The following is a 140681-nucleotide window of genomic DNA, read 5'->3' on the forward strand; positions in this document are numbered from 1 at the left end:
CTGAACGCACAAGTGATGCGTTAAAAACAACGCTCATGTGCACAGCCCCATAGAAATAAATGGGTCAGGATTTAGTGTGGGTGCCATACGTTCGCCGCACAGATCGCACCCGCACGGAAAACTCGCCCGTGTGAAAGGGGCCTATATGTCACACCAGCATGGCTTAACAAACGTGGTTTAAGAAACAATTCTAATTGTCCACGGTCTGATTCACTTGGAGCTGCCTATTTACACATTTTTTGGTCCTGTAGTGAATAAATAGAATATTGGAGGGCAATTAACAATTGTATTACCCAAAAACTGAGAGTAGTGATTCGTTTACAGAACAATGCTGGATACCTGGCGATCTTTCCCAAGTTAATTGTTTTAAGTATAAAAAGATTTTGTTAACTAAAATAATGTTTTTGGCGAGACTCCTAATTACAAGAGCCTGGTTTTCACAAAATACACCTAGCGTACATATAGATGGTTAAATTTAGTTAATAAGATCAAGAGATATGAAAATATCCTATATAAGCAAAGAAATACTGAGGAGAAATGGAATAGGTCAATAGGATATGGGGGAAATGGAAGCCTTAAGTTTATCTGCTTTTACCTCATCGGTATCCCCTGATGGAGGGGATAGGAGACACATCGCAACGGGGAGGGAGGGCAGGGGCATGGGTGGGGGGTAATGGCTTAAATGAGGGGGAAATAGTAAGAGTAATAATGTTGATGATTCATTTTTGTATGGTAATTGTTTATTCCTTTTCTGATTATTCCTTCTAATTTTTTTTTTTGTTAAATAAAAAAAAAAAAAGTATATATATTTTTTGGATCCTACTTGCATTGTGGGATGTATACCAGGTGTTACATAAGCTGTACAGATGGGTGGAGATGTGAAGTCAACGGAACTAGACCTTAGTTATGATGCAGAGATGTCCATTTCCTGCATTTCATGTGTTCATACATACCATTCTTCCATAGACTGCTAGACATTGTAAGCCTGCATGCAGCACAGATGTTCGCCACCATCATTTTACTATTTACATCCATCTTGATAAAACTGACGTACTCATAATCATTTACCAGGCTCATGAATACAATGCGACAGTTGCAGTCAAGACTGGAAAACATGGTCTGGAAAGCAGAAGGAAGAGAGCAGGGTAGGGAGTAATTTTAAAGATCTGTGCTGGATGTAAGCTAGCCGACCACTAGTTACTAACCAATCTTTCACAACTTTACACACTTTGGTATCAGTGTTTGCAGCATGCTGTAAAGTAAGATACATGGGAGGAGCCACTGTAACATTGAAAACCTTATGACTACCTGCGCAGTATAGACCTCACTTTATGACTGGCAGCCACATTTTTATATACACCGACTGGGAGAGATTTACGAAAATTGGTGCAAAGAAAGGCAAGGACATTGGCTGTGCAATCAAGATGCTATTTTCTTTGTCTAAACTGCAAATGAGATTTAGAATCTAACTGGCCGCTACCGCAAGCACCCCCTTGGATAGACCAACTCAGACATCACACCCTTTCCGATAAATAGGTCTTAAAGGGGTTATTATAACCATGTTATAAGGGAAAATAATACAATCTACAGAACACCGATCCCAAGCCCGAACTTCTGTGAAGAAGTTCGGGTTTGGGTACCAAACATGCGCGATTTTTCTCACGTGAGTGCAAAACGCATTACAATGTTTTGCACTCGCGTGGAAAAATCGTGCGTGTTCCCGCAATGCACCCGCACATTTTTCCGCAACGCCCGTGTGAAAGAGGCCTAAGGCCTGTAATTTGTGGGAATTGCCTGCGATTTATAATTCCTGCCATTCTTCTCTGGTTGTGGCTGCCTAAACGAATCCCACCATCCCCAGTTATATTCTTACCCCTTCTTGGGATGTCCCTCTTTAGGTCAGCTTCAGAGTCGCAGGTAACCAAAAAACCTAAACCTTGGTCCTTTCTTCCAAACAGCGCCACCACCAACTAAGGTTGTATTTGGTATTGCAGCTCAGATCCACATCAAAGTTTTTCTATAGTTTTCCTCAGGGAAACGTTGAGGTCTGGTTGTGAGATCCAAGAACCATGTTTGCTGCGTCATCGTGCAATTTTGCACTGAAACTTCCTTTTAGCCCTATTGCCACTTTGACTTATTTTTTTTACATTTCCAAATATATAAGTTTTTTGTATTCACCATTTTCTCTCCCTGATATGCTGCCGTCCTTGCGCCGCCATGGTGAGACAATTTAATGATATCCCATGGCGGTGAGAATTAATACAGAGAAATATCAGTACTTTCTGCGATAACCGAAACACGCAGATGTGTGATGGGAAAGGTGAGGATGCTGCTGAAGGAATGTTACGGGTGTGAAACCAGAGAAGGTAGCGGGGTGCAAAGAAGCACAAGCTGGAATATTAACCCACACTGTGGTGAGTGTGCAGATAACCCGCGCCTCGCTCCTCTGGAAGAATGCGCGCTGCTCTTACACGCTTCATCTGCCTGGCATGACTATGTGATCTGCTTCAATGGCGGCTGCTGCCAGGCCCTGTTACGTAAAAGGACTGCAGGTTACATAATGTATTTTAAAAGTCGATCTCCATTTTTCTGATACAGAGCTCCTAATTCCCTGCATAGACATAGGGAGAATTTATCAAGGCTGCTTTCTGGAATTGAAAAACGGACTTCTGACTTTTGGGTATTTTTTACTTAGCACTCGTCAGTTTTATGAAAAGTGAGCATGGCGTGGGGCTCATTGAGAGGGGTGTGACCTCTAGTGTTGAGCTAATCGGGTTTGGATTGCTGTATCCGAACCCGATTCATTTGAAAACGTCATTGACAATATAGCCTCCATCTTACCGTAAAAAGTATGGGCTCCGTGGAGTTCTTCCCGAACTTGCGGCAAATATTGCGAGACTTGCTTCGTCTCGCACCTATGACGTGACACTTTGTCAAAATTCGAATCTTCGTTAATGAGTCAGGAAGCCGAATTCAGCTTTGGATTTTGACACTGTAATTTATAAACAAAGTCTCACGTCATAGACGCGAGACGAAGCAAGTCTCGTGATATTTGCCGCAATTTCGCAAAGACCTCTGCGGAGCCCATACATTTTTATGGTAGGACGGAGGCCATGTTGTTAATGAAGCTTACAAACGAATCGGGTTCAGATACAGCAATCCAAACCTGATTCGCTCAATACTAGTGACCTCCTAGTGGCGCACATTTGACTTTGTGGCAAATGGAGCACCAGAGATGCACCTAATTTATTAAGAGGTTTGCACAGGTCACTCCAGCGCAGAGCAGATCAAGACAGGGGTCTCAATAAATTCCCCCCATTATGGCATTCTGGCTGGCTGCAGCCAACACTAGGGGGAGCTCAGGAGCTTACTGCATACCGCAGCTCTGTGTATATAGAATAAGCATTGACCTCCTGAGCCCCACAAAGTGGTCACTACAGGTGGAGAGATTTGGAGTTCTGTATCAGAAAATTCTCCCTCATATAATGCTGTCTGTACTTCATGGGGTAATTTAACCTTTTTCCTGACATCCACTCTACACGTACGGTGGATTTTGGGTCTTTAATGATGACGCGTGCTCAGGAGCTGAGCAAGCGCCTTAGCTGCCAGGTGACTGCTGTTTTACAAAGCTGACATCCTGCGTCAGAGTCTGTGATCAGAGACTACTCTGATCACAGACTTTAACCCCTCCGATGCCATGGTCAATTGCAACCACGGCATCTGCGTGATCATTTACTAGGAGCGCTGTGGCAGGTCCTGATAAGAGTGCATTGATTCTCCCATAGACTGCAGTGGTAAGCCATTCTAAGTGATCAGACACTGGTAAAGTACCTCAGGGTGACTGAAAATATAAAAATACTAAAAGATATAACAATTCCAACCTTCTATCAAAAATTGAAATAAATAAACAATAATAGAAATAAAGATCATTAGTGAATCGTGTAACGAAAAAAATATATCTAAATGGCCGATTCTCTGTGTTTGGGTCACTTCACCTCCTAAATAATTGAATACAAAGTCAAATACGTGAAGGGGTTAAACTAAAGAAAACTTTTTGCTAATGAATGGAATCCTACGATATATGAATGCATCATTATATACCTTCTCCATAGTAACCAACTTTAGAATCCCAAATCGTGGAACATTCCACCCTGCCAAATTTCCTGCAAATCCACATCTCCTGTTTTATGCCTGGTGTCAGTCTTCACTGTAGTTCTGGAATTCTATTCATGACCCGGGAAGCTCAGGATAGATGTTGCTTTAGGTCCTATTTCATTTCTTTCTTGCTGATAGTTTTGCTGTGAATGACATCTGCTGAGATAGAGAAGATTATTTCTGCTGTAGTAAATGCTGGCTCCAGCAGCAGCTGTGGCCCCTGAGGTGCCATTAGCCTTATGGATGAACTGTATTATGTAGTGCAGATTACATTTGGCGGTTAGCTACTACTCGGAAGCTTGTCAGCTATTTCTCCGCTGTTCTGAAAATAGGGCAAATTGTAGATCCGAGGCCAACACCGGGAGCCGGGGGCTCATCTCCTGCACGTCACAAGCCGAAATATTCATTTTCTACAAAATACATCTTAGTTTTTAAAGTGTTAATAAACTGAATCATTTTATATGTGTTGAGAGGGGGGCACAGGGTTCTAGTCATGGATAAGGAGGTATGAGGCACAAGCAGTGAGGTATGAGGTTCCTGGACAAGAGCACAGGGGTTGTAATGATGCTTATAGAAGCCTTAAAGGGTTGTCTCACTTTAGCAAATGGCGTTCATCATGTAGAGACAGTTAATACAAGGCCCTTACTAATGTATTGTGATTCTCCATATTGCTTCCTTTGCTGGCTGGATTCATTTTTCCAGGGGTTACGGCCACCGCTGCAGCATAGACACAAGGTGGCAGTGATGGGAACTGCTGAGCATGCGTGCCTAGGTGCGCTCCCACGGTCCCAGCCACCAGAACGGCTGTTGCTTTTTCCTATACTGTGGTGGAAAAATGAATCCAGCCAGCAAAGGAGGCAATATGGAGAATCACAATACATTAGTAAGGGCCTTGTATTAATTTTCTCTACATTATAAATGCCATTTGCTGGAGTGAGACGACCCCTTTAGGAGGCTGTGTTATATAATGCCTGTTTGGGTACACTACCACAATACGTGCATAGAACAGTGCCCACTGGAATAGAACAGTGCCCACTGGAATAGAACAGTGCCCACTGGGGAAAAAAAAGTTCAGAAATTTTACTTTGTACGAGACTTTAAGGGGTTATCCAAACCATTATAATGCCCCCCCCCCCCCAAATGCCTGGGCACCACATGCAGGTTATGCTTTCCCCCGCTCCCCGGCACCCGCGTTGCTCCTGATGCCTGCATGGCCGCCGCTGCATCTCCCCGTCGCGCAGGGGCAGGCAATAGCAGGCCCCAACGGGAACAAGCCTCCCTAGCATCGCAGGTGACACTAGGGAGGCTTGTTTCCCGTTGCGGCCTGCTATTTGCTGGTCCCTCGTCGCCAGATGTTTTGATCCGAGCGACGGGGAGATGCAGCAGGCGGCCTGTGCGGACATCAGGAGCGACGCGGGTGGCGGGGAGCGGGGTAAGTATAACCTGTATGTGGTGCCTGGCCATTTTGGGGGCATTATAGGGGTTGGATAAGCCAAGAAATTACTGAAAATGAACTAGATAGTATTGTAGGTGAACTATTGGCGGGTTCACTGGACTAAACCTACTTAAAATATAACTTTTAGTCAAATATTATTAAAATAAAATCCCATTAGACATAAATACACATAACAATCATAACATATGGATAATAATGAGTACACTATGTATGATAGCAGGGTCAGTATTTAATCAATTTTTTTAGGGTTATTTTCCACAGCTGTGGCTACTCACGATTCAGTAGTCAACCAGATAGTAGTTGAACCAAAGCATTATCCAGATATAATATCAAGTTCTGTGTGACGTCATCAATGAGAATAGGCCGCCTCCGATCACAGAGAAGGATGTCTTCTAATTCTGGATAATATCCACCTTATATAGCTCTGAGGGGGCACACACGGGTTTGCTTTTGGGATTCTTACCCTGTAATACTAACATTCCCTGCCTACAAGCAGAGTAATCGCCCCAAAATGGGCGTCCCCACTTCTCGGTGGCTGACCCTCAAAATAACTGTCCCTTCCTACATTAGTATCCCATTATCTATATGTAGTCTTCCCTTCCCGACTCGTTTCCCCTATTTCAGGTCTATAGGTTCCTATGGGGATCAAATAATAGTAGGCACAATGGCCCTGATGATATGCCAGTTGATATTAGTCGTGGCCAAACATCCCAGTCCTGGCCACTCTGAGTGCCAGAGCTTGCGTATCATCGTTCTGTGCAGGCGCAAGATGGCGCAGTGCGTTTCACTGCTCTGTGCAAGCGCCAAACGAATACTCCAAAAGGAGGCAGAGTGGATTTTTAGATTAAAGACTGTAAACCCGAATGGCCACATGTTTCTTGTGATTTACACTTAGAAACAGGATTTTTATTTATATAATTTCTCTTTTTTTCTTTATTTTTCCCAACACTATGTGACTATAAATACCCATAAGTCCTTGGCAACCCTAGAGATTTTTACATCTCCAATAATAGGTCAGGAAATGGTGTATTTGACCATAAAAGGTCTAATATTTGTTGATTATCCTAGATGGGGGCATATATATATTTTTTTTAAGAGTAGGTCTAAATGTATTTTTAATAGACTTAATATTAATTACTCCTACTTACCCCTTACCAAATTCCCATAAGAGAGACGGTTTTCTTTTAGACTTCTATATGTATGCCCAAATAGACCTGAGCCTGTATATCATTGCTGTTGGTCTATATGTACCTATACTGTGATCATGAATCAAATTACCAGCCAATTACCAATTTAATGTCATTTATACATGTTTTTGCGTTGTTGTGACCCTATAAGAGCGCTTAGTTTATCCCCATGACAACGTGCTCTTCGTTATACACCAATGATAATAACAGTATTGATCAGGAGGTACGTGTAGGGTCCGCCCCACCACGCCTCTTCTACATAACCCTAAAAAATTGATTAAATACTGACCCTCCTATATTACATAGTGGACTTTTTATCATCCATATGTGATGATTGTTATGTGTATTTAAGTCTAATGGGATTTTATTTTACAAACCGGATTCCAAAAAAGTTGGGACACTATACAAATCGTGAATAAAAACTGAATGCAATGATGTGGAGGTGCCATCTTCTAATATTTTATTCAGAATAGAACATAAATCACGGAACAAAAGATTAAACTGAGAAAATGAACCATTTTAAGGGAAAAATATGTTGAATCAGAATTTCATGGTGTCAACAAATCCCCAAAAAGTTGGGACAAGGCCATTTTCACCGCTGTGTGGCTTCTCCCCTTCTTCTTACAACACTCAACAGACGTCTGGGGACCGGGGAGACCAGTTTCTCAAGTTTAGAAATAGGAATGCTCTCCCATTCTTGTCTAATACAGGCCTCTAACTGTTCAATCGTCTTGGGCCTTCTTTGTTGCACCTTCCTCTTTATGATGCGCCAAATGTTCTCTATAGGTGAAAGATCTGGACTGCAGACCGGCCATTTCAGTACCCGGATCCTTCTCCTACGCAGCCATGATGTTGTGATTGATGCAGAATGTGGTCTGGCATTATCTTGTTGAAAAATGCAGGGTCTTCCCTGAAAGAGATGACGTCTGGATGGGAGCAGATGTTGTTCTAGAACCTGAATATATTTTTCTGCATTGATGGTGCCTTTCCAGACATGCAAGCTGCCCATGCCACACGCACTCATGCAACCCCATACCATCAGAGATGCAGGCTTCTGAACTGAGCGTTGATAACAACTTGGGTTGTCCTTGTCCTCTTTCCTGAGCCCATTCTGGGATTTCCTTTACAGTAGCATTCCTGTTTGTGGTGCAGTGTCGTTCAAGGGCCCGGAGATCACGGGCATCCAGTATGGTTTTACGGCCTTGACCCTTACGCACAGAGATTGTTCCAGATTCTCGGAATCTTCGGATGATGTTATGCACAGTTGATGATGATAGATGCAAAGTCTTTGCAATGTTTCGCTGGGTAACACCTTTCTGATATTGCTCCACTATCTTTCTGCGCAACATTGTGGGAATTGGTGATCCTCTACCCATCTTGGCTTCTGAGAGACACTGCCACTCTGAGAAGCTCTTTTTATACCCAATCATGTTGCCAATTGACCTAATTAGTGTTAATTGGTCTTCCAGCTCTTCGTTATGCTCAAATTTACTTTTTCCAGCCTCTTATTGCTACTTGTCCCAACTTTTTGGGGATTTGTTGACACCGTGAAAATTTGAATCAACGTATTTTTCCTTTAAAATGACACATTTACTCGGATTAAACGTTTGATCTGTCATCTACGTTCTATTACAAATAAAATATTGACATTTGCCATCTCCACATCATTGCATTCAGTTTTTATTCACAATTTGTTTAGTGTCCCAACTTTTTGGGAATCCGGTTTGTAATAATATTTGATTAAAAGTTATGTTTTAAGTAGGGTTGGATAAGCCCTCTAAAATGAATGTCAACCTTATCATCATAGCAAAAAAAATAAAAAATTCTTCCAGCACAACATGGGGTCATTATTCAATGCACTAAAATCTTCCAAAGCAGGGAATCAAAAGGTTTATGCATTTCGGCTGAAAGCCTTAGCCTTAGGTTCGTAATTCTGGCAAGCTGTTATCTGGATCTCTGGATCGTCTGACAAAATCCAGGCATATTTGCTGAGTAGAGGAAGCACCCCATTATAGTCAAAGGGGCCAGAAAGCATTTCGGTAACATCCTGCAATGCCGGATCCAGAGAGCAGGCTGTTCTCTGCCGGAAGTATACCACAAGTGTGAAACTAGCCTAAATCATAATCTCATCCATACAGTGTATAATAAGCCTCTTTTAAAATCACATGTCAACCATAGGCAGGCACGTGTAATCAAAATATGATAATTAAAGGGGTTGTCCCACGAAAAATATTCTACAGTTTTCAAACCAGCACCTGGATCTGAATACTTTTATAATTGTATGTAATAAAATATTTTGTATAGCCACTATTCAATAAAATGTATCTGAATAGATTCACCTTCTGTTTGTTTTCTTTTTTTTATTTCTTTGTCCTGCTCACTAGGATGGCCGCACATGCTCAGTTTCATCTCTCAATTGCCTCCTGAGCTGTGATAGGGAGAGCATGGACACACCCCCTTAGCTGTGATAGGGAGAGCATGGGCACGCCCCCTCAGCTGTGATGGGGAGAGCATGGACACGCCCCCTTAGCTGCAGCAGAAAAGACACTCCCCTTGATATAAATCTAGAAGAGCATTGAACAGGAAGATCTCATGTGAGGTACAGGGCTGGTTGTAGCTTTGTTATAAAGAGATTTTCACCAGTGGCGTAGCTATAGGGGAGCGCTCTTCAAACTTGTACTGACACTGTATAATATGAGGGGCGCATTCACACACCCAGCAGTTCTTGTCACTGCCGGGCTGTATCCAGAGTGAAGCAGGGCTCCAGCGCTCCCCCTGCTGGCCGCACATCGCGCTGCTGGCTGTGGGAGGAGCGCTGAAAGACCGGGAATGAGTGTGGGAGCACGTCATCAAGGAAGAAGGTAAGCATGTGTTTTTTGTTTTTTTTCCCCCTAAAGCTGCAGACTGGGGGAGGGGGGAAGGAAGGCACGGATGATGATGCCCCCTGTGCAGTGTGTGGTTCCCTCCCTGGTACTGATGATGATGACTGTGCCCCCTGTGCAGTGTGTGACTCCCTTCCTGGCACTGATGATGATGATGGTGGGCATCTCTAATCTACCATAACTACTTCGAGGGGGCACCTAATCTGGCATAACTACTGTGAGGGGGCACATAATCTGGCATAACTACTGTGAGGGGGCACATATCTGGTATAACTACTGTGAGGGGCACATATCTGGTATAACTATTATGAGTGGGCACATATCTGGGCATAACTACTGTCAGGGGCACATATCGGGCATAACAACTGTGAGGGGGCACATATCTGGGAATATCTTCAGTGAAGGGGCACATATCTGGATATAACTACTGTGAGGGGGCACTTATCTGTGCATCGCTACTATGAAGGGACACATATCTGGTATAACTACTGTGAGGGGCACATATCTAGGCATAACTTCTGTGGGGGGCCACAAGAAGGACATAAGTTTTGTGAAGGGGCCACAAGGTGGGCATTAGTACTGTGAGTGGCCACAATGTCGGCATTAGTACTGTGTAGCAGCATTTAGGGGAAATGTCCTAGATTACCCTGCTATACATTGGCATGGCTCGGTCTTACAGGACCAGCACAGCGCCCCCTGCTGGTGATTTCACATGGGCATTCACCATCCCTTCTGTCACGGATTAGAGTGGGGGTAACTCTAATCCGTGTGAAGGTAAGTAAAGTGGAAGCTGCTTGACCAGGACAACAGAGTTAGGGAGCAGGTCACCTCCTTGCGCATCCCTAATCTGACCCTGACTCCTAGCTGTATGAGCCGACCTTGATGGTAGGAGGGCTCATACTCAGGAACCTCGGATCCCTACTAACCCTCCGCAGATCCCTGAGCTAGGAGCTGGGTAAACAACCTGTTCCTCCTGGACGTGGAGAAACAGGAGTCTAAACTGGCCAAGCTGCAAGGGGATATAAACATAAACAGCCTATGGATATGGCAGGAGGGTGAAAAGCACTTCCACACCTACCTGCCACAGACACACTGACTGGATCCCGTGCTCACAAGCTGGTGTCCACACCCAAACATAAAAGGACACAGCACACACATATAAACACACAGGAACCCAGATCCATAGCCGCAGTAATAATAGACACAACATAAACACCAAGAATAACTTCATAAAAAGACTTATGACCACAAGGGTGGCTCTCACTGGCAGATGGTAAAGGAACCAGGAGGATGACTCCAGCTAACCATGGCTGAAGTACCCCTCAGACTTCTGGCTTCCAGCAGGAGCTAAATAGCCCCAAGTAGCCACACCCACACACAGACACACCCAGTGTTCACACACTAGGAAGGGAATTAACCATTCCATTACCAGGCAAGGGATGGAAGCTACTTAAAGGGGAATACACACACAATAAAGCAGACACTCCACCTGTTACCGCGGGCAACGGCATGTGTGGCAACCATGTCCTAGGGATCAGCCAGAAGGCCGAGACACTGCCACCACATGCACACAACACCACACGTTGCCACGGGCAACCACAGGTGAAGGAGCGTGTCACTGAACACACAATAGGCCATGACACCTTCCTTATGTGATTATTCTTTTTTCCTCTATCACCGCAGGGACCTTGTTTTGGATCTAGTGGACATCACACCGACGCCAGCGACACCCTGGATGAGGTAGGACCAGATTTTATTAGGACTGGGTGAGTGTAGCCTTGCATTGGGCTTAGTGTAAAAAAAAATCAAGGTTTACACTGGGGCCCATAACAGTCTAGTTACGCCCCTGATTTTCACATACTATATAATGTCTGATTTTTATTTTTTACATTGTTCATGGGATAACCCTTTAAAAATCCTCATTTCAGTATAAAAAGAGTTGAAACTATCTAATCTCCAAAACAATACTTCAATCTAATTTCCTAGTAGACATGTATCAGATCATATCGATGATTTAATCATTTTGGAGATCTGATACATGACTATTAGGTAATTATATTCAAGTATTGCTTTGGAGATTAGATAGCTTCAACTCTTGTTATGTTGAAATTAGCATTTTTTATTATCTTCATGTGATTATACATGTGCGGGACGATACCTTGTATGGATGAGGTTATGACTAAGGCTTTTAGCCAAAACGCTTAAAACTTTTGCTGCTCTGCTTTGAAGGATTTTACTGGACATCATGTTGTACTGGAGGATATTTTTTACTATGAGGTGGACCTCACCCAAGGAGCTCCGAGCACACCGATTCTGGAGCTGCAATAAGTCAGCTGACAATTGGGATTGTGTAATCTTATCATCATGTTATACTTAGGTCCAAAAATCTGTGTTATTTGATTTCCTAATATAAGTTAATTGCATTTGGAGAGCTGTTTATCTGATACAAAGCTCAAAATCTGCTCCATAGATACATATTTATACTTAACATTTTGTCTACCTTTAGCCACCAGTAGAGAGAGCTCATTGTTGCTGTATACTTACTAAGGTTAACATGTAAGCAGTATACAGTATGCTCCTGAGCTCCCTCTAGTGGTGGCTGTATAGATCTGTATGCAGCAATCTCCTGAGCTCCCTCTAGTGGTGGCTGTATATATCTGTATGCAGCAATCTACTGAGCTCCCTCTAGTGGTGGCTGTATATATCTGTATGCAGCAATCTACTGAGCCCCCCCTAGTGGTGGCTGTATAGATCTGTATGTAGTAATCTCCTAAGCTCCCTCTAGTGGTGGCTGTATATAACTGTATGTAGTAATCTCCTGAGATCCCTCTAGTGGTGGCTGTATGTAACTGTAAGCAGTAAGCACCTGAGCTCCCCCTTGTGTCGGCTGTATATATCTGTATGTAGTAATCTCCTGAGCTCTATCTACTGGTGGCTGTATGCTTACTGCATACAGTATGTACAGCTACCACTAGAGGGAGCTCAGAATATTACTGCATACAGATATATACAGCCACCACTAGAGGGAGCTCAGAATATTACTACATACAGATATATACAGCCGACACAAGGGGGAGCTCAGGTGCTTACTGCTTACAGTTACATACAGCCACCACTAGAGGGATCTCAGGATATTACTGCATACAGATATATAGCCACCTTTAGAGGAACCTGGGAGTTTACCACATACAGATATTTACAGCCACCACTAGAGGGAGCTCAGGAGATTACTGCATACAGATATATACAGCCACCACTAGACGAAGCTGAGAAGATTACTGCATACAAATATTTACAGCCACCACTAGAGGAAGCTCAGAAGATTACTGCATACAGATTTATACAGCCACCACTAGAGGGAGCTCAGGAGATTACTGCATACAGATATGTACAGCCACCACTAGAGGGAGCTCAGGAGATTACCACATACAGATATATACAGCCACCACTAGAGGGAGCTCAGGAGATTACTACATAAGTTTTACTCCATAAATTATTGGTTCACTATAGACAGTGCAGTAAACCCCTGTGCTCCCCCTAATGGTGACTGTAGGCAAGCACAATTTTATTACAATTTTCTGCCATTTCGAGGTGATTTTCTTTCTTGCTTAAAATCTGAATCTTATTCTAGTGCAAATTGCATGTGATTTGATGGAATCTTTCTACAACAGCAATATTGTGGTTGCATGAAATTACATGTGAACAGAGATACAATAGATATAAATGGGTATGAGGTAACCCCATTGTATTAGTGCTGTAATCATGTGGTGGAGTCCCGGCCTTATAATATCCATTCTCCCAGCTGGATATTATCACTTTGCCCACTTCTTACCATGCGCTGCAGTCGTAAATTATTTGTGGTGTATACATAATGTATCATAATGTATTCCTCCCGATGGTGATGAGAGCCTCATCTCATTGAATATTTATGCCTTGTTCTTTATTCCTAATGTAAAATGTTAATAGTTTCCCCGCTGTTCTATCCTTAACACGCCGTTACGGGGAAATCCAACGCAAGTCATCGCTTTGTCGACATGATGAAAGCACAATAAGGAAAACACAAATCTTCAGCTTTATGATCCAATAATACCAGGAATTACATACAAATTGTACATTAAGCTGCAGTCGTTCTTGTGAGATACAGTTGTGGGAAGTCTATCAGCACACATTATGGGTTCCAGCGCTGCAGAGAACCGGGTGTGCATTACATATACTGAGCGGCAGCCTCCAGCCTGACAGGAGTCTGTAAACAGAATTAATTCAGGATTTGTCTTTCCATGCTTTGTTTTATTCTATGTTTTTTCTATCCTGATACATGATCTACTTGAAAGGGATCTGTTGGTGTACACAATCGCCCTCTAGTGGCCAGTCCATGAAAATCATCTTCTGGTGTATAGTGATATGGACCATGCTGGTATAACCTGGGTATCTCCTGTATATAATTATATATGTACAGCTGGTATAAGTTATACATACATGGGGCAGCACGGTGGCTCAGTGGTTAGCACTGGTGCCTTGCAGCGCTGGGGTCCTAGGTTCAAATCCAACCAAGGACAACATCTGCATGAAGTTTGTATGTTCTCCTCGTGTTTGCGTGGGTTTCCTCCAGGTACTCCAGGTTTCCTCCCACACTCCAAAGACCAACTTATAGGGAGCCCCATTGGGTACAGTTGGATGATAATGTCTGTAAAGCGCTGTGGAATATAGTAGTACTATATAAGTGCATAAAATAATAGATAACTCTTCTTGTATATAGTGATATGGACCATGCAGGTATAACCTGGAGATACCTGTATATAATTATATACAGTACAGACCAAAAGTTTGGACACACCTTCTCATTCAAAGAGTTTTCTTTATTTTCATGACTGTGAAAATTGTAGATTCGCACTGAAGGCATCAAAACTATGAATTAACACATGTGGAATTATATACATAACAAAAAAGTGTGAAACATCTGAAAATATGTCATATTCTAGGTTCTTCAAAGTAGCCACCTTTTGCTTTGATTACTGCTTTGCACACTCTTGGCATTCTCTTGATGAGCCTCAAGAGGTAGTCACCTGAAATGGTCTTCCAACAGTCTTGAAGGAGTTCCCAGAGATGCTTATCACTTGTTGGCCCTTTTGCCTTCACTCTGCGGTCCAGCTCACCCCAAACCATCTCGATTGGGTTCAGGTCCGGTGACTGTGGAGGCCAGGTCATCTGGCGCAGCACCCCATCACTCTCCTTCATGGTTAAATAGCCCTTACACAGCCTGGAGGTGTGTTTGGGGTCATTGTCCTGTTGAAAAAAAAAATTATGGTCCAACTAAACGCAAACCGGATGGAATAGCATGCGGCTACAAGATGCTGTGGTAGCCATGCTATGTTCAGTAGGCCTTCAATTTTGAATAAATCCCCAAGAGTGTCACCAGCAAAGCACCCCCACACCATCACACCTCCTCCTCCATGCTTCACGGTGGGAACCAGGCATGTAGAGTCCATCCGTTCACCTTTTCTGCGTCACACAAAGACAAGGTGGTTGGAACCAAAGATCTCAAATTTGGGCTCATCAGACCAAAGCACAGATTTCCACTGGTCTAATGTCCATTCCTTGTGTTCTTTAGCCCAAACAAGTCTCTTCTGCTTGTTGCCTGTCCTTAGCAGTGGTTTCCGAGCAGATATTCTACCATGAAGGCCTGATTCACACAGTCTCCTCTTAACAGTTGTTCTAGAGATGTGTCTGCTGCTAGAACTCTGTGTGGCATTGACCTGGTCTCTAATCTGAGCTGCTGTTAACCTGCGATTTCTGAGGCTGGTGACTTGGATGAACTTCTCCTCCGCAGCAGAGGTGACTCTTGGTCTTCCTTTCCTGGGGTGGTCCGCATGTGAGCCAGTTTCTTTGTAGCGCTTGATGGTTTTTGTGACTGCACTTGGGGACACTTTCAAAGTTTTCCCAATTTTTCGGACTGACCTTCATTTCTTAAAGTAATGATGGCCACTCGTTTTTCTTTACTTAGCTGCTTTTTTCTTACCATAATACAAATTCTAACAGTCTATTTTAAAATTGAGAGATTTTAAAATAGATTTTAAAATTGAGAGATTAGCCAACATGTCCTACGGTGTAGAACATGTCTGAGCCCAGGCACCGCGCCAAGGTTTCTCAAGTAACCCGGGACCTTGCACTCTCCTACCTGAGCCGTATGGGCAATACCAGGAGCCAGTGGGCAAATTACAGGAGCATAAGGCCGACTCACAAACAGCTCACCAGTTACCTCCAGCATGTAACCATGCTTGCAATGGGAGGAGGGAGGAGTCTGCGAGTCCCACTCAAGACTGGCTGATATGGCCCAGGCCTCACGGGTGCACCTAAATGTGGCCTGTAGATGGAAAACAGGCACATTTAAATTGGAGTTTATACACCTCCAGGAATCTCTATATATACAAACTGAAAAGAATGGCGTGGTATTAGCAGGAGGTGCTCAAACCCACATGCAGTCGTGCATATATATATAGGGGAGCAAATCCTGCACTTGTGGCCCGTTGCTAATGACGATCCCCAGCAAAAATGCATACGGTGGAGGATGCCCGCAGCGAACCACAAGTGCCACAATAGACATCCCACACAAGGTAGCAATTATGTGGATGTGATAATTAATATAACAATATAGCAAAATAATAGCAACTTATACCAGCTGTACATATATAATTATATACAGGAGATGCCCAGGTTATACCAGCATGCTCCATATCACTATATACAAGAAGATGTATAACTAATACCAGCTGTACCTATATAATTATATACAGGAGATGCCCAGGTTATACCAGCATGCTCCATATCACTATATACAAGATGTATACCTTATACCAGCTGTACATATATAATTATATACAGGATATGCCCAGGTTATACAAACCGGATTCCAAAAAAGTTGGGACACTAAACAAATTGTGAATAAAAACTGAATGCAATGATGTGGAGATGGCAAATGTCAATATTTTATTTGTAATAGAACGCAGATGACAGATCAAACGTTTAATCCGAGTAAATGTATCATTTTTAAGGAAAAATACGTTGATTCAAATTTTCACAGTGTCAACAAATCCCCAAAAAGTTGAGACAAGCAGCAATAAGAGGCTGGAAAAAGTAAATTTTAGCATAACGAAGAGCTGGAAGACCAATTAACACTAATTAGGTCAATTGGCAACATGATTGGGTATAAAAAGAGCTTCTCAGAGCGGCAGTGTCTCTCAGAAGCCAAGATGGGTAGAGGATCACCAATTCCCACAATGTTGCGCAGAAAGATAGTGGAGCAATATCAGAAAGGTGTTACCCAGCGAAAAATTCCAAAGACTTTGCATCTATCATCATCAACTGTGCATAACATCATCCGAAGATTCAGAGAATCTGGAACAATCTCTGTGCGTAAGGGTCAAGGCCGTAAAACAATACAGGATGCCCGTGATCTCCGGGCCCTTAAACGACACTGCACCACAAGCAGGAATGCTACTGTAAAGGAAATCACAGAATGGGCTCAGGAATACTTCCAGAAACCATTGTCAGTGAACACAATCCACCGTGCCATCCGCCGTTGCCAGCTGAAACTCTACAGTGCAAAGAAGAAGCCATTTCTAAGCAAGATCCACAAGCTCAGGCATTTTCACTGGGCCAGGGATCATTTAAAATGGAGTGTGGCAAAATGGAAGACTGTTCTGTGGTCAGACGAGTCACGATTCCAAGTTCTTTTTGGAAATCTGGGACGCCATGTCATCCGGACCAAACAGTTAGAGGCCTGTATTAGACAAGAATGGGAGAGCATTCCTATTTCTAAACTTGAGAAACTGGTCTCCTCGGTCCCCAGACGTCTGTTAAGTGTTGTAAGAAGAAGGGGAGATGCCACACAGTGGGGAAAATGGCCTTGTCCCAACTTTTTGGGGATTTGTTGACACCATGAAATTCTGATTCAACATATTTTTCCCTTAAAATGGTACATTTTCTCAGTTTAAACTTTTGTTCCGTGATTTATGTTCTATTCTGAATAAAATATTAGAAGTTGGCACCTCCACATCATTGCATTCAGTTTTTATTCACGATTTGTATAGTGTCCCAACTTTTTTGGAATCCGGTTTGTACCATCATGGTCCATATTACTATATACAAGATGATGTATACCTTATACCAGCTGTACATATATTATTATATATAGGAGATACCCAGGTTATACCAGCATGGGTCACATCACTGTATACAAGAAGATGTATAACTTATACCAGCTGTACATATATTATTATATATAGGAGATACCCAGGTTATACCAGCATGGGTCACATCACTGTATACAAGAAGATGTATAACTTATACCAGCTGTACCTATATAATTATATACAGGAGATGCCCAGGTTATACCAGCATGCTCCATATCACTGTATACAAGAAGATGTATACGTTATACCAGCTGTACATATGTAGTTTTGAATTCTATAATTAGTATAATTCTTTATTACTCTAATAGCACCACCTAGTGAAAATGTTTGTTTGTAAATGCTGTTTCAATCTCGTAGCAAGTAGAGATGAGCGAATTTCCGCTTATGAAATTCGTTTGCGTTTCGTTTACTGATAAAAGCAGAATTGCATTATGGATTCCGTTACCATGGACCATTACGCAATTCTATGACGGAATGCATAACAGAATGCTTTTATTCATTCCATCATAATAGAGGACTCCCCTGCATAACGGAGACAGGACGGATCCGTTATGCAACCCTTAGACCTCTATTATGACGGAATAAATAACGGAATTCCGTCATAGAATTGCGTTATGGTCCATGGTAATTGCTTTTACCAGTAAACGAATCGCAAATTAATTTCAAAATATGAAATTCGCTCATCTCTAGTAACAAGTATTGTTTGAACAGTAATTTTTCTTTCTAAAATGTTATAGGTAAATATGATAAAAGTCTATAAAATTAAACTACATTTATAAGAGCATGATAATACAGTAATATGTGTTCTAGTAGCCACTAGATGGCAGAATCCCTTGGGATTTATGGTCTGTCAAAACGGACTGTAAATATTTCATGCACTATGCCTGTTAGTAACTGTAAAGCATGACATGTCTTGAAGAGATAGTCCTGTTATATAAGAAGTGATCTGCTAGATGTGCCTTTTAAGAGACTGTAACCAGCAAGAGTACTATGCCCTCATATTTAGCAACATAATCGCAAGCTTGTGTACCCTGTAAATATGATGGTTGAAACATTTTGTAAAGTAATGTGCCCTCCTGGCCAGTCACTCTGTGCCAACGTCAACTCTGTGCCCCAACCCTGATTGGACTCTTGAACCTCTTCTTCACCGACATCTTCTCAGCCTTCAACCGTACAATCCTGCTTCTCATTCTAAAGAAATCTTCCCTCAAGGTGGACCCATCTCTGAACTCTGCTTACTATGATCTTCCAGTTACCTTAGCATCTTGTCTATAGCAAACTAACCAAGTTCCTCACATCCAGCTGACTTATTGACCTCCTTTAGGTTGGTTTCCACCACATTTAACTGCATTAACCAAAGGAAGCATTGACTTTCTGTGTGCCAAACCTAAGGATCACTTCTCCATAAAGTTTCTTCTGCTTTTGATGTTGATTAAAATGAATGGGTCTGCATCCTATCCGCAAAAAAAAACCTGAACGGACATGGAAACGTGTGTGTGCATGAGGCCTAACTCTGCTATTAAAAAGCCCATTCATAGCAAATGAGTGGCGCATGCTGGGACAAGTAGACCCCACACACACCAGCCAGTTAAGTAGAAATTGCAGTATGGAGACATAGACACCCTAAATTAATTTAGACCCTAGACCAGACCATATAATGAATTCAGACTCTAGACTAGACCACAAAATGTATTTTGACCCCAGAAGACCCCAAAATTAATTCAAACCCCAGATCAGATCTACTTACTTCCAGCTTCTCTTCTATTCTATGCTAGCTGGGTAACAGTTAGAAAGCGGGGTAGAGGGAAGAGTGCCAGGGAGGCTAGCCCTGATCTGACAAACCCCAACAAGTTTGCAAGGTTGGCAGATGAGGGGGATGTCAGTTCAGAGAGAGCACTGCTGTAGCCGGACACTTCCTCTGCCATTCAGGGGAATGTCGGTTCCAGTAAGCAGGGGACCAGGAGAGCAGGGCAGGTCAGACAGGTGCTTGTAGTTTGAGACTCAATTATTAGGGGTACAGATAGTGCGATCTGTCACAAAGACCGTGATCGCGGAACAGTGTGTTGTCTTCCTGGCGCTCGAGTTCGACACATCGCGGATCGGGTTGACAGATTACTGGGAGGAGCTGGAGAAGATCCAGAGGTCATGGTCCATATTGGAACCAATGACAAAGTTAGAGGAAGGTGGAGTGTGCTTAAAAATGATTTTAGGGATTTAGGTCAAAAGCTTAGGGCAAGGACCTCAAAGTTAGTATTTTCCGAAATACTGCCGGTACCATGAGCCACACAAGAAAGGCAGCAGGAGATTAACAAGTGGCTCAAGAACTGGTGTAGGAAGGAGAGGTTTGGGTTCCTGGAGAACTGGGCCGACTTCTTTATCGGCTACAGTCTCTATCGTAGGGACAGGCTGTACCTCAATGGGGAAGGGGCAGCTGTGTTGGGGAGAAGATGGCTAGAAGGTTGGAGGAGTGTTTAAACTAGGTATAGGAGGGGAAGATAGTGCAGATAGAGACCGGGGGCAAGGTAATGGGACTGGGGAAGGAATGGATGGAGGGACTAGAACAGTTCAGAAGGAAAGGTGTAGGGTAAAAAATATACATAAACCTCTCAAATGTATGTATACTAATGCCAGAAGCCTGACTAATAACTGGAACTGGAATTAGTGATGTGTGAGGAGGTGTATGATATAGTGGGAATAACTGAGACATGGCTGGATGATAACTATGACTGGGCGGTTAATGTACAGGGTTACAGTCTACTTAGAAAGGATCGTTAAAACCGGAGAGGGGGAGGGGTCTGCCTTTATGTAAAGTCCTGTCTAAAGCCCACAGTCCGAGAAGATATAAGTGAGGGACATGAACATGTGGAGTCAGTGTGGGTAGAAATACATGGAGGCAAAAACAATAATAAATTACTAATAGGAGTTTACTATAAACCACCTAATATACCAGAGTCCACAGAAAATCTACTACTAAACGAGATAGACAAGGCGGCAAACCATAATGAGGTGGTTATTATGGGGGACTTCAACTACCCAGATATAGACTGGGAAACTGAAACTTGTACATCTCATAAAGGAAACAGGTTCTTGGCAATAACCAAAGACAATAATCTCTCCCAACTGGTTCAGGACCCGACTAGAGGGACGGCCATACTGGACCTAGTATTAACCAATATACATGAGAGAACCACAGACGTGCAGGTTGGGGGACACCTGGGAAAGAGTGACCATAAAGTAATAACCTTCCAATTATCATTCAAAAGAGTGTTTCTTCAGGGAGGAATAAAAATACTAAACTTCAAAAGCAAAATTTTGCCAACTAAGAGAGGCCATAGGCCTAACTAACTGGGACAAAATCCTCAAAAATAAAAATACAGCCACAAAATGGGATATTTTTAAAAGCATCCTAAAATCTAATTGTGAGAGGTACATACCTTATGGGAATAAAAGGTTAAGGAACAAAAAGAAACCAATGAGGATAAATAGAACTGTAAAGAAGGCAATAAAGAACTGTAAAGAAGGCAATAAAGAACTGTAAAGAAAGCAATAAATGACAAAAAGAAAGCATTGAAATCACTAAAACAGGAGGGTAGTGAGGAAGCACTGAAAAACTATAAGGAAAAAAATAGAATATTTAAAAAACAAATAAAAGCGGCCAAACTAGAGACCGAGAGATTAATTGCCAAAGAGAGTAATACTAACCCTAAAATGTTCTTGAATTATATAAATGGTAAAACGTATAAATCTGAAGGTGTCGGCCCTTTACAGAGTAATGAGGGGGGAGTTGCAGAGAGCGACGAGGAGAAAGCAAAGCTATTCAATATTTTTTTCTCCACTGTATTCACTGAGGAAAATAAACTGTCAGATAAAATGCAGAATGTAAAAGTAAATTCCCCATTAAAAGTGTCCTGTCTGACCCAGGAAGAAGTACAACAGCGACTTAAAAAGATTAAAATAGACAAATCGCCAGGACCAGATGGCATACACCCCCGTATCCTAAGGGAATTAAGTAATGTCACAGCCAAACCCTTATTTCTGACATTTAAGGACTCTATACTGACAGGGAGTGTTCCACAGGATTGGCGCATAGCAAATGTGGTGCCAATATTCAAAACGGGTCCAAAAACAGAGCCCGGAAAATATAGGCTGGTAAGTTTAACATCTGTTGTGGGTAAACTGTTTGAAGGTTTTCTGAGAGATGCTATCTTGGAATACCTCAATGAAAATAAGCAAATAACGCCATATCAGCATGGCTTCATGAGGGATCGGTCATGTCAAACTAATTTAATCAGTGTCTATGAGGAGGTAAGTTCTGGACTTGACAGCGGCGAATCAATGGATGTCGTGTATCTGGACTTCTCCAAAGCATTTGACTCTGTACCACATGAAAGGTTAGTATATAAAATGAGAATGCTCGGACTGGGAAAAAACATCTGTATGTGGGTAAGTAACTGGCTCAATGATAGAAAACAGAGGGTGGTTATTAACGGTACACACAAAGATTGGGTCACTGTTACTAGTGGCAGGGCCAGCGTCAGAACCCGGCAAACCCGGGCAAGTGCCAGGGCCCACTGTAAGTTAGGGGGCCCACTCGTCTCCACGGCGGCCCCTTTAAAATGTTTGCATACAGCCCGATTCATTCATGCTGCGCAGCGCCCGGCCCCTCTCTCACGTGACCTTCTGACTCTGAGTCCAGGCACTGCAGTTTCCATAGCAGCGCACGCCGCCCGCACAGATCAATGATCATCATCTGAGTCTGACTGACTGTAAGCCCGCCCCCAGCCAGCAGCAGGACTCGTCTCGGCGCAGCTGCAGAAGACAGGACTGATAGCCGAGCCCAGAGCTGGAAACCTGGCGCCCAGAGGAAAGCAGACAAAGCTGAATGCTGCTGCAGTGCTGTTGCTGGAATTCGTTTTAAATTTAGAATTCAGGTGAACTAGTAAGTCTAGTAAGTTACTAGTAGTAACAGACAGTCACAGAAAGACCAGTTCTTGTAGTATTTATGTTACATGAATGGGGGGCCTGCCGCATGGGGCTACAGTGAGTGTCACGACTCACAGTCACTATCTACACCAAAACACCTAAATAAAGGCTCAAAGGAGCCAATAATTGAATAAAGAACACTTACCATGTGTTGCTTTGCTCTTGCTCAGCATCAGCAGCACACATCATGCCTATAAGGCCAAATGCACATGGCTGTGAGCGGTCCGTGGTATCCCGGCCTGGCATCCTGCTGAGAGCTGGAGCGTACGGCGTCATTGGTTGCTATGACGCCGTGCGCTTCATGCCGCCGCTGCACTACATTAATACACTCGTATGATCTATACGAGTGTAATACTGTAGTGCAGCGGCAGCATGAAGTGCACAGCGGCATAGCAACCAATGACGCCGTACGCTCCAGCTCTCAGCGGGATGCCAGGTCGGGATACCACGGACCGCTCACAGCCGTGTGCATTCGGTCTAAAACACAATATAAACTCCTATAAGAAAATACCAGAACCCATGAAATCAATTAATACAGTTTATTGGCAAAAATTCATAAGAGGAAATTTTACTCTTATGAATTTTTGCCAATAAAGTGTATTATTGATTATTATTTTCTAATAGAAGTTTATGTTTTAGGCCTCATGCACACGGCCGCTGTGTGCCCATGGCCACACGGCCCATGTGCACTCTACATCACAGATGCGGGCCCATTCCCTTGAATGGGTCCGCAATCACAGATATGCGTAACGAAAGCATGGATCGGAACCCCATGGAAGCACTATGGAGTGCTTCCTTGGTGTTTCTGGCCGTGCCTTTGCACCGCAAAAAAAATATCCTTCATTGGCCCGAATGTGTTTTGGCAGCCTACTGTACTGGAAAAGTGGGTGAGTCTGTACCCCTCACCTGAACTGCCCCGCCGGGAAAAAACCTTGAAAGACATAGAGAACCTAGAAAAGTTCCATGCAGCGCCAGAGAGCGCCAGAGAGCTTGCATCTTGTACCTGAACCTGCTGAAACTGACGGATTCCAGCAGCAACGCAGCGCCTGAGAGACTGGAGGACCAAATTTCCCGATTGGAAATCCATCTTCATAGCCTGCGCCGGCTTGTAGCATCCAGAGCGGCGCCTACGCCAACGGATAAAGTGGAACCGCCAAAGAACCCAGATGTCCCTGAACCTGAAGTCAGGGTTCCTGTCCCGGCCAGTTGGGTGACCCCTGCAGTTGAGCCCGCCATCGCGGCACCGGAGAGACTCTGTTACGCCAGGAGTCGGGTCTGTCGCTTATAGCCAGCGCCACCCAGGTCCAGTGAGCCTCCTGAAGCATTAAGGCCTCCTGCAGTGTTCACCCCCAGACCTATGGGGCCTATACCAGTGAGAGGCCCATTTATGTTGCAACTACCAGCTAACACTATTTTGTGGGCCCAGCCATACATGGATCCTCGTGTCAGGCCCAGACTGCCAGCAGAACCAGGATGTACCACCAGTGATGACCAGAGTGGATTCGACACATACCTGTGAGTAGGCCTGCCAGGCCATGTTTGATTTTGCTGAAGGACCCTTACAGAGGATTTAACTGTTCCAGGACAGGAGTCTTTTGTTTTGGCACCATTGAGCTGCTGCCAGTTCCCCACGGCCCAGTGGTCGTTAAAAACCACTGAGTATTCCAAGTGCTCTGCTGCCATCCAGTTTACAGGACCCCCTGCCTGCTTAAAGTATTCTAAAAGCCAAGTTGTGCCTGTTTACTTTATTTGCACTTAACCCCTTTTTAACCCCCTTTTCAGGTTGAATAGGGATATTACAGCACTATTTTATATGCCAGGGAAAATACCCCCTGAGATGTGGACTTTATGTGCTGTGACTTTTATATGTGCAATCTTAAACTCAAAGAAACGTGCCCAGAGATGACCCTAATTCATGTGGGCCTCTAAGATGCTGTTTTATGGACTATTGTGTATTATTATGGACTATCCTGGTAATCCTTGACATGCTGTACCAGGTCAGTGCCCATGTTCCCTGTTCTATCCTGTATGATAAGAACGACGCCCCTTTTCACCGCACTTGTTCCTTTTTCCAGTGGAGCTGCCTGATATTTATTGCAAATGTAGATGTGTGTGCCTGCTTTGCATTATTTTTGTCTTTCAGGTTGCAGTCTCCAGCTGGGTAGGGCCCCTTGTGTTGTGCCGAGGATGGGCAACGTTAAAGCAACGGTGTATGTAGTGTCCCGCTAGGTAAATGTGGGCACTACACAAGGGTTTAATTGGGCCACGTTGTTCTCCACCTCCTGTGGAACAGTGGCATTGTGTTTTACAGTCCATTTTTAGGTATATTGCTATGTTTTTATGTATATTCTCCATGTATTTTGGGTGTCAGGCTTGTTAGGGTGTAGTTCCTCCTCCTAGACAGTAGAGGGAGCTAGGGAACCTCTAGTATAAATAGTCAGGTCCTGTGCAGGGAAGGGTTCTGTGTAGTCAGGAGTCTGTGAGGAGACAGAAGAGAGTGTGCACTTCAGCACAGAGGAGCTGAGGGCCACCTCCTGACATGCAGCTAGACAGACCACGCTTCTAGTTGCCACCAGGGGAAGAAGTTACCTCCTGAGAAACCTGCAGTTCCCACAACCAAAGTGCAGAGCAGAGCAGAAGTGTAACCAGCCAACCTGAGGGCTGAAGGGCAGAAGGATCTTACTTAATGCAAGGATATATATATATATATACCTAAGGAAGTTTTGGTGGCCAAGGATAAAGCCATCAATAGGGCATACGGGCCTTGGGATTAAGACAGACAGGAGTTCTGAGGAATAGTGCACAGGATTTCTGAGGAAAAGTGCAGCCTGATCTGTAAGTGTTTTAACCCTCTGAGTATCTTGCAAGAACATTGTGCCTGCCATTTGTAAAAGCCTGCTTATAATTGCTACTGCCATGTGGAACTGAACCCAGACTGTAAATAGTTGACTGTTTCCAGTAAAAGGAAGTTTTGGTTCACCACAACATCGTGTTCCTCAATTATTCCTCTCATAAATCGGTGTGCCACCGTTACCGGCACTGGCGTCACGAATCTTATAGGGATCTTGCCACCGGCACATTAAACACCTGCAACATCCAGGGCACCTCATCTACCATCAGGCCTGGTCCCTATACACAGAGAGTGCCCCAGAGGTCCCCTGTGCCAGCCTCTCCATCACTGCTGTACGTCTGCCCAGGGTCTCCCATAAACTGTGAGTAACCCAGAGCAACCCTCGTTTGCCTAAGTAACCGTGACCTTACCATCTCAATACCCTGCAGGGCGGCGTACTGCATATACATCATATAAATCAAACATTAAGACAAAACAGACAATACTACAATAAACAGTACAGTAATTTTTACTGAATATTTTCCCACCAAACTATAGGTCAATCTGCTCAGCTCATCCTGCTCTATAAGCTGCTGCCTGCATTGCATTTTGTGATGACAGGTCCTCTTTAACACTTTCACCACACAGAGGGTTTTCCAGTAGAGCAGAAACAGCAGGCTATCACACGATCTCCGAATATTCAGCTTATAGAAACCGGAAAATCAGGTTGAGTGAAGTCATGCGCTGCCTGACGCTGCACTATATTGAGAGGAGACAAGAGATCCCCCTGCAGATAACGATTATCACAGTACAACAGAGATGGGACCCCTTGCCTGGTGATAATGAGATGGGTCATCTGCCTGCCTTAATAGGCTGCATCATGTGACCTCAGGATAAGTGATGTCATCATCAGTCACCATTTTGGCTGTTATGGTGATGAGTCAGAGAAAGGAGCGGATGACATCTGCTGCTGTAAACCTAGGATAATCTGCCTCTCACCCTCAAGAACGACACTCGCCACAGAGCCGCCAATTTATCGGACCTGACCTCTGACAAGTATCGGTGAAATAGTCAGTACAGCGAGTGACAAAATGAGTGGATCTTATAAAAAAAATTAAAAATAAATAAATACATATTTAATAAGTCTCAGCGCTGAGCGTTTGTTAGGGCTGTATTAGGGGACGGCTACACAGCAACATGAAAGAAGCGCAACATTTTATATTATGGATTTCAATGGTATCGCAATGCAACATGCTGCAACTGCAACACTACAGTCACAAAAAATCCATCCAAGTCGCACTGGATAATAGTGCCCTAGGGCCTCATTCACATTTCGGTGCCCATTTGACATCCGTGGGAAATCTGAGCATGTCTCATCCGTGACTATGTCTGTAAAGAATCCATCTTTGATCCGTGTGTCCGTTTTTTGCCCTTCGTGTGTCATCTGTATTCTACAGACACTGTGGAAATTAATTTCCAGAGCGTCTCTCACTAATAGTCTGGGAAACCCTTAGAAAACATAGACGCCAGCTGTGTTGTGTCAGTGGTTTTTCGTGGACTCATAGACTTTAATGGCCGCGTTTGGTCTGCATCACGGACCAAAGTAATGCATGTCTCATATTTTTCCACTGACCCACAGTCATTGAAAAACTAGGCCTTCAATGTATAAGTCATGATGATAAATTCCAGTACGGAGCAAATTTTTTTTGATAATTGCAAAGCATAAATAGGCTCTCTAACGACCCGAATGAGATGGTGATCAGAATTCTGATCAGCACAGGGAAAAAAAATTATGGTTTAAAGAGGCAGAATGTTAGAGAGCAGGAGGAGCCGAGCAGAATTACAGTTTTTTTCACTTTATAAGAAGCACTTTTTTCCCCAAAAGTGGGGGGAAAATGGCAGTGCGTCTTATAAAGCGAATACTAGGGAGCGCTTCCATTATGGAAGCGCTCACTAGTATGCATTAGGTGCTGGGAGCACTTCCGGTGCTCATCCTCCCTGGTCTTCCTTAATGGGGCCGGCTCGGAGAAGACATGGGAGCGCCGCTGGAGATGGAGAGGAGCCGCGGCGCAGGAGAGGTAAGAGGAGATTTTTATTTTAGTCTGATCTGAAGTCTGAAGGTTTTGGCAAGAAACTCTGGGGGGTCTGACATTGAGGGCTGATCTGAGGTCTGATGGGGGGTCTGAAATAACGGTCTAATATAAGGTCTGATGGGGGTCTGAAATAAAGGGCTAATATAAGGTCTGATGGGGGTCTGACATGGAGGGTTAATATGGGGGTCTAATCTGATATTTTTGAGGGTCTGATCTATGGGCTGAAGAAAATAACTAAATCTTATTTTCCTCCTCCAAAACCTGGGGTGCGTCTTATAAAGCAAAGAATACGGTATACACAGTTACGGTATGTAGAGAAAAAATTCAGTAAAACTTGTAATTTTTACATTTCTAAACTTAAGACCACCCCAGGTAAAGCGATCAGTGACTGACAGCTATCTCTGTATACACACCTAGGGCTCCAGCACATGAACAAAATTTTTGTCCGCATCTAATCCGCATTTTTTGTTGGCCGGATGCGGACCCCTTCACTTCAACGGGGCCGCAAAAGATGTGCTGTCCGCATCCGTATGTCCTTTCCATGGCATCTGCAAAAATATAGAACTTTTTTTAAAATATTTCTTTAATGATTTTTTCCAAGTTATACAAAGTGTACCTTTCCAGAGGCAGGCATGTAACAAACAAAAAGAAAAAGAGAAAAGGAAAAGACAAGATTATACATCATATAAAATCAAACAAAACAGACAATACTACAATAAACAGTACAGTCATTTTTACTGAATATTTTCCCACCAAACTATAGGTCAATCTGCTCAGCTCATCCTGCTCTATAAGCTGCTGCCTGCATTGCATTTTGTGATGACAGGTCCTCTTTAACACTTTCACCACACAGAGGGTTTTCCAGTAGAGCAGAAACAGCAGGCGATCATCCGATCTCCGAATATTCAGCTTATAGAAACCGGAAAATCAGGTTGAGTGAAGTCATGCGCTGCCTGACGCTGCACTATATTGAGAGGAGACAAGAGATCCCTCTGTAGATGACGATTATCACAGTACAACAGAGATGGGACCCCTTGCCTGGTGATAATGAGATGGGTCATCTGCCTGCCTTAATGGGCTGCATCATGTGACCTCAGGATAAGTGATGTCATCAGGAGTCGAGTCACCATTTTGGCTGTTATAGTGATGAGTCAGAGAAAGGAGCGGATGACATCTGCTGCTAATCTGCCTCTCACCCTCAAGAACGACACTGGCCACAGAGCCGCCAATTTATCGGACCTGACCTCTGACAAGTATCGATGAAATAGTCAGTACAGCGAGTGACAAAATGAGTGGATCTTATAAAAAATAAATAAAAAATAAATAAATACATATTTAATAAGTCTCAGCGCAGTATTAGGGGACGGCTACACAGCAACACGAAAGTCGCGCAACATTGCTGAAAATTAATTTCCAGAGCGTCTCTCACTAATGGTCTGGGAAACACTTACAAAACATGGACGCCATCTGTGTTGTGTCCATGGTTTTTCATGGACCCATAAACTTCAATGGGCGCGTTTGGTCTGCAGCACGGACCAAAGTAATGCATGTCTCTGAGTTTTCCACTGAACAAACACATTAAAGGGGTTATCAAGGAAAATATATTTAAGGTCATCAGTATCAGATCTGCGGGGATGTGACACCCAGGACCCCACCGATCAAGCGTTAGAAGAGGCCTTGAGCGCCGCAGCCTCTTTCTAGGCTGGTGACATCACTGTACATCGGTCACATGGCCTAGTTGCATTCAAGTCAATGGGGCTGAGCTGCAATTCCATGCGCAGCCACTATACCATGTACGGCGCTGTCCTTGGAAAGCTGCCGGGAGCCTGCATCGCTCACCAGATCTCCGGTGAGCACAGCGGCTCCCTGAAACAGCTGATCGGTGAGGATACCGGTACTTGGACCCCTGCTGATGTGATCCTGAGGATAAGTCATCATTATATTTTTCAGGATAATCTCTTTAAAACCAATGGAAATGGACTGGGTTGCACTCGTCGTCCACAGGGTGAGGTGCTTCAGTGGAGTGGATATGATCATGAGAGAAGTACCACTGCACACTCAAGGCTTTCGTGCAAATATAAATTATTTTATTATGACATATCCTCCATATAGTATATAGGCAAAAAAGAAAAGGAATGCCTGTTATGAAATGTGACTATAAATATTGACATTTCGGTCAAATCCAGACCTTGGTCACAAAAGTCACTAAATGAAACAAAAGAAGAGTCCATTAATTATAAAGTACAGAAGAAATTTTTGTGCGTTTCTGCTGCATAATTTGCAAAGAAAATGGGGTTAGTCAGCACCTCCCAATGCGCGGGTGCACGCTGCCATGGCTGAAAACAGAGAAAAAAGGCAATGCAGCAGCACCCTGCAAATCAGATAAAGTGCAATAATGTCATAGTCACAAAAAATATTATAGTGCTAATGCTACGCTTATTTATAAAGCAAATGCATTTTGTACAAAACCATCTGAGCCCGTCTGCCGAACGTCAGGGCGATCTCTGTAAGACGGCGTTTGCCAAGCATGTCTTTTTTCTCTCTGCTGCATAATTGGCGCTACCTATTTTGCATTCTGCGCAGCAGGTCAATTTCCGCATGGAAAAAATCTGCAAAGTGTACATTTGTGTCATCTCATACACTTTGGTGGTAATGTGCTACGCTGTGTTTTTTGCGCATGAGAATCCGCGCGGAAAAACGTCACATATTCTGCAACGTGCGCAGCTGGCCATATGGAGGCGACCACTACTCTAAATGAGCAATGCAAAAAAAAATAAAAAATCTTCAGTGATGTCATTTTTTTTTACAATATTAGCTCATATTAGTTCATAAAACCAGAGCAAAATAAATGTACATTTTGGAAAGATTGCTCTGCCTCTCATTCAAATCTCAATTTGATTTTAAGTTACTGGAAGTAACATGAAAATCAAGACTTTCTCAGACTGGAACCAACTGAGCGTAGAGGTTGTACCCCTGGGAGGATCAATCGCTCACACCTGCTCGGTCTGCCAGACACCTTCACACTTCCTACACATGCATTCATGGCTGCTCGCTCACCGCAAAGTGCTGCTTCTCAAGGAGGACGCTGCAAGTCTCCCAGATCTTATGAAAGCATCCACAAGTGCATGCAGCTGTGGGGGCTTTAAAATATGGCTGAACTCCTTAGGGCAGGCATGGCCAACCTGTGGCTCTCCAGCTGTTGTAAAACTACAACTCCCACCATGTGTAGGCTGATAGCTGTAGACTGTCTGGGCATGATGGGAGTTGTAGTTTTGCAACAGCTGGAGAGCCTCAGGTTGGCTATCCCTGCCTTAGGGGGTCCCAAAAATGAACTGATTACAGGATGCCCCACTGACGGGATCCCCACCGATCTGCTGTGGCGTAACCCAGCAGCAAGTGTTCAATTCCCCCACAGCGCCGCCACAGGAGAAAGTAATAAAAAGCTTGTTAGGCGCACGGACACGGCTGTGGATGAACTGAAGAAAAAAGGTGCAAGGTCCAGCTCCCAAGTAATCCTTTAGTCCATGCGGTATAAAAATCCAAACAAATGCAAGGTAAACAGTCTACGCGTTTCGGACCACGTTGTACCGGTCCTTACTCATGACAAACATTACAAAAACTTTCTACATCCTATATACCCCTATCACACCAATCCCTAGGGATTACAACATCTCGTGATCTTCAAAGTAGAAAAGTTAATAAAGAGTGAACAGAAAATTCCCATTCTCATAAAAACTTACTTGCTGCAAGCAATTTGTCAGTGATATTGCAGGAACAAGTCATGTTTTTTATTCAAACCAGAGGGAAAGCAGGTTCCTAATTCAAACATCCAGAGAAGCTTTCTTCTGTGATCTCCACCTCTTACAGGTGGAGTAACTCTTTCCACTCCTTGAACTATTAACGCCGCTGTATCACCCTCATGGACTGTAGCAAAGTGTAAGCTGGCTGCAGAGACATTACGGGTCTTAAGTGCGGAACATCTGAAATACGTTTACGCACTCAAGTTTTTATCTGATTAGTTGTGCAACCCACATATTGCAGTGAGCAAATTGTGCATGTAATTACATAAATGGCAAATTTTGTGTTGCAATTTATGTAAGATTTAATCATGTGGCTTTTGCCATTGGCCGCAGATTCAAACGTTTTGTTCACATTCATGTGGTCGCAGCAAATACACCTCATATGCCCACATTTATAACTACCTTTACACGTAAGGCCTCTTTCACACTTGCGTTGTCCGGATCCGGCGTGTACTCCACTTGCCGGAATTACACGCCGGATCCGGAAAAACGCAAGTGTACTGAAAGCATTTGAAGACGGATACGTCTTCAAAATGCGTTCAGTGTTACTATGGCAGCCAGGACGCTATTGAAGTCCTGGTTGCCATAGTAGGAGCGGGGAGCGGGGGAGCGGCATACTTACTTACATACGTGCGGCTCCCGGGGCGCTCCAGAGTGACGTCAGAGCGCCCCATGCGCATGGATGACGTGCCATGCGATCACGTCATCCATGCGCTTGGGGCGCCCTGACGTCACTCTGGAGCGCCCCGGGAGCCGCACGGATGGTAAGTATACTGCTCCCCCGCTCCCCCCTACACTTTACCATGGCTGCCAGGACTTTAGCATCCTGGCAGCCATGGTAACCACTCTAAAAAAGCTAAACGTCGGATCCGGCAATGCGCTGAAACGACGTTTAGCTTAAGGCCGGATCCGGATCAATGCCTTTCAATGGGCATTAATTCCGGATCCGGCCTTGCGGCAAGTCTTCAGGATTTTTGGCCGGAGCAAAAAGCGCAGCATGCTACGGTATTTTCTCCGGCCAAAAAACGTTCCGGTCCGGAACTGAAGACATCCTGATGCATCCTGAACGGATTTCTCTCCATTCAGAATGCATTTGGATAATCCTGATCAGGATTCTTCCGGCATAGAGCCCCGACGACGGAACTCTATGCCGGAAGAAAAGAACGCAGGTGTGAAAGAGCCCTAAGCCACATGGGTTTAATGTTTGGACCGTCCCGAAACATGCTAGGACTGATCATCTGCCCCAAAGTAGGAGCTTTGCGAGCCGCACATCTAATACCTCCTGTCACTAATCTAGTCCATTCTTTATCGTAACTTAGTACCGGGAGGTGTTGTTTAACTATCTTACAGATTTCCCTGTATTCCTCACTATGTTTCGTGGTGAAGGTCACTGTTTTTTGCTTGGACATATTCACAACATTTTTCTTTTTGTGTGATTGTTGTTTTGTGGGAAAAACAAGAGTTTTCCGATCCAAGGATAATGCCCAGTTTTTAGCTCCCTGCGTTTTTTGTGTAGCATAAGATCTCTTACTTAATCTTCTAGCAATATCTTCTGCCTCCTGTAAAAAAGTATTTGTACTGGAACATTTACGTCTGCCTCTTATCATTTCCCCCTTGGATATATTTCGAATAACATGTGGAGGGTGGCAAGAAGTAGCCAGAAGAATGGTATTACCTGCTGTTTCTTTTCTGAAAGTAGATGTACAAACTCTAGATCCTGTTATATCACCCTTCAGACACAAATCCAAAAAATTGACAGACAACCATTCACGATGCAAACTGAATGACAATGACTCAATGCAATGATTCAAATACAGAGCGAACGATGGTATGTCTGCCGCATCGCCCGACCAAACAAAGAGCAGGTTGTCGATGTAGCATCCATACCAGCAAATGTCCTAAAAAAAAGGGTGTGAATCGATGAAAAGAAAGTATCTCTCCCACCATGCCATAAAAATATTGACTATGGAGGGACTGAACCTAGCCCCCATCGACACACCTGAAACCTGGAAATAAAAATAATCATTAAACATAAAAAAATTATGTTTGAGCAGGAAATCCACCACCTCTGTAATAAATTCCTGAAGTACAAGAGTGTAGTCACCATTGTAAAGCCACTAGCGCAAGATTATGTGGTATATTTGTGTACAAAGACACCACGTCAGCCGCAATCCATATATAATTGCTAAGCCACTTAAAATCAGCAAAGGATTGCAAGACCGATCTGGTGTCTTTCAAATAATCAGGGATTAAGGGGATCAAAGGCTGAAGGAGAGAATCCACCCATTCGGAAAGCCTCTATGAATATGAGCTGATTCCAGCTACAATTGGCCTCATAGGGGGGTGGGAACACCCCCTTATGGACTTTAGGCAAGGAATGGAAAATGGAAATGATGGGGTGCTCCACATAAATATAATCCACTTCCTTTTTGCTCAGAATGCCTAAGGCCTCTTTTACACTTGCGTTGTCCAGATCCGGCGTGTGCTCCACTTGCCGGAATTACACGCCGGATCCGTAACACCGCAAGTGAACTGAAAGCATTTGAAGACGGATCCGTCTTCAAAATGCTTTCAGTGTTACTATGGCAGCCAGGACGCTATTAAAGTCCTGGTTGCCATAGTAGTAGTGGGGAGCAGTATACTTACAGTCCGTGCGGCTCCCGGGGCGCTCCAGAATGACGTCAGAGCGCCCCATGCGCATGGATGACGTGCCATGGGATCACGTCATCAATGCGCGTGGGGCGCCCTGACGTCACTCTGGAGCGCCCCGGGAGCCGCACGGATGGTAAGTATACTGCTCCCCCGCTCCCCCCTACACTTTACCATGGCTGCCAGGACTTTAGCGTCCTGGCCGCCATGGTAACCATTCAGAAAAAGCTAAACGTCGGATCCGGCAATGCGCCTAAACGACGTTTAGCTTAAGGCCGGATCCGGATCAATGCCTTTCAATGGGCATTAATTCCGGATCCGGCCTTGCGGCAAGTCTTCAGGATTTTTGGCCGGAGCAAAAAGCGCAGCATGCTGCGGTATTTTCTCCAGCCAAAAAACTTTCCGTTCCGGAACTGAAGACATCCTGATGCATCCTGAACGGATTTCACTCCATTCAGAATGCATTAGGATAAAACTGATCAGGATTCTTCCGGCATAGAGCCCCGACGACGGAACTCTATGCCGGAAGAAAAGAACGCAGGTGTGAAAGAGCCCTAACTCAGAACCTTTTGATAAGATCTGAAACACCTTAGTTTGGAACTCGGAGAGAGGGTTTGTAGCTCAATGGAATATAAGTAGTTGAGTCGTCCAACATATTTTGAACTTGCATCTTATAAATAAAACTATCCATCACCACAACCGCTCCACCCTCGTCCGCTTCCTTAATGGCCAGATCAGACCTCCTCATTAGTTCCTGTAGTGCACTTAACTCTTTGGAAGACATGTTTATTGGTTGTTTTTTTTTTTATCTGTGTGAGCTAACCCCACCTGCATATTCTCTAGTTTAACTCTGTCATGTAATAAACATAAATACTTTTCTATCAAATTCTGGAAACGGTCCAGAGCAGGAGACCTAGACTGTATGGGATAAAAATCCCTGTTAGATGTTTTGAAATATACTGCAGTATTAACAAGTGCATCGTTCTCCTGTTCAGACCGCATCTCCTGAAGATGACAGACATGAGCCAGTTCCCCAAAGTCCATGGAACTCTGTAGTTCTCCTATTGGATCTCCACTAATTTGAACCTTATTTTGCATCTGGATATTGGTACCAGCTTCAAAATATCAATGTTTAAGTCCTGTTCAGCCTGAAAGTGCTTTTTTAGAGTTAAATTACGTGCCAAACGGTTTACATCCACGATGGTTTGATATAAATTAAAGTGATGTGTTAGTAAAAACGACAGTCCTCTTTTCAATAGGTCCATCTGATCCTGTGACAGAATTGTGGCCGATAAATTTATCACTTGTACATCCTCTAATCGTTCTTGTTTCGTGCCGGGTAACGGTGAGCTTTTTCTATGTTTTTTTTCCCGCCCTCCGTTTTTTGATGATGCTCTTTTATGGTGTGGAATTGATGTTGAGGATGCATGTGTAGCAGCGGCATGCAAGTGGGAAGAATCCTGACTGTTTTCTGTTGCTAAATCTGATGAGTCTAGTTCTGTGGACCTGAAGGAAACCTTAGAAGAATGTTGTTTTTCTTCTCAGAATAGAAGAAGCGTGTTTTTCTTCTCAGAATAGAACGTGGAGTACTTGATTTGGAAATTTGGAAAACAATGGTTTGTCAACATGAACCAATAATGACTCTTGTGTGACTCTAATTTCCTCCCGCAAATCTGATAAAGTTTGATCTTCAAATTGAATTTTAAGCTGCATTAATTTCATCGATCACTCTGACAAAATTTCTTGCCATTGCAACAAAAAAGCATCTTAGTAATAGACAGTTGGCTCTGTCTGGTTCCCGTTATGCAAGACGGAAAACAAAGTCCTGTCGACAGGATCCGTTATGATTCCCATAGACTTGTATTATAAAGGATCAAAACGGAATGCCTCTTAAAGGCTTCCATTTTGACTTGCGTCTTATGGATTCCGTACTGACCCAGAGAATGAGGGGCACAGGTTAGTTTTTCCCAGCATAGAGAACATAAAAATAAAACCATAAAAACTATGGCTGAATTGCGTTTTTTTTTGTTTTTTTTTCAGCTTCCCACTACATTGTATGCAACATAAAATGGTGTCACTAAAAAGTACAACTTGTTCCGCAAAAAACAAGTCCTCAAGTTCTCCAGGTGGCTTCGGGAAGGTAGGCAGTAAAAAACTAAAATGGAAAAAATGGAAATTCCCAAGGTCTTGAAGAGGTTAAAGGTGTAAGACTTCTCTTTGGAATATGAACTGGTTAAAGGAATTCTCCGGGGACTCTAAGGGCTTATTCAGACAAGTGGTATTTCCTCCCAGCGTACAACAGACAGCAAATGGACTTGAAGGGCTTTTCCAAGAGTTCTGTTCTACCCAGCAGGGTAAGGGAAAATGACTATAGATCATGTCTGCTCCAGTTTTAGTATCCCTGTAGTGATTAATGTGGTTATAGCACCATCTAGTGGTGTTAAATTGTATTGCACTTTGTTTTCCTTGTTACAAAGACTGCTGCCTTGTGGGTGGTGCAAAGCATTGTGGAGTGCAAAGCATCCTGGGAAAGAAAAACCTCCAGTCTCCAGGGCACATCAGCAGAGCTGTCCTGTTGCATATCTCCTTCTCAAACTCCACCATCCTTGTAAAATCATATCTGGTGAGAGACCTACCTTTGTTTCAGGGACATGATGTTATGCAGAGCTGTTCAACTAGGTGTAATTGTTACTCAGGGAAGTTGTTATTTCTGTTAGCTAGCCATGCAATCTTATGTACAGGCAGCCATTTTACCATATGCTTTCACTGATGACTGTTAATGTTATAGTACATGCTAACTATACTCTGTATTTATACTTGCTATTTGTATTCTTATACAAACCGGATTCCAAAAAAGTTGGGACACTAAACAAATTGTGAATAAAAACTGAATGCAATGATGTGGAGATGGCAAATGTCAATATTTTATTTGTAATAGAACGTAGATGACAGATCAAACGTTTAATCTGAGTAAATGTATCATTTTAAAGGAAAAATACGTTGATTCAAATTTTCACGGTGTCAACAAATCCCCAAAAAGTTGGGACAAGTAGCAATAAGAGGCTGGAATAAGTAAATTTGAGCATAACGAAGAGCTGGAAGACCAATTAACACTAATTAGGTCAATTGGCAACATGATTGGGTATAAAAAGAGCTTCTCAGAGTGGCAGTGTCTCTCAGAAGCCAAGATGGGTAGAGGATCACCATTTCCCACAATGTTGCGCAGAAAGATAGTGGAGCAATATCAGAAAGGTGTTACCCAGCGAAAAATTGCAAAGACTTTGCATCTATCATCATCAACTGTGCATAACATCATCCGAAGATTCAGAGAATCTGGAACAATCTCTGTGCGTAAGGGTCAAGGCCGTAAAACCATACTGGATGCCCATTATCTCCGGGCCCTTAAACGACACTGCACCACAAACAGGAATGCTACTGTAAAGGAAATCACAGAATGGGCTCAGGAATACTTCCAGAAACCATTGTCAGTGAACACAATCCACCGTGCCATCCGCCGTTGCCAGCTGAAACTCTACAGTGCAAAGAAGAAGCCATTTCTAAGCAAGATCCACAAGCTCAGGCGTTTTCACTGGGCCAGGGATCATTTAAAATGGAGTGTGGCAAAATGGAAGACTGTTCTGTGGTCAAACGAGTCACGATTCAAAGTTCTTTTTGGAAATCTGGGACGCCATGTCATCCGGACCAAACAGTTAGAGGCCTGTATTAGACAAGAATGGGAGAGCATTCCTATTTCTAAACTTGAGAAACTGGTCTCCTCGGTCCCCAGACGTCTGTTGAGTGTTGTAAGAAGAAGGGGAGATGCCACACAGTGGTGAAAATGGCCTTGTCCCAACTTTTTGGGGATTTGTTGACACCATGAAATTCTGATTCAACATATTTTTGCCTTAAAATGGTACATTTTCTCAGTTTAAACTTTTGTTCCGTGATTTATGTTCTATTCTGAATAAAATATTAGAAGTTGGCACCTCCACATCATTGCATTCAGTTTTTATTCACGATTTGTATAGTGTCCCAACTTTTTACCAATCATACAATCCTGTCTTGCCATCAAATACTCCTGTTTTACCAATAAACAAGTTAGACTACAAAGAACAGTCCTCTTATTTGGAAGACAGGAATGGTTTATACTGAATGTCAGATTGCACACTGTGTGAACCTGTATGAAGACAAAACAGTAAAACAGATGCTAGTCACCAGCGATAGTGGATCTGACTATATGGAGTTGCCAACACACACGTCGCCTTGCTTACAAGATTGCAGCGGCTGCCATACAGTCACAAGAAGTGAGAGTGCAGCCCCCAGCAAGTGTAGCACGATCTAGACGACGCTAAGTCCGTTTCTACATAGACTGAGTCCGCACACAGAAATTAAGAAGCCAGCAAAAGGAACACAATGTTCGCTAGCCAGGCATCATCATACAGGACCAGGTCACGTGCAAGCTGCTCTAGCAAGTCCTCAATATGAGAAAAGGCTGCTCTCGCCCGTGCAGAAGCTAAGTCTGTAAAAGTAAGGTCTTCCTTTGCTGCACAAGAGATGCAATTAAAGAAAGAGAGAGTGGCAAAGGAAAAAGAGAGAGCCTTACTGGAAGAGGAAAGAGCATGCTTGCAAGCGGCAAAGGAGAAAGAGAGAGCGGCAAAGGAAAAAGAGAAAGCATTAGTGGAAAAACAAACAGTATGCCTGCAGGCGTCACTAGAGAAACTCGCCACAGAGAAAGAAGAAGCAGCCGCAGTGGCCAAAGCACAGTTCCTAGGAGCCTTGAAGTTCCCCCAATCCGAGAAACACAGCCAAGTACTTGGGCCAGACCTAGGTCAACAAGATGCAGGACAGCGCGTCTCAGAATATGTTCATCAGCATCCCAAGACAGATGACAACTTTAAGCCAGTATATCAGCCAGCTTATGCAGAGTATCAAAGATCCTACTTTGAACCTCAGTACCTCCAGCAGGACGGTATGCGACAATACGATGCTGACCCCAACTACCACCCTACAAAACAGAAGCTACAACCTTCGTTTCAACTTAAAGAGACACCCTTTGCGTCAGAACGATATTATACAGATTGCCGTAAGCAGATTGCCTAAAAAGCATGGTGATACACCACACACGCAGCATAACAACAGCACACAGGGTAGTATTGGCGCTAACCAGGCCGCCATGGACTTCGTTAAGTTCTTTGCTAAACGGGAGCTGGTCACCAAAGGACTGGTTACCAAAGGGCATGGCGAGCCTCCTTCCAGAACGCCATAAGGGACTTAGATCTTTCTTGTAGTGAGGAGTTATAGCTCTTGGTAAAGTGGCTTGTAAGCGAGTCTGCTGAACATGCCAAAAGAATCAGAGACATTAACATAAACTATCCGGACAAAGGCCTAAAGATGGTGTGGAAAAGACTTGATGAGTGTTGTTATGGGTCAATAGAAGCTATAGATAATGCCTTATATAAGAGAATTGATAATTTCCCCAGAATATTGAGTAGGGGTTACCAGAAGCTCAGGGAACTCAGCGACTTGTTGATAGAGGTACAGGTTGATCAGGCATAAGGAGATCTGCCAGGGCTAGCATTCTTGGACACCGACAGAAGTGTCAACCCGATTGTCCAAAAACTCCCTTTTAATCTACAAGAGAAGTGAATCACGCATTGGTTCCCATTATAAACAGTTTCATAATGTACCATCCCCCCCCCCCCTTTTGTGGTGTTTGTAGACTTTGTTACTCAACAGGTGAAGATTAGAAAGGATCCCAGTTTTGACTTTACATGTCATGCCCCACTATCCCTGGTGTCAAACCGCATAAAACACCAGTGGCAGTCCACAAAACTAACTTTGCCTCCACAGTTTCTCCTTACAGGCCGTTTAAGTCTTCTCAAGAAGATAACAAACACAAAGATCTTACCAAAGAATGCCCCCTGCACAAGAAACCACATTCTCTACTAAAATGCAGAGCCTTCAGGGAGAAGTCTTTAGAGGACTGCAAAGAATTCCTCAAAGAAAACAACATCTGCTTCAGGTGCTACACTACAACATCGCACTTCGCCAGGAACTGTAAGGTCAGTGTGACATGCACAGAATGCGGTAGTACAGAACACAAAACACGGCTTTACACCCTTGACCACCTTCTCAGGCATCACCCCAGGCAGAGGAGCATGACGGGAAGCAGATAGACACTGAAATAGACACTGCAGTAGTTATTTCTCACTGTACAGAGATCTGTAAAGGACTTGCAGGAGGGAAGTCCTGCTAAAAAATCTGCCTTGTCAGAGTGTAATCCGGTCGGCCGAGATAAGGCGATCAAGGTATATGCAATCTTAGATGATCAAAGCAACAGGTCTTTAGCTAAATCCACCTTCTTCGACACCTTCAACATCATAGGGCCCGGTTCTCCCTACTCCTTAAGGATATATGCAGGTACCGTTGATACGGTGGGGAGGAAGGCAACTGGGTACAAGGTAGAGTCCATAGCTGGTCAGACCTGCTTGTCACTGCCAACCATACTGGAGTGCAATCACATTCCTGACAACCAGTCTGAGATACCTACACCAGAGGTAGCGGCATACCACCCCCACCTGAAGTGTATAGCTCACCTGGTACCGGAACTAGACCCAGAAGCCCCGATAGTCTACTCCTTGGAAGAGACATGCTACGAAATCATAAGGCTAGAGGATAGATTAACTGTTCCCAAAACGCTCCATACGCCTAGAGACTTGACCTAGGATGGGTCATCATAGGAGACGTCTATGTAGGAGGAGCACACAAGCCGACTTCAGTCAATAGTATGCTCACCAACACACTTGAAAATGGACGTCCTTCCCTATTCCAGCCATGTCGCCGGGTTTTCCTGATAAAATAATTGCCACACAGCGCTCCTGTGCCTTGTCCTTTCGCAGATACCTCCTGTGAAGACCACGCCTGCGATTGGGTGCAAGATCACTTAGGGTGCACAGTCTTCCACAGGACAAGAGAAGACAACGGGGTTGCAATGTCTATAGAAGACAGTCTGTTCTTGGATATCATGGATCAATGAATAGTAAAAAGACAAGTAAAAAAACTGGGTTGCACCTTTACCGTTTAAACCCCGGAGAAAAGGCTTACTTAACAACAAAGAACTTGTCTACAGTCGATTCATCTACCTCAAGCACTAACTTTAGAGGACACCAGAGACGAGAGAACATTTCGTTACCTTCATGGAAAGAATTGGCACCCGCGCTCCAAGACTCTGAGGAGTGTATCATCCTAAAAAACCAGGGCAGATATGAGTAGTATTCGACTTAAGCCCCAGGTGCGAAGGCGTCTCGCAAAATGATGTTTAACTGTCTGGTCCTCAACAACAGACTTCTAGAGGTACTTCTCCAATTCCGCATTTATGGCCGACATACAACAGATGTTCCACTGCTTCCTCGTCAAGGAAGAACACAGAAACTTGAGGTTCTTCTGGTACCGCAACAACGACCCAAATGAAGACATTGTAGAGTACCGAATGAGAGTGCACATCTTTGGAAACAGTCCTTCCCCTACAGTCGCTAGCTACGGTCTCAGACATTCAGCCTGAGCGGGTGAAGCAAAGTATGAGTTAGATGTCAGATCCTTTGTGGAAAAAGATTTCTATGTGGACGACTGACTGAAATCCACACCCACAAACGAGACCGCAATCAGTCTCCTGAAAAGGGCTCAAGAGACGCTCGCTTTATCTAATTTTAGGTTGCACAAAATTGCCTATAACAACCGTTAGTTAATGGAAGCCTTCTCACCCCAAGACCATTCAAGTGATCTAAAGGACTTGGATCTTAGCACCGACTCCCTTCCCATGCAGCGGAGCTTCCGTTTGCACTAGGATTTAAAGGCAGACATGTTCTCCTTCCAAATCAGCAAGGAAGAAAAGCCCTTCACACGTAGAGGAGTTATGTCCACCATAAACAGCTTATATAATCCTCTGGGATTCGTAGCGCCTGTTACCATCCAGGGTAAACTGATGTTAAGAGACTTCACCACCACCGTCTGATTGGGATGATCCTCTTCCAACAGAGAAAAAGGCCCTGTGGACAGGTTGGAAGAAGTCTCTCGAAGCTTTGACCAGCATTTACCTGGCATGACCCTATGCTTCCGGGCCATCAACTGAAGTCAAGATGCAATGACTGTATATCTTCTGTGATGCTTCAGTCAAGGCAATTGCTGCCGTAGCATACCTAAAGACCATTGACATCAAAGAACAATGCCATATAGGATTTGTCATGAGCCGGACGAGGCTGGCGCCACTTCGCAAACACACGATTCCCAGACTGGAGCTCTGATGCGCTTGCATTGGAGTTGGCTGAACTTATAACAACAGGAATGAATTCGGAAATCGAAGAAGTCCATAGTTTTCTGCCTAAAATACACACGGATAATGCATTATGGCTGAGGTCGAAAGTGCAGGGCTCATTCCCAAGTGGGAACTGCACTTTTTGCAAATACCCAGGATAAAAAAATTCAGTAATCCAGTTGATGGACGGGAATACATAATCAGAGACTTTTTTCAATTGTCACAGCAGCGGCATTGTGTATGTGGCGACGTGCACTTGTCCTAAGCTATATGTAGGCAAAACAGTACAGGAATTAAGAAGAAGAATTTCAGGACATGTTAGTGCCAACAATACTAAAAAGGACACTCCCCTGTAGAGGCACATTGCCTATGCACACAATGATAATCCTGAAGTGTTAAAATTCTGGGGCCTTGCAAAACTGAAATTAGGACCGAGAAGTGGAAACTTGGATTTGAAATTGTTGCAGGAGGAAGCAAGATGGATCTTTGGATTACAATCTCAATGAGAGGTCTCAATGAGGGCTTCTCGTATACAGCTTTCATTTAGGAGACTTGGGTCTATTTCAGTAGCTCGTATCCACACGCTGCCAGAAGTGATTTTTATAAAGTAATTTAACATCTTACATTACCATTTTGGAGAACCTATTACTTATTGGGTGCATCAGCCTGCTAGGTTAATATGAATCAATATCCCCTCCGCTCCTTTACATAACCTACTGTATTGCAGAGATTCTGCAATTGTGTACAGCTTCTGACTATTATAGCAACAGTAATGAAAGGGTCATTTACTGATTATCATACCAACAGCAAGGAAAGGGTTATTTACTGAAGCGTGACGCTACTTCAATTCCCCACCCCTGCTATGAAATACTAGCAGTATGAGCGGTGTTTGGAGGCATGGCCGCAATGCAGTATGTATCATTGGCAGAGAGGCGGGCACGCTCTGATGATGTTGTGCCTCCTGATTGTACGAGCCACCTGTCAACTTTGATGCATACCGCATGATAGGTGAAATGTAAGCGGTATCCCAGTGACTGTAAGAACGTTCCACCTGTCAATCCACAGTGGTTACTTCTCACTGGTGGAGAGGACGGGTGAGGAGGTGAAAGAAAGTTTATTTAGCGCGCCACGCTATTACCCCAACTCCCCTGACGAAGCCACATCGCGCCGAAACATGTCGGGTGGGGGTAGTGATAGTTATTGGTTTTTAGGCAGGATACAGCAATAGGGCTACAAATTATACCTTGCAGGGTCGCAAACACTGTTCGGCTATCTAGATAGTGTCTGTCTAGTGCAGGCATGCTCAACCTGTGGCCCTCCAGCTGTTATAAAACTACAACTCCCACAATGCCCTGCTGTAGGCTGATAGCTGTAGGCTGTTTGGGCATGCTGGGAGTTGTAGTTTTGCAACAGCTGGAGGGCCGCAGGTTGAGCATGCCACATCTTTGTGTCAGACGGTGTGAATGAATGATGGATGCTTGAAATATAGGGAATTAGGAGCATATCCAACCCATCAATAATAGGAATTTTCTATTTATAAGTGTCCATCAGGACATCACTGATTCACCATCAGGGGCCATACCATAGAGTCTGACACATAGTAAGCTGCGGCGCTATTACACAACCTATTTGAGGAGTAGTGCCATTATCTTTCTAATGGATCCACAGTATCTAGCACCTGTTAATCAATACACTGCTAGCAATAGCTATAGAGTATTTGGTAGGCTACATACCCTTCAAACAGAGTGTATAGCCTAGTCACAGAGACCACTTCAGATAGACAGTGAACATATCCAAGCCCTTAAGGGTCCATTCACACGTCCGCAAAAGGGTCCGCACCCGTTCCGCAATTTTGCGGAACAGGTGCGGACCCATTCATTCTCTATGGGCCCGGACGTGAAGCGGAGAGCACATTATCTGCTTTCCGCTTCCGCATTTGCGGTGCGCGGCCCCCGAAGTTCCGGGTTTTGGCCCCGAACTTCCGGTCCACAGCTCCGCAAAAGATAGAACATGTCCTATTTTTGTCCGCAGTTGTGGACAAGAATAGGCATTTCTATAGCGGGTGCCGGCCAGGTGTGTTGCGGATCTGCAATTTGCATGTCCGCAACAGACCACGGACGTGTGAATGGACCCTTACTGTCTCCTGATAGTTTTAAACCCCTCAATAGTATTGTTTTCTCTGAGTAGTATTTTAATTATTTAATAATAAGGTTTGTAGTGTTAATATAAACAATAGGACCCCTAAAAGGAATTTTTGGTCAATTGAGTATATGTTCAATTTTTGGATCTAAATAGAGCCTCATCACTGATAACGAGCAGCACCTGAGGAGAGGTGAGATCCTGCCAAACAACAACATACAAAAAAGAAAACAGAGAGACCTGTCAGATAGCCTCACGTGCAGCAAGTCTATCCGATCTTCTCACCTCTCTCACAGGAGAGACCGTGACAATTCTGTTTTGATCCTTCATAATAAAAGTCTATGGGCAATCATAACGGAGCGGTCCTGGTTTCTATTATGCAGGAGTCCAGTTGTGCATAACGGAAACCAGGACGGATCGGTAATGCTGCCCATAGACTTGTATTATGACGGGTCAGAACAGAAGCCTTTAAAAGGCATTCCGTTTTGCTTTCCGAAGTCTATGGGAATCGTAACGGATCTGTCTAGTTTCTGTTATGTTGACAATAACGGGAACCAGACGGATCCGTTATGTTTGCCCCTAGACTTCTATTATGACGGATCAAAACGGAATGCCTCTAAAGCTTCCGTCTTATGGATTCCGTTATAATGGAAAACAAAAACGGAATCCATAACGGTGATATGAACCCACCCTTAACGCTGACTTATTAGGATGTGTTCACATGTGGCAGATTTAGTTGAAAAATTTTTGTGACTGAAAATAATCATCTGCATGGGGTTGTGGTGTCAAGTTCATGAATTTCTGTAGGATTTTACGAGTATTTTCTGCTCCTTGCAAATAGCTTTTCGAAAACACACGTATTGTACTATATATTACCACGGATTTGCAACAGATGTGCACATTCAGCACATATACCAGACACAGCCCTGACAGGACACCTGGAGTGTTATTTTGGCATTCACCGCTCGGGTGTACACCGCCATACGTTTCTTGTTTAACCTGCTCACGACTGCCGTACGCAGGATTGCGTCTTCTCGGCGGTCGTGCTCTTCTGGGTGGACGCGCCGGTGCGTCCTCTCGCGAGACGCGAGATTTCCGGGTAAGCCGGCCCGCGCATGCGCATCGCGGGCCGGCAAAATTTAAAGAACAAGTTCGTCATCAACCTGCCAGCCACGATCATTGGCTGGCAGGTTGATGATTTTCAAAAAAACTAATCAGCAGCCAGATAACCCATCATATTAGTAAATATGATGTGGTTATATGGCTGCTGTGCTCCTCTGCTCCTTCTTTTGGTCGGTTGGTTCCAGCAGAGGAGCAGAGGAGCACACATCACTGTGAGTACCCACCAACACCACACTTAGCCCCCAGATCACCTACCAGCACCCGATTTAACCCTTTGATCACCCGTTCTTGCCCCTGTCAATCACTAGTGAAAAGGAAAAAAGTGATCAGTGCAAACTGTCACTTTTTTTTTTTCACTGGTATTGACCGTTAGGTTTTAGGTATAGTTTAGGCCCCTTGGTTAGGTAGTTTAGCGATCAGTTAGCGCCAAGCCCACCGCACCGCAGTCCGTTATTCGCTGATTAGCGTATCGCTAATCAGCATTTGTACTTTTATAGTATCTGAAAGTGATCAAAACTGATCACGGTCAGATCTATAATTGTATTAGTGTCACTTTAGTTCGCCCTCCACCCAAAACGCAGTGTTTGCCCGATCAGGCCTGATCGGTCGCCCACACGTGCGTTCACCCACGCCCGCCCCACCGCAGTGACAAAAAAATTATTTTTTTTGATCACTGCACATTCACTTTACACGCACTGCGGCGATAAAAAAATCAGCTTTGATATTTTTTATCAACCGCAGCGGCCTCCGGTACTTCGCTAGCCTCCCCTTTGTAAGACAGGCTTGCTTTTTTTTCTTGGGTAGTCTCAGGGAATACCCCTAAATTTAGTTGCCCAAATGTCTAACAGGGGGTATTCCTCTGAAGAGGCCTACAGGCTTCTGACCCAGTCGGATGAGGAGTGGGAACCCTCATCTGATGAATCCAGCGGGTCAGAATACGAACCTGTAGAAAGCAGTGGCTCTCTGACCCAAAGTTCGGACGAGGAGGCTGAGGTCCCTGATACCACCAGGCGTACCCGGCCCCGTGTCGCTAGACCGCAGGTTGCGCAGGATCCGCTTCAAGAGCAGCAGAGTGGGGCTGGTGCTGTCGGATTACGTGGTGAGGCATACACCAGCAGCCCAGCCCTTCCTGGACCTAGTACCAGCACTGCCGTACAACCTGGTGAAGTGGCGAGCACCAGAAGGGCAGTTGAAGCTGGTACGGTGGCACGAGCAGTAGTGACCCCGTCGCAGCCACCGCAAAGACGTGCCCGTAGAGCCCCTAGAATCCCAGAGGTGCTGGCAAACCCTGATTGGCAGTCCCCAACTTCAGCCGCACCTGTAGTTTTCCCTTTCACTGCCCAGTCTGGAGTTTGGGTTGAGACAGCTCAGATCGGTTCGGCCCTGGGATTTTTTGAGCTGTTCTTGACTGCGGAGCTCTTGGACTTAGTCGTGGCCGAAACAAATCGGTATGCCACACAATTTATATCCGCCAACCCGGGAAGCTCTTATGCCCAGTCTTTCCGGTGGAAACCAGTCCAAGTTTCCGAATTTAAAACTTTTCTGGGCCTCCTCCTCAACATGGGCCTGACAAAAAAAGCATGAATTGCGGTCATATTGGTCCACGAACCCAATTCATCACATGCCCATGTTCTCTGCTGCTATGTCCAGGACACGATTTGAGACCATCCTGCGTTTCCTGCACTTTAGTGACAACACCGCCTCCCGTCCCAGAGGCCACTCTGCTTTTGACCGGCTCCACAAAATTCGGCCCCTCATAGACCATTTCAACCTGAAATTTGCAGATTTGTATACCCCAGAGCAAAACATCTGCGTAGACGAGTCCCTGATACATTTTACCGGGCGCCTTGGCTTCAAACAATACATCCCAAGCAAGCGCGCCCGGTATGGGGTCAAATTGTATAAGCTCTGTGAAAGGGCCACAGGCTATACCCACAAATTTCGGATCTATGAGGGAAAAGATCAGAGCCTGGAGCCGGTCGGTTGCCCTGACTACCTGGGGAGCAGTGGGAAGACAGTTTGGGACTTGGTGTCACCCTTATTCGGCAAGGGGTACCATCTTTATGTGGACAATTTTTACACAAGTGTGGCCCTCTTTAGGCATTTGTTTCTAGAACGGATTGGCGCCTGTGGTACCGCGTGAACTAGTCGCGCGGGCTTCCCCCAACAGCTTGTTACCACCAGTCTTGCAAGGGGGCAGAGGGCCGCACTGTGTAACGAAGAACTGCTTGTGGTGAAATGGAGAGACAAGCGTGACGTTAACATGCTCTCCTCCATTCACGCAGACACGACAATCCAAATTGAGCGAGCAACCCGTGTCATTGAAAAGCCCCTCTCAGTCCACGACTATAATTTGCTCATGGGAGGGGTGGACTTCAATGACCAGATGTTGGCTCCGTATTTAGTGTCCCGACGCACCAGGCGCTGGTATAAGAAGGTGTCTGTATATTTAATTCAATTGGCTCTGTACAATAGTTTTGTTCTCTACAGTAAGGCTGGGAGAACTGGATCCTTCCTCAAATTTCAGGAAGAGATCATCGAGAACCTCCTGTACCCAGGAGGTTCCGTGGCCCCATCCACCAGTGTAGTTAGCCGTCTACACGAGCGACATATCCCCAGTGTCGTTCCTGGTACCTCAAACCGACCACCACCCCGAAAAAAATGTTGTGTCTGTAGCAGGAGTGGAATAAGGCGTGACACCCGCTATTTCTGTCCTGACTGTCCTGACCACCCTGCCCTATGCTTTGGAGAGTGTTTCCGGAAGTACCACACACAGGTACACCTAGCATAGGGATCATCTCACCAGGACAGGCACACAGGGCTATTAGGGCCCATTCACTCACACAGCTGCTGCAAACCTCTCCTTTCACCTGGGACAAAGTGCATAACGCACTTCGCCACATCTTTGGGCGATTTGCGCTTTGCACATTGACCCATGGGGAAGGAGAGGTTTGTTCTATAAAGGTAAAAAAACAAAAAACAAAAAAAAAAACACCAGTAAGCAAAAAGGTTAATGTTCAGTTAAAAAAGTTAAAGTTTATATGTTCTGTTGCAAAGTTAATAAAATTATTGCGTTGCGGCCTGGTTTTTTTTTTTGGTTTTTTTTTACCTTCCAGGTGGACCAACCGATCGACTAGCTGCAGCACCGATGTGCATTCTGACAGAAGCATTGCGCTGCTGTCAGATTACACATAAGTCGGTGTATGCGGCGCTGCAAGACGAGATTTCTACTCTGCAGTAACAGATACGTTTGCCAAGGCATACGAGCTGAGGAGGAGGCGGCGTTCCTATGCTTTGGCAAACACTTTGTATGTAAAAAAAAAAATCCCGGCAATGATTTATTCATCCACATCGATTGATGTGAATGGAGAAATCTGGTTTGCCAGGGCATACGAGCTAAGTGGGTATGGATGTTGGGCGGAGCTCCTATGTCCTGGCAGACGCCTTTCCCCTCCTTTTTTTTTTTTGGCAGAGATTTTTTCATCCACATTGATCGATGCGAATGAAGAAATCTGTGCCGTTCATTTTTTTCTTTCAGCCCAGAGGCTGAACGGAAAAAAAAATCTCATTACCTGTATGCTCAATATAAGGAGAATAGCAGAAACTCCTAATGCTGGCCATACATGTAATGATTGCGGAGACCCTCAAATGCCAGGGCAGTACAAACACCCCACAACTGACCCCATTTTGGAAAGAAGACACCCCAAGGTATTCGCTGACGGGCATATTGAGGCCATGAAAGATTTAATTTTTTGTCCCAAGTTAGCAGAAAGTGAGACTTTGTGAGAAAAAACTAAAAAAAAAAATCAATTTCCGCTAACTTATGCGAAAAAAAAAAAATTCTATGAACTTGCCAGGCCCCTCATTGGATACCTTGGGGTGTCTTCTTTCCAAAGTGGGGTCACATGTGGGGTATTTATACTGCCCTGGCTTTTTAGGGGCCCTAAAGCGTGAGAAGAAGTCTGGGATCCAAATGTCTAAAAATACCCTCCTAAAAGGAATTTGGGCACCTTTGCACATCTAGGCTGCAAAAAAGTGTCACACATCTGGTATCGTCGTACTCAGGAGAAGTTGGGGAATGTGTTTTGGGGTGTCATTTTACATATACCCGTGAGATAAATATCTTGGTCAAATGCCAACTTTGTATAAAAAAATTGGAAAAGTTGTCTTTTGCCAGGATATTTCTCTCACCCAGCATGGGTATATGTAAAATGACACCCCAAAACACATTCCCCAACTTCTCCTGAGTACGGCGATACCAGATGTGTGACACTTTTTTGCTGCCAAGGTGGGCAAAGGGGCACACATTTCAAAGTGCACCTTTCGGATTTCACCGGTCATTTTTTACAGATTTTGATTGCAAAGTACTTCTCACACATATGGGCCCCTAAATTGCCAGGGCAGTATAACTACGCCACAAGTGACCCCATTTTGGAAAGAAGACACCCCAAGGTATTCCGTGAGGGGCATGGCGAGTTCCTAGAATTTTTTATTTTTTGTCGCAAGTTAGTGGAATATGAGACTTTGTAAGGAAAAAAGAGAAAAAAAAAAAAATAATCATTTTCCGCTAACTTGTGACAAAAAAAAAAAAAATTCTAGGAACTCGCTGTGCCCCTCACATCATACCTTGGGGTGTCTTCTTTCCAAAATGGGGTCACTTGTGGGGTAGTTATACTGCCCTGGCAATTTAGGGGCCCATATGTGTGAGAAGTACTTTGCAATCAAAATGTGTAAAAAATGGCCTGCGAAATCCGAAAGGTGCACTTTGGAATATGTGCCCCTTTGCCCACCTTGGCAGCAAAAAAGTGTGACACATGTGGTATCTCCGTACTCAGGAGAAGTTGGGGAATGTGTTTTGGGGTGTCATTTTACATATACCCATGCTGGGTGAGAAAAATATCTTGGTCAAATGCCAACTTTGTATAAAAAAATGGGAAAAGTTGTCTTTTGCCAAGATATTTCTCTCACCCAGCATGGGTATATGTAAAATGACACCCCCAAAACACATTCCCCAACTTCTCCTGAGTACGGCGATACCAGATGTGTGACACTTTTTTGCTGCCAAGGTGGGCAAAGGGGCACATATTCCAAAGTGCACCTTTCGGATTTCACCGGTCATTTTTTACAGATTTTGATTGCAAAGTACTTCTCACACATATGGGCCCCTAAATTGCCAGGGTAGTATAACTACGCCACAAGTGATCCCATTTTGGAAAGAAGACACCCCAAGGTATTCCGTGAGGGGCATGGCGAGTTCCTAGAATTTTTTATTTTTTGTCGCAAGTTAGTGGAATATGAGACTTTGTAAGGAAAAAAGAGAAAAAAAAAAAATCATCATTTTCCGCTAACTTGTGACAAAAAAAAAAAAATTCTAGGAACTCGCAATGCCCCTCACGGCATACCTTGGGGTGTCTTCTTTCCAAAATGGGGTCACTTGTGGGGTAGTTATACTGCCCTGGCAATTTAGGGGCCCATATGTGTGAGAAGTACTTTGCAATCAAAATGTGTAAAAAATGGCCTGTGAAATCCGAAAGGTGCACTTTGGAATATGTGCCCCTTTGCCCACCTTGGCAGCAAAAAAGTGTGACACATCTGGTATCGCCGTACTCAGGAGAAGTTGGGGAATGTGTTTTGGGGTGTCATTTTACATATACCCATGCTGGGTGAGAAAAATATCTTGGTCAAATGCCAACTTTGTATAAAAAATTGGAAAAGTTGTCTTTTGCCAAGATATTTCTCTCACCCAGCATGGGTATATGTAAAATGACACCCCAAAACACATTCCCCAACTTCTCCTGAGTACGGCGATACCAGATGTGTGACACTTTTTTGCTGCCAAGGTGGGCAAAGGGGCACATATTCCAAAGTGCACCTTTCGGATTTCACAGGCCATTTTTTACAGATTTTGATTGCAAAGTACTTCTCACACATATGGGCCCCTAAATTGCCATGGTAGTATAACTACGCCACAAGTGACCCCATTTTGGAAAGAAGACACCCCAAGGTATTCCGTGAGGGGCATGGCGAGTTCCTAGAATTTTTTATTTTTTGTCGCAAGTTAGTGGAATATGAGACTTTGTAAGGAAAAAAGAGAAAAAAAAAAAAATCATCATTTTCCGCTAACTTGTGACAAAAAAAAAAAAATTCTAGGAACTCGCAGTGCCCCTCACGGCATACCTTGGGGTGTCTTCTTTCCAAAATGGGGTCACTTGTGGGGTAGTTATACTGCCCTGGCAATTTAGGGGCCCATATGTGTGAGAAGTACTTTGCAATCAAAATCTGTAAAAAATGGCCTGTGAAATCCGAAAGGTGCACTTTGGAATATGTGCCCCTTTGCCCACCTTGGCAGCAAAAAAGTGTCACACATCTGGTATCGCCGTACTCAGGAGAAGTTGGGGAATGTGTTTTGGGGTGTCATTTTACATATACCCATGCTGGGTGAGAAAAATATCTTGGTCAAATGCCAACTTTGTATAAAAAATTGGAAAAGTTGTCTTTTGCCAAGATATTTCTCTCACCCAGCATGGGTATATGTAAAATGACACCCCAAAACACATTCCCCAACTTCTCCTGAGTACGGAGATACCACATGTGTCACACTTTTTTGCTGCCAAGGTGGGCAAAGGGGCACATATTCCAAAGTGCACCTTTCGGATTTCACAGGCCATTTTTTACAGATTTTGATTGCAAAGTACTTCTCACACATATGGGCCCCTAAATTGCCATGGTAGTATAACTACGCCACAAGTGACCCCATTTTGGAAAGAAGACACCCCAAGGTATTCCGTGAGGGGCATGGCGAGTTCCTAGAATTTTTTATTTTTTGTCGCAAGTTAGTGGAATATGAGACTTTGTAAGGAAAAAAGAGAAAAAAAAAAAAATCATCATTTTCCGCTAACTTGTGACAAAAAAAAAAAAATTCTAGGAACTCGCAATGCCCCTCACGGCATACCTTGGGGTGTCTTCTTTCCAAAATGGGGTCACTTGTGGGGTAGTTATACTGCCCTGGCAATTTAGGGGCCCATATGTGTGAGAAGTACTTTGCAAATAAAATGTGTAAAAAATGGCCTGCGAAATCCGAAAGGTGCACTTTGGAATATGTGCCCCTTTGCCCACCTTGGCAGCAAAAAAGTGTGACACATGTGGTATCTCCGTACTCAGGAGAAGTTGGGGAATGTGTTTTGGGGTGTCATTTTACATATACCCATGCTGGGTGAGAAAAATATCTTGGTCAAATGCCAACTTTGTATAAAAAAATGGGAAAAGTTGTCTTTTGCCAAGATATTTCTCTCACCCAGCATGGGTATATGTAAAATGACACCCCCAAAACACATTCCCCAACTTCTCCTGAGTACGGCGATACCAGATGTGTGACACTTTTTTGCTGCCAAGGTGGGCAAAGGGGCACATATTCCAAAGTGCACCTTTCGGATTTCACCGGTCATTTTTTACAGATTTTGATTGCAAAGTACTTCTCACACATATGGGCCCCTAAATTGCCAGGGTAGTATAACTACGCCACAAGTGACCCCATTTTGGAAAGAAGACACCCCAAGGTATTCCGTGAGGGGCATGGCGAGTTCCTAGAATTTTTTATTTTTTGTCGCAAGTTAGTGGAATATGAGACTTTGTAAGGAAAAAAGAGAAAAAAAAAAAAATCATCATTTTCCGCTAACTTGTGACAAAAAAAAAAAAATTCTAGGAACTCGCAATGCCCCTCACGGCATACCTTGGGGTGTCTTCTTTCCAAAATGGGGTCACTTGTGGGGTAGTTATACTGCCCTGGCAATTTAGGGGCCCAAATGTGTGAGAAGTACTTTGCAATCAAAATGTGTAAAAAATGGCCTGTGAAATCCGAAAGGTGCACTTTGGAATATGTGCCCCTTTGCCCACCTTGGCAGCAAAAAAGTGTGACACATCTGGTATCGCCGTACTCAGGAGAAGTTGGGGAATGTGTTTTGGGGTGTCATTTTACATATACCCATGCTGGGTGAGAAAAATATCTTGGTCAAATGCCAACTTTGTATAAAAAAATTGGAAAAGTTGTCTTTTGCCAAGATATTTCTCTCACCCAGCATGGGTATAGGTAAAATGACACCCCAAAACACATTCCCCAACTTCTCCTGAGTACGGCGATACCAGATGTGTGACACTTTTTTGCAGCCTAGGTGGGCAAAGGGGCACATATTCCAAAGTGCACCTTTTGGTTTTCACCGGTCATTTTTTACACATTTTGATTGCAAACTACTTCTCACACATATGGGCCCCTAAATTGCCAGGGCAGTATAACTACCCCACATGTGACCCCATTTTGGAAAGAAGACACCGCAAGGTATTCCGTGAGGGGCATGGCGAGTTCCTAGAATTTTTTATTTTTTGTCGCAAGTTAGTGGAATATGAGACTTTGTAAGAAAAAAAAAGAAAAAATCATCATTTTCCGCTAACTTGTGACAAAAAATAAAAAGTTCTATGAACTCACTATGCCCATCAGCGAATACCTTGGGGTGTCTACTTTCCGAAATGGGGTCATTTGTGGGGTGTTTCTACTGTCTGGGCATTGTAGAACCTCTGGAATCATGACAGGTGCTCAGAAAGTCAGAGCTGCTTCAAAAAGCGGAAATTCACATTTTTGTACCATAGTGTGTAAACGCTATAACTTTTACCCAAACCATTTTTTTTTTTTGCCCAAACATTTTTTTTTATCAAAGACATGTAGAACAATAAATTTGGCGAAAAATGTATATATGGATGTCGTTTTTTTTGCAAAATTTTACAGCTGAAAGTGAAAAATGTCATTTTTTTGCAAAAAAAACGTTACATTTTGATTAATAACAAAAAAAGTAAAAATGCCAGCAGCAATGAAATACCACCAAATGAAAGCTCTATTAGTGAGAAGAAAAGGAGGTAAAATTAATTTGGGTGGTAAGTTGCATGACCGAGCGATAAACGGTGAAAGTAGTGTAGTGCAGAAGTGTAAAAAGTGCTCTGGTCATGAAGAGGGTTTCAGCTAGCGGGGCTGAAGTGGTTAATCTATAGGATAAATGTATAACATGGGGAATCTTTTTTTTACATTGAAGCCTATGCATAACATGAGGCAGACTGCTGCATACGTTGCTGATTTATTGGTAGATTTTCTCACAAAATGGGAGTCATTTACCAACAGTTTTATGCCTTTTTTTGGCGCAAGTGTTGCACAACCCTTTTTTTGCAATTTTAAAACGCCAATGCGACAATATTTGTAGCACGGGTGTTCTTACGCTGCGTTCAACACATAGGAATGTTGAGGTAGTGAAGGGGCCGGGACTCATCAAATTTACTAAAGTAAAAATGCAAAAAAGCTGCAGAAAGCCTACGCCAGCCAGGACTACCGAAGTTGCTCTTAATTACGACCAGGTGCACGTCCCCTCATACATTAGACACATCTTCTGTCAGCAATGCCGGTGTAAAAGGAACAAAAAAGTATTGATAAATGACCCCCAGTGTAAAAGGAGCCTACTATTAATAGCTCGACCTGAGAATCGGCCATTAATTCCTAATGAGGTCCAAGTTATTCAATTTTCCATTGAAATCATTTATTTCTATTTTATATTTATTCTTATATATTTCCTTAAAATATGATCCTTTTCACATGACTTTGTTAGGCCCTCAGGTAATAAGCTCTAACAGCCAGCACTGCTGAGGTGGCAGCGCCTCACATGACAGGCGACATTCCTGAGGTAAAACTGCCACCACACAGCTGAGGTGACTAGACTTCCCGCCCTTTCGTCAGCCAGGAGGAGGGATCAACCTCATTTACATACACCTTAAGCGTCCTATGAGAATGCAGGCAGGAAGGGAGAAACCACACCTATCTAGCGAAAGGGGCGGGCTTTGTGTGTGTCATTACGCAGGTAGCATAGTTGTTTCACGTAGCAACCACGCCCCTCTCTACCATGACGACGCGCATGTGATGAAGGCGTTTTCATTGGCTGAGATACGCCACATTGTGGGCGTGGCTATAATTGTTGGCATCGCTACTGTAAACAATGGTCTTCGGAGAGGGCGGGATTATTGAATTTCGTTGTGGGCGGGGCTGTGAGTACAGGACGGTGACGCCTCGGTTATGGTATCAGTTGAGGAGAGCGGTGCTGGAGGCGGCACAGGTTGGGTCCTGTCTACAAGATTGGTCGGCAGCTGGAGTCGGAAACTTCGGGTCTGCGAGGCTGTCCCCATTGCTACCCCGGACTCAGCCTAGCTGAACGACTGCAGCCCTTGAAGCCAGGCTCTTTCTTCTGGAAATCCCGCTCACTATGCACCTGGAGAAGTTTCATGACCCTGGTCTAGGCTTATGGATATCCATCTCCATGTGCCCCTGGAGAACTTTCATGCCCCACATCTAGGCTGGTGCCTCTACAGAACTTCCATCCCTGGTCAAGGCTGCTGATTCTGGTGTCCTTGGAGAACTTTCATATGTCCCTGGTCTAGGCTGCTGATTCTGGATATCCACATTCTGGAGCCTCTTAAGAACTTCCATGCCTTTGGTCTAGGTCAGGGCCGGCGCTACCCATAAGCAGAGTAGGCCACCGCGTAGAGCGCACTCTGCCTGGGGGCGCCTGCGCTCTGGAGTCCGAATCCCGACTAGCCGCCACCACGCCCCCTACTTGTGATCCATCTAAGTAACATCTTCCTCTGATTCCCGACTAGCCACCGCCCGCGCCACGCCCCCTACTTGTGATCCAAATCTGACATCATTCATCTGCGGCTTCTTGACTCCTCCTGTACTTGCCGGCCGGATCAAGGATGTCCTGGGATGTGCGCCTGCGCGGGCATGAGTTTTTTTTCAGTCACTTCGGCGCAAAATCACGCGAGACCGGAGGTCACGGGTCTCGTGCCGATACTCATGATCGTATCTTATCCAACGTCATATCCGGGGGACAACAGGAAGTGACGTGACGACTCAGGGTATTGAAATATTACGGGGTAGGGAAATATCACTACAGGATCATCAGCGTCAGCGAGCGACACAAGTACGTACGGGGGGTTGTTTGGCGGCAATTTCAAATTACATAATGGGCATTGTGCACTGTGGGGGCAGTATTACTTAGTGTAGGCACTGGGGGGAAAATTACATAATGGGCATTGTGCACTGTGGGGGCAGTATTACTAAGTGTGGGCACTGGGGGGTAAATTACATAATGGGCATTGTGCACTGTGGGGGCAGTATTACTTAGTGGGGGCAAATTACATAATGGGCATTGTGCACTGTGGGGGCAGTATTACTTAGTGGGGGCACTGGGGGGGCAAATACATAATGGAGGGCAGTGTGGGGGTCTGACTGGGCGGAGTCAAGGGGCGGGGTCAAGGGGGCGGCAAAATTTGCTTTCGCCTAGGGTGGCAAAAATCCTTGCACCAGCCCTGGTCTAGGTTGCTTATTCTGGATATCGAGCTCCATAATCCACTAGAGAACTTTCATGTTCCTGGTCTAAGCTGCTGATTCTGGATATCTACATTCTAATACCCCTGGAGAACCTTGGTGCCCCTGGCATAGGCACCTGAAGAACTGTTGTGCTCCTGGTCTAAGCTGCTGATTTTAGATACCCACATTCTGGAGCCCCTAGAGAACCTTCGTGCCCCTGGTTACAGGTGCTGATTGTGGATATCCACATGCTGGTGCTCCTGGAGGTCTTCCATGCCCCTGCTCTAGGCTGCTGGTTCTGGATATCCAGCTCCATGTGCACATGAAGAACTTTCATGCCCCTGGTCTAGGAGGGTGATTTTGGGTACCCATATGCTGAAGTCCCTAGAGAACTTTCATGCCTCTGGTCTAGGCTGCTGAACCTAGATGTCTACCTTATTGGAAACCTAAACATCTTGTAGTAGTCCGCCCCCCCCCCCCCAAAGTGCACTAGAGGAGAATCTCAGTGCCCTTGCACTCTGATTAAGGGCTGAGGGACCAACCATTGTGTTAACCTACAGAACCCCTTGGTCTTTCCACTCTACTTGTGGCTTTGTAGACCCTCTGTGCTATGAGACTACTCATGAGCCACCACCATTACAGTGCGTTCCCGGAGACTTTCTGTACCATCTCACCACACTAATTCTCCAGAGTACCAATCTGGCTCTGCTCCAGGAGAATCTTTTTGGACATGGATTACCATCTAGATAAGCTTCTTAAGCATCTGTAGCTAGTAGGACATTGGATGCCCACCTATAGGTGTTCCTGAGGACTGTTTTACCCTTGGAACTCATTATATCAATTCTTGAAGAAGTTACTTTGTAGCCATTTGCTAAACATTTTGCTTGTTACTGCCAGATTACTAAATAGGACTATAGTATCTACCTCGTATTATCATCCATGACATGATACATCATATAGTCTTCTGCTGCTTGCATCATCCAGTTTACCCATTTTGTGCCAGTGGAGATGCCAGTCCAGCTTTAACCATGCATGGACCATCTGCCTAGTGATAAATTGCCCGGATGTTGCCAGGTCCATGTAACATTATCTTCTCTGCCCATTTGTTGTCTATGTGACCATCCATATGTTCGTTGCATCAATGTCTAATACTCACAGTGGAAACTATCTTCTCCGGTTGGTTTGTTCTTGAGCTCTGGTTCCTTGTGCTCCATCGGTCTTGTTGGACAATCTTAAGACATGGAAGACGCACAACTTCCTTCTGGACTGCTGGAGATCTGTGTCCTTGTGGGACCCCCCACCGATGAGATCAGACAGATAGACAAGGTAGGTGGAGAATTATGGTCCTCATGAAGACTTCTGCTCTAATTTCCAGGTTTGCTATGAGTATTTATATTAATATATTTGGTGCTGACATATTCTGCAGAGCTTGTACAGAGATTGTCATCACAAAAATATGGAAAAATCCAGCTTCCATAAAAATACCTAGTTTATTTATGCAAAAGGATAAAAGGCCATAGACAGACAACAGTGTCTACGCGTTTCGGATCATTACATACAGATCCTTACTCCTGACGATTGAGATTGTCATCATCACTCACATTGGTCCCTGTCCTCAATGGAGCTCACGATGTAGGCTCCAAATTAACAATCAGCTTGCGAGTAAATCAAGCAAACCTGTAGAACACATACAAACTCTGTGCAGACGTTGTCCTTGGTCGGATTTAATCCCAAGACCCCAGTGCTGCCCCCTACCTGAATCACAGTGCCGCCCACATAGATTATTGGTAGTAGCCACATTTGGGATAGAAGTGAGAAACCAGGGATCTTCTTCTTTGATCTTGGGATGACATCACTGATCTTGCTCTGGGGTTGATGATATCATCTCATGATGTTTGGCCGATCAACTAACTGCATGTCTGGAATCAAACATATTCCATACCACTAATAGCTTCTGTTAGGGGCCCACTTCCGGGCCCCATTGTCTGTAGGGTAGAATCAGGGATTGTAAGACCTGGAGATCACCAAGATCTTGACAAATACTCAATGGCAAGACCCTTTTTTAAACAGTTGGACACTTGAGGTCTTAGCTAGATTAACAACCACTTTCCGAGATGGAACCATGACCTTTACAATTAAATTAACAATATTAACCCTGTCCACTCTTCTTTGTCATATCTGCACGAGTCCAGGATATTGTCCAGTCATGGATTGTGTCAGACTGATTCAGGTATCTTCTTGAGAGCATGACCTGAAGTATCGGGGAAGATGAGTCATATGACTAATGATGTAGGGAAGTTCATGATGAATCTAAACCTCTTCCTGAATGTGGTCGAGGAATTTCTTACCTCTGTGAGTTACTGTACATACGTGGATTTGTCATGCCGATGAATGGTATGGAATTAATACATCGGGTTAGACGCGTGGAACCACAAGACGACCTTACAATGCCAAAATTAAATTTGGCTTAGACTTACATCCAAAGTACTGCCTATTTGTGGAGGACAGGTGGAGAGAGGGTATTGGTGGTAAACCTGGTGGCATCACTGGTAAACCTGGTGTGGTGGTATTTCTGAGGATGTGGCATTTATGGAACCAGTAAGGGAAGTCTATTCTGTGCAGCTCTCCGAGGATGGACGTGAACGTGTGTCTGACACCGAGCTCCCCAAGGAACTGTCGTCTTCACAACACCACCAAGTATGGAGCAGCAGGGTAGAGCGTTCTCTACATGGCCCACACATCAGTCAGAGTCTAGAACTTGAAATACAGCGTAAAATGAACATAAATGTAATAAGATACAATGTAATAATAAACTTACAAATACAGTATATTCTAATATAAAATAAATACAATGTACTAATAAACAGTGCAGTGTCATTAGAAAAAACACACAGTTTAACCAGTTCTAGACCAGACCATTTCCTCCCCCCTCCCCATTCCAAACCAGGTGGTCTTTGAAAGCCATAGCTTTTTTCCATTTGGTTAAAGGGGTTCTCCTATGATAAATATTCAACTTTTTTTTTTCTAACCGGCACCTATATCTGACTACTTTTGTAATTGCATGTCTATGAAATCTATCTATATGGCGCCACCTGCTGTTTTCCATTTTTCTAAATTCTCTGTCCAGCTCAGGGCTCTTTCACACTTGCGTTCCTTTCTTCCGGCATAGAGTTCCATCGTCGGGGCTCTATGCCGGAAGAATCCTGATCAGTTTTATCCTAATGCATTCTGAATGGAGAGAAATCCGTTCAGGATGCATCAGGATGTCTTCAGTTAAGGACCGGAACGTTTTTTGGCCGGAGAAAATACCGCTGCATGCTGCGCTTTTTGCTCCGGCCAAAAATCCTGAAGACTTGCCGCAAGGCCGGATCCGGAATTAATGCCCATTGAAAGGCATTGATCCGGCCTTAAGCTAAACGTCGTTTCGGCGCATTGCCGGATCCGATGTTTAGCTTTTTCTGAATGGTTACCATGGCTGCCGGGACGCTAAAGTCCTGGCAGCCATGGTAAAGTGTAGTGGGGAGCGGGGGAGCAGTATACTTACTGTCCGTGCGGCTCCCGGGGCGCTCCAGAGAGACGTCAGGGCGCCCCAACGCGCATGGATCACGTGATGGCATGGCACGTCATCCATGCGCATGGAGCGCTCTGACGTCATTCTGGAGCGCCCGGGAGCCGCACGGATGGTAAGTATACCGCTCCCCCGCTCCCCGCTCCTACTATGGCAACCAGGACTTTAATAGCGTCCTGGCTGCCATAGTAACACTGAACGCATTTTAATGACTGATCCGTCTTCAAATGCTTTCAGTTCACTTGCGTTTTTCCGGATCCGGCGTGTAATTCCGGCAAGTGGAGTACACGCCGGATCCGGACAACGCAAGTGTGAAAGAGCCCTCACTGAGGTTGAAATACATGCTCAGTTCCATCCTTTAACTGCCACCAGCTGTAGCAGAAAGGACATGCCCCCTGAGCTGCCAGCTTGATATAAATCTAGCAGAGCAATCAATGGGGAGATCTCTGGATCCATGTGAACAGGGCTGGTTCGAAGTTTGGTAGAAGAAGACTGTTGTATACTGCGTGATGCCTGATTTTAATTTTTTACATTCGTCATGAGACAAGCCCTTTAAGTAATTAATTTTTGCACCATTTTTTCAGTCATTGTTATTTTAAAAATAAGAATTAAGCGTCCACACAATTTCCTGTTATGGTATAAGCGCGCTGAGCGCTGTCTACACTCCAGTACCAAGGCGCAAAAATAGAAAATATCCAAATAATTATAGTTGGCGCTCAGGGCTAAATAAAATTTGATTATATTTTAATAAAGTATAATCACCAGGGTAAAAATGAAGAACAATATAAAACAATCAGAACTTTCATTCATAGGCATAAGCTAATATAAATTATACACTAATATATATTTTGATAAAAATTTTTGCCTATAAATGGCAGTTCTGATTGTTTTATATTGTTTTGAATTATTACCCTGGTATTTATACTTTATTAAAATCTAATTATCAGATTCTTTTTTTTTTTTTTTTTTTTTTAATACCCAGGAAAATATTAATAGTCTACCCCATTTTTTTAATGGCACAAATTGCAACAAAAATATATATGCACATCATGACCCCTTTACGTAACGCTCGTTTTGATATACAGTTTATGATCGCTGGGGGCGGAGCTAGAAGCTGCAATGTGGTGTGTGGGGGTGTTTTTTTTTATTGTTTACATTTATTTTACACTTTGTGCCTCTTTGATCACCATTTAACATTACATAATATTTAGCTCATGCAGTTTCCTGTCCCCCAGCAGTCACATGATCACTAGGACCGGAGCGGGAAATTTCAGCATTACCGCCCCCTGATCTGTATATATAATACTCGTTCAGTGCTGTGTATAGTGTTAGAGATGACCGGGACGGTACCCCCAAAAGAATTTCTGTCTTCTCTATAGGGAGCCCTGCTGTCACAGACGGCCCGCTCCTGCAAGCGAGCAGCTACTGACTCCACTAGGACGTTCAGACATGGGTATCGCCTGTAGGACGGTCACCGTGACCTCAGGACACTGTGATAACATGGAGGAGTGTAAGGCAGGAATCACACACGCAGGACTGGATACAATGGAGGGGAAGCGTCACTCTGCTCCTTCTCCTACTTTTCCTTCTTTTTGGATCAGCTAAAAAAAAAAATCCTTCAAAACCTGCTCTAAGGCCGTTTTTTTTCAATTTTACAGTTACATGGAAGTCTATGGAAAACATAAAATGCAGGACAAGTCTTTTTTAGTGGTGTGTTTTTGTTTTTTTATTGATGTTTTTGCCTTCATTTTCTCTTGGTTTTGTCCCCTGGTTTTTGCACAGCATTTGTGCTATCAATGTATTTTTCCATCTAAAGCGTAAGAGACATTTGGGGGGGTACATACTGTACTATATTAAAAAAAAAACGCCACGCCAATAACACCTTTAAAACACAATTAGGGCAAAAACTACCCAAAAAGTTTTGGATGTATTTTTTTGGGGGGGCCAGGATAAAAACATAACCTGGCAGCACCCTATGAAAACTTTTTCCGCTTTTCCTTAGATCCCATTTTTGGCCACTACCCCTTATGACAACGCTTTGAGTAGGCTTTTGCCTGTGGAGGTTGTCGGCCGGTGGTGAAATACTGTACATGAAGAAACGCCGTAGCTTTTTCCGTCACTTCCTTATGTTATATTTTTTGCCACAGCAGGAAAGTGAAGATCTGAGACGGTGACATATGGAGAAGACCTCCCTGCGTCCTCTCTGCTCACATTGCAGTCCCCACTCATGGCCCTATTCGAGCTCCACATGATCTAAAATGATCTTTTTGGTCAAGTCAGACAGTTGTACCTAGAGGAGGTCCATCTAGAGCAGTGATGGCTAACCTCCGGCTTTGGTAAAGCTACGACTCACAAGATGCACACTTGCTCAGCTGCTCTCAGAACTCCACAGAAATGAATGGAACATCTTGGGAGTCGTAGTTTCACCACAGTTGGAGTGCCGAAGGTTAGTCGTCACTGATCTAGGTAGATCATCATGGGTTGGTTTCTAATTATTACCTAATCGTGACTGTACACGGTGCACAATTCTGTGCATGAAATCCGCATCAACACGGCACAAAAAAAGTACGTAAATCCACACTATTTGGGCTGATGCACACAAATGTATTTTTTTTTTTCCGTGTCCGTTCAGTTTTTTTTGCGGCCCATATGCGGAACCATTCACTTCAATGGGGCATTAAAAAAACATTCCGTGTTCGTATGTCCGCATGGCAAAAAAAATAAACATGTCCTATTATCGTCCGCATTACGGACGAGGATAGGACAGTTTTTTTTAGGGGCCGGCTGTTCCATTCCACAAAATACGGAATGCACACGGACGTCATCTGTGTTTTGCTAAAATCCAATGGTCGTGTGCATAAGCCCTTTATATAGTTTTCGGTGCGTTTTTTATGTGTTTTTTTTTTTTTTTTCTTTTTGGTGCAGCTATGATGCAGATTTTCCGCACATCTCAACCTTCCATTGAAAAGGGTGAAATCTTTTCATGAAAAACGAAGTAACAACTGATTTCAAAATCATATACAGGTCCTTCTAAAAAAATTAGCATATTGTGATAAAGTTCATTATTTTCTGTAATGTACTGATAAACATTAGACTTTCATATATTTTAGATTCTTTACACACCAACTGAAGTAGTTCAAGCCTTTAATTGTTTTAATATTGATGATTTTGGCATACAGCTCATGAAAACCCAAAATTCCTATCTCAAAAAATTAGCATATCATGAAAAGGTTCTCTAAACGAGCTATTAACCTAATCATCTGAATCAACTAATTAACTCTAAACACCTGCAAAAGATTCCTGAGGCTTTTAAAAACTCCCAGCCTGGTTCATTACTCCAAACCGCAATCATGGGTAAGACTGCCGACCTGACTGCTGTCCAGAAGGCCATCATTGACCCCCTCAAGCAAGAGGGTAAGACACAGAAAGAAATTTCTGAAGGAATAGGCTGTTCCCAGAGTGCTGTATCAAGGCCCCTCAGTGGGAAGTCTGTGGGAAGGAAAAAGTGTGGCAGAAAACGCTGCACAACGAGAAGAGGTGACCGGGCCCTGAGGAAGATTGTGGAGAAGGACCGATTCCAGACCTTGGGGGACCTGCGGAAGCAGTGGACTGAGTCTGGAGTAGAAACATCCAGAGCCCCCGTGTACAGGCGTGTGCAGGAAATGGGCTACAGGTGCCGCATTCCCCAGAAACAGCGGCAGAAGCGCCTGACCTGGGCTACAGAGAAGCAGCACTGGACTGTTGCATGTCATTCGGAAATCAAGGTGCCAGAGTCTGGAGGAAGACTGGGGAGAGGGAAATGCCAAAATGCCTGAAGTCCAGTGTCAAGTCCCCACAGTCAGTGATGGTCTGGGGTGCCATGTCAGCTGCTGGTGTTGGTCCACTGTGTTTTATCAAGGGCAGGGTCAATGCAGCTAGCTATCAGGAGATTTTGGAGCACTTCATGCTTCCATCTGCTGAAAAGCTTTATGGAGATGAAGATTTCGTTTTTCAGCACGACCTGGCACCTGCTCACAGTGCCAACACCACTGGTAAATGGTTTACTGACCATGGTATTACTGGGCTCAATTGGCCTGCCAACTCTCCTGACCTGAACCCCATAGAGAATCTGTGGGATATTGGGAAGAGAAAGTTGAGAGACGCAAGACCCAACACTCTGGATGAGCTTAAGGCCGCTATCGAAGAATCCTGGGCCTCCATAACACCTCAGCAGTGCCACAGGCTGACTGCCTCCATGCCACGCCGCATTGAAGCATCCTGGGCCTCCATGACACCTCAGCAGTGCCACAGGCTGATTGCCTCCATGCCACGCCGCATTGAAGCAGCCATTTCTGCAAAAGGATTCCCGACCAAGTATTGAGTGCATAACTGAACATAATTATTTGAAGGTTGACTTTTTTTGTATTAAAAACACTTTTCTTTTATTGGTCGGATGAAATATGCTAATTTTTTGAGATAGGAAATTTGGGTTTTCATGAGCTGTATGCCAAAATCATCAATATTAAAACAATAAAAGGCTTGAACTACTTCAGTTGGTGTGTAATGAATCTAAAATATATGAAAGTCTAATGTTTATCAGTACATTACAGAAAATAATGAACTTTATCACAATATGCAAATTTTTTGAGAAGGACCTGTATGTTCAATTTCCGCACCTGAAGAAAAAGAAGCAAGGTGTACATTAGATTTGTCTGAGTTCATACACATTGCTGGGACTGTATTGGGGCTCATTCACACGACCGTATGAATAGGTCCGCACCCGTTCCACAAAGTTGAATTCACTCTGGAGTGGAGCACAGACCACATCTCCACTGGAAGGTCTGACCTGAATGTACTTGTGAATGCACCAAAATCTTGCAAAACTTGCATTTTAAATAGTTGGAAATTCTTGCTCGGCCATGTCACAAAATTTCCATCTGAGGAACACATTCCTTCCCTTTTTCTCACAGGGAAGAAATAGATTGAACAATCAGATGCTCCAATGGTCCATCCTGCCTTACTGTCTGGAGCTGGTCCAGCTGCCTCTACCATTTTTCTTCTGTCTCTGAATATCAAGAAGATCCTTTTTTCATTCACTGACAGCAAGCAGGGGGTCTTGAAAATAGGAATTGAAATGCAGGTTATATTAGAAAAGTACAGACATACACTCTAAGGTTAAGCTTCTAGGTTGCTGCTCTGTTTCTGGGTTGGAAGCAATGTTCCACTTGGGGCTTCTGTAGCTCTGGGCGCTTCTCCCTCGGATCCTGGCAATCTGAAGTAGCACCTGATAAACACTGCCACGTGGCACCCAGAGGATTAGCCATGAAGTGCCACATACACAGTGCCACACAGGGTCCAGATACTTAGCCGATTCCCTAGTGGTCTGTGAATACAAGGAAATGATGACAGTGATCCTGGTGGTCCAAGGTAGTGAAGTGGTAAAGAGGTTTCCCAAGACCAAAAATTAATAGATGGATCATCAATATCAGTGGGGGGGTCCAACACCTAGAACCCCCCATGCGGCTCCTCGGCCGTTACGATCAGTGTGGGGGAAAAACTCCACACTAAACACAAGAGGGAAGGGGAACAGTAACTGGGCCTGGAAACTAGGGAAGGAACACAAACCTAATCTGGCCCCTAACTACCTATCAATATGAATAGACCTTGAAGGTAGGAATATCCATATGCAGGATACCTAGGCCTTTATATCCCTATAAGGCCCTGGATTCAGGTTAGGACCAGAGACAACCCATTCCTCCCCATATGGACGAATGGAAGTCTATGTCTCAGCCCCAGATACAAACAACAGGGAATATAACAAACACAAAACAATAAGAAAAGACAAGACTTATCTGAAAGTAGAAAACGGGCAACTCCAGAAGCACCACAGAGTACAACCGACCAACTGGTTAGAAGGCAGGAAGAACATCTATAAACCGCACCTCCAAGAGTGAGAAGCGGCTACTTATGGGAAAAGTAAATGTCACGGAAGGTGTACAGAAAACTAGAAGACACAAAATGAAGATCCGACTGACTGGATCCAAAACTAAGGAACAAAAGGGAGAGCCCTGCATCAGACCTGGCTCTCTCCCTAACTGCTCAGCCTATGCGAAAATCCCAATGGTAGATGATCGCATATCCTCGTACCTCGACTGTATAACACCTGAACACCCTATAATAGTGAGGGGACACGACCACCGGCTCCCTACACTTGATACGGAGGGAGTCAGGGTCACCTGGGATCCAGCAAACAGGAAAACACAAATGAACGAACAAAACTTATCTGTAGAAGACTCAGTAGTAGCATCAGCATGCACACACTCCAGGAAGTAATATAAACCGCAAAGTGATGCAGTATGGGGAGGGATTTAAAGGGATGCAATCAGTGCAACTACATGACAGCTGAGAGAGGCTAACGAGATGAGAAAATGAAAGCAAAACAAAAGGAACCTCAAGGAGGAGGTTCTGAAGGATGTCTGTCAGAGCTTCTCAGATGTCTGGTGGTGACAGTACCCCTCCTTCTACGAGTGAACTCCGGACACTCAGAGCCCACCTTCTCAGGATGGGACCTATGGAAAGCCCTGATGAGACGAGTGGCCTTAATGTCCGTCACTGGGACCCACATCCTCTCCTCAGGACCATAACCCTCCCAATGAACGAGGTACTGGAGAGAACCACGGACAACACGAGAATCCACAATCCTAGAGACCTGAAATTCAAGATTACCATCAACCACAATCGGAGGAGGAGGCAAAGATGAGGGTACAATGGGTTGGACATAAGGTTTTAATAAGGACTTATGAAAAACATTATGGATCTTCCAAGTCTGAGGAAGATCAAGACGGTAGGCAACAGTATTGATGACGGACAAGATTTTGTAAGGCCCAATAAACTTAGGACCCAACTTCCAGGAGGGAACCTTCAATTTGATATTCTTAGTAGACAACCACACCAGATCACCAACATTCAAGTCCCGGACCAGGCACACGTCTCTTATCCGCCACACGCTTATATCTCTCACTCATGCTCTTTAGATTATCCTGAATCTTTTGCCAAATAGATGACAAAGACGAGGAGAATCTGTCCTCATCAGGTAAACCAGAAGACCCCTCTCCAGAGAATGTCCCAAACTGCGGATGAAACCCATATGCACCTAAAAATGGTGACTTATCAGAGGACTCCTGCCGACGGTTATTTAAAGCAAACTCAGCAAGGGACAAAAAAAGAACACCAATCCTCCTGATTCTCCGCCACAAAACAGCGCAGATATGTCTCCAGATTCTGATTGACTCGTTCTGTCTGACCATTCGACTGCGGGTGGAAAGCAGAAGAGAATGACAACCCCTAAGCGAGAACAGAAAGCCTTCCAGAATCTGGAAACAAACAGTGTGCCCCTATCAGAGACTATGTCTGAAGGAATACCATGCAATTTGACAATGTGATCAATAAATGCCTGCGCCAGCGTCTTAGCATTGGGCAAACCAGGAAAAGGAATGAAATGCACCATTTTGCTAAAACGGTCCACCACCACCAGAATCACAGTCTTCCCCGAGGAACGAGGCAGGTCCGTAATGAAGTCCATGGACAGATGTGTCCCAGCAAGGACAGTATCGTGGTGTTCCTTAAAAATCTTGTGTCTTAAAGCGAGAGGCACAAACAACCTCCCAGAAGGACAAAGATCAGGAGCCTCTGACTGGGCTCCCTGAACCTCTGCCTCCAATTCAGGATAAAGAGCAGAGACCACCACACCTTCAGCCAAAATGGGACCCGGGTCTTCAAAATTCCCACCTCCTGGAAAACAGCGTGACAGGGCATCCGCCTTCACATTCTTAACCCCAGGGCGGAACGTGACAACAAAATTAAACCTTGAAAAGAACAAAGACCATCTGACCTGTCTCGGGTTCAGACGCTTGGCTGACTCCAAGTAGGCCAGATTCTTATGGTCAGTAAACACGGTAATAGGGTGTCTGGCTCCCTCTAGCCAATGGCGCCATTCCTCAAAAGCCAACTTGATGGCCAACAACTCCCTATCTCCCACATCGTAATTTCTCTCTGCGGAGGAGAGTTTCTTCGAGAAAAAGGCACACGGTCGCCATTTGGCAGGAGAGGGACCCTGAGACAAGACCGCACCCACACCCACCTCAGAAGCATCAACCTCAACTATGAAGGGTAGAGAAATATCAGGTTGTACCAAGATGGGAGCGGAAGCAAAACTCTCCTTGATATTAGAAAAGGCCTTACGCGCCTCTACCGACCAGGAGGAAAAATCTACCCCCTTTCTAGTCATATCAGTGAGTGGTTTAACAACAGAGGACTAATTCAAAATAAACTTCCTGTAATAATTGGCAAAACCCAAAAAACGCATCAGCGCCTTCTGATTCTCAGGAAGCTCCCACTCAAGCACAGCGCGGACCTTCTCGGGGTCCATACGAAAACCAGAAGCGGAGAGAAGAAACCCCAGAAATTGAATTTCTGGAACCGCAAACACACATTTTTTCCAGTTTAGCGTACAATTTATTCTCCCGCAGGATGAGCAAGACCTGACGTAAGTGTTCCTTATGAGTTTTGAAATCAGGGGAAAAAATCAAAATGTCATCTAGATACACTAATACAAATTTCCCCATTAAATGATAAAAAATGCTGTTCACAAAATGCTGAAAGACGGCTGGAGCATTCATCAAACCAAAAGGCATAACCAAATTCTCAAAATGGCCCTCAGGGGTATTGAAGGCCGTCTTCCATTCATCTCCTTCTCTGACCCTGACCAGGTTGTATGCCCCTCTTAGATCCAACTTGGAAAAAACTTTAGCCCCAACAATCTGGTTAAACAGGTCCGGGATCAGAGGAAGCGGATAAGGGTCACGAATTGTGATACTGTTCAGCTCCCTGAAATCCAGACATGGTCTTAAAGAACCATCTTTTTTCTTAACAAAGAAAAAACCAGCGGCAACAGGTGACTTCGAGGGTCGTATGTGTCCCTTTCTCAGACTCTCAGAGATATAAGCACGCATAGCGACCCTTTCAGGTTGGGAGAGATTGTATAAACGAGATTTAGGCAGCTTGGCGCCTGGGGTGAGATTAATAGGGCAATCGTACTCCCTGTGAGGGGGCAATTCCTGAACACCACTCTCAGAGAACACATCCGAAAATTCAGAGAGAAAAGATGGTACAGTCTTAGTAGAAACCTCAGAAACAGATGTCGTGAGGCAATTCTCTCTGCAAAAGTCACTCCAACCATTTATTTGCCTCGCTTGCCAATCAATGGTGGGGTTATGTTTAGTGAGCCAGGGTAGCCCCAACACTAGAGGAGTAGGCAACCCGCTAAGGACGAAACATGACACATCCTCAACATGAGTATCACTCACAATCAAACGGATATTGTGAACTATGCCCTTTAACGATTTCTGAGAAAGTGGAACGGAATCAATAGCAAAAACAGGTATATCCTTTCCCAAAATGCATACCTGGAAACCATGTGTTATAGCAAATTGACTATCAATGAGATTGACCGCTGCTCCACTATCTACAAAAATCTCACAAAAAATGTTCTTGCTCTCTAGCGCCACCCTGGCAGGTAGGACAAAACAGGAACTACAAGCAAACGGAAAACCTTCAATTTCCGCATCAACCTTGCCAATAGTAACAGATGGAACCTTTTTAGAGGATTCTTTTCTTTTTGTTTCTTTATTACTCTCAAAAAACTGCCTGAATCTCCTAGAGGGACAAACATTTGCCAAATGATTTATACCTCCACAACAGAAACAAACCCTCCTCTGAGAGCTGAATCCTCTATTGTCAGAGGTAAGCAAACCCAGCTGCATGGGCCCCTGCTCAGAAGGGATTGAGAGCGACTGAGACCCCTGTGCACTGAATGAGACCGCCGCACTGTCCTTGGACTGAGTATGACAGGAAGGAGTGATCTCTCCTCTCTCTCTAAGACGCCTGTCAATACGAACTGCCCGAGACATGGCAGAGTCCAAGGAGGTAGGTCTCTCATGAAAGGCAAATGCATCTTTCAATCCCTCTGAAAGACCATGGCAAAATTTACTTCGGAGTGCAGCATCATTCCAACCAGTATCAGCTGCCCATCTCCGAAATTCTGAGCAGTATATCTCTGCGGATTGTTTACCCTGACATAAAAGACGTAGTCTAGACTCAGCCAGAGCAATACGATCCGGATCATCATATATCTGACCCAGGGCTTAAAAGAATTCATCCACTGAACAGAGGGGCCATGCCCCCACCGGCAGCAAAAAGGCCCAGGACTGAGTGTTATCCCTGAGCAGTGAGATGATGATCCCCACCCGCGGTTCCTCATCACCAGAGGAATGAGGCGAAAATGGAGTTTGCAAGCGCCTCTAAAACGAACAAAATTCTCACTACCCCCGGAGAACGTATCCGGGAGCGAGATCTTAGGCTCAGAACAAACTCCATGAACGGAAGCTGAACCGGTCACCTGAAACTGATATACAGTTTTACGGAGATCTACTACCTCCAATGAAAGACCCTGCATGTGTTCAGTCAAAAGTGAAACCGGATCCATGCTTGAGACGGTTTTGGCGGTTTATAATGTCACGGAAGGTGTACAGAAAACTAGAAGACACAAAATGAAGATCCGACTGACTGGATCCAAAACTAAGGAACAAAAGGGAGAGCCCTGCATCAGACCTGGCTCTCTCCCTAACTGCTCAGCCTATGCGAAAATCCCAATGGTAGATGATCGCATATCCTCGTACTTCGACTGTATAACACCTGAACACCCTATAATAGTGAGGGGACACGACCACCGGCTCCCTACACTTGATACGGAGGGAGTCAGGGTCACCTGGGATCCAGCAAACAGGAAAACACAAATGAACGAACAAAACTTATCTGTTGAAGACTCAGAAGTAGCATCAGCATGCACACACTCCAGGAAGTAATATAAACCCCAAAGTGATGCAGTATGGGGAGGGATTTAAAGGGATGCAATCAGTGCAACTACACGACAGCTGAGAGAGGCTAACGAGATGAGAAAATGAAAGCAAAACAAAAGGAACCTCAAGGAGGAGGTTCTGAAGGACGTCTGTCAGAGCTTCTCAGATGTCTGGTGGTGACAGTAAATTATCAACAAGCAACACCTGAAGCAAGGGGTGTGCCATTCACCAAAACACAGACACAATAAGATCCACAGTGAACTTGTCAATTTAACCCACGGGTTGCCAGTCTCTGTGATCTCCTGGTACCCGCCATGGGAATGTCCGTGAAATCGGCATGGACTGTATATGGGGATCTTGCAGACTGCATTTAAATAGTGCGCCAATGCCATGCACCCTCGCGATCTGCAAGATGCCCACACAGTCCATGCCAAGGTAGCACAAGTTTTTTAAATCCAAAGCCCAAAATGTGGCATGCAATGCACTGCCCGGCTGGACCAATAAATTCATATTAATTGCAGATCGGTGTCCTGGCGCATTTTGGATTGTTCAAGATTTCTTGGTGGAAAGGGGGCAGAAGACTAGCACCCACCAAAAGCCCTGGACTGAGAGAGTTCTCTACTCGAACACATATGATGCAGCGTCCCCACAGTCAGCAGTTTCTTGCAGCCACAGTTCTAGGCAGTGCACAGCGTACGGAGCCGGAAAACACCACAGGTCCATACACTTGTGTAGTCGCGGTCTTTGGAAACTGCAGCTCAGCTCCCTTTCACTTGAACAGGAGCATCAGCTGCAGTACCCGAGAATGGCCACTACCTGGTGTATGGAGCTGCAATGTTCCGGCCCTGTACATTGTTTACTTCCTGGAACTGCAGCAGCCACTAACAGCTGATCCGTTGGGGGTCAGACTTATGGTCAAGTCAGTAATATCTTAGTCTTGGGAAACCCCCTTTCTCTTTTGTGTACGGTGGTGAAAGAACTAATGCCAATATCCCGAGTGGTCTGGACTAGTGAAGTGTTTAATGCAAACATCCTTGGTGGTTAATGCCATCCTCCACAGAGGTTCTAGACAGTGAAGGAGCCAATGCCAGCATCCCAATGGTCCAGGGTAGTGAAAGCATCAAGGGGTTTTCCAGTACTTAGATATTGACGACCTATTCTTATAGGTCATCAGCATCAGATCAGTGGGGGTCTCCCAGCACTCCCACCAAATATACAGTGGACTGAAAGCGTGTCCATTGTGTCGTTTCCAGGACCAGTGTACTACACCCCACCCCCAGTAATTTGAATGGGAGCTGGGCTGCAGTATCTCGGCGCAGCCACTGCACTGAATAATTTCCAGCACCAACCTGACACAGCTCATATGTGGGATGTCGAACCCCCACCTGCCTTATGACCTATCCTGAGGTTAGGCCTTCAGTATTTAAATACTGGAAAACCACTTTAATGCCAACATCTCTGGTGATCTAGAGTAGTAAAAGGTTAATGCCAACATCCCTTGTGGCCTAGGGCAGTAAAAGGTTAATGCCAACATCCCTTGTGGTCTAGGGCAGTAAAAGGTTAATGCCAACATCCCTGGTGATCTAGAGTAGTAAAAGGTTAATGCCAACATCCCTTGTGGTCTAGGGCAGTAAAAGGTTAATGCCAACATCCCTTGTGGCCTAGGGTAGTAAAAGGTTAATGCCAACATCCCTGGTGGTCTAGGGCAGCTAATATAGGCGTATTTCTGGTGCAGATTGCAGGTGCAAAGGTCCTTTGCGCCACAGTCTGTGACTTTTCACTCTAAAATAGTGGGCCGGGCGGGAAAGGGGACGTGCAGGCAGTACCGTCTCATTTACCATTTTCCTGTTTTAGGCGTAGAAAATGGTCTAAATGTAAGAAAGCAAGGAAGCTGTCTTACATTTAGGATCAGCTGTGCATCCGCCGAAGTTATGAGGGGGCCGGCGCCTCTTCATAATTCCGGTGGATCCACCGCCAGGTATAGGGCTTATTAAGCCTCTCCTTCTCCAGCTTTGTCCTCTGTGAGAGAAGGTTTATAGAGATCACAGCACAGAGGGGGTTAATAACACTGTGTGACTGTGATTAATGGGCACAGTAAGTCCTTGTAGTGCTCGCCCCACGGCCTATTCATGGACAATGTTTACTCCTATAAAGAGAAGACAGAACAAAGATTTACAAATTCATCTCACTAACTACTTGGTCGCCAGCGAGAGAATTACCAAGAACCTCTAAACTGCAGAATCAAAAGAGGAACAAAATATGGATTGTAAAATCTGTGGTTTATTTTTTAGTTTTGACAGCTGACAACAGGAAACTTGGGGAGGAGGATGGATGGTGTGAGAGGTAGACAATCATTCTAGTGATACAAGGGTCTTGTCCACACTTTGAAGGAGCTGATTCTGAGATTTCACAGGAGATCCACGACTTAGAAACAATAATGACTAGAATTGTCTTTTAAGTCCTTAAAAAAGGAACAATTTATTACAACTCTGACTGGAATTTGAGAAAGCACCCTGAAAAGTACATAGAACACATTGTGCATGGAGGAGTTAATGTCCAATTTAAAGTAAACCTTCTTAAATTTCACTTTAAAATACTGTACTAAATCCCTCACATTTTTTTATATCCTTTGCATCATGCCTCATAATAATTCCTATAATATGGTTCTCTAATTACAAGAAAATACTATAATACTGCCCCATATGTACAAGAATATAACTACTATAATACTGCTCCTATGTACAAGAATATAACTGCTATAATACTGCCTCCTATGTACAAGAATATAACTACTATAATACTGCTCCTATGTACAAGAATATAACTACTATAATACTGCTCCTATGTACAAGAATATAACTACTATAATACTGCCTCCTATGTACAAGAATATAACTACTATAATACTGCTCCTATGTACAAGAATATAACTGCTATAATACTGCCTCCTATGTACAAGAATATAACTACTATAATACTGCCCCATATGTACAAGAATATAACTACTATAATACTACCTCCTAGGTACAAGAATATAACTACTATAATACTGCCTTGTCAAGGAACCATGAACCAGACGTACAACAAGAGATAGTGGAAATAAGAAGGCTTTATTGAAAGTCAAGCCGTAAGGCAAAAGTCCAAGCGGATGGCTAAACTGAAGCAGGGTCTTGCGAAGCCAGAAGTCGGAAACCAGAAGGGTAGTCAGACGAAGCCTGGATCAGGAACCAGCAGGGTAGTCAGACGAGGCCTGGATCAGGAACCAGCAGGGTAGTCAGACGAAGCCAGGATCAGGAACCAGAAGGGTAGTCAGACGAAGCCAGGATCAGGAACCAGAAGGGTAGTCAGACGAAGCCAGGATCAGGAACCAGAAGCAGCAGCAGTCTTAGAAGCATGTGAACACAGGAGGACCAAGCAGGGAACTGAAGCCACAGACCTCCTATATATATGAGCTAGGCATCCAGCTCCTCCCAGTGGGAAGGAGAAGCCGCAGGGTGGGAGGCTACAAGAAACCCAGAAACCAAGATGGCCGCCAGCACATGTCAAACGAAGGAGGACAGCAAGAAGGTAAGACCATGACAGTACCTCCCCCTCAAGGGCCCCTCCTCCGCGGAGTAAAGAACGGTTTCTGAGGGAAGCGTGCGTGGAAGGCTCGGAGCAAGGCAGGAGCATGGACATCTGCGGAGGGAACCCAGGAACGCTCCTCTGGACCATAACCACGCCAATGGACCAAAAACTGCACCCGACCGCGGACCAGGCGTGAGTCCAGGATATTGCTCACCTCATACTCCTCACGATTGCCCACTTGGACCGGACGAGGCCGAGGAACCGAGGAAGTGAAACGATTACACACCAGTGGCTTCAACAGGGAGACATGAAACACGTTGGAGATCCGCATGCCAGGAGGAAGCGCGAGGGCATAGGCTACCGGGTTTACCCTGCGAAGCACTCGGAAGGGACCAACAAAGCGAGGCGCCAGCTTGGGAGTGGGCACTCGAAGGTTGAGGTTGCGGGTGGACAACCATACGCGGTCTCCGACCTGGTAGGAAGGAGCGGGCGCTCGTCTGCGATCAGCCTGGAGTCTCTGGCGCTGCGCAGAGACCTCAAGGGACCTCTGGATCTGTACCCAAGAAGCACGTAGGACGGAAAGGTGATCCTCCACAGCCGGAATATCCTGGGGAGAGAATACCTCCGGTAACACGGCAGGTTGGAACCCATAATTGGCCATGAAGGGAGACGTCCCAGAGGAAGAGTTCACCGCCGTGTTCCTGGCAAACTCAGCCCAAGGCAGGAGGTCAACCCAATTGTCTTGGTGATCGGAGACATAGCAACGAAGGAATTGCTCCAAGGCCTGATTGGATCGTTCTGCGGCCCCATTGGACTGAGGGTGGTAGGCCGAGGAGAAAGAGAGATGAATCCCCAACTGGGAGCAAAAGGCGCGCCAGAACCTGGACACAAACTGACTCCCCCGATCCGACACAATCTCCTTGGGCAAACCGTGCAACCGGAAGACCTCCCTGGCAAAAATCGAGGCCAACTCTTGTGCAGAGGGTAACTTCTTGAGAGGAACACAGTGGCACATTTTGGAAAACCGATCCACAATCATGAGAATGACCGTATGGCCTCGGGATGCAGGGAGGTCCACAATGAAGTCCATCCCCAGGTGTGACCATGGACGCTGCCCGGTGGCTATGGGTTGCAAAAGGCCCAACGGAAGGTGCCGAGGGGACTTACTCTGGGCACAAACGGAGCATGCCGCTACATATGCGGCGATGTCGGAACGTAGAGAAGGCCACCAGAACAGACGTGAAACAGCCCAGGACAGCTGATTCTTTCCAGGATGCCCCGCGGCCTTGGAGTTATGGTAGGTTCGCAACAACCGAGTGCGCAACTCCTCAGGCACAAAACATCTGCCGTTGGGTCTCCCAGAGGGAGCACCAGATTGAGCCGCCAAAATCTGCTCACCCAGGGGAGAGGTCAGGCTGGTGCGAATAGCGGCCAGGATCTGATTCGGAGGTATGACCGAAGTCGGAATCGACTCCTCCCCGGACAGCTCGGAGTACTGCCGTGATAAGGCATCCGCTCTGATGTTCTTGGAACCGGGTAGGTAGGAGACCACGTAATTAAAACGTGACAAGAACAGAGCCCATCTGGCCTGACGTGGTGTCAATCTCTTGGCCTCAGAGAGGTAGGTCAGATTCTTGTGGTCCGTCAGGATGAGAACCGGAACCACCGAGCCCTCGAGCAAGTGCCTCCATTCTTTAAGGGCCTGCACGATGGCCAATAACTCCCTGTCACCAATCTGATAGTTGCACTCCGCGGAAGACAGTTTCCGGGAGTAAAACCCACAAGGAAGCAGAGGACCCTCTGGTGTGCTACGCTGAGACAGGAGGGCGCCTACTCCCGTCTCAGACGCGTCCACCTCGAGGACAAAAGGCAACCCAGGGTTGGGATGCGACAGAATCGGAGCCGACACAAAGGCGGACTTTAGAGCCTCAAAAGCTCGGATGGCCTCGAGCGGCCAGACCTGGGGATTACTGCCCTTCCTGGTCAGATCCGTGAGAGGCTTGGCTAGCATGGAAAAGTCCCTGATGAACTTCCGATAATAATTGGCGAAGCCCAAAAAGCGCTGCAGGGCACGAAGCCCACTGGGCTGGGGCCACTGTAAGACAGCCGAAACCTTCTCAGGATCCATGGAGAACCCCTCAGCGGAAATGATGTAACCTAAGAAGGTTACCTGGGATCGGTGAAATTCGCATTTCTCAAGCTTACCGAACAGCTTGTTCTCTCGTAAGCGTTGCAACACTCGTCTGACATCCAGAATGTGGGCCTCCATGGATTCAGAATATACCAAGATGTCATCCAAATAGACCACCACACACTGCTGCAACAGGTCACGGAAAACATCGTTGATGAATTCCTGGAAGACTGCGGGCGCATTGCACAACCCAAAGGGCATAACCAAGGATTCATAATGACCGGTCCTGGTGTTAAACGCGGTCTTCCACTCATCGCCCGCCTTGATCCTTACCAGGTTATATGCCGCCCTCAGGTCGAGTTTGGTAAAGACCGTGGCCCCTTTGAGGCGATCGAACAGCTCGGAAATCAAGGGTATCGGGTAAGCGTTCTTGATCGTGATGCGATTGAGACCCCTGTAGTCGATGCAAGGCCTCAATTCACCGCCCTTCTTTTTCACAAAGAAAAATCCAGCCCCTGCCGGGGACGAGGATTTGCGAATGTGTCCGCGTGAAAGCGCCTCCCTCACGTACTCCTCCATGGCCTCATTCTCCGCTACCGACAGTGGATAGACTTTGCCACGAGGAGGAACGGCACCAGATTGTAACTCTATGGCACAATCGTATGGGCGGTGCGGAGGTAGGGCAACCGCACGCACCTTATCGAATACTTCCCGGTACTCCTCGTATTCAGGAGGCAACAGAGAGTCCGAGGAAGTACACAGCAACTTGACAGGCCCATGGATGCAACTAGCCCCACACTGCGGTGACCACGAGAGGATCTCGGCCGATCTCCAATCGAAAGTCGGATTATGCTTCTGGAGCCAGGGGTACCCCAAGACCACCGAGTAGTGTGGAGACGAAATAACCTGGAGACAGACCGACTCTCTGTGAACGGCACCAATGGCCATCCCCACTGGAAGGGTCTCCTGAGTCACGTGTGGCGGCAGAAGGGGTCTGCCGTCTATCGCCTCAAGAGCCAGTGGGGAACCTCGAGGCTGCAGAGGAATGGAATTGGCGGCAGCGAACACACTATCAATAAACAAACCACCAGCACCAGAGTCCACCAACGCCTGGGTCGTCAGCGAGCCCCTGACCCAGGAGAGGACAACAGTGATCAGTGGTTTGTCAACACGGGAAACCGGGGACGAGGAGACTCCACCCAAGATCTGCCCCCGACAGGATCTCAGGTGCGAGCGTTTCCCGGACGGTTCGGGCATGCCAACCGAAAATGCCCACCGAGACCACAGTACATGCATCGGCCCTCGCGTCTCCGGAGTACCCTCTCCCCCTCGGACAGGCGAGCAAACCCCAGCTGCATGGGTTCACCCCCAGACAAGTCATCCCCAGGAGGCGTGGGAGGAGAGGGAGGCACGGGTGGGACAGCAAACGTAGGCGCCAATCTGTTAGAAGACCTCCGCAGGCTCTCCTTAAAGGAAGGTCTCTCCCTGAGTCTGGTGTCAATCAAAATCAGGAAAGAAATAAGGGACTCGAGCTCCACTGGTAGGTCCTTAGCTGCAACCTCATCCTTCAAGGCATCCGAGAGACCATGAGAGAAAGCAGCGACCAAAGCCTCATTATTCCAGCCCACCTCTGCTGCCAGGGTACGAAACTCAATGGCGTATTCAGCTATGGATCGTGAACCCTGTCTGATGGACATAAGGAGCTTCGCAGCAGAGGCAGCACGAGCCGGCACATCGAATACCTTCCGAAGAGAAGCAACAAAACCGGAAAACTCGGCAACCACCGGATTGTTGTTCTCCCATAAAGGGCTGGCCCAGGCCAAGGCCTTGTCCGAGAGCAGCGAGATCAAGAAGCCCACCTTTGATCTCTCAGTAGGAAAGGCATGTGGCAGCAACTCGAAATAAATGCCCACCTGGTTAAGGAAACCTCGGCACTGAGTTGGCTCTCCCCCAAAGCGCTGTGGAAGGGGGGCAGAACCGGTCATACCCCGAAACACCGCAGGCGCAGCAACAGGTGTCGGGGTAGACTCTGGCGCAACAACCGGAGCGGCAGTAGGAGCGGGCCCAGGAGCGACAACCGACCCATCGGCAACGGAAGCTAAATGAGCCGTGCGTTCAAGCAGGGTTTGCAACGCCACAGCGAACCGACCCAACAGGTGATCCTGCTGATCAAGTCTGGCAACCAGCGTAGGTAGCGAGGATGGCCCTGTACCGTCAGAATTCATGGCTTGGTCCTAATGTCAAGGAACCATGAACCAGACGTACAACAAGAGAGTGGAAATAAGAAGGCTTTATTGAAAGTCAAGCCGTAAGGCAAAAGTCCAAGCGGATGGCTAAACTGAAGCAGGGTCTTGCGAAGCCAGAAGTCGGAAACCAGAAGGGTAGTCAGACGAAGCCTGGATCAGGAACCAGCAGGGTAGTCAGACGAGGCCTGGATCAGGAACCAGCAGGGTAGTCAGACGAAGCCAGGATCAGGAACCAGAAGGGTAGTCAGACGAAGCCAGGATCAGGAACCAGAAGGGTAGTCAGACGAAGCCAGGATCAGGAACCAGAAGCAGCAGCAGTCTTAGAAGCATGTGAACACAGGAGGACCAAGCAGGGAACTGAAGCCACAGACCTCTCATATATATGAGCTAGGCATCCAGCTCCTCCCAGTGGGAAGGAGAAGCCGCAGGGTGGGAGGCTACAAGAAACCCAGAAACCAAGATGGCCGCCAGCACATGTCAAACGAAGGAGGACAGCAAGAAGGTAAGACCATGACATGCCTCCTATGTACAAGAATATAACTGCTATAATACTGCCTCCTATGTACAAGAATACAACTGCTATAATACTGCCCCATATGTACAAGAATATAACTACTATAATACTGCCTCCTATGTACAAGAATATAACTACTATAATACTGCTCCTATGTACAAGAATATAACTACTATAATACTGCTCCTATGTACAAGAATATAACTACTATAATACTGCTCCTATGTACAAGAATATAACTACTATAATACTGCTCCTATGTACAAGAATATAACTACTATAATACTGCTTCTATGTACAAGAATATAACTACTATAATACTGCCTCCTATGTACAAGAATATAACTACTATAATACTGCTCCTATGTACAAGGATATAACTACTATAATACTGCCTCCTATGCACAAGAATATAGCTACTATAATACTGCCTCCTATGTACAGGAATGTAACTACTATAATACTGCCTCCTATGTACAGGAATATAACTACTATAATACTGCTCCTATGTACAAGAATATAACTACTATAATACTGCTTGCTATGTACAGGAATATGAATTTGACGGGTTGTTCACATTCCCGCTGAGCAGCTGTTCTGCATTTGCTCTGGTGGTGGGAGTCGGCATCAGAGCTCTGCGGCTCCATCCACTGTGTAGCGGATGATGCTGGTTACTGCAGCACTGTTCCCGGTGACTTCCATGGGGGCAGTGCTGCAGTAACCAGCTCTGTCCACTACACAGTGGGTGGAGCTGTGTAGTTTCAGTGTCGACCTCCCGCAGCGGGGCTACAGCTAAACATCTGACTGTTGGGGGTGCAGGGTGTCGGACCCCTGCCAATATGGTATTGATGGCCATCCTAGAAAGCCCCTGTAATCTATTATGACAGCGTTCATATGTGACTACTCCTCAGCCTTTCTCTGCGGCTGCCTGTGTATTCAGCATCCTTGTGTAAATCTAGAGGAAAGTGACAACCTATCTGGCCACATTCCAAGTGCGCTGCTGAGGTGTCACTTTTTTTGTTTTCTTTTTGTAGCCTTGTCGTTTAACTTGTGCAGTTTTTGTTCTTTATGTTCCTGCTCTGCTTTTTTAACCTTTTTGGCTGCTGGAGGTGGGGCACTGCTCATGGCTCGTCAGGATAATGTCACTCCGCTCTAATGTGGCAGGGAAACCCCACACTAAACATAGGAGGAAAAGGGGAAAATAAATAAGGCCTGAAAACTAGGGAAGGAAGATGGACACCTCCTAGGAAAAACCCTAACCAAAGCCCTGACTGACTACCAGTATGAACAGACCCCAAAGGTAGGTGAGTTCATACACAGGAATACCTAGAGTCCTATCTAGCCCTAAAGGACCCTGGTACTAATGACAGGATTGAGACAACCTGTTCCTCCGAAAGGAAGGATGAACAGGAGTCTCCCTGAGGCCTAATACAAAACGCAAAGGAAATGCAACACACAGAAAAGACAAAATAAAGTACAAAAGGGAAAGAAAACACTTAACTTCCAAGAAGCTGTGGCAGCACTAGGAACTCCGAGCTGAGATCCAAACACCAGGTATTCACAGGTCCAACTGAAGCTATAAACCTGCACAGCATTGTGGGAGAGACAACTATAAATAGGGACAGTTAAATGACCACAATAGCAACACCTGGAGGTTAGAGATGTGGCCAGTATCAGAAACAACACAGACGCATATTGATCCAGAAGGTAAACATGTCCAATCAAACCATGTGTTGCCAGTCTCAAAGACCTCCTGCCACTCACTGTCTCTGGGACGTCCGTATGTCTCGGTACGTCCGTGACAGATAACAGTTAGGTTACAGAACTATAGGTTTGTCGACCTTCTGTCATCCTCCTAGCAGTGGAATTTGTGACGTGCTGTAGTTTCCCCCATGTTACGGAGCTATTGCTTATTGGGGAGAGTACAGTGCTTCGCAGAGGTACCATATGCAGGGGTGCACCACCAATGAGGCCAGGTGAGGCGATCGCCTCAGGCAGCACCAGGTAGGTGCAAGAGGGGGGCAGCCGAAGGGCAATGGACTGAAGGGAAGGGGTTAGATTAAGAAATTTGCATTGGGAAGGGGGGGGGGGCGCCATTTCAGTTTTCGCCTCAGGCAGCAGAAAGGCTAGGTGCATCCCTGACCATATGGCACCACACAAGGTGGCTACAGGTACCCCAAGGGACGCTGCATGGCGCTGTACAGGACACGTGGCCTATGGCCTGAAGGTTTTGATACAAATGTATCCAGTCTAGACAATCGTCTGTCTCTGGTTCTGTTTGTTATAGCTAACAGGCTGTAGCTGGGAAGTAAAGAGGCTCAAAACGCGTAGGAGAATACCCCCATATATAAGTAGCAGTCCATAGGTCTTCATTGTAAACTACCTGTACAGGCAAACTTCACCCAACACCAGGTGTGTTCCCTGTACCTATCTTGTCTCTCTTAGTGCCCTCCTGCCGACAGTATACTGCCACGCTAACCCCCTCCCCACTATACTGTATTACAAGACGTGCCTACTAAACAAATAGCGCTCACTGAATACACACACGGCTTCTGTAAACCTGTTCTACTCTCCGGAGGGGTTTCCAAGTATTTCCAACATGTCCTGTATGTGTGCAGCTCAGTGTTGATCACATGACATAAAAGGATGTACCACGCGTTTTACATGCTAGTTATTCATTCCTATGAGGAATAGAGTCAGCGATGGCCACAGTTCGGTAGTTATACTGTTTTTATATAGAGTATTTGACTTTTTCTGTTTACAGCCATTTTTGAAAAAGTGACAATGGGAGGTGCAGACCCATCGGTGGTCAGTTTTGCATGTACGTTTCGGTGTAAGGGATAGGCCCCCATTTGCCATAGATCCTCTTGTGTCTCAAAATGGCCCCAATTTTCATCTGACACTTTTAAAGAGGACCTCACACCCCTTCTGACTTGTCTGTATTAGTAACTACTTGCATCAATTCTAGAGTGTGTATTCATATACCTCTATGATGTGCCATTCCTGTATTATTCCTGCTAGAAGTTTCTGAATGAATTTCCAGCAATTTGCATTGAAGGTCCAGATGGGTGTTACCAGTCAAGGATGTGTCTCTGGTTGGATAGCGTTGAACTACGCAGGGACACATCCCCAACTGGTTACACCCAGCTGGATCTTCATTGTAGTTACTAAAACATACATGTCAAGAGAGGTAACAGGTCCTCTTTAAGGAACCCTGCGAACAAAAAGAAAAAATGACCCACTCTATGTCATCTGATTGAATGATTCATTCGGAAACGGTTTAACCATGCTCGCCTCAGGTTGCGTGAGATTATTGCGCTCCCCGACTTCTATACGTATTATACCGCCGCACACTGCATTATATGGTGCCGTCACGCCCGATCCCAGTGCAGGGAGCAGTACTGCAGTGATGACCTCCGTCCATTACTGACAGAGCTGTCTGGTTCCGGAAGCTGATCGCCGGGGGGGTGCGGGGTGTCAGACTCCCACCGATCAGCTAATAGTGGCCTATGCTGGGGATAGGCAATCACTTAATAAAAAAGCTGCACCCCTTTTAATTTCTGCAAGGTGTAGAGAACACCAATTTTGGCACCTAGTTATCACTGGGCATAAATGCGGGCGGAGGCGAGTACACTTTTAAATGAGATGCTTTATAGGGGGCCCAATTGCATAACAATTACAGAAGGCACATAAGCTTGGTGGTTACAGACACAGTGGGCACTAAGCTTAATGGTTGCAGTCCCAGTGTGTGGGCACTAAGCTTAATGGTTGCAGTCCCAGTGTGTGGGCACTAAGCTTAATGGTTGCAGTCCCAGTGTGTGGGCACTAAGCTTAATGGTTGCAGTCCCAGTGTGTGGGCACAACACTCCTAGTGGTGCTGAAATGGAAGCGATCAGTGGGGGTCGCAGCTCCCGGCTGTTGGTAACGCCGGACACCTTCAGAGGTCTGGTGGAGTCCATGCCTCGATGGATCCGAGGAGCATTGGCGGCTGGTGGAGGACCTGCACAATATTGGGGCTCATTCACGCGACCGTTGTTGTTTTGTGAACCGCAAGTTGTGAATCTGCAAACAGATGTGCGTTTCGCTAAATGCGTAATAGAATAGAATAATAGAAGAGACCTATCCTTTTCCGTAATGCGGACAATAATAGGACAGATTTATTTTTTAGCGGAACTGACATACGGACACGTAATGCACATGGAGTAATTTTCGTTGTTGTTTTTTTTTTAGACGCTCCATTGAAGTGAATGGTTCTGCATACGGGCCTAAAAAACAAAACAGAGCGGACACTGACAAAAAATACATTGGTGTGCATGAGCCCTGAGGGATATAATGTTCTGGCTGAGATGAGTGCAGAGCGCACGTCGTGGGACTATGACAACACTGCCGGTCGCTTGCACAATGAAGCTCACAGGATCCTTTGCGTAGCCTGCCGATCCGGTTTAGACTTCATTCTTCATTACCCCTCGCTGATATTTGTACTTTGTATTTCCTGTTAGACGGTATCGGCCTAAAACTGTGAGACTAAGAAATTGTGGGAGATCCGGGTGATGGGGCCATTGTACTGGCGGCGGCCATGTTGATAGCCGTTCAGCTTTCCCAGACCTGACTCCTAGGTTATAGACATCAGGACGGGACAGATTTGTTGCTTGTACTGTATGTTCAGTAACTGCTTGCAGTCAGTGGATGGAAAGATTCAGAGGCAGGAAACCTATCCTGCTCAGATATCTGTGTAATCAGGACATGCTGAAGGCCAGGGAAAGATTCATTCACTGACAGCCATCCAAGATCTTGCTAAGGGCTCATGCACACAAACGTATTTTCCTTCGTGTGCATTCCATTCCGCAAAAAATAGAACATGTCCTATTATTGTCCGCATTACGGACCAGGATAGAACTGTTCTATTAGGGGCCGGCTGTTCCGTTCTGCAAAATAAGGAATGCACACGGACGTCATCCGTATTCTTTGCGGATCCGTTTTTTTGCGGACCGCAAAATTCCTACGGTCGTGGGCATGAGCCCTAAGTGTGAGGATATGAAAGGATTTATGTTAGAGAGTAAGCGGCACCAAGGAGCCTCGCGCCGTATCGGGCCACATCCTTTAAACAATAAGGTAATTCATTATTTTATGCAAATTCGTCCTTTCTGCTCTCACCTGTCGGCTCCAGGTAAAGGCAGGTGAACGCTGACGCCGCTGGCAGGCTGGGCACTTCTGTGTAAGGTGAGCAGAGCTGCATGTGGGTTTATACAACATACCTAGCGTCAGTCTGCTGCTGGTAAAGGGCATCACCGCTCCATTCTGTTCAGCCATTGCTGGTCTTTGTACCTAGAAGACGCCTTTATTCTGGAGCCTAGGCTACCTGCACACGGACGCCGGCTGCCTTGCAGAAAATCCGCACAGAATTCCGTGCAGGTTTCTTTGAGTTTCTGCACCAAAAACTGCATGCGTAACTTGCGTTTTTTGGTGCGGTTTTGATGGGATTTTTCCACCATTGAAAAGGGGCGAAATCCGCACTAGAATCGCACTATTGACATGCTGTGGATTTAAAAAACGCACAGTAGGAAAGAAGCAAAGTGTAAAGAAGAAAAAAGCTAAGTGCACATGAGATTTTCTAATACTTGGCTGTTACTGTATTACCGGAGGCGGTCCCTCTGCAGAGCTATGTGTTTCCATGGTGACAGACTACAAACAAACACGTGCAGTCACACTCCAGTTTGTCTCCTTTCCATACTTCTGCTCAGTTAAGGCTGTGTTCACATTTACGTTTTCTCTTTCCAGCAGGGGTTTCCGGCCTTTTTTTTATTTTTATTGTAAGAATGTAGAAAGTCAAACGTGATCTTCCTGGTTTAGTTGGGATCCATTCGGAAACAGATCCGTCATAGCTGTCACTACTGTCCTAAGGATAGAAGCGTGGTGCTGTGACTGATCATAGGCGACAGCCCCCCAGCCCAAAATCTGGGATCGCTGTAGGGAAAAGTATTATATGGCGTCCATTCAGGTTAAAGGTCATGCATATAATACATGAATGATAGAGGGTGATCCATGGCTTGTATATGAATGACGTCCTTGTGCCCTGGTGTAGGGCATAGGGACAAGCGTTGGTCTAATGGGACATCCCTTTTAAAGGGGCGTTTGGTTTACAGCTTCTCCCCTATCTCTATGGATGGCTGTTAGATCGGTAGGGGTCCAGCCGCGAGAACCGGAGTCCTGTGTCCTGCGGTGGGCAGACTCTACGGGACTGAAGTCGTCGAGGAGGATGGGGAAGCAGTGCACCTGCTCGATCGCTGCACCATTCATATGGAGCGGGCACAGGACTCCTCTTCTTGTAATTGCTGAGGGTCCCGGCGGTCAGACCACCACAATCTTACAGCTCTTATTCTGTGGACGGGGGATAACTTATTACTGGAATACCCCTTTAACTAGTGCACTCGGCTGTGCACCAGTGGTTTTCTTCCTTTGTAAGGATCATTAGTCAGGACACACCTTACATAACCGCGCCGGTTCCTGCTTCTCTCCTCTAAGAAATCACCTGCTTTACCCTTTATTCTCCTCTATTCTTCAATCAGACGATCACCGCAGCGTTTATATTATATATCATGTCCATCCAACCCTGCATATTCCCGTTTTTGTGTCTTCTCTCACACTCTTCTGTCTGTTCTGTCTGTAACACATTCATCCTGAGCTTTCTCGTTCATGAATAGAATGCCAGAACAGCAGTGAAGACTGACACTCAGACACGCCTAAGCAGTAACAGAGAGCGAACAAGGGGAATGTGACTCTGCCTTGTTCATGGCTCTTATGTGAAAAGCTGGGTGACCTCCCCACGTGGCCGCTGTACTGGCTGCCGTAGGTTATAAATGACTGGTACATTCACAAGGAGACGACTCGGGGACTGGTTTTTAGGTAGAGATGCACTGTAAAGGCTTGGATCGGATATTTGCAGAATGATACCCTTATATGCTACTTATGACCACGAGGGAGGACATATATGTTTGTCTCACACATGCGGGACTAGTGGCGCCACAGTCGTGCCTTCCTGAGATGCTGGTGTAAATCCGTTATCATGTGGGGCCCATCTGCGGTGGCTTCCTGCACCCGACTGTAACCCCTTAAACCTAGATGAGCTGTCGCTTTAAATATCTCTAGGCTACCCCCCTGTTACCATTTTTGTGTCTCATGCGCTTCAGCAATCTTCAGTTTCTTACTGGTGGGTAAATCATGAGAATATAAATATGTCTGCGTGGAATTCCTGCTGCAGTGTAAAGCATGAGGGAGGAGGGACAGTGCAACAAGCCTAATCCAGTGATGGATTGCAGGTAGATTTCCACAACCTCGCTCTGAAATACACAGTGCAGTTTAAAATTGTGAAGTCCCTGATCATAGCTGAGTTCTAATGGAGCAAAGCTGCAGTGTAAAGCATGTGCAGGGACAGAGCTTCATCCACTGATTGGACAGTACTTGGATGTAAGACTACTTCAGACTCAACAGACATTGCAGCTAATTATAGTGGAGCTGACAATAGGCAGCGCCCATCCATACCCCATTGATATATACTGAATGCTTGGTCATCGGGTTCACAGGTCAAATAAACTGTATATGTCGAGAAAAGTACCTGCAATTTTACATTTTTGTCCATAAAAATCTAGAATTTGAATATATTTTATTGCTTTATATAAAAAAGGAATTACAATAAAATCGTCTTTGCCCTTGGGTCCCGAAAATCACATTAAAAGGTATGCAAAGGATCCCCTACAGCAGGGATTCACAACCCGCGGCCCTCAATATCATTCTAATGTGGCCCCCAACCCGAAAAGGCTGTGCACCGCTACAGGCACATTATAGTATGTCTTATGTCTGGCCTTGATCAGGTCTTCTACAAAGTCATCCATGGTGAGGGCTGCTTCCTAGGAAACGGATCTCTTGAGGTGCAGTTCTCTTGCAGACAGCAGCAGGTTTTCTTCCTGCTTTTATATTTTCCTGGACCTTCTGACTTATGTCTGGCTTAAAGTGGGGTTTCAGCCGGATGTCTACTTCCTGGTTCTGTCTCAAGAAATGCTCACCATCAACGATATTTTTCTTACTGGAAAAACCCTTTTAAGAACCAGAGAGCTAGTGATGCCAGCATCATTCTGTGTGGAGGAGTGACCCAAGCTGGAAGGTTTGTGAACCAGAAGAACACAATTCACAGAAGATGAAAAACCTGCTGCGGTCTGCAAGAGAACCTTGAGAAGCTGGATAGAAGATTGATTTTCTAGTTGACCAGGGTTCAAGTATTACACAATAAAATTAGAGGAAGTGGGTGAAGAATTTCCTTAGATCTGCACATAAATATTTTGTAACCGGTGTGTTCCTTGTTTTTTTCCTGTTGCTCTCAGGTTGCCCAGAAAGGTATCCGAAGCCTCCAGGTACTTGAACCAGAGATCACCTCTGTATTCGTCCCTCCTTTTGTACCGAAAGAGGAAGCGCAGAGCTCGTCCGCAGTTCAGAGCTCGTACCAAAGAGTGGCGAGGAGGCGATCGTTCCGGAAGAAGAAGGAGAGGCCCAAGGTAGAGTCTGGGAGCGGTAACAACGTGGATCATAGAGAGACCACCACCGAAGGAGATCAGCGTCCCCAAAGACATCGACCTCATTGGATTGCCCCAGCTCTGCTTCCCAGGTGCACACGCATCCTCCTATATACGTTATTACCTTTCTATGTGAATACTTATCACAGCTGAGGGGTTTGCTACAGTTGTATCCAATGTGGGCAATACGTAGGCGGCACACGATGTGTCTATGCAGGCAAAATGGAGTTTGCATACATGTCTCACAGACAGAGCATTGTCTGCATTGGATACAATTGTAGCAAACCCTCAGCCATGATAAGTATTACAAAGTCCATCAAGAAAAACGCAGCCGACACTGCTAAGTGTGTATAAAGTCCAAGAGACCCTTGGAAGCACGAGAAAAATAACGACAAACAGTGGTGCTCTGCATGATAAGTATTAGTTCAGGACAGCTTTTCAGCATCAGAATGCAAACCTTGTGACTATTCAGTGACTGCCAGCAGAGATGATGAAAAATTGTAACAATAAAGTATATTAGGAAATTGACAAACTTTTTCATGGTATAATGTTACGTACATAAAACAAGAAACAGACTTTTCCAGTGCTCTATACTGGGCAGACTAGGGGCCTTAACCACTCCATACACACGCACTGGTGACCGGGCTACTAAATATAATATTGGCTACTAGGTATAGGTACTAGGTTCCAGGTGCTGGGGCCACAGATATATATATATATAAAGAAGCAGTAGAGAAACATGGGGTCCTCCAATGAGCTCATACGAATCCTGGGGAATTTTGAATGCAGCTTTGGCTGTGACTAGAGGATGTTACATTTATTGAATTGTATTTATCTAATGTATCATTTCTTATTCTCTATCTTTACAGGGGGGCTGCAAGTGACCTTAGAGCCCACAGAGGAGCATTTCCATTTCCTTATCTTTACAGATGTTCTGGGGATCAGGACATATGGGGTTGTTGCTCAGTTCTCCCGATCTGTTCAGGTATGACCATTGTAGTAGAGCAGTTCTCTGTACTGTGCACCCTGTGATTACTGTGCTTTTTATAGCTGTAGGATCCATTCATTAGACAAGATAATTATGGCTTCCGTCCTCGGTGAACCGGAGCAACGCCGTCCTTGTTTAGACTTGTATCTTTATTTCTTCATTGCTCTTCTTATGCACATAGAAGTCTCTGTCTCTCCAGGATGCACTGGGACTGTCCGGCGGGCAGGCTTACTGGGACTCCTCCATAGGAAGCAACAAGACATATGAGGCTTATGTACCTTTTGCCATTTGCGTCATATCCAGATATCCTTACTACAACGCTCTAAAGGACTGTCTCTCATGGTAAGAGAGGGAGCCCGCGGTGTTCAATTCAGTTGCAATACAAGGTTTACATGTAATGATATCAAGTATCTGTTGGGTTTGAACTCTCCTCATCTTGCCCATACGCACAGTATGGGATGCCACAATGTTAAAGGGGTTGTCTCGTCATGGACAATGAGGGCATATCGCTAGGATATGCCCCATAGTCTCATAGGTGCGCAAGAAGGGGTCCAGCCACCACCATACCGGCTCCCCATAGAAGTAAATGGGAGCGTACCGCACATGCGTGACCCCCGCTCCCATTCATTTCAATGGGACTGACAAAAATAGCCTCGCCGGCCCCATAGAAAATGAATGGAGGGCGGCTGCGCATGCGCAGTGCGCCCTCCTTCACTTGTGGGGCTCTGTTCTCGATGGGACTCCTAGCGATATGCCCCCATTGTCCTTGATGAGACAACCCCTTTAAATAAAGCCTTTAGTATTTTGAAGCCTTTTAAACTACGTGCTCTAAATATTACTATTCTGTGCTTTGAAAAGGGAACCACCATGGGGCCCAACACAACGCCAAGTTTATTCTGCAACATTGTGGGAGGACCCATTGCTGCTGGCATAGGTAGCTCAGTAAGTAGTCTAGTGGGGCCACATGTGATGAATGACCCTTTCCATTTACCCAATCAGGGCAGATGGGCGCTAAAGGGGCAAATCTCCTGCTCAAACCCCTTCTATTAGGCTCCCTATTAGCCAAAGCAGAAGGATACTGCAAAGGTCATCTCACGCTCTGGAGGATAAACGTCAACCTTGTATCACATGGGTGTCATGCAGTACCACATGTCTCCTGCAGTGGCCACTGTTGGATAAAGGTGTGGCTGCCAGCAGCGGATTGTTGGAAGTTTTTAGCTGCTGGATCGGCAGCAGTCAGATGATGGAACAAACCATGTCATTGATCATTATCATTTTTTCTTCTCTGTCACCATTTTCAGCCTTCTTCCACAACTGAAGTCCATCAGGAATGTCATTCTTGATGAACGTATTAAGGAGTTTGCAGCAAAGTTGGCTCTGATTCCATGTCCTCCACCTGGACCTCTGCATCTGGTAATGACCGACTACGATGTCTGATTGGATTAATGAGGGGGTGTATATGGATATCCGTGAGCACAGGGCATCTGTATTTTTATTTTATTTTGGAAGGGGGGGAGGTGACACATTAGGCATCCTACGTACCTTCCTGGAGAATCTTCCATTAAAGGTAGCATCATGGTACTCGTTGACTCAGTAACTACTGATTTATCTTGTACTCTAGTCACACCACAAGCTACATTATTTGTGTCTGCTTTCTCCCATGGTTTCCCCGTAGGTGTTCAGCATGAAACCTCTGCAGATTGTTTTTCCATCAAGAGAAGATCTCGAAAGCCCAGTAATTGACTTGGATCTTCACCTGCCATTTCTCTGCTTCAGCCCAAAACAGGTGTTGCAGGTAAGTGGCACCAGCGGGGCGGACAACTCTGGTTCTGGAGTGAAGGACTACCTACTAGATACATGATCCGTACGGTTGTATCTAGTAGGTAGTGCTTGATTTCCTGCAGTTAAGTCATTTAGACCCAGATGTGCAGCTGTTTTATGCCCCAGGGTCCGATATCCAGAGACAGAGGGGCAGATTTATGAAGACTGGGGGTCAAGAGTCCATTACAGGTAAGATGCTCCTGATTTATTAAGAGGTGGACACCCCCAATAATATAACACATCTTTGCCTGACTTTGATTGCCCTATCACGCTAAGTACTGCTCCCTTTAAAAAATAAAAATAAATTGCACCTTTGCAAAACTTTGCAACTTTTTTTACACCAATCAAAAACGTACATCATTTGTAAATTGAGAGAGGCCTTGGGGTCCATTGGAAAGAGCGTATATACCATAGAGACCATGTGGTGGCTGGAGGACCCCAGACCCGGTTGGCGACATCACTTATGTTACTTGTGCAAGAATGTGCGTCTTTTGTACAACAGTTAACATACAGCCTTTAGTACACCCCCCTCCCCTAATATTGTATGACAAGGACTTACCTCACGTCATGTACTGTCTCTCCTCAGATCATGGCCTGTATCCTGACCGAGCAGAGAATTGTCTTCTTCTCTTCAGATTTCGCCCTGTTAACCCTCCTCGCTGAGTGTTTCATGGTCTATCTTCACCCTATCAAGTGGCAGCACACTTTTGTGCCCATACTCTCGCACCACATGCTGGATTTCATCATGGCGCCCACGTCCTTTCTCATGGGCTGCCACCTGGATCACTACAAGGAAGTTTGTAAGGTCAGTATTTTCCCACAATACATTACGTCCAGCTGGACACCTTAAAGAGGACCCGTCCCCTCTCCTGACATGTCAGTTTTAGTAACTACTTGCAATCCCTATGTAATAACAATTCTGGAGCATCTATTGTTATGAATCTATGTTGTGCCGTTCCTAATATTACTCCTGGAAGTTATGAATAAATGACTAGCAGATTACAATTAAGGTCCAGATGGATGTTTACCAGTTTGGGGTGTGTCCCTGCTCAGTCTGACACTTTCCAATCAGTGCTGCCATTGTCAGACTGTGCAAGGACACCCCCCAAACTGCTGTATTTTTCAGACTATAAGACGCAACTTTTTTCCTCCAAAAATGGGAAAAGGTGGCGGTGCGCCTTATGGTACCTGAATGCTAATGACCGCTTCCATTATAGAAGCAGGTCATTGGCATGCGGGAGGCACAGGGAGGTGAGGGTAGCTATCGCTGGCTGTACTCACCTTTCCTGCTCTTTTTCTGGGTCCTGCTGTGGTGTCCTGGCCGTTCACAGTCGCAGGATGTAGTGCACGTAGACGGGTCAGGTTACAGTACACAGTGGGACCTGGAAGAAGCGATGGAACGGTGAGTCCTGTATATGTGGCGCTGTCCGGAGCAAGCAAGGTAAGTTTAATGTTTTTTTTGTTTTTGAAACTTCTGATGGGGGCTGGGGGGGTCCGATCAGAAGCTCATAGGGTCTTAATGAGGGTCTGAGTCTGATGGGGGCTGGGGGTTCTGATCTGGAATTATGTTGGGCTGGGGGGGGTTATATCAGATGCTTATAGGGCAGTGATGGTGAACCTTTTAGAGACCGAGTGCCCAAACTGCAACCAAATACCCACTTATTTATCGCAAAGTGCCAACAAAGCAATTTAACCTGAATACCAATATAGTATATCTTTCATGTACTTTATCATATAGCTATAATAGCTTAATAGCCTACATTCAGTGTGCTGCCTGTGCTGTTCATAGTGCGTCCTGTGCTGATGAAGGGCAGGAAAAGTCAAAAGCATATTGGTACGCCATAGACTTTTTCCAAGGCGCGGGTGCCCACGGAGAGGGCTCTGAGTGCCGCCTCTGTCACCTGTGCCATAGGTTCGCCATCACTGTTATAGGGTCTGATCTGAGTCTGATGGGGGCCGGGGGTCTGATTTGGAATCATCTAAGGCTGAGTGGGGCTGGGGTGTTATATCAGAGGCTGATAGGGTCTGATCTGAGTCTGATGGGGGCTGGGGGGTCTTGTCTGAGGCTAAGTGGGCTGGTGGGTCTGATCTGAGGCTGATGGGGCTGGGGGGTCTTATCTGAGGCTTAGTGGGCTGGTGGGTCTGATCTGAGGCTGAGTGGGGCTGAAGGTCTGATGGGGGCTGATCTGAGGCTGATGGGGGCTGTGGGGTCCACCTGAGGCTGATTGGGGCTGGGGGTTGTTCAGATCTGAGGCTGATTTGGTGTCTGATCTGAGTCTGATGGGTTCTGGGGGCTAATCTGAGGCTAATGGAGGCTGGGGGGGTCTGTTCTGAGGCTGGAGGGGTCTGATGGGAGGCTAATCTGAGGCTAATGGAGGCTGGGGGGGGGGTCTGATCTGAGGCTGAGTGGGCTGGGGGTCTGATCTGAGGCTGATAGGGTCTGATTGGGGGTCTTATCTGAGGCTGATGGGGCTGTGGGGTCCCACCTGAGGCTGATTGGGGCTGGGGGGTTGTTCAGATCTGAGGCTGATTTGGTGTCTGATCTGAGTCTGGAGGGGTCTGATGGGAGGCTGATCTACGGCTAATGGAGGCTGGGGGGTCTGATCTGAGGCTAATGGAGGCTGGGGGGTCTGATCTGAGGCTAATGGAGGCTGGGGGGTCTGATCTGAGGCTGATAGAGGTTGAGGGGTCTGGCTGAGGCTGATGGAGCTTGGGGGGCTGATTTTGGGGTCTGATTTAAGGGTTTGATGAGGATTGAGGGTCTGATAAGGGTCTGATGAAGAATGGGGGGGTCTGCTCTGTGGTTTGATGGATTTTTTTTTTTTTAGGTCCTAGGTGTGTCTTATAGTCTGGAATAAGAGAGGAACAACACAACATCAAGTCATAAGAACAGATACTTCAGAATCGTTATTGCATGGGAAATGCAAGTAGTTACTGAAACAGACACGTCAGGAGAGATTACAGGTCCTCTTTAAGGCCGGGTTCACATCACGTTTTATGCCTCTGTTTGATGTATACGATAGAAACAAAGGATACAAAAATGCAGCACTGGTAAAAAAAAGTATACTTTTTATTTATTTTTTACAATGGAACTCCGTTTAACTCATAAGTTTTTTGTATACGTTAAACGGATGGGAAAAACGGAATGTGAACCCACCCTTAGGGAGTCATCTCCAACCTGTGGCTCTCCAGTTTTGTGAAGACTACAACTCCTAGCATACCCTGACCACAACAGCTCGGCTGCAGCAAATTGGATTTTTAGGTGAATCTCCACCTTTAACACTATTTCAAAATTCTGTGCTTTTTAATATATTCTTATGTTTATCAAAACCTTATTTTCCTGATACAGAGCTCCAAATCCCCTGTTTAGTCATAGTGTTAATTGTAGCTGCTGCAGTCACCACGAGGGGAAGCTCAGGAGCACACTGTATACTGTGCAAGCTCCGGAGCTCCCCTTAGTGGTGGCTGCAGGTAGCAGAATGTTATGATTTCACTCTATGTCTCTGCAGGGAATTTGGATCTCTGGGTCAGTAAAATTTACACTTCAACCCCCGTGCAGCTAAATTTAAGAAATGTAACAATGCAGAATTCTACATTAAAGAGAGCAAATTGTATTCAGGACAGACAGTCACATTGCAGGGTGGACAGGTCATTCAGAGTGGTTACTAGTTGAGTTTTTTCCTGTTGGTGAGACGGTCTCCGGGGCTGCGCTCTACCCTCTCATTCTCATCCGTGACGCACGTTATTGGTATTTTGTGGTTTAATTGTTTCTTGACTCAGTTGGTGACCATTTAGTTTAGTGACCTCGGCTGATTCACCCTCTTCATCCTCTACACCGCACGCCCTTCAGTATACCGTAATACTGTGATTACAGGCAGGGGAATGCTCGCCGTCCTGTAAACCTGTGAACACGTGCTGTGTCATAAGTGGAAACTACTGTAAACTAACGGCATTTAAAGGGAAATAGCAGTTACATAGTGGCCGAGGATATAAAGGGAATGAGTGGTTTCCAGGGGAGGACGAGTTATCAAACGTGGGGTGATTCATGCTCAGGGGGTGACCTAATTACACTACCCGAAAATCGAAAAACAACACCTGGAAAATGTAATGCGATTGAGCTGAGATAGACGAAGTATAAACTGCTGGTGGGGCTTGGTCACTGATCACACAAGGTGGTGCCCCCTTTATTTTGGGTTCTGCAGCAGGGTATATGCTGAGGTCACATTAATACTGGGGGCATATCCCCTTGCTGCGATACAGGCTGCCCCTCTGGCATGGTGGTGGTCATACTAATGCTGGAGCTCCTTCTGTGGTCATTTGAAGCTCAGCCAAGGTGGTTGTTGTCTGCTCTGCGTGGAAGATCTGCCACCCCTTCCAGTCTCGATGGGGTAGAGATTTGGAGATGGAGCTGGCCAGGGTTTCTCCCAGACACCCTGAAGAGCACGTTGCGTAGCGGAGGCAGTGTGTAGCGGCGTTACCTTGTTGGACACTACATCTCCTGAGTCAAAAAGGGCATTAGGACTGGTTCCATCATGTCCTGGACTTGCTGAAGGCTGGTCAATGTTCCCTCCATGAATATTAGATGGCAATGTCCATGGTAGCTAGTGGCGCCCCCCACCACGACACCTGGCGCTGGTCTTGTGTGTGACAGTAGACGCTCCTGTGAACTCTGATGCGCCCATCGATGGGAACCAATGGCGTGATGAAAGCAGGTTCTGCCTCCGAGTTTGCAGGAACTCTCTGCTAGACGGGTTGTGTCCCAAACAGAGTCTTTCCTCCACCTACAACGAGAACGTAATGCTAACACAAAATGATTGTCTGACCTCAAGAAAAGAGGATGCCGATCATACCTCGGAGAATAGATGAAGCCATGATTTTATTACTCCACCTAAATAACATTCTGAACCATTTGAGTTAATCCTGAAACGCCCAGGGGTCACTTTCAGAAGGGGAAAGACTTTGAGAAATATTCTAGCACCCGGCTGCTTGGTGTCGAAAGAGACAGAAAATCTACAAAGTTACCCAACCTAATCGGTTTCCACAAATGTCACACTAGACGGCGTCTCTGTGGTCACACTGAAATAAAGTTTCATAGATTGTGCCACTTCATGTGTGGTCTGTCTGATTGTGGCTGCAAACCCCAAAATATGAGGGTCCGCTTGGCCAAACACAGACATAACATTAAAGGGGTTTTCCGGTAGGTTCAATTATCCTCTATCCACAGGATAGGGATAACTATCAGATCAGTGGGGGTACTACCGCTGCCCTGTACCCCCTGAAGACCCCTTGCTGCTCCCCTAAAATGACCAGATGTGCGCCGCCGTTCCATTCATTTCTACGGGAGTTCTGAGCGCGGTACTCGGCTGTCTCCGGAACTCCCATGGAAATGAATGGAGCGGCCACGCATGTGCGACCGGCTGCTCCGGTCATTTAAAGGGAGCAGCAGGGGGGTACAGGGCCCCGTTTTTATGATCGTTGGGGGTCCCAGCGGTAGTACCCCCACCGATCTGATACTTTTTCCCTATCCTTTAACCCCTTAGTGACCAGCCTGTTTTCGGCCTTACTGACCAAGCGTTTTTCTTCCTTTTTTTATCCTCGCATTCCAAGAGCTATAACTTTTTTATTTTTCCGTCTATATAGCTTTATGAGGACTTTTTTTTGCGGGACAAGTTGAGGTTTTTAATGACGCCATTTTTGGGTACACATAACATTCAGACTTTTATTAACTCTTTCTGGGAGGGAGATGGGAAAAACAGCAATACTTCCACTGCGTTTTTACGTTATAAATTTTATGGCGTTCATTTTTCGGTATAAATAACATAGTGTCTTTATTCTCTGGGTCAGTACGGTTACAGTGATACCAAATACATATAGTTGTTTTTACATTTTACTACTTATTTGCAATAAAACCCCTTTTTTTTAAAAAGAAAAAATGTTTTTGCATTGCCACTTCCCAAGATCCATAACTTTTTTTTATTTTTCTTTCTGATGAGTTGTGTGAGGGATTGATTTTTGCAGGACGACTTGGGTTTTTCATTTGGTAAATTTTTGGAGTAAATGTCGCTTTTTGATCGCTTGTTATTAAACTTTTTCGGTGGCAACGAAGAATAAATTAGAAATTAGATTTTTTTTTTACGGCGTTCACCGTAGCGGACAATTTACATGATATTTATGTAGTCTGGGTCGTTACGGATGCAGCAATACCAAACATATGGGAAAGATTTTTTTTCAAGCGTATTTTCAATGGCATAAAAGCGTAAAATTTTTATCAGATTTTTTAATTGAATTAATTTGTTGTTTTTTTTTACTTTTCTTTTACCACTTAATAGTCCCACAAGGGGACTATAACAGACAGCTTTTTGATTGCTTTTAAAATGCAATGCATTATCCCTATAGTGCATTGGATTTTAATGGCAATGCTATTCTAATATTGACCATCAGGCTGCGCCAGAGAGGTGCAGCCTGCTGGAAATGACTGAAGGCTGGTCTGAGGCCTACATCAGACCCCAGGTAGCCTTCACACACATTGGCACCCTGCGATCGCATTTGCGCAGTGCCGATGGGAGACAGAGAGAGTCCGCTCCCTCTGTCAGCACATTAAAAAGTAAAGTTTTTAACAGCCCAGATCGGCACTCCTGACGGTCCGGGCAGTGAGAGCCAGGTCCCCCGTGCAGCGATTAGACTGGGCTGCCATAAAAAAGCGGCGGCCCAGCCTAAGGCCACTTAGTGACCGCTGTAAAAACACGTATGGGTGGTCACTAAGGGGTTAATGTTAATGTTTGTTTGGTCAAGCAGATCCTCATATTATTATTTTTTTAATCAGATATTTTTATTTGATTTTCACAAGCATATTGAGAACAAAGGTAACCCAACCTACCCTTATTTCAAACACAGTGTTTATTATTTCAATGACCGCCTCAGTCTTGGACAATTCCACATGAGATGAATCAAGTCTGCATTGGATGTGTCGCATCTTGGGCAGCGGTCATTGTCCCTATACCTCATTTTTTTCAAGACCACTGGCGTTCTGTAAACCCTATGTAGTAAGTACAATTGGGAGACTCTCTGCGCTTCACTAACAGCTAGCGACGGGCAATCCTCTAACACTTTTTCCCACTGTTCTTCAGTGAGGTCCGATATGTCCGACTTCCACTTGGCAAATAGTTGTAAAGGTGTATTTTTAACTTGCATATCAATAAATACACTGTAGTGAAGTGAAATAACACCATTAGTGGTACCACTTGTCGCTGTGAGGTCTATAATACTGTGTTTTGGAGCAGGGGCAACTTTTTCAGACTTGTCTTGCGTTTTTATGGCGTGTCGGAGCTGTAGGTATAAATAAAATAATTTCTTAGGGATATTAAATTCCTGTTGTAACTGTGCGAATTCTTTCAATATACCCTCCGAGTACAACTATATATAGTTAGGCCAAATTGGGGTATATGCCGTATACCCAGTGATCTTTGTGACATCCCTGGCCTTCCACCACACCTTGTGAATGGTGTTCAGTACTCCATATCGTTCCCCTTTAATACGAAAGGTACCATCCTCCAGTGCAGACATCAGGCATGTCCGTCCTACAAGAAATCTCACTACTTTTCCTACCGTGTTCACTTTCTCTATATCTCCCCATCCTCTAATATGTTGTAGCTGACTCGACAGATAATATAGCCACGAGTCCGGTAAGGCCAGACCTCCATTCGTTTTTGGTCGCCGTAGAGTGCCAAGTTTAATACGGGGGACCCCTTTCTTCCAAATTAAGTCCCTAAACAGGGCATTCACTTTATAGAAAAATCAAATCGGTACCCAGCAAGGAGCATTATGTAGGAGATACAGTAACTGGGGCATCAAAATCATTTTTATAAGGTTGGTCCTACCTACCATGGAAAGCGGCAGCTTGATCCACGTGTTCACTTTATCTTTGAATCTGTTTAGTAATGGCGTCAGGTTTAGGTTTTCGTAATCCCTAGTATCAGGGGTTATTTGGACACCTAAATACTTAAAGGAAGCTACTATCGTTAAGCCCATGGCGTCCTCCGGGTTTGGGACATCTCCTTTAGCAAATGGCATTACTACAGACTTCGTCCAGTTAATACGGAGACCAGACAATGCCCCATAATCATTTATAACCTGCATGGCTTCCTTAAGGGAATTTCTCCAATCCTCCATGAACAGTAACAGATCATCAGCATAGAGAGCGACTTTTTCAGTCAGTTCCCCATACTGAAAACCCTTCACCGAGCTCGCCTGCCTCAGAGCCTCCACCAAGGGCTCCACTGCCACCGCAAACAATAGCGGGGACAGGGGACACCCCTGTCTCGTCCCTCTATGTAATTGAAAGGGATCCGATAAGGCCCCATTAATTCGTAGCACAGCCTTTGGGGTTGCATACAAGAGCTGTACCCATTCAATGTATTGGCGCCCAAAGCCCATCCTCTCCAGTACTAGCCATAAATATCGCCATTCCACACTGTCGAATGCCTTGGCCGCATCAAGAGATGCGACCGCCGCACACGAGGTGTGGACCCGACTCGCCTGGATATTAATGAAAAGTCTTCTGACATTAACAGCAGTGGAGGCATTTGGCATAAAGCCCGCTTGGTCTGTATGAATAAGCGTCGTAATGACCTGATTTAATCTATTCGCCATCACTTTCGCCAACAGTTTCACGTCAGTCTGCAGGAGCGAGATAGGTCTGTAGGAATCAGCTTCTTTGTCATCTTTACCGGGTTTCGGGATGAGCACAATGACAGCCTCACTCATTGAGGCAGGTAGGCGCCCCATTTAAGATCCTCATATTTTGAATAGTACGGTCGAGCTACTGGGGTTTGCAGCTATCCTATGGATAGGGAATAACTTGTACCTACCGGAATAACCCTTCAGGACGTCTGCCATACATGTACAGTGAAAGTCTGTTTTTTAAAAATGGTGCTCACTCCTGAGTGCTCCGGGCGCCATAGCCGCTGGGCTAATGTCATTGATAGGCAATCATGCCGGTCATAGACATTTAACCCCTCAGATACTGTAGTCAGTTGAGATGACGGCATCTGAGTTGGCTTAGAGACATGGAGAACACCTGAAGGTTTTTTGCCTCCTTGTTGATCAACACAGTGGAATTATAGGTTGGACCTGTGACATTTTCCCACCTTATCCATATGTTTCTGTTTAATTGTTCTATCAGGAAGGTGACGATTTAATATTAATTGATATTGATAATGGCAACATCTCCTTCTCTGGGAATGAGATTGAGTCTGAGCTCTGTGATGTCCCGGACATGCCGGTAGCCGCTGCAGAGACCTTTATATACAGGTAAGTGATTTTTGCGAAATCTCCTGTCTGTCTGTCTCTTTCTGCCTGTCTGTCTATCTATCTGTCTTTGTACAGATGAAATAGTTCTTTTTTCTGCATCTTACCTGTATTTATTTCATAGCTTTCTCCATGGCTGCCTCTATCACAGACTGTGTATTGTATTTCTGTCTCCCAGTATGGAGAACCTTCAGCTACACTATGACCTGGAGCAGTCCCATCGCTCAACAGTCCTGGACATTGGTGAGCAGAGACTGCGGAGGCGGCTGTGGCAGCAGAGCCTCAACAGTGAGATACAGGAGATCGCATTGCAACTCATTGTGGACATCTTCAGGTAAAATGTGCTCTACTGTCTATAATGAACTCCATGTTAAATACTGGCAACTAAAGGAGCCAACCACGCATTGTGCATGCTTCCTACAAACATATTCACCTTTCATTACTTCAGAGCTGCACTCACTATTCTGCTGGTGCAGTCCCTGTGTACATACGTTACTTATCCTGTACTGATCCTGAGTTACATCCTGTATTATACTCCAGAGCTGCACTCACTATTCTGCTGGTGCAGTCACTTTGTACATTACATTACTTATCCTGTACTGATCCTGAGTTATATCCTGTATTATACTCCAGAGCTGCACTCACTATTCTGCTGGTGCAGTCACTGTGTACATACATTACTTATCCTGTACTGATCCTGAGTTACATCCTGTATTATACTCCAGAGCTGCACTAACTATTCTGCTGGTGCGGTCATTGTGTACATACATTACTTATCCTGTACTGATCCTGAGTTACATCCTGTATTATACTCCAGAGCTGCACTCACTATTCTGCTGGTGCAGTCACTGTGTACATACATTACTTATCCTGTACTGATCCTGTATTATACTCCAGAGCTGCACTAACTATTCTGCTGGTGCGGTCATTGTGTACATACATTACTTATTCTGTACTGATCCTGAGTTACATCTGTATTATACTCCAGAGCTGCACTCACTATTCTGTTGGTGGAGTCACATCTATGTAGAACTCAAGGGAATGTCCTGCTGGAGACACTTCCATGTATGACTTAATATTCCTTTCCTCCACTTGTTTGGCAGAGATGTGAAGGCGCACCTGAACTATGAGCACCGGGTGTTTAACCTCAGGGAGTTTCTGAAGACCAGAAGTCCAGGAGACCAGGCCTTCTACAGAAATGTGAGTCTTCCTCGTTTAAGATATAGTGTACTTTTAATACAAAGCTGTGCTTTAAATCCACCAACCTTAAAGGGGTTGTCTCACTTCAGCAAATGGCATTTATTATGTAGAGGAAGTTAATACGAGCCACTTACTTATGTATTGTGATTGTCCATATTGCTTCCTTTGCCGGCTGGATTCATTTTTCCATCACATTATACACTTCTTGTTTCCATCGTGCTTGAACACTATAGGAAAAAGCACCAGCCTATGAGCACTCCCACGGTCCCGACCACCAGAGAGGCTGATGCTTTTTCCTATAGTGTGCAAGCACGACCACTGCTGCTGGATTGCAGGGTGGTCATAACCATGGAAACGAGCCGCGTATAATGTGATGGAAAAATGAATCCAGCCAGCAAAGGAGGCAATTTGGACAATCACAATACATTAGTAAGTGGCTCGTATTAACTTTCTCTACATGATAAATACTATTTGCTAAAGTGAGACAACCCCTTTAAGGGGAAGCAGATTCTGCATTCGTACCTAATGGAGGGGTTAGACGAGCGCCAAATCCTTAAGAACCTTCTAGAAAAACATACAGATGAGGAGTAACTCCGGAGAAAACAGACTGCAAAACCTGCCCTGTTCCTACATATTCCATCCACAGTGATTCCTTAAGAAAACATTACAGATGAGATGGGGATGAAATAGAGGAAGAAATTGTTGCAGTTTGCAGGTTAAGAGGTTTAAAGCAGAACTCTAAACTTAAATTGCAAAAAAAAAAGTCCAGCTGATTCATTTCTTAATATATCCTTATAAGGGTCAGAGTTCCATTTTTCTGATACAGAGATCCAAATCCCCTGTATAGACAGAGCTACAAGATAAAATTGTGGCTGTCTGAAGCCACCACTAGGTGGAGCTCACTGGAGATGGATCAGAAAAAAATGGATCTCTGAACTCTATTAAGATACATTATAATATTAATTATGGCTGAATTTGGATCCTGTTTACATTAAACCCTTAAAGGGGTTCTCCTCTTTGAAATAAGCTAATCACAAGTGACCGTCTGCTGTGACCTCCGAGCAATCAGCTGTAATCAGTGGGGAAACCTGACTGTGAGTTTCCTGGACACGGTACCAGCAGTGGGCTGCTAGGAAATTTGAGGTCTTAAACCCTGAGAGCTTTCCCGGAGACTAGAGGGAATTCTTAATGCAGCTCTGGATGTGACTGTAGTAAAAGAATTGCTGTAACCCCATCTCAGTGCAAGTAACGTGATGTGTTTACAAGGGTTGTGAACCTTACTGGGGGGGTTGGTTCACCTTGTTCTGGATCAGCAGAACATCGCACGTCCACATAATATCACAAGTGATGGGGCGTCCGCATAGTAACCGTGTGCTCCTGCCGCAGGTCCTGGACACCTACATGTTCAACTCCTTTCTGAAAGCTCGGCTTAGTAAGAAAATGGACGACTACACCCGTATGGAGCTGAGCACGTCCTCTGAGATCGACGGGTAAACTGATCAATGTTCTTGTATGATAAACATGTCCACGTAATGCATGTACAGATGTAGCAGAGCTGAGTTTGTCATTTATAGGACCGCAACTAACCAACATCGGTGACTGTTCTGAGGGAGTTATCTATTAGATGTTACATCGAGACAGACAGCGAGAGAGAGAGACCGCGACAGAGAGAGAGAGATGTGAGATGGATAGATATTAGATGGATGGATAGATAGGTAGGAGAGAGATGGATGGATAGACACAGTGGCGTACATAGAGAAGTAAGGGCCCCATAACAAGGATCAAACCGGGGCCCCCCACACAGGACAGAAAGGTTTCCGCCTAAACCCTTTTCAATGACCCTTGGGCCATTTTTCCACTGCTTCATGTGCTAAAAGTTGTTCCTTAGAGCAGTGGTGGCCAACCTGCGGTCCTCCAGCTTTTGTAAAACTACAACTCCCACCATGCCCTGCTGTAGGCTGATAGCTGTAGTCAGTCCGGGCATGCTGGGAGTTGTAGTTTTGCAACCGCTGGAGAGCCGCAGGTTGGCCATCCCTGCTTTAGAGGGTAGAGTCCTGACCAAGTTTTCACCTCCAGTAGAAGAGGAGATGATCCCATCTGGGCCCCCTGTTGCCCTGGGCCCCATAGCAGTCGCATGGTCTGCCGCTATGGTAGTTACGCCTCTGAGTAGATATGAGCTGATATTACATATGTGATAATATGTTATTTCTCAGCCCGTGTTCTTGCAGTAATCTTTATAAACAGTTTTTTGACCGTTCGGTAATCCAGAACATTTGATGATCCAGAACGTCCGATCTCGTTGCTCATAGATTAGAAGACTTTTAGTGAATATACATAGTACGGACTCCTCAGACGCGTTTTGCATCCGTGTTGGATGAATTTCATCTCCAGCTGCCGTCTCTTTTTTTACGTCCATAAAAAACCTGATTTCACTTCTTTTTAATGTCTCCTGGCAGCCGCCCATGAAAACGCACACATGATGGATGGCGTCCGTGTGCTGTCCATTTAGCGTGAAAACCAGACTAAAATAGTGCGGGCTGTGATTCTCTGCACAGGACTGATGGGACAGGAAGAAATTCAGACATGACCTGAGCTTTATTGGGCCAGTGTTCAGTCCGTGCGCTGTCTGTTACACACCTGGACAGCACACGGACTGCACACACATCTGTTACACACCTGGACAGCACACGGACTGCACACACATCTGTTACACACCTGGACAGCACACGGACTGCACACACATCTGTTACACCCCTGGACAGCACACAGACTGCACACACATCTGTTACACACCTGGACAGCACACAGACTGCACACACATCTGTTACACACCTGGACAGCACACGGACTGCACACACATCTGTTACACACCTGGACAGCACACAGACTGCACACACATCTGTTACACACCTGGACAGCACACGGACTGCACACACATCTGTTACACCCCTGGACAGCACACGGACTGCACACACATCTGTTACACACCTGAACAGCACACGGACTGCACACACATGTATTTTACACACCCGGACAGCACACAGACTTCATAAGCACATCTTTTACACAACTGGATAGCACATGGATTGCACGTGCATGTCTTTTACACACTCGGACAGAACACGGACATTGCCCGTCTGCCTGACCCCTTGGTAACACTTGTGCAGATTGTGTTCTGACTCGTCATGGCCGCTCTATCATACCCGCCTTGTGCTTACAGGAGATCAACCATGTTTTCTGAAAGCCCCCGCCGGCGTGCCACGGAGAAGCTGAAGCGTTTCCGAACGGAGTACATGTTCAGTAAGAAGCTGGTTATCAGCATGCCAAACCTGCAGACCATCAAGATGGCCGACGTCCCGGCAGGACCACTGTCCCTGAGGAGACCCCAGCCGGAAAACGGTGAGGAACTTCTTGTGTTTTATACTCCAGTCACATCTGATGCTGCGTCCAATCACCATACATTACAGCATATGTTCTGTTCTGGATTTGAAACCAGCCTGCAGCTTGAGAGATGAGGAGAAGCCAGCGGTTTGTAAATGCAGCTCTGAAAGGGACTGGAGGATAAGACATGAAGTAATTCAAGAGGAATATATTATAATATGATTTGTAAATGATTCTATAGACAACCACATAGAAACAGTTTTAGGGCATCATATTCTAGCAACCGTGTTTGTCTATGGGTGCAATGGGCACAGCAAAGGTGAATCCCAAACTGCATCCGATTTATTATTTATTTATTTTTATTCTCGCTATTTTTCTACACCCTACATTTGTATTGGCTTTTGCAGCAGCTGCTTGGCATTGAGTGCTGCTCCTTACTTTACTGTTAACCAGTATTGTCCTTCTCTTGGATGAGGCCCCATTTGCACAACGGTATGGCTGCTGTGCCCATGTTTGGACCACAAACAGTGGGTAGGCAAAATATGGGCACCGGCCGCGTGAACTCCGCATCGCGGGTACGGACCAATTGACTTGAATGTGCTGCCTCTCCCCAAATGATAGAACATGTCCTATCTTTTGCCGCATGTTGCGGAACGCGGACACGTTAAAGTCTATTGGTCTGTACCGCAATGCAGAGCTCACACGGGTGGTGCCCGTGTTTTGCGGACCCGCTGTTTGCAGTCCGCAACACGAGCACGGCGGCCATACGGTCGCTTTGCACATTGTTAATTGTAAAGAGCCACTTGATACAATGTTGCTTTTAACATTACAGGATACAATGTAACCGGGAAGGAGGTCCACACTTTCAGGGTCCCTGAAGTGGATTTTCCTCTGTCCGCTCGCTACATCCAGACATACTACACGGATTTCACTAATTATCTCAGCAAAGAGATAAAAGCGCTGCCGCCCGAGAGCTCCACCCTGCTGGCGCGATATTACTACCTCCGAGGACTGGTGGGCCTGATGCAGGGGAAACTGCTGGGCGCTCTGTCAGATTTCCAGAAGCTTTATAAAACAGATCTACGGATCTTCCCCATGGAGCTGGTGAGGAAGGTCATCCTGTCCCTCCCGGCAGCGGAGCGTAAGAGGGCCGACTGCAGGCCGGAGCTGAAGAAGCTGGTCGGGCAGGTAATGGACAAGGAGAGGGAAATCCCTAGGGCCGATGAGCGCGTCAAGAAGTTTGAGTTACCCAAGACGCACCTTCACATGGAAGACTTTGTACGGAGGATTCAGGAATCTGGAATCGTCAGAGACACCGACACCATACATCGCTTGTTTGATGCTTTGACTGTTGGTAAGTGGGAGAGTCATCGCTAGTGCCAGGGTCCAGGGGGGTCAACCCAGGAATAGCAAAGGTCCACAGCATTTTACAGGTTACAGTAGGGTCAAAAGTTTGGACACACATACTGTATGTAGGGAATGAACCTGCACAAACTGTTGAGTCATTTTGCAAATACTGTATATTAGTTATCGTATACAGATATACTTCAGAGCTGCACTCACTATTCTGCTGGTGGAGGCATTGCAGCTCTGCTGTATACTGCAGGATGTAACTCAGGGTCAGTACAGGATAAGTAATGTATGTACACAGTGACTGCACCAGCAGAATAGTGAGTGCAGCTCTGGAGTATAATACAGGATCAGTACAGGATAAGTAATGTATGTACACAGTGACTGCACCAGCAGAATAGTGAGTGCAGCTCTGGAGTATAATACAGGATGTAACTCAGGATCAGTACAGGATAAGTAATGTATGTACACAGTGACTGCACCAGCAGAATAGTGAGTGCAGCTCTGGAGTATAATACAGGATGTAACTCAGGATCAGTACAGGATAAGCAATGTAATGTATGTGTGACGGTATCATCCGTGTCACCGTCTAGTATTCCCTTCTTCCCTTGAAATAGCACCGCCAGATAATCCACAGAGCAATAAAACGCTATTATCGCTAGTATCGCTGGTATCGCTAAATAAGTCCATATATGAGCCAAAGCTGAATGCTGGAACAAGACTTTACTGGAAGCAACCTGGCATTCAGAACTACACTTTCTTTTATGCCCTGCTCCCATGCAAGGGAGACCCCACAACAAATATACATTAACCAATAACACAGAGGTACAACCCACATAGAATCCTCCCCTCTGCACAATGTCCTCTGTCCTGGAGACAACCGAGGTGTAATTCAACTATCTCTCAGGACAAAGGGAAATCGCCAATACACACGGGGAGACAATAAGACAGACATCACTACTTAAATATGCAATGTCCCACCCTTTATAGTACACATAGACATTTAACATCCCAAAATGGCACGAATTAGACCAGGGGTTCAAAAGTTAGTAAAAGTCTCTTTGGCCTGGCTGTACTCATGGTTTTTATGCCCAAAACCGGTCCTACACAGTCTTTTGTCCTGGAGACCATTGAGAAGTGATCCACTTATCTCCCAGGGACAGAGGCCAGACTCCATTAGCCACATGGTAGCAAAAGACAGCAAAATACATGAACCCACATAACTATGCAGCTATTACATAGAACAGGTACATTCAACATGGGACCGTAATCACATGGCAAGAGGCTGGCACGTAGTCCTTTCCAAGTACTCGTGGCAAACCCAAAAGAGGGGGATTTGTCACAGTATGTACACAGTGACTGCACCAGCAGAATAGTGAGTTCAGAGCAAAAATCTCCAATCTTTCCATATTTATGTCCCGTGTGTATACAGAGTTTGGTGATTTTTATTTGTAGACTGGTGTGGTTTTTGTACTAGTAACCTATATGGGTTTTAAGAAAATGTGCATAAATTGGGTGTTCCTAACAGGGTGGGGCTTAAAAGTGTCTCTCAAATGGGAATGCAAATGTTTGGCGTTATGCCACCTTCCTTATGATATAGGAGCTCAACTATGCTGTTAAAAAGGGGAAGTGGTGTTTCTAAGGACAAGATTGCTGACTGTTTCTAATAGATACAACTTCTGGGAACTTTCCAGAACATTAAGTGTTAGTGTAGCAATCCCCCAATGTCATTGTTTTCTTTAGCTGCAGACATGATCCAGGCCTAACATGCAGGGGACTTGGGGAATGTCCCACTCTGCGCAGTAAGGCTGCATGCACATGTAGTGTATAAAGTGTGGATTTACCGACAGAGGATCCACAGCAGAAAAGATGAGATTTAATTTGCATATAGTTAATACGATTGAAAAAAGACATACGTCCATCAAGTTCAACCAAGGGATCGGTGGGGACGCGAATCCCAGAAGGAAGTGAGACTCAGATTTCTACACATTTTCATAAGCATTAATGTCATTTACTTTTAAGAATTCATCTAAAGTTAAACCCTTGTATAAACCCGTCCACTGTTCCTGCTATGACCTTGTCCTGAGGAAGTCTATTCCACAGCTTCACCGTTCTTACAGTAAAGAAGCTTTGACACTTCTGGAGACTGAACTTTTTCTTCTCCAGTCGGAGGCAGCGCCCCCTTGTCTTTTGAGCGCATTTTACATTTATATACTTGTACAGGTTAATCTTGTCTCCCCTTAGACGTCTCTTCTCAAGACTAAATACATTCAATTATTTTAATCTTTCTTCATAACTAAGACCCTCCATTCCCCTTATCAGTTTAGTCGCTCTCCTCTGTACTTTTTCCAGCTGCAGGGCATCCTTTCTATGTACTGGTGCCCAGAACTGGACTGCATATTCCAGATGAGGCCGCACCAGCGCTTTGTAAAGTGGTAATATTACATCCCTGCACCGCGAGTCCATGCCTCGTTTATTGCATGACAATATCCTGGTGGCCTTAGAAGCAGCTGATTGACATTGTATGCTGTTATTTAATCTACCATCTACAAGGACACCCAAATCCTTCTCTATAAGTGACTCTCCCAGTGTCACATCTCCTAGGACATATGAAGCACAGAGATTATTACTACCAAGATGCAGAACTTTACATTTGTCCACACTGAACCTCATTTGCCAAGTTGATGCCCAATCACTCAGAGTGTTCAAGTCAGCTTGTATTTTATGGACATCTTCCATAGACCGTACAGTACTACACAGCTTAGTGTCATCTGCAAAAATAGAAATGGTGCTATTAATCCCGTCCTCGATATCATTAATAAATAAATGAAATAATACAGGACCCAGCACTGAACCTTGGGGTCACCACTTATAACCTGGGACCATTCTGAATAGGAACCATTGACCACAACTCTCTGGACTCGGTCCTTCAGCCAGTTTTCAATCCAATTACAAACAATAGTTAATAAATCTTATCTGCACGCTGTGGAAATTGCATGGGATTCCAGGGGATTGCCATCTAAGCAGTTGTCCGACATGTTCCTTAACGTTTCTGTGCAGTGAACCCACTGTCCTATTAAGAGTTTTCGACAATCTTCTAGTTCTTGTAGATATTTCTAACTGCTCTTCCTCCGACTCTCGCCCCTAGGTTACCAGAAACAGATCGACCCTGACATCTTCAGGGATTTCTACAACTGCTGGAAGGAAACGGAGGCAGAAGCTGAAGAGGTCGACCTCCCGTCTGTGGTCGCAGAGAAGTTGGATCAGAATGAGTTTGTGTATAAACTTTCTAGCTCGGTCAAAACCAACCTCGGTGTCGGGAAAATCGCCATGACCCAGAAACGCCTCTTCCTCCTAATAGAGGGAAGACAGAGTTACGAGGAAATCGCTGTCTTCAGAAACATCGAGGCAAGTATTGTGCTGGGCGTCATCTCCAGGAGGCAGAACCACTCATTTATATCCTTATTCTATATATATATTGTAAGGGATTAGGTAGCGGGGCTGTCGTCTCCTGGGTAGACAGGCTCAGTTTAGCAGGCACACCGACGAAGTTACAGTCCACACGGCAGGAACTTCGTCTAACTGACCTCAGCCAGTTTTATTGTTAGGTTGAGGTACAGAACATAAAACATAGCAAACAAAAATCCTAAGCCTGTCCGGCTCTAACTATACAGCATGAACCCCCCCTGACCAAGTGTCGGCCTAATACCAAGCACCTAAACAAAATAGCAAAGTCCGTACCTCTTGTAGTGCTCTCACAGGCTCCATGCAGGTAACCTGTTCCCAGGCTGAGCGAGCTGTGTCTGCATTCTCAGCCTTATATCAGGCTAGCACACCTGAGGAGTAATTACCTGACAGCCCAAAAGCCGGACTGTCCGGATGGAGTGGGGCCCACCCTTCTCTCCCCACTCCAGCAACACAGGCCCTAAGAACAGGTTTTATGCAAACCCGAATTGCACAGACCTCTCCTGAACATTTCCCTGGTTGCTTTTAAATGACAGAAGTGAGAAATCTTGGGCACACATAGACCCCGTCCACTACTTCTCCAGACACTCTGTCACAATATATATATCTGTCTATCTATCTATCTGTACGCTTTCATGTAGGATGTGAAGATCTCCACGTCAGCCTTCCTGCTCCTGAGGATTCAGACGCTCCGGATTAAAGCCTCCACAAGGAAGGACGTGTTTGAAGCGAACCTGAAAAGTGAATGTGAACTGTGGCAACTGATGATCAAAGAGATGTGGGCTGGGAGAAACATGGCCGATAGTCACAAGGTCTCGTCATATAGATTGATCTCGTTATTTCATTAGATAGATATTATATAGTTATTAGATAGATACAGGGAGGGAAGGGATGGAAATAAGCTCTTAACAAGCTCTGCCTCTAATGCCACCAGATGTAAAGCAGCTATCCTATAAGTCAATGTCCAGCTCTTAAAATAAGCCTTGAGACATGACTTGGATATTAAATAAGCCAGCACCTCATCTGCAGACAGATGTTTCGGGGTGATTGCCCCTCATCAGTGCAGAGCAGAGAGTACTGGCTTGACTGGGTGAGAGGCCTGTGTCAGGGTGATGAAGCAATCACCCCGAAACAGCTGTCTGCAGATGAGGTGCTGGCTTATTTAATATCCAAGTCATGTCTCAAAGCCAGGGGCGTAACTAGAAGTGACTGGGCCCCACAGCAAATATTTGTAAGGGCCCCCCTCAGCGCGCTTCGCACCTCCCTCCTCCTGTGTAAACCCCACTCCTTTGGCACAGTGTAGCGGTATACTGTATATTGTGTGGCACAGTATAGAGGTATACTGTATATTGTGTGGCACAGTGTAGCGGTATACTGTATATTGTGTGGCACAGTGTAGCGGTATACTGTATATTGTGTGGCACAGTGTTGAGGTATATTGTGAGGCACAGTGTAGCGGTATACTGTATATTGTGTGGCACAGTGTAGCGGTATATTGTGAGGCACAGTGTAGAGGTATACTGTATATTGTGTGGCACAGTGTAGCGGTATACTGTATATTGTGGGGCACAGTGTAGAGGTATACTGTATATTGTGGGGCACAGTGTAGCGGTATACTGTACATTGTGTGGCACAGTGTAGCAGTATACTGTATATTGTGAGGCACAGTGTAGAGGTATACTGTACATTGTGGGGCACAGTATAGAGGTATACTGTACATTGTGAGGCACAGTATAGAGGTATACTGTATATTGTGTGGCACAGTGTAGCGGTATACTGTATATTGTGGGGCACAGTGTAAGCTATATGTGTATAACATAAACATACTCCACATGAACACTTACAGTTACATGGCTTGGCCCTTGGGGGTCTCGGACGCCACTTCCACACTTTGGCCGGGGGCTCGGCGGAGCTGATGTTGTGTTTTATCCTAATGAGAAAGATTTTATAATAAGGATTTGGAGAAGGGGCAGAGGGATAGCAGAGCAGGGAGAGGCCGGTGCTGCTACTAGGGGGTCATACCATGGGACAGTAATAAAACCCACCATAATGCCCCCCCCCCCAGTAGTAATAATTCTCCTTATAATGTGACAGTGCAAAAAATACCCCCTTGTAATGCCCCCAGTTGAGCTAATGTCCCCATAGTGCCCCAAAAAATGTGCCAGTATAAAATACCCCTATATAGTGCCCCCAGTAACTTCCCCCATAGTGCTCCTCTCCCCCCTTCCTGCTAGTGCCCCCCAAAATGTACCAGTATAAAATGCCCCATATATAGTGCCCCAGTAGATGCCGCTCAGTGTCCGGCCTCTGATAGGCTGCCGGCCTAGTGTCCCCCATAATGCCCCCCAATAATGTGCCAGTAAGTGCCCCTATCATGTGCCAGTATCAAGTGCCTCTCCCCCCCCACATGTCCCAGTATCATAGTGCCATCTCCCCCCATGTGCCAGTATCAAGTGCCTCTCTCCTTCCCACCCCCCATGTGCCAGTATCAAGTGCCTCTCTCCTCCCCATGTCCCAGTATCATAGTGCCATCTCCCCCCCCCCCACACTAAAAAGTGCCAATATCAAGTGCCTCTCTCCCTCCCCCCTCCCCATGTGCCAGTATCAGGTGCCCCCCCCCATGTGCCAGTATCAAGTGCCAACCCCCCCCTCTCCCCTCCAGGTGCCAGTATCAGGTGCCTCCCCCCCCCCCTATGTCCCAGTATCATAGTGCCATCTCCCCCCCCCCCCCCCCCACCACAAAAAAAGTGCCAGTATCAAGTGCCTCTCTCCCTCCCCCCCCCCCCAATGCCAGTATCAGGTGCCTCTCTCCCCCCCCCCCCAGGTGCCAGTATCAGGTGCCAACCCCCCTCCCCCCATGTGCCAGTATCAGGTGCCTTCCGCTCCTTCCGCAGTAACAGTCGGGTATTAAAAAAAAATAATAAACACTTCTACTTACCTCCATGTCAGCGATGCGATGCAGCCTCTTCCTGTGTCCCGCCTTGTATGCCCTTATATGGACTCAGTGCTTGTATTTCAGAAAAGAGTCTGCTGGGATTCGAACCCAGGACCTTCTGCTTCAGAGGCAGAGCAGCTAACCACTAGACCATAAGAGCTGCATTGAGGCTGAGTGAAAAAATATGAGACTTCTACTGTTATAGCTGGCTAAGTGTACATCTATACACATGGCAGCTGTTCATATATAGAGATGTAGCAGAGCTGAATGTGCAGGGACAGCTGTCATATACAGATATAGCAGTGCTAGGTGTGTTTGGGCAGCTGTCATGTGTATAGATGTATTTTTTTTTTTTTACAGTCAGTTGTAATGCAGCCTTTATGGCTGTGAGGGTAAATGCTTTGCCACTGATTCACTTATAGATTGGAGGTTGTGGGTTCGAATCCCAGACCAGGAGACTTTTAGCAGACAGTAAAATTAGATCACTCTAGCGGCTGTGAAGGGGCCCTGAACACGATATTTATCTAACTTGAAAATAAACTGTCACACACGCTGCTTGGGGCGCCGGGCCCCCTTGGCAGCCCGGGCCCCGAAGCAGCTGCTTCCCCGGTAGTTACGCCACTGCTCAAAGCTTATTTTAAGAGCTGGACATTGACTTATACGATAGCTGCCTTACATCTGGTGGCATTAGAGGCAGAGCTTGTTAAGAGCTTATTTGCATTTCTTCCCTCCCAGAATTCCAGAGGTGCATGTATGGCCTATGAGTCTCCTCACACTGATTAAGGTGCTCTCTCCCTAAGGAGAGTTAGTTCTCCCCTGACCTAGATAGATACAGACATGCACAGATGGATAGATATGAGAGGGGCAGAAAGAGAAATTTGAGAGAGAATTAGATAGTTATTAGGTAGATAGATAGATAGATAGATAGATAGATATGAGATAAATAGATAGATAGATATGAGATAGATAGATATGAGATAGATAGATAGATAGATAGATAGATAGATATGAGATAGATAGATAGATAGATAGATAGATAGATATGAGATAGATAGATAGATAGATAGATAGATAGATAGATATGAGATAGATAGATAGATAGATATGAGATAGATAGATAGATAGATATTACATAGATAGAAAGAAAGAGAAATAAGACATACACTGTAGATAGTTATTAGATATTGAGATACATTAATTCAACACAGACACTTATGCATTTTACCCAAATTATTGTACCTACATACTGCCATATAACAGCAAATGATACTTCCATTCAGTGCCTAAATAATACTGTTGCAGTGGTCAAGTAATACTGCCATTCCTAAATTATATCACCATACGGTCCCCAAATAATACCAAATAAAATGCATTAATAATACTGCTATATAATGTCAAATTATACCTCCATACAATGCCCATACATTACCGCCAATATAATCCCTAAATACCACTGTCCCTGGTAGTGTAGGGCAGTGAAGGTATAAATGCTCCGCACTGAGGTTTCTCCTGGGGATAGCCTAGGAAATAGACAACTGCCCGATTTGCCGCCCCTTAAAACCAGCCCTGCCGCTTACCTAAAGCCATAGGAATGATGGCAGGGAAATCATCTACTTGCTGAATGGGAAGGAGACGATGATTTCTACAGCTCCGGTGCTGGACTATTCTGGGGAGAAAATACAAGACCCGTTGCCCAGACTTGTGGTGACCAAAATGGACTAAATATTTGACATATTGTATGTCTGTAATAATGCTTTGTGTAGGAAAAGAAATATTATCACCAGCAAGACAACCTATTACTAGCAGCAGATTGACATTGAGCTCCAGCTTCGATTCATCCAATTACCCCCAACCCCACAGTGATAATAGAGACAAGTCCTCATAACTGCAGGTCTGTGAGATAATAAGATCTGCTTTGTATCTGTTCACACAGGACCCTCAGTACGTACAGGAGGCGCTGACAAACGTCCTGCTCATGAACGCTGTGGTTGGGGCTCTGCAGACGGCAAAGTCCATCTATGCTGCATCCAAACTGTCCTACTTTGACAAGATGAGGAATGAAGGTGGGGACTGTTTCTCTGGTGCCGCTCTGTAAAGGTCTATTTTTGGATTGGAAAAACATGGCTGCTTTCTTTTAGAATCAGCGCCACCCCTGTCCATGGTTTATATCTGGTATTGCAGCTCTATTGAAGTAAATTGGACTGAGCTGCAATACCAGACACAACCTGTGGACAGGTGTGGTGCTGTTTTAGGAAGAAAGCAGTCATCTTTTTCTAAGATGTACATCAATTTTGCTGTTGCCAGCAGCCACCACTAGGGGGACCTTAAGAGCTTACAGAAGACAGATTTATGAGTGGCTGCCATGCAGCTGTATAAATCCATATGTATTGAGCTCCCCCTGGTGGAGGGTGCAGGTAGCCAGAATTGTATTATTTATCTCTATGCCTGTGTGAAGATAAGCAGGAGATGCGGAGCTCTGGCCTCTGCAAAGATTTATTATGAAATTAAATAACGCAGAATTTTGGACTAGATGAGGAAGTTTGGATGGAGTTTTCCTTTAAGGATAATTGTCATCCGGTCTGTGAGGTCAAAACATATTGATCCCCCGTGTGATTCATGGGAATAATCTGTTGCATTGATCCATAGTTTCCACGATTCCAATGACGACGGCAGAGACGCTGAAGCACAGGATTAACCCTTGTGCGGGGGAGACGGTCCCTCAGGCGGTCGATGTCCTGCTGTACACACCTGGTGAGTCCCTCTGCCAAATTCCCTTCTGTGACAGGGTCTCCTGCAAAAATGTCCTCCACGTAATGCCAAGCTGATTAGTAGAACAGCTCCTGTCTGACAGACTGGTTGCTAGGGATACACCGACTGACAACCACAGCTATTTATCTAGGGTTGTCAGACAGCACATCTGTAGCAACTAATCACAGATTGCTCAGGTCCACGTCTTCACCCCTGGAGGCCTTTCAGGTCTAGCCCCTGTGGAGGTCTCTGGTCTCCCTGGGTCACCAATGAATGGCCGCAGCAGTAATGTGTCCCTCATGCGTCATGTCGCTGGGACAGGTATCTGCTGCGGCCAGTCATTAGCTGCAGCGTCCACGTGTCCTGCGTCAAACCGGATATTGACGTGGGGAGACTGGAGAACTGCAGTGGTGATGGGGGTCATCGAAGGAGCTGAAGCGCAGCAACAGGGATCAAGTAAGTATGATGCCCTCTACAGGTCCAGCCACATTGAGGGGTCTGCCCAAAAGGTCCTCGGAGGTGAACACCCTCCTTAAAGCATACTTACCCTGCCCTTCTCACCACCCGGGAATGCCAATAAAACTCCCTGGATTGGCCCAGCAAAATCAGGACTTTTGGCAAGTATGTTAAAGGTACATTTGGCATTAAAATCAGGGCGTAGAAGGGGCGCCCATGCTTGGTAGAGCCCAAATTGCAGCCCCACAAATTTTAAGCCACACCCCTTTTGTATGAATTAGCGAAATTGTGCTTTTTTAGTGCCCCAGTTCACAGGACAGTCCCAATCAGAACTTTTGCCAAGTATGTTGTATTCACCATAAGATTGGACACCTTAGTGGTAGAATGGCTGCTCTTAAAGGGGAAGTCCACCCTGAATCATCCAGTGTGTTCACAGTGACAGCAGTAAACCTCCCTGGGGATCAGACATAGAGTCAGTGGAGTCCAAGTTCTGATCTCCCATGACATTTCTCTGCTAGGACAACTCGATGCTTCACTGAGAGACGACTGCCCCAAACTGTGGTGCGCCCTAGGCGAGGGAAAAGTGGTCATATTCAACGCATCCACCTGGTCCATCCAGCATCACTGCCTGAAAGTGGGCAACACGAAACTGGTGAGCAGCATGACGGGACAGGCGCCTCTTAAAGTTACAGCTACATAGAAAATACTGTAAACTTTGCAAATTCTTCATTTATTTTCTAAAATCTATCATATCCTTTCCTGTCACATCTAGAGCTGCACCGACTATTTGGTTGTCTTCCATTGTGTTAGAGCATACCTGGTGCAAAAACTACCTCTCCTGCAATGCTGTGCGCAGACTCTGAATCACCAGGGGGCAGCAGCAGAGGCTTGAATTCCCGTGGGCATGCTCAACCTGCGGCCCTCCAGCTGTTGTAAAACTACATCTCCCACAATGCCCTGCTGTAGGCTGTTCGGGCATGCTGGGAGTTGTAGTTTTGCAACAGCTTGAGGGCCACAGGTTGAGCATGCCTGCAACAATCTCAGTTTGGCTGTTCAGCACAGACCTGATTGATTCCTTGTTGAATTAATGAATTGAAAATGCAGCTCTGGATGTGACTAGAGCATAACATAGTATTTTACTCATGTCCCTTTCTATATACACATTCCCTCCCTTACCTTCTACTGCTCCCCCAACCCAAAATTATAATGCATCCTTCAGCTATTGTATGTAACACTCTGCTGAAACCTGTGTCTCCCCCTAGAGGTGCATGGTGGGAGTGGAGCAGAGTCAGGTGTGGATCGGATCCAGTGACTCCATGATCTACATCATCAATACACACAGCATGTTCTGCAATAAACAGCTGAACGACCACCAGGGGGAACTAGTGGACATTGTCATGGACAGCAGTGACAATCAGAAGAGGTAAGGAGACATTCTTTATGGAGGAGCGCCCCCTGCCTGTGTTATGTGGAAGTGCACCCAGAAAAGAAGCAGATTATGTAACACAACTTAAGGCGCTGTTCACATCTGCGCTGGAGGCTCCTTGGCAGATTCTGTCAAAAATAAAAAAGGTGCAGCATAGAGATTTTAGAGCATACAAATTTTATGCAAGAACTTTTAGCCAATCAGCAAGAGCAGGACACAAGTCGTCCCCTTGTGGTCGGAGTTGGGTTTACATGAATTTGAGCATTTTTGAACATTTTTATAATTCCGCTGCTGGAATGTTTTTGGTCTTCAGCTTTCTGTCTTACTTTCTCCACAGAGCTGCGTACTCCTGCAGCGCAGACGGGGAAGTCATCGTGTGGGACGTCAACACCTTGAAGATTCAGCACAAGTTCCAGCTCCAGTATCAGGACATAACGTCTCTGAAGATGCACAATGATCTGCTGCTTTACTGTGAGTAGTTCCTTAATATACACGTATTAGAAGACTTCCTCTGAATAGAAAATCTCAAATCCCCTCCATAGATACAGATAACATTTTTTGGCTGCCTGCAGTCACCTCTAGGGGGAGCTCACTGTATATTGATTTATAAAACTCCCATTGATCTCATGATTAATAAATCCTTCTCCAGTGAGCTCCCCCTAGTGGTGGCTCCATGCATCAGGAATTTTATCATGCAGTTCTACATCTGTGCAAGGGATTTGGAACCGTGTACCAGAAAAAAGCTAAATATTAAAGTGTATTTCTTTTTTTTAACCCTTCACAGGTACAAAAGATCTGGTCCTTGTAACCAACAAAAGAAAGGAATTTTGTTTAAAGCTGGAGTTGACGGGGAACCTGCAGAAAATCAGCTCTGCCTTCTACTCCATCCAGCTCTTCCCTGAGGTGTGGCACTGCGTATGACACTGCGGATAGGGGGCATGGACCGTATAATTTACTGCTCACTGACCGCTTCTGTTTTTCTCACTTAGAAGTCACAGCTATGGGTGTCATGTAAAGGCGGCAATGAGATATGTGTGTACGACATGACGGATTTCTCCAAGCCCCCACACAGGATCCTTCTGCAGGACTGCTCCATCATCACGTGTATGCTGAAAGTGAAACATCAGGTAACGGGGACCGATCTTCAACATGGAAAAAAGTATGGCTGATTTTTTTCAAAAACAGCGCCACACCTGTCCTCAGGTTGTGTGTAGTATTGCAGCTCAAGCCCATTCACTTCAGTGAAGCTGAGCACCAATACTTGTGTAGCCCTGTTTATGGAAAGCAGCCATGTTTTTCTAATCCTGGACAGCTCCTTTAATGATGTCACTGTGACATCACAGTGACATCATCAGTCTTAGAACCGGGTCTCAGGGCTCTCCCATGGAGAATGGAGGCAGTTCCTATCTCCAAAATGGTTTCTTTAGTAAAAGCATAACGTAAAGGGGTTGTTTTTATACTCTGCTAGGGGATACTACCCAACCGTCCCATGTACTTGTAGAATTGACGTGTGATACGGCTTGCAGGTGGGCGGGACTTATGTAAATATGCATAAAAGTGGGAGTTTCCTGGTAAGTTTTATCGGCCAATCAGGCTGGGGTTCAAAAGTGTCCTGCCAATGGGGATGCAGATGTTGGGAATCACTGGTTAGGGTATATGGACATCATGGGGGGTGGTCTACTATTGGGGACGGCCCCTCTATTAGAGGGGTCTAAGAGCTGATGCATGCCATGTTTTTCACCCTGGAGGACTCCATGGTTGCCCATTGATGGTCATAAATATCTGAAGCCTCATCTGACCTGCAGGAAATCTTTGTGGTCAGGTTGATGGCTGCTGGGCAGGTAGAATAACATGGAGTTCCCCTTTAATAAGACTGCCCCTGTCTTTTTTTTTTTTTATAGATCTGGGTCGGCAGCAAGGGAATCTCCCAGGGTAAATTGAAAGGGAAGATCTACGTTGTGGATGCGGAGAAGAAGACAGTGGAGAAGGAACTGGTCGCACACATCGACGTAGTGAAGTCCTTATGTTCAGCGGAGGACCGCTACGTCCTGAGCGGGTCCGGAGATCAAGATGGAAAGGTGGCCATATGGAAGGTGGAATGAAGCCGAGGCAATGGAGGTTTGGTGGATGCAACCTGGTCTCCATGTCCTTCAAAAACCAAAGTCAAGAAGAACAAGGTCCTTCGATTTAACTGTGGTGGAGGCCAGAGTCACACCTCAGGAATAGGCCCCTGATTTATCTTATGTCTTAGTCAAAATGAGGAGAGGAATAGGGTATATCACAGGTCATGGGTGATGAGGTCTAGGAGAGTCCTGACTTTTGACTCGCCCCCTATACTAGCAAATATGGAGAAGAGAGGTGATGTAGGACATCTCATGACTGAGTTATGGCTGCTGATTGTGAATGTGGAGTGTTTTTTTTTGAGTGTCATAGCACGTTCTGTGAGTCTGGAGTGGACATTACCTGGACTGAATCTGTTACTGCCCCCTACAGAGAGAAGGGGGATTACACTAAGATTTACTCTACAACCTGAACTGGTCTTGTGCCTGGTGTTATGGGGGAAAAGTGACTCCAGTGCACATGGCGGAAAGTCTCCCTGAAAGGTGGACGACCTCCTGTTTTCTACGAAGAAAGGAAGGACGCGGGTTACTACTAGAGGGGTCCAGAGGTGACTTATTAGTCCTTCATGTTGGAGAGATCTTTTTGTGGTTGCCGGGTCACATGGGGCGTCCAATGTGCAACTAAATAATGTGCTTTAAACATTGTTACATGAGAACCTTCTTCTTCATCATCATCATCATTATCATCATCATCATCATCACTCATTGCTCTGTTTCCCTAATATTCAACATTCCTTTACTAATTTCTGAACGGATGTTCATAAACAGGGAATTCCAGTATAAAACGTTTTCCCAGCAATCCAAAGATTTCAAACTCGGCTCTACTGCATCACATCAGTACTACTGTATATTTTAGAGTTCAGCTACATGACGAAGTATCGCAGTGTAGCAGGGCTCCCATAGGAATGAATGGGATCGCAGCACAGATTGCATGTTTGCTATGACTACAGCGTGCAAAAAATCCAGCAGTGTCTTGGACGTGCATGTAGCTGTACCCTAAAACCTGAGCTGTGCAGCACACATTGAGCTCTGCTGCCTCTGACGGTCTCAGCTTTGCTGCATTTCACAAGCTCAGCTCCTTATAACTTCTGCATGTAATTGCTGCATTCAGCTCCACTGCACCTGACAAACTCCACACTACTACATCTGGCAAACTAATCTTTGCTGCATCTGGAGATGTTTGAAGTGCTGCAGCCTCTTCATGTGAATGGGGCTGCAGTACCAAGCACAGCCATAATCCAATGGATGGCGCTGTGCTTGGTAAGCTGTGAGGACGCCTCAAACAGCTGATCTGCAGGAGTGCGGGGTGACAGACTCCCGCCGATCTGATATTGATGCCCTATTCTGAGGATAGGTCGCTGGTATTACACACCTGGACAACCCCTTTAATCAGTGGCGTAGCTAGAATGGACTGGGCCCCACAGCAAAGTTTTGAATGGGGCTCCATCTCACAGTAATTTTTTAGCGACCCCTTCCTTTCATGCCGCCCCCATTCCTGTGGCTGGTAAAGATCGCTCTCTCAGACCAGGGCCGGCAGCTGTTCCATCCGTTTTCTACACTGTCTATATACTGTCGCTGTATATAATTTCATTGTGTAATACTGTTGAGGGGGCCCTGACCAAATCCTTTAGTCCTCCTCCTCCTGGATGGGCCCCAAAGCAGCCGCTTCCCCTATAGCTATGCCCCTGCCTTTAATCATGGCATGTAGAGTCTGGCCTGCTGGGGAAGACTGATGAAGGCAGCTCAGACTCTGTTCACCCTGTTAGAAGCCTCTGTTGCTGGTTGGGTCACAAAAGCCACAAAGTAGCCCTGTAAAATGCCGGCGTCTCTGACTGAAACCTGACTAAGCCCATTATAGTCAGTAGGGTGCCCCGGGTGCTTGTCATGTAAATGGATCTGACACGTCCATTATTTTCGATGTTGTGTTCCTGTAACAGAGCAGAAAACTGAAATACCTAGCACAGGTGTGAACAGAGCCATAAAGTGACATGAGATGTTAATATCAAAAAGCAGAGTTCCCTCTCCCCTATCATTTACAAGAGCCTTCTTAAAGGAAATCTGTCAGCAGTTTTGACCATGCTAAATTGCCGACAGCACTAGGCAGGAGCTCGGGAGAACAGGAAAAACAAATTTATGGAGCTTTTATGTTCAGGATTAGTGTGAATATGAAGTTTTATTCAGCCAGGTTCTGCTCCTGCAAGTGTCCAGGAGGCGGAGCTTCACTGTGAGGTGCTTTCTGCATTGAGCTTCTTCACAGCCCCTCCCTTCTGCTCTGAGTGACAGCTATAGCATCCAAATGGAAGCCCACTACAGATGTCACTCAGAGCAGAAGGGAGGGGCTATGAAGTAGCTCAATACACAGAGCACTTCACAGTGAAGCTCCGCCTCCTGGTCACTTGCAGGAACAGAATCTGGCAAAATGAAACTTCATATTCACACTACTCCCGATAAAGCTCCACAAAAGGTCATCCTGTTCTCCCCAGCCTAGTGCTGTCAGCAGTTTAGTATGGTCAGAACTGCTGACAGACTCCCTTTAAGCACAGGGATCTCCTAGATGATGAGTGATGATGCTTTGACTGTGATTCCCGGTTTTTCATTTTATAGGGTTTTCTATACATAAATCTTGTTCAAAGAGATTCTGTAGCTTTCTAATATACTTTGTGTTTCAATTCATCGCCCGTTTAAGATCTCTGCTTGCTTCCGGTGAAACATTCTTGGTTTTATATCTACGGACTGAAAACCTACTTTGCTGCAGTTGTATCCAGTGCAGATCATCCTCTGTGAGCTAAGACTGATACATTGCAACAAACCACCAGTACAGGCTTCTGATACGTTTAGCTCACAGACCGCTGCCTAGACCAAACACATTTGTACCAGACCCTCAGCTGTGTGAAGTACTAGGTCAGGACAGGATTGCAGCCTCTGTATGTCATGTCTCTGCAATGACTGTTCCCATTCCCTGACAGCAAGCAGAGATCTTACAGTATTGCTTGTAAACGATAAAGTTGCAGAACCTATTTTTCATACAATGAATATGCCATATTTACATGAGATTCCCCCACCCCAAAATCCTGAGAGTAATACCGCACCGCATGGCCAAGTCACGCTGTCTGCAGCAGTCAAGGGCTGCACGATTTTGCAGTTAAACTATGAGGTGATTGGCTGCGGTGAGTGGGCATCCCTTGAAATATTGGAACAATAATGTCCTTTTTTAGATGGTTTTGTGCTATTTGGACGATCATGTTTTTCCATGTCTCACCATTAGGTGGCGCTGTAGAACAGGCAGTGAGCCGCAGTGTTCGGTTAGACACTATATACAGTAGATGCTGCTACTATGTATTATTTCTAGTTTTTGTACTGTTCCTTTAAATGTTATTTTCTCTAATTATTCCAAATCATTCTGGGGATACGTGTCTATATATATTTGACGTATTATATATTTTGTCCAGATCTGATTTACACTATTTATACTCTTGTATCATAAGACGTTGTACAGAATCCTTCAGGTGGTGAATAAATATCTACAAGGTTCTTGTGTCAGTTATTACGTTCCCGGCTCAGAGTCTCCACGTGGTCGCACCCATGACACTTCTCCAGGCTCCATCTGGCTGCGCTCGCGGCATTGTGTGCATAGTCTGTCCCTGTCCAGCTGTTCAAAGCAATGGGCAGCCTGTTTAATGGGCAGCGGTCAGCAGATTTGTCCCTATGACACCGGCTGACCTGTTACATGTGCGCTTGGTAGCTGAAGGCATCTGTGTTGGTCCCGTGTTCATATGTGCCCACATTGCAGAGAAATATGATGTTTTAATATAGGCAAATGAGCCTCTAGGAGCAATGGGGGTGTTACCATTACACCTAGAGGCTCTGCTCTCTCTGCAACTGCTGCGTCCTCTGCACTTTGACTTTAAGAGACGTCAGTGCTCAGCGTGATGACGTTTATACTGCCTGGCCCTGTCAATCAAAGTACAGAGGGCGGGGAAGTTGCAGAGAGGGCAGAGCCTCTCGGTGTAACGGTAACGCCCCCATTGCTCCTAGAGGCTCATTTGCATATATTAAAACATTATGTTTCTCAGCAATGCGGGCACATATGAACATGGGACCAACACAGATGCCTTCAGCTGCCAAGTGCACATGTAACAGGTCAGCCGGTGTCATAGGGACAAAACTGCTGATAGATGCCCTTTAACCCCTTCCTGACACATGACGTAATAGTTTGTCATGGCGCAGGTGACTTGCCGCATTTTGACATACTATAACGTCACGGTGATTGGGCGGGCACTGGAGCGGTGCGCCCCAAATCACTGCAGGGGGTCGGCAGTCCCTGATATTTGGGTCCCTGCTGTATCTGCCGGCATCCCTGTACAAGCCAATGCTGGTGGATTAACCCCTTCTATGCCGCGGTCAGCACTGACCACGGCATGGAAAGTATTTGCAGCAGGTGAGGGAGCCCATCGGCTCCCCGCGCTGCTGTGGCAGGGGCCCGATGGGTGACGAGGCAGCCCGATGCCAGTGCAGAGGCTGCCCAATGCCTTGCACGGTATCGGGACCTGCCTTCTATGGGGGCCAAGAAGATACAGCTCCAGGCCCGTCTCCTAGGCAAACAGGTTAGTGTATGACTCAGTGTAATACACTAACAGGCAATGCATTACAATAAAGATGTATTGTAATGCATTGCAGAGGGGATCAGACCCTCAAAAGTGGAAGTCCCAGAGTGGGACAGAAATAAAGTTAAAAAAAAAAAAAGGAAATAATCTATAAATAAATCACATGATCCACCCCGTGACACTAACAGTTTGTAATAAAGGTCCATGTGGGTGTTACCAGTTGGGGGGGGGGGGTGTCCCTGCACAGTCTGACACTATCCAATCCGTTCTGCCCCTGGCAGACTGTGCAGGGACACACCCCGAACAGATAGGCCTTAACTGCAACATCTTGTAGGAATAATAGAGGAATGACGCGAACATAGAGTCCGTAAGAATAGATGCACCAGAATTATCATTACTTCGGGTCAATCAGGGCATGCTGGGGTTTAGTTTACAGTCTTTTAGGGAGCTGCAGGTTTAGCTGTCCCCTCAAGAGCTGCACTCATAATTCTGCAGATTTTCAGTAGCTTATTCAAGAGACCCATGAAGTGTAAGATTATTTTTAAGGCACTGCACCATGGAAAAAGTATGCAGATTGTCTCATGTCAGCCAAACCAGAGAATCCTCCAAAAGGAAGAGCCGACCCATGGGGTTTGGTCTTCCTTTTGAAGGGGTCTTTGCTTTGACTAATGTAACTAATAGTCTTGTCATAAGACTATGAAACCAATAGATGGCGCTGATCATCTTGTTGGGGCACTAGTAAGTGGGGCACACTGCTCAACAGAGTCCACTCACTGTGTAGCACTCTAACAGCCTATAGTAGCCTGCGCTAACACTGAGGTGTATATCGGATTGTCTGCTATCATTCACACATCTTCTAGCACTATATCTGCGGTAATATAAGCTTGCTAGGGTGTATCTGAGGACTATTGCCCTGCTTGTAATGACTCATGAACAGCACCATCTATTGGTTTCATAGTCTTATGACAAGACTATTAATCCAATAGATGGCGCTGTTCATAAGTAGTGTAGATCGCAAATATTCTAATCGCAAATTTTTATCGCAATTTCCATGCAAAAGGCTGAGTGCTACACGGTCTGGACTCTTTTGACAGGGTGCCCCACTAACTAGCGTCCCAACAAGATGAACAGTGCCATCTATTGGTCTCATAGTCTAATAGTCTTGTCATAAGACTATGAAACCAATAGATGGCACTGTTCATGAGCAGTGTAGATCGCAAATATTCTAATCGCAAATTTTTATCGCATGTCTTTCCCATATGCCCATGTTTATGCAAATTAGTTTACATGACAAAACTGTATAGAAAGGTTATTGAATATTATGTTAGGACAATCAGAACACTTTTTGTCACCCTAATGATATTGATCTAGGTGCGCATGTCCACCCAAGCCATCCAACAGATATGAAGCAACTTTGAGGCTTACTGGCTCTCAGTCAGATGAGAGCTGATTTGTAATGTCTAAGTGCACAAGGCTGCTATTGTAAGGTATGCTGACTGTAATCTGTCTCATGGATAGATTGATGGCTTGCACATACCTGGCTTTTGGCATATAGCCTTTGCGTGGTTGTCTATTGTATGTCATAGGTAATGGGAGTCCAAGATACATCCAGACATCCTCCCAAACTATTTTGGTGGGTTTTCCATCGATTTTTTAACTTTTTTTTTGTGAACCAGACACCCTCTTCTCTTCCAAGCAGGAGGTGCCAGGGGTCCTCCCAATGTGCTCGGGTGCTCGGTAGAGCACATGAGCATACCGATGTGTTCGGCCAGAGCACACAAGCACTTTGGTGCTCGATCAACACTAGACTAAGCTGATTTTGTGCTGATTAGTTATAAAAACCAAATATATATATATTTTTTACCTTCTGCCTGCAACATCTTTGCTCAACCGCGTAGCCATGTCTATGTTTTGGACCGCTGCACCCCTGTAACAGGGGAATTTTAAATGCAGCTTTGAATGTCACTAGAGTATGATATGAGCAAAGTAAATTTTGCTAAATCTGCTAAATATTACTAAAATTAACCTGTAAAATAGCTTTAAAATCTTGTTTACAACCGGTGTGCTCCTTTAAGGAGGAGTCCTGAGGCAGCCCATAAACCTGCCTTTAATATTTGTGTAGATGTCTTGTGTCAGGGCACACCTAGCCAGGACGATGAGCTGATGTTAGCAGAACCGTCTTACATCATGTTTATCTTTGTCATCATGCCTCTGGCAGCTCTATGACTGACAAGTTTTAAACCAAAAGAACCAGTATTAGTCACACCGCACGCGACAGCATGTAGTAACGGAAATCACCAGCAGTAAAAGGGTTAACGGCCTATGGGCATGTGGCACGCTTGCGCTGAGGGCTGCAGGTCGTAGGGTAATGTGCAGCGCGACTGGGAACCGCATGATTCTCCACCAACGAGAATCACAGACACAACCCTAATGTGTATCCGAGCTGCTGTGACTCACCCGCCGCAGGTGCCTGCCGCCACCTATTATGTCCTGACACGAAGGTGTGTTAGGAATAACAATTATAGAGTGGAATTTTCAGCGCCCATTGAATAATATTTATTAGCCTAATTGTGGACTCCAGTCAAATCCGATATGAAAACTTGTCTCTATCGTTATATTCTCGTACTGACTCTGGCCTAGTCTGCACAGCTGGCCTCGTCTGTTGGAGTCTATAGTAGTCTGGGTCTTTTTGTTCTTCTCCATTAGAACACAGCTGTGATCCATCTCCAGTCCTGGTCACAGACTATGAAGAAACCATATGATATGTTACTCTCTTCCATCTTTCCTCCACTATACGACCTGCAACACTGTATGGCCACCCGACCCTCACACCTATGGGCATTTGGGTAGGTAACATTCTTCAGGCGTCCGCTAAACCCAGATTCATCCATCAGACTGGCAGACGGGGTGAGAGGAGATCCATCACTCAACACGTTTTCACTGCTCGAGAGTCCAGTGACAATCTGCAATACACCACTCCAGCTGATGCCCTGCAATGTGCATGCTGATCTTAGGCTTGTGTGCACTCCTCGACCATGGAAATCCAATTTAGTGAAGCTCCTGAAAGGTCTTCTGACGTAATTTCCATTTTGAAATCTGTTGGCTTTATCAACCCCTTGACGACGTCATCTTTTTAAACATGGTGCCCGTTCCGGAGCTGTTTCACACAAGAGACACCTGTCACACCGGTGACAGGTTTGAGAAGGTCTGAAAGATTATTTGCTCATTAGTGATCTGACAGCCTCTTTTGGTTTCACATTGTCTGTGTTGCTTGTATGTCCACACCTCCTGTTCAGGTGTGGATTATGTGACCTTTACCTCCCCTATTTAGTTTGACTTCACCCATCACTCCTTGCTCTGGATAGCTTAATTTGGTGTTGGAAGAGCTGGAGTGTGATTCTAGTTGAAGTCCTGATCATCCATCATCCTTAGAAGTTAAGTGTTCCACTTGTTGTGTTTTGTATCCCCCCCCCCCCCCCCCCCTGTTGTTTACTAGGCCTCAGTGAGACGCTGGTTCCTTCACCAGGGAAGGAGCAGGTTGTCTCTGCCCTGTCATTAAGTCTAGGGCATCCGAGGGCCACCAGGGTTTTCTAGGTTCCTGTGTATGGGCATCTCTACCATCGAGAGGTGCCCATACAGATAGGAGTTAGGGCCAGGAGCAGGGTTTTATAGGTGGTGACCCTTTCACTTCCCTAGCGGTGAGGCCTAGTGTCTTTTCCCTTCCATCTTGTTGTCTTTTGGTGTTCTCCCCTACAACATCCGTGACAACTACCTGGACGAATGTCTGCGATCGGCAATAACACCTGATCAGCAGACATTAACTCCTCAGATGGCATGGTCAAATGTGACAATGGCATCTGAATGCTGAAAACGTGGGAGCACTGCATTCCTGGGGTTGGAACATCTCCCACTAGAGCAGTCAAGGGAGCTGTTCATCCCCTGTAGCAGGCCTGGTCTTTCTGAAGGATCCAAGGCTGCCGCAACTATGTTCCTATGGAGATCCTGCTTGTGGCAGGGCTCCACAGGAACATTGCGAATTTCTCATAGACATGAATGCTAATTGCTTGTTCAAGTTTCCTAGGAGAACTTTTAAAAAGTGTAAAAATAAATAAATAGTAAAAAAATTAATATCAAATCACCCCCTTTCCCCATCATACAAATAAGCAATAAAAAATAAACATCATGGGCCTCGCTACGTCCAAAAATGTCCATCCTATTAAAATATAACAATATTTATCCCATAGGGTGAGCGGCGTAACAAAAAAAAAAATCAAAATGGCCGATTTGCCATATTTTCATTGTTTCAAAAATTTGAATGGAAAGTGATCAAAATGTCATACACATCCCAAATTGTATCAGTGAAAAGTGCAGATCTCCCTGTAAAAAAATTGTCCACACACAGCTCTGTAGATGTAGAAATAAAAAAAGTTATGGGGTCAGAATATGGTGATGAAAAGAATGTTTTTCCAAAGTTTTTATTTTTTAAAACAAGAAAAACAATATAAGTGATATCTCTGTAACCACACTGACCCAGAGAATGAAGGGCATTCAAGTTTTATCGCATAAGGAATGCCGTAGAAACAAACTCCATAAATCTGTTTTCCAATCCCACCTCATTTGGAATCTTTTTCCAGCTTCCCACTACATTGCATGCAATGTTAAGTGGTGCCATTAGAAAGTACAACTTGTCCTGCAAAAACCAAGCCCTTATACGGCTATGTGAATGGAAAAATAAAAAAAGTTATGGCTCTGGGAAGGCAGGGAGTAAAAAACGAAAACGCAAAAACTGAAAATGGTCGTGTTCTCAAAGGGTTTAAAGGGGTTGTCTGATCTCAGACATTGATGGCATATGGCTAGGATATGCCATCAGTGTCCGTTATGGGTCCCACCTCTGAACAATCCCCCCAAGTGAAGCACACCTCACATGCTCGGCCAGCCTCCATTCACAGCTATGGGAGTTCCGAAAGTATCCAAATGCTGGCTGGACTATTTGCGTCAGTCCCATAGTGCTGAATGGAGAGGTGGCAAAAGACACTAAACCCGACATGTTGCAGTATATGAGATAGCTCCGCCGACAATGATGACATCATATATCTCCTACTACTAATCCATGTTGTATTTTTCTGACCATCCGATAGTCCAGAATGTTTGATAATGGTGCTAGATTAAAGGAATTGCACTGTATCAAAAAATCTAAGTCACAGCTCCTTCCAGATTCCGTTGACTTTGAGATGACATTACGCGCTGTCACGTTTCACAAGTTTTAGCGGAATTCTGTCACCTTCCTTTTAATGAGAACTTGTGGGATAGAGCTAGAGTCATTTATCATTGCAGGATGTGCTCTCAGCAGAAGATATGTAGCTCCCTTGTGGCTGGTGGGCCCCAGGGCCCCCAGGGATCTGCTTGCATTTGCTTTTATGCAGGAGGCAGTGAAATGTAATGTTTTGGGAACATTTTATGGACACCTGATTTGATTAATCTCTCGTCTCGGCGGCTCTGTCAGTTCTCCAGCTGCTGATAACAGGGGCGCAGAGTACATGAGGCCGCATGAGGCCGCTCATGTTACCCAGCTTTGCTAGAATCCTAAGCAGAAGTTTTGCAGTAGCAGTTTTTGCCGTTCAGGATCCTAGGAAAGCACAGAAAATACAGATCTGGTACCAGTGTGACACGACCCTAGACTGCAGGCCACAACTCCCATGTATTCCAAAACCTGAAGCTGCACTACTGAATCACGTCCACGTCAATGTCCCTTATTATACCTATAAATGACACTACTGAAGCCAGGCAGGATGTAGTTCTTGATGTGGATGGTTCTTCTTTAGCCCTTCTTGACTTTTTGATCTCCTCCACTGCTGTGTGACAACCATTAACGACAGCTACATGTCTCCAACTGCTCTTTCTGTGTAAATGTCAGTCTTTATTCCGTTATTCCAAGGTTTTATTCATGAACAGGGGAGCTCAGCAGTGGCGTAACTAGAGTTCTATGGGCCCCAGGGCAAACTTTGAATTGGGACCCCCACCCCCATTATCCCGCAACCCATTACCCCACCCCCTCCCCCCGCCACTTGCTCTGTATATATGACATGTCTGTTTTAGTAACTATTTGTATTCCCCTTGTAATAACAATTCAGCGGCATCTTTTCTTACAATACTGTACCATTCCTCTATTATTCTTAGCAAAAAGTTATTAATAACTGGCTGACTGTAACAGCGGCTGCTATGCGCCGCTGTTCCCCTGCTTACCACCACGGTCCCGGGCGCCGTGATCAGCGGCGATCTGCTGCCAGTGTTTCCTTTCAGCCCTGGCCACAGCAAGCTTGCTGCTTGTTTCCTGCAGTATTTCCTTAAGGGCCGGCACGCGTCACTTCCTGTGTTTTATGGGTTGGATCATGTGACCTCGCAGACCAATCCTAGCCCTCCTGCACATATATAAGTGGCTCAAACCTCTTCCCAGATGCCTCAGTGTCAAGGTCCTTGTGTCCTGCTAAGGTTCCGGATAGCAGCTTGTGGTCCTGGACTCTGCTACCTGCCTGCCTGCTTGCCTTGACTCTCCTGTTGCCGATCCGGATTGCCTGACCTGTACCTGTGCCGCCTGCCCTGACCTATTGCCTGTCTGACTTCGCCTCTGCCTCATCCTTCCGTCCTGCACTGTTGCTTCTGGTAACGACTGTCCTTGTCCTGCTGACAACGCCTGTACATCTGGTACCTTTCTCAGGTACCTCCTGGTCAGCCTGGACCAGCTGCCTCGTGTGCCTATCCTCCTCAAGAAAAAGCGACCTGGTGTTCCCCTCAGGAAAGTCTATCCCCACCATCAGGGGTACTGTGAAGATCGAGGTGTTCACTTAGACAACGCCCTTAGAGGAGGTAGGACATGTGGCACAGTGGGTTCACACCCGCTGGTTTGTGACACTAACAGTTTATAATGAAGGTCCATGTGGGTGTTACCAGTTGGGGGGGTGTCCCTGCACAGTCTGACACTATCCAATCAGTACTGCCCCTGGCAGACTGTGCAGGGACACACCCCGAACTGGTAACACCCAGCTAGGCCTTAACTGCAAATTGCTAGCAATGAATTCATAAACATTTTATAGGAATAATAGAAGAATGACGCAACATAGAGTTGTAAGAATAGATGCACCCGAATTATCATTACTTCAAGTCAATCAGGGCATGCTGGGGTTTATTTTAGAGTCTTTTAGGGAGCTGCAGGTTTAGCTGTCCCCTCAAGAACTGCACTCATAATTCTGCTGATTTTCAGTAGCTTATTCAAGAGACCCTTTTTCAGGCACTGTGTGAGATGGGGAAACAGCTCCCCTTGTCTGAACACTGTGTAGATTAAATAAAATTTTCTGGACTGACATTCTGCTGTTTGGCCACAAGATGCCGCTGCTTCCTAAACACAGCTACAGACTGCACATATAGCTCCATATTCATGAGAGAGGTGGGGTTTACACGGCGTCTGGAGAGAAGAGAAGGAGAGAGCAGCCATCTTTGAGGGAGGTGAAACTAAGGAACTGTGTGAGCAGAGAATCTGACGGCAGCCAGGTGTGAGAGCATCCCTCCGCGACAAGAGCTGCAGCTAAGTGAAGATGATTGTGTCCAAGACCCTGATTCTATCCAGAGGAAGGAGGATTTCTGCCTGATGAGGCCAAAGGAACAAAGCCACATACACTGCGGTACCTCATGCTTGTGAGAGAGACATTTGTTCTGTTCAGAGTCACTAGCAGATGCAAAGCAGACCCGGGTCGGTAAGATCGTGCACGCACCTCATTACAGTGTTGGCGCCTAGAGACTGAGACCAGGCCTGTAGTTAGTTAGTTAGGGTCTCTGTTTGTGTCAGGAGGAATACTCAGGCACCTGCTACAGGACAAGTTATGGGAGGGGGAATACTGTAGAACTTGGTAAGATTGTAAGCTGTAAGCCTTTGGGCTGGGTGTATGTACATTTATTGTATGTTTCAACATGTGTGGTTATGTTTATTGCCACATTTAAGTAAAATTCAGTTTTGGTGTTGGGGTTCCAGGCTTTCCTCATTCGCGACTTCACTGTATTCTTGGGGAGCCCACCCCGGTATACGGCTTACATCTTGGCGTAGTCGGAAGGATACAGCGACCGTTATGGACGGGAACGCGGCGGCAGTGCCAATGGCACCGGTCCAGGACCCAGCTCAGGGTGCGCCAGTGCAAGGCCTTCTTGCCCCAACACTGCTGATACAGCTTGCCCCGTTATTTCCGCAGCAGTAGGGTGCGCTGTTGCATCATCTGGCAAAATTTGACGGTAAAAACATGATGTTGCAGGACTGGACTGAAAGGATGCGAAGTGCGGTTAGAATGTGTAATCTGACCCCCGAGCTGCGGGCAGAGGTTCCATTGGGGGCTCTAAAGGGTGACGTCAGACAGACAGTGATGATAAGGCCCAAATCCGAGAGAGACACACTAGAGAAAATATTCTTCCTGCTGGAGAGAGCCCAGGGGGCTAAAGTAGTGCAGTTGCGGAGCCACTTCTTCAACTGACCATAGCAAGAGGGCAAGCACCCCACGCCACTCCACCCAGGATAACTCAGGCGCAGGTGCACGTCAAAAGGGGGCTCCTCTGTTGAGCTTGTCCACAGTACGACCATATGGCCAGAGAGTGCCCAGAACAGATCAAGTCCAAACCGACGTTAAACTTCCGACTGCCGCCGTAGCTGGGCATCCTGCGGCAGTACACAGAAGCTAATCCCTATGCGAGAGGAACATGACCTGTATGCCACCAGCCCCATTATGGAAGCCGAGTTGGAAGGCCAGAAGGTACGCTTGACACAGGGTCGGAGTGCACCCTTATGCCTCTGGAGTTCTTTGAAAGACACTTTGGACATATGATGGAGCCAGAAGACGGGAGCGTCATCAGGCTGACGGCTGCCAATAACAGAAAGATGGAAGTCCGAAGGATAGGCTGGATGCGGGTCCGACTGTTTGGGCAAGACGTCGGCAAGAAGGGGGTCGTTTCGCACGTCCTCCGCTGCCTCAGCACTACTGCATCTTAGACAAGGTTCCGCGTCTGTGAGTTAGTACGCCATCCAGTTTTGTACCTTAGCGGCTGAACTTACATTGAATGATGAGGCTCAACTGGCGGTGTTCTGGGAAGGGCTTTTTAGACCGCATTAAGGAGTTAGTTGGCCGCGACCGCCCGTCCACTCAGAATGATCTGATCACATTATGCGGACCGCACATTGCCGGCACTAATAGAATATGCCTATTCTTGTCCCCAATTGCAGACAAAAATAGGACATGCTCTATTTTTTTCGGGAACGGAAATGCGGACCCGGAAGTGCGGGCCCGCATTTCTGGAGCCGGGCCGCACATCGTGTGGCCCCATAGTAATGAATGGGTCCGCAATTCCGTTCCGCAAAATGCGGAACGAAATTGCGGACGTGTGAATGGGGCCTTATGGTAGCATATAGTAGGTATCGCATATTGTATAGCAAAGATAGGATAGAGACAGGGGGAACAATGTAAAATTTAAACTTTATAGATGTTTCTGTGTGTTGGGGGTGGGGCATACAAGTGCTTGCTGTGACTTATTTGATGCCCTGATCCGGATACTGGTAAACTCTGGGTCATAAGGTCGATACATGGTATAATTTGTGACAGATTTCTCTGTATACATAGACATAGAGGGAAGGCTGTCAGTCACTGATAGGACCGTCTCTTCATAGAGGGAAGGCTGTCAGTCACTGATAGGACCTCCTCCTCCTCCTCATAGAGGGAAGGCTGTCAATCACTGATAGGACTTCCTCCTCATAGAGGGAAGGCTGTCAGTCACTGATAGGACGTCCTCCTCATATAGGGAAGGTTGTCAATCACTGATGGAACCTCCTCCTCATAGAGGGAAGGCTGTCAATCACTGATGGGACCTCCTCCTCATAGAGGGAAGGCTGTCAGTCACTGATAGTACCTCCTCCTCATAGAGGGAAGGCTGTCAGTCTCCTATAGGACCTCCTCCTCATAGAGGGAAGGCTGTCAGTCACTGATAGGACCTCCTCCTCATAGAGGGAAGGCTGTCAGTCACTGATAGGACCTCCTCCTCATAGAGGGAAGGCTGTCAATCACTGATGGGACCTCCTCCTCATAGAGGGAAGGCTGTCAGTCACTGATAGGACCTCCTCCTCATAGAGGGAAGGCTGTCAGTCACTGATGGGACCTCCTCCTCATAGAGGGAAGGCTGTCAGTCACTGATAGTACCTCCTCCTCATAGAGGGAAGGCTGTCAGTCACTGATAGGACCTCCTCCTCATAGAATGAAGGCTGTCAATCACTGATAGGACTTCCTCCTTATAGAGGGAAGATGGACGGTCACTGATAGGACCTGCACATCATAGAGGAAGGGCTGTCAGTCACTAAAAGCACCGTCTCCACAAAGAGGAAGGGCTGTCAATCACTGATTGGACGACCTCCTCATAGAGGGAAGGCTGTCAGTCACTAATAGGACTGTCTCATCATAGATGGAAGGCTGTCAGTCACTAATAGGATTGTCTCCTTATAGAGGGTAGGCTGTCAGTCACTGATAGGACCTCCTACTCATAGAGGGAAGGCTGTTAGTCACTGATAGGATGTCCTCCTCATAGAGAGAAGGCTGTCAATAACTGATAGCACCTTCTCCTCATAGAGGGAAGGCTGTCAGTCACTGATAGGACCGTCTCCTCATAAAGCGAAGGCTGTCAGTCACTGATAGGACCATATACTAAATGAGGGAAGGCTGTCAATCACTGATAAGACCTCCTACTCACAGAGGGAAGTCTGTTAATCACTGATAGGACAACCTCCTCATAGAGGAAAGGCTGTCAGTCACTGTTTGGACCGCCTCCTTATAGATGAAAGGCTGTTAATCATGGATAGGACCTCCTCCTCATAGAGGGATGGCTATCAGTTACTGATAGGACTGTCTAGTCATAGAGTGAAGGCTGTCAATCATTGATTAGACCTCCTCATAGAGGGAAGGCTGTCAATCACTGATAGTACCGCTTCCTCATAGAGGGAAGGCTGTCAGTCACTGATAGTACCGCTTCCTCATAGAGGGAAGGCTGTCAGTCACTGAAAGGAACTCCTCATAATAGAGAGAAGGCTGTCAATCACAGAAAGGACCTCCTCCTCATAGAGGGAAGGCTGTCAATCACTGATAGGGCCTCCTCCTAATAGAGGGAAGCTTGTCAGTCACTGATAGGACTTTCTCCTCATAGAGGGAAGGCTGTCAGTTACTGATAGGACCTCATCCTCATAGAGGGAAGGCTGTCAGTATCTAAAAAGACCGTCTCCTCATAGAGAGTAGGCTGTCAATCACTGATAGCACCTCCTCCTCATAAAGGGAATCCTGTCAGTCACTGAAAGGACCGTCTCCTCATAAAGGGAATCCTGTCAGTCACTGAAAGGACCGTCTCCTCATAGAGGAAAGGCTGTCAGTCACTGATAGGACCACCTTCTCAAAGAGGGAAGGCTGTCAATCAATGATAGGACCGCCTGCTTATAGATGGAAGACTGTCAATCACTGATAGGACCTCTTCCTCATAGAGGTAAGGCTCTCAGTCACTGATAGGACCGTCCCCTCATAGAGGGAAAGCTGTCAGTCACTGGTTGGACCTCCTCCTCATAGAGGGAAGGCTGACAGTCACTGATAGGATCATCTCCTCATAGAGGGAAGGCTGTCAGTCACTGATAAGACCATCTACTCATAGAGGGAAGGCTGTCAGTCACTGATAGGACCTCCTCCTCATAGATGGAAGGCTGTCAGTCACTGATAGGACCTCCTCATCATAGAGGGAAGGCTGTCAATCACAGAAAGGATCTACTACGGCGTCCCGTGTGGTCTTGCGGTCGTAGCGCTGCGTTCCACGTGACCTGGCGGCGTCTCACGTGACTGGATGGTACCCACATGATCGACGTAAACTCCGTCAAGGGTAATCAGCTGTGCGTTTCAATTGTACGCTGTGCGTTCCACTCGTGAACTTGTAGATGTCTTTTGTAGATGTCTACCTTTGTAGATGTCTTTTATGAAGCGGAATCCGATTATGTTAATTCCATATATCACCGCATGTAGTATAGGTGCTTGCTGAGACACCAGGTCACGTGGGACGCAGCGCTACGACCGCGAGACCACACGGGACGCCGTAGTAAGTCCGGGCGTTAAAACAAGAGGACAGCTGACATCCAAGAGTTTGGTGGTAACGTTCCATATCCATCTTTATACCATCATTTTACTGTCTATTATGGAACATACTAAATAGTATGAGACGGACAAACTCCGATATTGAGTGATTGTTGTATACGAGACAATCTCCCATACAGTTTGTTTATACTGGGACATTTTCGACAATAGTAAAACGATGTTCATAACCTTCTTATCCCACAAACTATCACGTCATTCCATTATTATTGCTATGTGGTTTACCTATATGGCCTCTTATCTGCTATATTAACATCTGATGTGATACTATTATCCATGTGATTTACAGAACGCTCCAACTTCGGACATACCGTACAAGTTTTATTGTCACGAGGACTGACATTTTTTTGCTCATACCAGAGCATTATTTTATGGTCCTCCTCTACAACCTTTAATCATCTACCCATTTGCAGTGTTTCTATTTGATGTGATTTTATTTTATTTGATGTGAGTTCATTTTATGCACATGAGGCGTTTTTACTGGTGCTCAATAAATACCATTATATTTGCTGTCCTGAGTTCTCAAATAATTGAGTGCCCCTCCTTTATAAAAATTACTGATAAGACCTCCTCATAGAGGAAAGGCTGTAAATAACTGATAGAACCGCTTCCTCATAGATGAAAGGCTGTCAGTCACTGATAGTACCGCCTCCTCATAAAGGGAAAGCTGTCAAACACTGATAGGTCCTCCGCCTCATAGAGGGAAGGCTGTCAATCACTTTGAGGACCTCATCCTCACAGAGGGAAGGCTGTCAATCACTTATAGGACCTGCTCCTCATATTGGGAAGGCTGTCAGTCACTAATAGGACCTCCTCCTCATAGAGGGGCGGCTGTCAATCACTGATAGGACCTCCTCCTCATAGTGGGAAGGCTGTCAATTACTGATAGTACCCCCACCTCATAGATAGAAGGCTGCCAATCACTGATAGAACCTTCTCGTCATAGATGGAAGGCTGTCATTGACTGATAGACCGCCTCCTCATACAGGAAAGGCTGTCAATCACTGATGGTACCGTCTCTTCATTGAGGGGAGGCTGTCAGTCACTGTTGATATCTTCTCCTCATAGAGGGAAGGCTGTCAGTCACTGTTGATATCTTCTCCTCATAGAGGGAAGGCTGTCAGTCACTGATGATATCTTCTCCTCATAGAGGGAAGTCTGTCAAACATTGATAAGACCTCCTCCACATAGAGGGAAGGCTGTCAATGACTAATAGGACCCCCTCCTCAAAGAGGAAAGTCTGTCAATCACCGATAGGACAGTCTCATGAGAGGGAAGGCTGTCAGTCACTGATGGGACAAACTCCTCATAGATGAAAGGCTGTCAATCACTGTTAGGACTTTCTCCTCATAGAGGGAAGGCTGTCAGTAACTGATTGGACCTTCTCCTCATAGAAAGAAGGCTTTAAGTCACTGATAGGACCTCCTCCTCTTAGATGGAAGGCTCTCAGTCACTGATAGGACCTCCTCCTCATAGAGGGAAGGATGTCAATCATTGATAGGACCCCCTCCTCATAGAGGGAAGCCTGTCAATCACCGATAGGACAGTCTCCTGAGAGGGAAGGGTGTCAGTCACTGATGGGACCAACTCCTCATAGAGGAAAGGCTGTCAATCACATCACTGATAGGACTGTCTCCTCATAGAGGGAAGGCTGTCAACAGTGGCGGATTACAATAGGGACGTTCGGGTCGGCAGCCCCGGGCCCAGCACCGCTGGGGGGCCCAATGCTGACCCGAACGCCCACATACTGTGGCGGGACACGGGAGCGCATAGCTTGTAGGCCTGAGGCCTATGCGGTAGTGAAGTCCCGGCGCAGGCGTGCGTGATGACGTCATCGCGCGCCTGTGCCGGGACGCAGCACTGTGATGCGCCTGACTCATCCCGCCCGCCTTCCTCTGCGAGCAAGCGCCTGGCCCTGGACATAGGTGAGTATTTATTTTTTCATTTTTTGTTCATTTTTTATTTTTTTATTTCATTTGCCTACTTGGGGGGGACACAGGAGGACCTATTAGGGAAGATAAATTGATTACATGGGGGGGGGGGAATGTGGGGGCTGTATGGGGCCAAATTATTATGGGAGGGAATACTATGTGGGGGCAAATTACTAGATGGGGCAGTGTGGGGGAAACTATTGTGTGGGGGCAAATTGCTGTGTGGGGGCAAATTATTATGGGAGGGACTACTATTTGGGGGCAAATTTCTATCTAGGGGCAGTGTGGGGGAAACTATTGTGTGGGGGTAATTGCTATGTGGGGACTATGTGGGGGCAAATTACTATGTGGGGGAAACTATTGTGTGGGGGCAGTGTGGGGGAAATTGCCATGTGGGGACAGTGTGGGGTAATTTCTATGTGGGGACAGTGTGGGGTAATTTCTATGTGGGGACAGTGTGGGGTAATTGCTATGTGGGGGAAAATTACTATGTGGGGGCAAATTACTATGTGGGGGCAGTGTGGGGAAAACTATTGTGTGGGGGCAAATTATTATGAGAGGGAATACTATGTGGGGACAAATTACTATGTGGGGGCAAATTATTATGAGAGGGACTACTATGTGGGGGCAAATTACTAGATGGGGCAGTGTGGGGGCAAATTACTAGATGGGGCAGTGTGGGGGCAAATTACTAGATGGGGCAGTGTGGGGGCAAATTGCTATGTGGGGGCAGTGTGGGGAAATTGCTATGTGGGGACAAATTACTATATGGGGCAGTGTGGGGGCAAATTACTATGTGGGGGAAACTATTGTGTGGGGGAAATTGCAATGTGGGGACAGTGTGGGGTAATTTCTGTGTGGGGTAATTTCTGTGTGGGGTAATTTCTATGTGGGGACAGTGTGGGGTAATTGCTATGTGGGAAATTGCTATGTGGGGGCAAAATACTATGTGGGGGCAGTGTGGTGGAAATTACTATGTGGGGGCAGTGTGGTGGAAATTACTATGTGGGGGCAGTGTGGAGGAAATTACTATGTGGGGGCAGTGTGGAGGAAATTACTATGTGGGGGCAGTGTGGAGGAAATTACTATGTGGGGGCAGTGTGGAGGAAATTACTATGTGGGGGCAGTGTGGAGGAAATTACTATGTGGGGGCAGTGTGGAGGAAATTACTATGTGGGGGCAGTGTGGAGGAAATTACTATGTGGGGGCAGTGTGGGGCAAATTACTATGTGGGGGCAGTGTGGGGCAAATTACTGTGTGGGGGCAAACTACTATGTGGGGGCAGTGTGGGGCAAATTACTATGTGGGGGCAGTGTGGGGCAAATTACTATGTGGGGGCAGTGTGGGGCAAACTACTGTGTGGGGGCAAACTACTATATGGGGGCAGTTTGGGGGAAATTACTGTGTGGGGGCAAATTACTATGGGGGGATTACTATGTGGGGGCAGTGTGGTGGAAATTACTATATGGGGGTGTTGCTATTGGGGAGGCACTATAGGGGCAATTCTATTATTTCTGGGGACACTATACAGGGATTATTGCCTGGAGCACAATAGAGGGTGGTATTATTACTGGGGGTCTCTAGGGGACATTATAGCTGCTGTGGACACTATAGGAACATTTGGGGTAATTTATCATGCTGATGTAAAGCAGAACTGGCTTAGTTGCCCATAGCAGCCAATCAGATTCCACCTTTCATATTTGACAGCTCTTTTGGAAATCCAGTTCTACTTTACACCAGTTTGATAAATTACCCCAATTATAGCTATCAGGGTCACTATTTTTTCAGCAGTATAGTTCCTGGGGCATTGGGGAGCACAACGGGCACAGTATTGGGGGTAGCTGGATGACACTGTGGGGACACCAGGATGAGGAGGTTGATGGAAAAATTGAGAAATCTAACGTGTCTGTGTTACAAACTGTAGAGACGAGATGCGGCTAAAAGAATTTGCCATGGTGGTCTGGGTCAAATGGAGGAGAAGAGGAAATAGAAGGTCTACATGACAGGAGATGTCACTGGATGTAACAGGTATGTGGTGCTGTATTCTCCTCCATGTCTTTTTTATTACAATTATATG

The 140681-nt window shown here is 45.6% G+C and overlaps 1 protein-coding gene across 1 annotated transcript; it reads left to right on the forward strand.

Annotated features, from left to right (window-relative positions):
- Positions 1-55637: 55637 nt before the first annotated feature.
- Positions 55638-121043, forward strand: DENND3 (DENN domain containing 3). Its single transcript, XM_044294392.1, is given in 25 exon segments — positions 55638-56322; positions 57200-58517; positions 88488-88700; positions 88702-88768; positions 89546-89661; positions 89864-90006; positions 90966-91077; positions 91340-91459; positions 92072-92290; positions 100667-100794; positions 100970-101125; positions 101895-101991; positions 103378-103481; positions 105212-105390; positions 106205-106726; positions 109871-110130; positions 110829-110999; positions 115056-115185; positions 115769-115873; positions 116845-116978; positions 117589-117749; positions 118090-118223; positions 118537-118655; positions 118742-118879; positions 119654-121043. Coding segments are annotated over 24 exon segments (3816 nt in total). The 5' UTR covers positions 55638-56322; positions 57200-58430; the 3' UTR covers positions 119855-121043.
- The last annotated feature ends 19638 nt before the right edge of the window (positions 121044-140681 follow it).

This window comes from Bufo gargarizans, chromosome 5 (genome assembly GCF_014858855.1).
Source record: "Bufo gargarizans isolate SCDJY-AF-19 chromosome 5, ASM1485885v1, whole genome shotgun sequence".
NCBI lineage: Eukaryota > Metazoa > Chordata > Amphibia > Anura > Bufonidae > Bufo > Bufo gargarizans.